The 139117-nt window shown below is 36.9% G+C and overlaps 2 protein-coding genes and 1 long non-coding RNA gene across 9 annotated transcripts; 2 read left to right on the top strand and 1 right to left on the bottom strand.

The window, feature by feature from the left end:
• Positions 1-19900: 19900 nt before the first annotated feature.
• sfrp5 (secreted frizzled-related protein 5) lies at positions 19901-34872 on the top strand. Its single transcript, XM_043254645.1, has 3 exons — positions 19901-20696; positions 28153-28230; positions 33554-34872. The coding sequence occupies exons 1-3, from the start codon at positions 20171-20173 to the stop codon at positions 33880-33882; spliced, it is 933 nt and encodes a 310-aa protein (XP_043110580.1). The 5' UTR covers positions 19901-20170; the 3' UTR covers positions 33883-34872.
• Positions 34873-49222: 14350 nt separating this feature from the next.
• LOC122356093 lies at positions 49223-74465 on the bottom strand. 7 transcript variants are annotated; one of them, XR_006252275.1, is made up of 10 exons: positions 74339-74465; positions 71764-73708; positions 70501-70587; positions 70239-70378; positions 68870-68921; positions 68533-68618; positions 67431-67580; positions 62973-63081; positions 62490-62623; positions 50507-51460 (listed from the first exon to the last, which is right to left on the bottom strand). It is a non-coding gene; the product is annotated as an uncharacterized LOC122356093 (long non-coding RNA). The 7 variants fall into 7 exon arrangements; XR_006252279.1 differs by lacking the exon at positions 62490-62623 and having other exon boundaries at positions 71764-71874; positions 72100-73708; XR_006252277.1 differs by lacking the exon at positions 62490-62623 and having other exon boundaries at positions 71764-72212; positions 73009-73708.
• On the top strand, positions 73746-138393 carry zgc:171482 (zinc finger protein). The gene is given in 8 exon segments (XM_043254556.1): positions 73746-74583; positions 94525-94629; positions 101608-101700; positions 114017-114176; positions 119867-119905; positions 119908-120087; positions 127776-127872; positions 137564-138393. Coding segments are annotated over 7 exon segments (705 nt in total). The 5' UTR covers positions 73746-74583; the 3' UTR covers positions 137595-138393.
• The last annotated feature ends 724 nt before the right edge of the window (positions 138394-139117 follow it).

Below are 139117 nucleotides of genomic sequence, written 5' to 3'. Positions count from 1 at the left end.
TGAAGCGTGTCGAAGTAAGAGCATTTACTGGATGCTCGCTCTCGATTGTGTGAATGAAAATCCCGGGCACGCCGACGACCGGGAATCTCCTCCTTTTGTTTTTCATCTAGGCCAAAAATGTCTCGTGCAGATGCCACCATCCCCTGGCACAGAAACGTCCGTCTCATAGGAGGGAAAAAAAGAGGGTTTGATCTGTGATATAAATAAAACATTAAAGCGTCTTGTTTTATTGCGCCTTTTTATAGAGGCGTTAAAAATAAAGTGCATAATCTCACCGTGCCTTGTTACTAACATTGCAGAAAGGGAGCTAAAAATAGAACTCCCTAAATAGATGCACACAGGCACCTTTCAGAAGAGATTTCTATAGCGGCAAAACCATTCTTACCACGCGGTACATTTTTATGCCCTCATCGTATGTCTTAATGTAATGGATGAAATATGAAAATACATTTTTTTAATCACAAGATTATAAACACTAATGGGTGAGTTCGAGAAGTTCGTTACTTAAGCTTGTTTATAGAACTGTTCCAGATCTTCTTTCTATCCTCTAATCAACTTGCTTTCTTGGGAATATTGTTTTAATATGAAATAATGCAATGGATTATGAAATCTGATACGTGCTTGATTTCTCCCCTTCCCCTAAATTGGCAGTCTATACAAAGGAGTTCATTTTTATAGTCAATCAAAATGCCACAGAACATCAAATCCTTCGCATTCATTTATCAGAATAGCATTTAATTTTTTCATTCAAAATCATAAAACCATCTGTGGGTAAAATTCTGATTTTCATTGCGAACTCAGACTTTTGGACCACACTGGAAGGAAGGAAGACGTGTCTAAGGACAACGAAAACGTCACTGTTGCTAAGGAAACAGAACAAAAACCGTTTTTTTTTGTTTTTTTTTTTATCTGACCACCTGGAATGATCTTTGGATCGCACTAAACTCTCAGTAGGATCCTTAGGCACATTCAGATGGAGAAACGTGTGAGAAAAACATATTGCAACACTTCACAGACCATGGAACTATTGACTTTGGTGTGTGAAGTGCATTCCTAAGGTTGTTTCCATTCTCTTGGCATATTGTTTATGAAATCTGGCATTTCTTTTTGTAATATTAGACACGTGTTGACATGTGCAGCTAGTGTTACTGTCTTGTAGTCGGAAGACATTATCGTGACAAAGCACAATTATTCCTTTGAAAAGGAACGTTCACCAAATGTCTTTGACTTCTCGAGAAGTTCAATATAAATTGCATTATAAAATTTAATTTTTTATAATGCAAATATAATTGATTAAATATGATAAATTATAATAAGTAACATTTTATTCTATCTATAATTTGCATTTATTGGTTATGTGAGTAAAGCATTTAGTAAACTGTGTAGTTTAAGTAAGTCTGAGTGTTTTATTTACTATTTAATTACTATTTATTACTATTTTAAAAAACAAAAAAAAAACGATGACATTATTTTAATGAAATGAAGACCGCTGATAAACCAGAGGGTGGTGCCAGTTGATATTGTACATGAGTTTTGGTTTCATACAAAGTGAACTTATTTGGTAACAACAGCAGTTTTGGCTTTTTTCATATTGGAAAAACAACACTAGACAGCACAAAAAGTGTACGGCCTTTCAAACTGCGCTGTCCAGCACATTTACAGGAAAACCTCAAAATTGCCCCTTTACAGCTTTTCAAAACACACGTCTTGTCGGATTTCTTAGGACTCGTGTGTTTCGAGGGCGCATTTTCTGATTTCAATTTATTTAGGGATTTTTGCAAGTCTGTGCAATTGTTATTTATGTGTTTCTCTGTGTGTGTGTGCACGCGTGTGTGTTCTGCAGGACTGGTCAGGCTCTTCGCCACCAAAAATATCCTTCGCCACTAAATGTTGACTTAACAACAGGAGGAGACAGCTGGAATGCGATCAAAATCATGTTCCGTTCCAGGAACGCAGGAAATGAGAATTCTGAAAATGCAAAAAATAAAATATTATTAACTTGGAATTGTTAGAAAAGCAAACAGACATTTATCATAGCTCTAGAACGCAGAGGTCAAGTGAATTTTGTCACTTTTTTCGGGCCAGATGCACACGTATATCGCCGAGGCACGTGGTGTGGCTTCACGAAAGTGTTTGACGATGCAATAGTCTATTACTCCTGATGTTAAGAAACGTGATGATTAAATGTTTCTCCCTAAATCCAGTGACGACACTACATGGGAGCAAAGTAAAACAAAACTGACTCTCAAAAGGAACACATAATCAAGAGGAGAGAATGTGATTAAGGCGCTTATTTGATAAATGGGATTTGATTAGTCAAAGTCAAGTCTGGCAGAACATACTGTTGCTGAAGTATCAGTGTGAGATGAAGAGAAGACATTCGGCAAGAGCAAGACACTAGAGATAAATGGAGCAGCAGAAAGATATTTAATGAGATTTTAGATATTTTTAATGGCCTACCTGTCATTGCAGCAGCAATAATCACAAACGTGACCTCTTACTTTAAAGAGAAGAGCTGGGCTTCTGGATTATACTTTCTACTGTAATCTCTGAATGGAAACGATTGCTCCATATATAAATTATAAAGTGTGTGTGTGTGTGTGTGTGTGTGTGTGTGTGTGTGTGACTGGCCTGCTGTCCTCATGAGGGAAAAAATCTGAAATGCTTCTGTAAGGGGTAGGTTTAGGTTTAAGGAACAAGAAAATATTGCTTGGTCAGTATAAAAGTAATAAACGTCCATGGAAAGTCCCAATTAGTCGCAGAAACAAGTGTGTGTTTGCGTGTGTGATTTATATGGCAAATTAACATAATGATTTCTGAAGGATAATGTGACTGGAGTAACTCTGCTGTCATATCAATAAATGACATTAAAATATATTCAAACAGAAAACAGCCATTTTAAATCGTAATGAATGCAAGAGACGTCTTTCAAAAACATTAAAAAAAGCCGACTGACCCAAAGCTTTTAAACCGGTGTTGCATAGATACGTAACTGAGCAACAAACTCAATATGCATTGCGACATTTAAAAAAATTCTAACTTTGAAACTAAAAAGAAACACACAGCGAAAGTGTTTATATGATGTCATGGTGCGCTTTATCCAGTCCGTACGGGAGAAATGAGAAACATTTAATCATTTGCTTTGACAGCGCCCTTTGCCCAATCCTGCTGCACCTTATAAAATGCAAAGTCAATTACACATGTAAAGGTCTAGGAGGAACTTTGGCAGACATGCTAACGTGTTATATAGCAGCTGTAAACCTATCAAAATCAGCACTGACCAGACAGTGACGGGCATCTTTACCAGGAAAAATAATTCATCATTTCATCTGCTGTGACTAGAGGAGAAAAAAAAAAAAAACCTTTTTTTTGCAAAGTCGAGGCACCATAAAACGAAGGGCCTTTCACGGGCCCCTGCGGCCCCATTTAAAAGGGAACTCAAAGGCTAACAGAACTCGCATGCGGGTTTTTGCATCTATTAGGCCGGAGAAAGGGGTTTTTCGATCAGAACATCTCCATACTCGCTCAGCAGACACCAAATATCTTTTTGCTGAGGTATTGGAACGGAGCGATAATAATAATAATAATTGCTAGCAGTTCAAAACTCAAATAAAAACGCTTCCATAAGTAGAACAGCGAGCAAATGATTTGCGCAATCGGCATCACGAAAGCCAACACGTGCGGAGGCGCGCACCGTTTAGTGATTAGAAGCATGCTAATAGCTAGAAAGACAAGAAAAATGTGGTTTAAGAAATGACTTATGCCGTTTTGATGAGTTTAGCCGTGGTTTAGCTGTGCTGGGACACTATTGTGTTTGCTGCGGCTTTGGCGGGGCGAGCGGCTTCTTGTCTGTTTCTGATTAATCCAAACCGATGACTTCAGAAAACTCTATGTCCGTTCGAATACTCAGACCGCAATCTTCTTTAGGATGGAACTTTACGAAATGGCTCCATTTTTGATTTTTATTCCTCATTGCATAACACATTTTTTTATCCGAGAGAAAGGACACAAAGATTTCTGAAGATAAAAGTACTACCTTTTTCGTCAGATTTCGCGTTATTGTAAATTTTCGAGAAATACAGAGGCTCAAAATGTTCAGAGGAAAGCATGATCTCAGTCCACGGAGCATCTCATTTTGGTCACTGTATGCTTTTGTTGCAAGTACAACAGCAGAAAGACGTCCGGATAAAAAGTAAGTCGTTTAAGTTAGGGTTGACATGAGAAAATGATTGCAGAATTAGGTGATGCAGTCCTTGAAAACAAAACAAAATCTATATTCGGTGCCTTAGATGAGGTATTCGTTGTATCTGTTGTAAACGATTTTACAGCATGTGTCTCTATCACTAGAGGTCTCAACAGATATCTGGCCAAACTTTCTGTATTATGATCTGTAAACTGGCTCACTAGGATCTTTTAAAAGCCAGTGCACCCCAGGCTCCTTTTTAGATTAAGAAATCATTATTTCATCAGGAGGTCATGTGCCAGATGCAGTTCACATGTAACACCACGGAACAATACCCTCGGCAGAACTTATCATAAATCAGTCACAAGCTAGAGTATGTGCATTGAGCCATCACTGCCAACCTGGTAAAGAGTGTGTTTTTTGGCAGACGAGAGCTTTTTAATGCAACAGAATCAAAATACAATGTACCCTAAAAAAAAGTGAACATTTTTTAAATTATTTACTAAACTTTCATGCCGTTCCATTTTATTCTGTAGGTCACAAAAAGAGGTGTTTGACAGAATGTTCACGCTGCATTATTTCCTACACTTTCTATACAAAAGATAAAGCCAAGTAAAATATACATATACAGTACAAGTGAAAATTGTATTAGAATTTTACAAAAAAATACTTGTTAATAATAAAAATTATAAATTTAAATATTATAAATATTCCACTATATTACTTTTTTTCCTATTTATTAATTTAACTAAAAACATTACTCTTTTTTTTTTACAGTGTCTAAATTTAATAAACAATTAATTAAATTAACTGATTATTTCTGACTTCTACACTACTGACTTTTTTTCAGATTACTTTCTCTCCAATGAGTAAAAGGTTACTTGTAATGCCAAAGATAAATAAATACGTTTAAATTAAAAAATAAGTACAAACAAAACACAAAAAACATTATAAGAATTTTAAATCACTCAGCCTTCCTAGGAATATATAATATTTTATCACCATTTAAAATCTTTTTACCATTCATTTGTAGTGTCTCTCAAACAGGTGAAATGACATGCTGCACGTCCCAGGCAGTCATAATAATACAGATGTATCACAATTGCACAATTCTGAGAAATCCTTACCAAAATTTCAACATGAACACGGTGTGTCAACAATAGCACCATTAATTTCCTGTCATCATATGGCAGGGCAGATGGACATGCCCTCCAGGCAGAAATGACGGACTGTGCTTATCCTGACACAACAATGGCGATTTTCCACCATCCTGTGTGGACACTCTGGCATGAATGATACTTCCTGTTTGACGAGTCAGTGTGTCAGAGCCGCGGTGTGTCCACTGTCCTCCAGTGACATAAGGACAACATGACTAAATATAGGGCAGATCAAAGGACGGGCACAGGCTGGACATCGGTCTGTGAGAACAGCGCCCCCAAGTGGTCTATAATTATTTAAGCAAAGTTAAGAGCCAACAGTAAACTACGTGCATGCTTGAAAGCAGTATTAGTGAGCTTTGATGACTTCTGTAACATTTACAGAAGACATGTTAGCTATATGTGTAATGTATGTGTCCTAAACATTTCAAAAAAATAAAATAAAATACAAAACAAATGTAAATTAAAAACATTATCTTCTGCTTTGTTTTTAATTCAAATGTGCTATTTCTAATAATAAATAAAAGAAGTGACTGACAATGTTAAAAAGAAGACCATTACATTAATTAAGGCTCAATAAATAATCTCTGTGACTAAAATTACAGATTCAATTTAATAATATACGTTGTTAATAATGATACATTTTAAACTGTTAGAAGGAAACCCAACGAGGCTTCTGAGAGAAAACTCAAAGCGAGGCTGTTTAAGATAAGCTGCAAAGTTATAAATGCTAGAATGCAATGTGTTTATTAAAATCTTTATCACTGTAAATCTCCAGAGTGGCCAGACTATGAATAGAGGTCTTTATGCATGCAACATGGAGGTTATAACCTCTACATCCAGCTCTGGAACACATCCAAACTGCCCACATCGAGCTGCTTACCCTGCGGTGACAAACAGACAGGGCCTTATTAATCTCATTCAGGCTGGTTGAGTTCACCAAAGAAAAAAAAAAAAACACTCATTATTCAAGTGTAAAGGAAAAGCATAACACTAATACTCCTTCACCAGAGGAGAGAAATTACAGCAACATATATTTAAGATCCATAGAAACTGCATATACAACTGGAACAAACCAAACGTACAAGCGTTTGAGCTTTAAAAGTTAGAACTGTCATTTTATCGAGTTAATCTAGTGCATTTCATTATAAAATAAATCACGTGTTAAAGACATAAAACGTAAGTAATAATTTCTTTTTGACTTTTTTTATTTTTGTCAATTCCACTATTTAAACCTACAGTAAAAATTCACATAAAAAAAAAAAAAAAAAAAAAAATATATATATATATATATATATATATATATATATATATATATATATATATATATATATATTAAAAATAATTAAAAAAGAATAACGATAAATTATAAAAATAAAAATAAACAGTATATTGACTTCTAAAGCGCCTTTTTTAATGTTCATATATAAAATGAAATGATTAGTGTGATTATCATATGTTAAATTCAGTGCAATTACAAAAAATATTCTATTCAAAGTGACAGTATTAATGAATTTCTGACAAAGTTTGGAGGTTGCACGCATGTAATAGTGTTTTTAGTGAGCACAACTTTAGGGTCTTGCGCATCACAACAATGGAATGCTTGTGTTGATTTTGAAATATGAAAAATTACATTCGTTCCACAGACCGACGGATCTAAACAAAAGGATCCACCCGGATACTGTCATCGAAAACGTATGGAAAATACCGTAATAGAGCGCGGGTGAATTTACATCAAACAGAAACGACACCGTTTTAGCGCCAACCCAGATGAGACAATTGTGAGTTGAAATTTTCAGTAATGAGGTACCAAGAGAACTTTGTGCTTTGCTCTCGAATCAGATGTCATATCCATTCCTTGCGAAAGGTGTAAGTCATGGTTCATTAACTCAGAGTTGGACTTCACATCATGGATTCTAAACACTGAATCCTTGCGAGAGTTACACAAGGGCCAGATCTCCTCCCTGTTCTCGGAAGCACCACTTTTTCCTTTTTTACCTAATCAAGAGTTGAATACATTTAGCACACTCCTACTTAACCGGTCTTTTTGCACAAGAAGCCGCGTTCCTTCTCCTTTCCACTCTTACGCTTTTAAAAATCGAAAAAGGAGCTCCAACACCATTCGAATGATTTGGGGGAGGAATGGAGCAAGAACAGCCAAAATAATAATAACTCCCCCCTGCTCTGGATTAACTTGTCAGACATTCCCTTTCCTTCTCCCTCTCTCCATCTTATGAAAGATCTGCCAACGTCTTGATGCTTTGAAGTCATGTCTGTTTTCCAAACTGTTATAGCACATCCCACCCTGCTTTGGCCCTTTTCTGCACACGACGGGCCAGAATCTGTGGGGCCTCATTATGGCGAAATGGCTGATAATCACAGCAGTCTGAGCGCAGGAAAATAACACCAAGAAACCCTCATCCTGCTCTGCGGACTCACTATGTTCCTGAATGGCTAGAGACGGCCAGACAGGAAGACGTTGAAGGTATGTTGTCATCTCAAACATATTCTCTGACTAAACTGCTGTCTTTCCATCTGGAGGCCACATAATCAATATCAGAAGTGCTATCACTCACTAATGTCAATGGACTAAGACTCTCCATACTGTAATATGAGGGGAAGATCCAACGGTGTGCCAATTTTTATATCTGTTAAACATCTGCTTCAGCACAGCAAATTAGCCTTCTGCAGGAAATAGCAAAGTTCTGGATGGGAAAGCATAATAAAACATGAAAAAACGTTATCAGGCTGTTTCGTTTTCAAACGCTACTGCCAAAATTCCATAGCTGCAGGACTACCTGAGCACCTTTGCAAAGGGTTTGTCCTGCTTGCTGGAAAATTAATGCTCTCAGCAAACGGTGAATGATTTTGTGATTTACACAGGACTGGAGTCAGAGGCTTCTGTGTGGATTGACGGTGAGAATCACTGGAAATACTGAAATACTGGAACAACACAACACGGGCAAACGGGGCTACTGAATCATAGGAGCACTGAAAAACTGGGAGCACTGTCACTTTTATGAATGGATACAGGAAAATACATAAAAATGACAGAATCACGGAGACGGTGACGCGCTGGAAACACAGAAATATATAAAGTTACTGAAACACTGCAAGCACTGGAAACATACTAACACTGAAACACTGAAAATGCGAACAAAACTGAAACTAAACATCAAATTTCAGCGAGGAAAATCTCTTAATTTGCCAAAATGTTTTTAACGTTCACTTGAGGCGTATTTTGACTCGTCTGAAAAAGATTTAATTTGAAAAATAGAAGATGGAAACGCATATCTCTGACTGAGCTCCTGAACAATTGCAGTCCAATTTCAAAATATTGGAGAAATATTGTTTTTTTTTCAGCCGGCCCCTCCCCCTCAGACTTGACACACATGCATTTTGCTAAATTTACTATATCAACAGAAAAGAGCATACATGACAATGAATGAAATAAAATATGATGTGTTTTCCGCCAACTGGCAACCCAGGGTGTCGAAATACAATTAGCTGAACTTGCAGTGGGTGGGTTTCCCAAACCAAAACAGAGACAGACGTCCCGGCCTGGAAACACATAAAACAAAACACTAAAATACTGGAAAGATAGAAAAGCATCAGAAAATTGAAACACTAGGGAAACTGAAAACAAAAATACTGAAACCAGGGATGCACCGAATGTTTGGCAACTGAAGTTGTTTGGCTGAAAATAGCAAAAAAGCTATTTCGGTGTTCAGCCCAATAACAAAACAATTATTCCGAACAATGGCATGATGCGATCAAATGTAAGCATGCGCACTAATGCAGCAAACATTTTGGCAATGAAAAAGCATTTAAAGTGTCCTGAGAAAGAGGATACAATAATTTCAAGCACCGACAGCAAGAGACTGTTTAGCGTTGCATCCCATGTCTCAGATGAGAAGAGAAAATGTGGCTGTTGTTGGTTGATGATTGTGTTTAATGGGACACTTTCTAAAAAGTTCAACTTTGTCTCATCAGTCCACAAAAATCCTGGGGATCATCAAAATGCTTGAGACAAGCCTTTATGCTCTTTTTGCTCAGCAGCGGTTTTCATCTTGGAACTCTGCCATGCAGGCCATTTTTGCCCAGTCTCTTTCTTATGGTGGATTCATGAAAACTGTCCTTAATTGAGGCAAGTGAGTTCTTTGGATGTTGTTGTGGGGTCTTTTGTGACCTCTTGGATGAATCGTCGTTGTGCTCTTGGGGTAATTTTGGTCAGGCAGCCAATCCTGGGAAGGTTCACCACTGTTCCATGTTTTCACCATTTGTGGATAATGTCTCTCACTGTGGTTTGCTGGAGTCCCAATGCTTTAGAAATGGCTTTATAACCTTTTCCAGACTGATAGATCTCAATTACTTTCTTTCTCATTTGTTCCTGAATTTCTTTGAATCTCAACATGATATGTAGCTTTTAAGGATCTTTTGGTCTACTTCACTTTCTCAGGCAGGTCCTATTTAAGTGATTTCTTGATTTGCAAACAGGTGTGGTAGTAATCAGGCCTAGGTGTGGCTAGAGAAATTGAACTTAGGTGTGATAAACCACTATTGTGTTTACTTGTCTTATCTTTGATTAATATTTAAATTTGTGTGACAAACATCCAAAATAAAAAATCAGCAAGGGGGCCAACACTTTTTCACACCACTGTATATCTTATTGAAGCCTGACTGTTTTCATAGGAGTATCTCTTCTAATCTTCAGTTATTTGTGTAGGATAGAGATTGACTGGGGTGTTAGAATTGCTTTTAACAGTAAAATGAACCCATTAGTCAAGGACCCAGAGTTAGCACGCAAAGTCTGCCTTGTTTACAACAAGATTTAATGTCCTGTAGCGCTCAGTTGCCCTCACGGCACTGTCATCACTTTATTCTGTGACAGCAAATTAGCATAGTGACATCAACTCAAAATCTACTGTAATAATAATAACAATTAATCTGAACTCTCCTAATTTTCAAAACACATACTGTACAATTGAATGCATAACCATGTGTCTAGAAGAAATTTTGCCATGGAAACAAAACACTCCATTAAGTTTCATTGTATTTGACAGCTTTTCAATGACATACTTAACTGTAAATCCCCTGTTTTTGACCAATTATTAAATAGAATTGCAAATGAAGTGCTGAGAAAGAGCTGAAAGTCTAAATGGAAGTGGAACGTGAATATGGGGCTAAATACTGATGAACGCTCTGCTTACAGAAGTTCAGATCCCCTTCTAATGAGGGAGGTTTTCTTTTAAACAGAAGGCTTATATAATAACCCTCGGGGCGTTTTAGAAAAAGACTGACAGAATGCAGCACCATCAGATTTAATAAACTCTCCTCTGCTAGAAGGAAAAAGTTTTGCTTTACTCTCCAAAAGCAGACTGTAAAGGCTTAAGCTAAGGCCTAAATTATTCTCTTTGGCCTTTTTAGCATGTATTAGACCTGATTACTTTTGGACAATATGTATCCAAACGAGCGATTATTAGTTTAAGAAATCAGTCTTTAAAATGCATTTTGGACGCTTCAGCAAAACAAAGCATTGATCGTCAAAGCAGTTCTTGGTCCATTATAGTTATCCGTCCGTGTAGTTTATTTAATTTAGTACTCCACAAAATTAGAACGTGCTTTGCTGCCAATGGACAATACAACAAAAAAAAAAGAAAAGAGATTAAAATATGTAAACTTTATACACACAATTCTAAAATCCCAAAAGACCAAAACTCATCAGGACATGAGGCATGCGCTTCTTCTGAGAGGACTTTGGATGATCTTTGTCTCTGGGTTAATCCTTTATCTCAGGATATCTCATGGCCTTCATTGGATTCGGGGGACATTTTATGGACTTTGTGTCCATTCCCACAGGTCAGATCTTTGATAAGATAAGCACACTTCCCAAACATGAACTTCTAGAATCTAGAAGATTACAATGTTGGGCACAGATCCAGCTCTGATGGGGGGAAGTGTGTTTGGGTTATATCAGAGTGCTCAACTCATTTTTTTTCATGAAGAGCTCTAAATTAGGACTCCATCTCAGTCACGGTCCTGCTGAGATACGAGACATTGACTGATGCTCTCACTCCACAATAAGAGATTGCGTTACAGTTTCAGATCCCAGAAACGCTTCATTCTGCTGGGAATATTTTCGACATTTCATCAGATAAGAAAGACCTCAGACTGAGCGGTATGGGATAGCCATGTTATTGCGACAACAGTACAAGGCTTCAGCGCAGAAACTAGTTTCCAACTGTGACAAAATTCGATTTTGCAGATTTAACAATCTGTCAACAAAAAACAGTGTGAGCAGTAGCATCGTTTCAAATTGTGTACGTTATTAGTTTAACTGTATTTCTCAGAAGTGAGGTTAATGTGTTCATTTTTTTTTTTGAGTCAGTTCTTTTAATATGTTAGCAAAACATAAAACAGTAACAGGATATTCCAGGCAGTGAATTCAAACGTGAATTCTGGTTTCCAGCGATGAAGAAGAACTGAACAGTCCTATATGTAAATATAAATAATAATAGTACACAAAAGCACTTAAAGGAACCTTTGTAAAGTTTTTGTAAAATCCATAGGTCTTCAAACTTCAAATAGACAATATATATACTGTGTATATATATATATATATATATATATATATATATATATATATATATATATATATATATATACACACAGAAGTAGAAAGATAGCTTTAGGCTTATAGTGTAACTAGACTGTGTAAACTTGGTCTGCAACTTTCTGTTGGGGAAATCCAGTTATTTCAATATAAATCCATGTAAACAGACGTTTTGTGCAAAAGAGGGAAAAATGGCTCAAATGCATTTTTTCCTTTGCTTTTATAAAAGATTTCACAAACTGATGAAAACAATACCACAATGATACCACAATGAACTTTTATGTTAGTTGCAGATCTAGCTACATATTTTGAGAAGTACATCCAAAACTGACTAACGATAGCTTAAAAGCATCATTTTCTGGATAACGTCCAGTGAAAGTATTTGATTTTACATTTTTACAGATCATAAAACATGAGTGTGCAATTGCTTCAAATATAGCTCAGAGTATTCTCCTCTAAAAGTCCATACATCAACCTCTGCAGTTGCTGCTCTTGGAAAGGGTTGCATTTTGAAAAGGAAAAGGATCATTGAAACACAAGGCCACACATCCTGAAGACAAAAACATCATCCTGAAGGTGGCCAGTTCAGCAAAGCAAAGGGAAAAATAAAAGAGCATTCACATTTTCATCAATAAGAGCCTATGTCTTCTGAATATAAGCTGTCAGAATGGATCTTAGAACAGCCATCAGAACAGGCTGGTTTGGTTTAGGTTCAGTTTCCTGCTGGTGTCGAAGAAAAACTACACCGAACGCTGGCTCTCGTGCACATGATTGCACAGCAGCTGTGACTGATCAAATGCCGAATGAAAGCATATTCAGTAATTATACGTCAGAGTTCCTATGCTGATGTTCAAGGGGACAGATCCTGTTGCACACCCCTGGATTATGTCAAACTGGCTTTAGCCGGTCTTGGGACATAATTGATTCAGAAGAAGTTTATGACTTCATATGCAGCAACATGCTCTGGAGCCTGACCAAATTTAATCTCAATTTATGCAAAGGTCCCGTCCAACCTCGTCTTGAAGGAGCAGTCGTCCTTTGGTAATGTCAAGAAAGGTCTGCTATATCCGTCCTGTTTCCCTTCACGCTGGCGACCCCCTCTTGTGGTCGGGTCACGTATTCGGTAATCTCAAATGGCTAGACCTGTGACTAATGGCACAAGGTTTGGTCCAAACTGCATCTTACTCTGTCCAAAAAAAGCTTACTTGCACAAAAATTACCAATGTTTGAAGCAACCAATCACAGTTCACTTTGATTTTATGCGCCATTTATATAATATGGTTGACGCCATAATAATAGACTAGCGTTGAAAAACAACCTTTAAAGTACTCTCTATTGTAATCTGGGCTGAAAACACTAAACATATTAACAAAAATGAGTGCAAACATCATGATCAGAATTTATGTTCACTCGTGAACGTCTAGTTAACTGGCAACTAAGCGCCTCAAACAAAATGAAACATCGGCCAAACATTTTATGCCGCTAACCTGGCAAACTTATCAAAAAGCACTTGCATAAACCAAGTACCTTGTAAACATGGCTTTTCCAGTTAGACTGGACCCCCATTGCCAGAAATGGCATAAACGCTAGCCAATCAAATTGTAACTGCCTATTTTCTAACTGTACTTGCCAGTTTTCTGTAAAATATGCATCATATGGTTAGTGAACACACGGTGGGCTGTGCCATCTGGGGCTAAGTCTATTTATTCTGGTGTTGAGTGCATAATGCTTGTGACTTAATATGAAAGTGCAACTTGAAATCATCCTCAATGCCGTTTTCTGGCTCCTCGCACCACAGGCAACAGCGTGATCCTGTTTCACCTGGCAGCTACACCAAAACACCTCAAGAAAAAAAAGGAGGGAAAAGGAAATGAACGACATTAGTAATACAATACAATGAGAGTGATTCTGTGTGGTGAAGGAAAACAGATGAGAGCTGGCAGACCTTTGGGCATATGTAATTGTTCAGCAAACAGGGAGATTTAATTGCATTAGAGCTCATAACAAAGTATGACAGCCATGTATAGAACCTCAAATGCTCCAACACCCTTCCAACAAGGACGTATTCATTTTGTAGGCGATATATCAAAATCAAAAAGCATTTTATCCATGTTCAAAAATAAAAAATAATACTGTAACACCTTGGCAGGGGCCTTTAAAAAAATATTATCAAATAAATAAGAAAAAAGACATATAATCTGTAATATGTAATAAATATATAAAATTTATAATCTGCCTATTGGAATATTAGGAACGTGCAAAAGTGATCAGTGTGGATCAGCATGCATAGGGCACAGCACAGAGTAAATAAACATGGTTTGCACTCTTGCTGTGCTGGAACACTGTTTGGAAAGCTATGAGTCATATGAGAAGAATCTTGAGAAGATTCATGAAGACGAGTCACCAAGTTCCTTAACACCTCTTGGAGTCGTTTCTCCACATGGGTAACACCACATACTGAGCAAACGCAAACAGAGCAGAAGCGAGCTGCCGATCATAAGTAACATAATTCTGTTTAAGGTCAGATGAAGACAGCATGCGGAAAGAGAAGAAAAACCGAACAGCCAAAACAAGACTAACTATCCAAAATTGGTCGATTGGCTTTTTATCGCTGTGCTGTCTCATATAGCTATATGATTATGTAAATGTATGCCTATTTTATAGCAACATATATAACCTGACTTGTATGTATGTATTGTATTGTATTGTATGTAATATCTTTGTAAAAGTGATTTAACAATTTATTTGCCAAGCCAGTAAAAACAGTTATTCTGAGTGTTCTGGCTGTCAATCATTTTGCACACAGACCACACTGGAAGCTGAGCAGTTTGCCGCAAGGCCTAAAGCATGTTTTTGAGGTTTGGCTACTTACTTACGCGATGGTACCTGTACAGGGTCAGTTTGAAGCAGAGCTCTGTGTTAAAGTTTGTTGATGCTAAAAACAAAATTATGTGATGTACCTTGTCGGTGTGTAAGTGTGCGTAAATGTCATGGGGCGGGGCTTTGAGAAGAGCGAGCGTATCAAATTCAGTCGATAATAACAATAACATGTCAAAAATCACATTAAACAAATCCACAAAAAATATAACTTACTTTTTGTCAAATATGCAATTTTAATACATTATACAACTCTATAAATATAGAGTTACTCCAGAGTTGGGATATAAACTGTTAACTACCATAAAATCAATTTTATTGTGACTTTTCATCTCACAATTCTGACTTTTTGTCTCAGAATTGTGAGGCAGCTATAAAATCGCAATTGCAAGTCAAGTCAGAATTTCGTGAGATACTGACAATTGCAAACAAGTCACAGTTTGAGATATATACTCACTTTTTCAAGAAAAAAAGCATTGTGAATTGTGAAGAATTGTGAAATGTAAATAAAAGCATCAGTATTGTGAAATAAAAAGATTTTTTTTTTCAGTGGTGGAAATGCATGGGCTTTCATAATAAATGAACTACAGCAAGGTTGCATTTACTTTAGTGTCACCACCAAGCTTCTGACAAATCTTTAAATCTTTAGTCAAATCTTTACTAAAACTATGAGCTGAAAAGTTTTAAAGAAATTAAAAGAATAGTTTGAAAAGTCTGCAAGAGCAACATTCTGATGCTGTAAATTCTGATTAGTGAGTAGATGATTTTATATGCTTTTAATGTCCCTGACAGATTTTGTAGTAGGTTAGCATGTACCACCCTTTGCAAAACATCTAACAAGTGGGCCTATTACCAGAAGTTAACATTTTAAGGCCTTCTATTGAGCCTAGAGGTCAGTCTCTTTGACATTTACATTCTCTTTTGGTCAAATGTCTTTTCAACGTACAAATTTGCAAGTCAGAGTTCACCAAACTTTGGTATGCAGCAGAAGTCAAAACTTTTTTTGCCTGTGCTTGCATTTTTTTTCCTCTCTCCACACAGTCATGCCTATGAATGGAAGTGAAGGGTGTACTAAGACTAGTGTTAAAGTCTCTTTTGGTGGAGTTCCTGAATAGCTAACATCGCTTACAGCACCTTTAAAAGCTCTCTCCTTTCCTCTGCTGCAGACTGTTATGGCAGCTGAGCCACGGGCATCCTTGCAGGGCATATAAGATGATTAAGAAAATCCTCTGGAGGGAATTTGAGTCTGCCTGTTCAAAAGCCACATTCTGCAGAAACATTTTGCCAGAGAGACAGTTGAGGAAAGTCTGGAATTGTCTGAATACCCGTTTTGTTTCAACACTGCTGACACTTGCCATGTAAAAAGAAGGCAGAGAATTTCATAATTACTCTGGGTTTGGCATTAATCGGTTGACACATGCTAGACTATTAGATATCAGAGATTTTGCCCAAAACAAACTGTCATTTGTTTGCCAAGTTAGTTTGCTACTATAAGCAGAAGCAACATGCAAACTACTATTAAGGGGTGATGGATTGATCTGCAGGGACTGTGTGTGTATTTCCTAAATATCTTCAGCTTCCAATGTCATTTGGAAACCTCATTTTATTATGATAACATTACATAAATGTTAAATGTGCAGTAAATGGCAGTGGTGTGATTTAGTACAGTGCTCCAGTTCTTCCACCTTGTGCTGACAAAGTAGCATACATGCCAAGCTAATGGAAGCTTGTTTCAGCAAAAAGTAAAAACCAAAAAACTAAACTAAACAAAAAAAAACTCGACTTTATCTCATACTTTTTACTCTTTTCTTGCATTTCTGATTTTATATCTTACATACCACTGAGCCTTTTTCTAAAATGTCTCATTAATATCATCTCTTTTAATGTTTTGTTTCTCGCGTGGCAGCTCGCGGATGTCAGTGGAAGTTTCACATCATCGCCTGCATGTGCAGACCCCCGGGACTCCCGGACCCCTCCATCCTCTGCAGAACCTGGCTTTGAGGGCCCTTTATTCTCTGATCTGTCCCTTTGAATTCTGCTCCATGACCACAATCTTTTCAAGGGTCTCTTAAAGACCCTCCTGTGATTGGGGGAAGCGCAATCCAAACTGAAGTGCGTTTCCCACAAGCATGCCTGACTCCATGGCTGCCTTGCAAGTGTGGCGTCCCTTCAGCCGTGCCAGGCAGTCAGCCTAATACAGTGAAAATGTGATCTTGCATTTCCAGGGATAATAAATAAATTGGTTCACAGTCCGGTGTGTTCAAGTGGTTTTTGTGGAACTTATTTGCCAGCGAAAGTACTTATTTTGGGTCTATCTCAAGTCAAATCTGCGGTAACAAGTGTACCCCTGTATTTCATCACATTTCAGCGACTATGTGATTTTATAACAAACTTTCTTAGGACACACTGTTGTGGCATTTTGCATTTTGTGACTCTGATTCCAAAACGTAAATTGTAAAATCGACAAGCCCTTGATTATATACCAAACATCTTGATTTTCACTTAAACAACATACTGTATGACTTAAAGGAAGGAAGGAAAGGGAACACGATTCATCTATAAGTTCAAAATATAAATGTTTGCAGAACACACAATATTAGGGTACAATTTGAAAATACAACTTCCAACCAATTTTCTTAGTGACACAGTGCTCCATTGTCGAAAGCACAAAACAAAATGCGTTTATTTTTATGCTTCAAATTAGATTCTCATTCCCAGAATTTCTTGTCTGCATTTAAAAATGTTTACAATACTCTGAAATACACAAAACACATTCGATCGTTTGTAACGTTTCACTCTTGAAAACATATATTACTTCAGTTTGCAAACTGTAAAGCAATGCATTTGGAATTTGAAGTGCTCCAGTGCTTTTACTGACATGGCAGATATGAACTAACGTTATCTTATAGAAATCATTCTGTTAGGATTCTTTGCCCATCACAACCAAATGACAATAACTTTACCTCACAGTAGAGAAATTCCATTTAAAACACAGAATAACAATCTCCATGGATTTTATTGTTCCTAAACGGAAACGAATTTGGCCCAGTTTGTATATATATATTTCTATTATGCACTGTGCTAACATTTACATTTTCTTTTAAAAGTCCATTTAATATGAAGAAATAAACATCCCGTGCCCTCATTTGACCAGAGCGTTCTATCCATTCTTCAAGGTTCCCTTGCCCGGCTTATCAAGAATTTACTGAGCATATCTGGGCAGTGGGCCACCTCTCCAGCACCCTGAAACTAACCCTTTTAATAGTCACTCCAAATCCTTTCTTTAAGCGTTTGGCTGAAAGTGCACTTCCAGCGGTGCTTGAACTTAATCTCTAAATGCTGAGCCAATCACAAAGCTGGAGAAAGTTGAAGTGTAGAGCTGAATAGCCAATTAACACAGCCCTGCATGCCGATGAAGCATGCTGAGAGAGTTTGTCTTCTACTGAACTACAATGAAAAGCATGTCCATCTAATGAGAACTTGCTCACACAGCACTGTCCACTCACTACGTCGGAGCTATATTCAACTAAGGATTATTTATTATTAGGTTGGAATTAAATTAAAGCCATAAAACTTTATTATAAATTTCTTTTGACCCTCTAACAAAATAGTAAAAAGAAAATAAATGCTAGTTGATTACAATTGCTATTACATATTCATTAAATAAAGGAATGAATGAATGATTGCAAGCATGCCAAAAATTAAAAACAAAAACACCTGTGACCTGAATGATATATTGGTTTTGATTTGTTATTTTGTTTCTGTGTATCAATTGCAACAAAGTAATATTCCTATTAATGCATAAACCACACAAAATTGACTTTATTGTGATTTCGTGGTATCGGATTTATATGCTGATTTCTGAAAATTCCTCATGGACACAAAATATCATCGGAATATTTGCCCCAGCAACATTCCTCATCATCACTATAATCTCATTTATATCCGCTGCGGTGATTATTGATTTCTAAAGAGCGTTAAATTGTGCTTTTTTTCAGTCTTTGACACAATCTGGGCAAAACACAACATGACAGAACGAGTTTCCATTTCTAGAGAGCAAATGATTGTAGTTCAGTCCCACAGAGATCAGTCCTGGATGAAAAAAGTTTATGAACTTTGTAAAAAACCAGTTACAGAAGTTTATCAGACAAACTTTCAACAGACTTTCTACAATAATAAGTATTTCTGTATTTTTTGCAGCATTTGCAGTCGCGTATAAAACACTCATGCAATGGTCTGAATCTCTCTGCCAGCTTGTAAAAATTCAAGAAGTAAACATTCAAAGAGCCTGCTAACCGCATTCTGTTAGCTTTCTAGATTTACTGTAACCACCGTTTGCTGTGTCATTTGTATGCTGCCAATTTGATGTACTATTCCTGGCCTGTTTCCTTTTTCTCTTCAGTGCACAAATGTCTAGAGATAACTCATGAAAACTATCTGTCTATCTGCTTTTTCCAACACAGACAATACAAAAAGGAAAGCCAACCGAAATGCATTTAGTAAATTGTATAAAACCTGAGCTAACAGATAAAGATCTATCAGCAAGTTTGCTCAATTTGGGCGGCTGTAATATGGCAGTACGGCCCCCTGCTGCTGGGTGGCTGTGGGCTGAATTTTGGGCCCCACAGTGTAACAGCGAATGATAGAAGGAGACAGAGAGAAAGCCGGTTTCTATTCACGTCCAGCGGCAGCATTAGCATATCTCAAACAGCACAGCCCAAAAGCCCCCTGACCACCTGTAGATGAATCTTTTTTCCGCCTTCTGATTATTTCCTAATAACGTGGAATGTGAAAGGCCGGGGCAGAAGATGTGTGTGGAAAAATGTGTGTGTGTTCTCTTCTCTAAAGAGAAACTGAATGAGCCCAGCGCACTCCACACACGCATTGTGCTGCAGGACAGCGCGTGGTCTGCCTGTAGAAGTGTCTGCGAGGGGGGTGGGCTGCGGGGGTGCCGCCCACTGTGCAGCAGTTGGCTGTGGCTGGGAAGGGGGCGGGGTTTAGAGTGGACAGGGGAAACCAGTGGGAGGTGGGTGGGTTGAGATTTACTTAGGGGTTGTCAGCTCATAGGGCCCTATGAGTCCACTGGCTTTTATACACTAGGTGCACTTGAGTCAAGCTAGAGAAGAGCTGAGCTCTGAGATCTGCCACTGCTGCCTGCTACCAGGAGTTTAAGCGCGTTGAACCGCAGGACAACAAGAAGGAAACAGGGAAAAGCCCATCGCCTTTTTGGGCTTTTTCTTTTCGAAAGAAACAACAACAACAAACAAAAAGGATTAAAATTCAACTTTTTGAACCACCTCCCCCAATTCCTCTTCTGAATTACACCAGGACTTTAAAAGCATGGCAGAGCAGAAGAGGCAGGTGTCTCTGACCCAGGCTGTGACCTTAGCGCTGGTTCTGCTCACCTCAGCCGCTTCGGCAGAGGAGTACGACTACTACAGCTGGCAATCGGACAATTTCCACAACGGCCGCTTCTATGCCAAGCAGCCACAGTGTGTGGATATTCCAGCTGACCTGCGGCTCTGCTATAATGTGGGCTACAAAAAGATGCGCCTGCCAAACCTACTGGACCACGAGACTATGCCTGAGGTCAAGCAGCAGGCGGGCAGCTGGGTGCCCCTTCTGGCAAAGCGATGCCATGCTGACACGCAGGTGTTCCTCTGCTCTCTTTTTGCTCCAGTGTGCCTGGACCGGCCCATCTACCCCTGCCGGTCTCTGTGCGAAGCGGTGCGGGACAGCTGCGCTCCGGTCATGGAGACCTACGGCTTTCCCTGGCCAGAGATGCTGCAGTGTGAGAAGTTTCCTATCGACAATGATCTGTGCATTCCCATGCAGTTCTCAGCTGGTCACGCCACTCAGACCCCAGGTAGGACACCGTATTATTGATTCAAATGTTTTCGGTGCATTTAGGAGAAATTCATTTACACGGGGGATATTTCATGCAAAAATAAGTAGGAAACAAACTAAACATTTTATTTTAACAGCATCACACTGATCTTAAACCAAATGCACCACTGTTTTTAATAAAACACGGAAATATCCAAGTTATATTTCATCATATTCATTAGGCATCATTTCTTAATTAATTTTTTATGCTCCATAAAAACATCAGTGCTTCATTCTTTCTCGTTTCAAAATGAAAAAGTGGAAAAATGATAATCATTAAGGCTCCATAAATCTATACATCAGGGCCCATCGGTGGATTTCCTCTTGCTTTATTTAGCCCGGGGCTCTTGAGAAAGTAAAATTAAGGAGAGCTCTCGGAAGCACAAAAAACTTTCTCTATCTAAAGCAAACATCTCATGTGGAATGTGGAGAGGAGCGTTCCTGCTGCGCCCTGCCTCTCTCTCTTTGTTTAATCGTGCATTTAGGTTTCCAATTAGCCAGGCAGCCAAACCCTTTGGATCACTAATTACTCTGAAAAGTTGTACATTACTTTGTCTAACTGAGATGGGAAGTACTATTGTAACAGACAGAAGAAGGACAAGGGTAGTTAGTGCTCAAAGGAAGTTTGAGGATGGCGTTGAGCCATATTAATAGGACAATATGCTAAAAATGCCTAAATAATTAAAAAGTCGAGCCAAAGAAATAATTTATGTATAGGTATATATAAAAACTTGAAATTCTAAAAAAGTGTTCATAATTCTTTTCATTGTTTTGTATAGGAATTAAAGCAAAAAATGATGCACAAATGTCACAGCCCTATACAAAGCAATGAGAAAAAAAATATGTATAAAGCTAATTCATATGAGTGCAAAATAATTAGAGGTAAAATGAAGGATTTTGATTGGTCTGTAGTCTTAATCAGCTTTATTTAGAAACAAATCTGGTATGCCTAAATGTAATAAATGTGTGTGTAAACATGCACACAAATTCTCTTTTCACTACCAAGATTTGATGGATTACAATGTCTTTTGAAAAAATGTGACTCCACGACACTGTTTTCATATTTCCGAGTTAAGTAGCTTGGCTTCTGTTGGAAAAATAAGCTCCTTAAAATTGCAGCAAACTCATGAGCAAGTACAGAAAGAGTGGGACCTTTGAGACAATATCAGTTACAAACCATAGCCGTTCTGAAATGACACGATACTGAAAGCTTGAAAACTAGCAGAAGTCAAATGTGCTTTCCACATCGCAGCTGGATGGGAAAGTAGCTCACGGCCAAGCGTTTCCAGCGATGTGTGTTTTGGTGAGTGTGCACATCGACGTGAAACAGGACTCTAGAGATAACATGACAGCACAAACCCTCGCTTGACACGGCCAGTCGCTCCGGCCTGCAGCCGTCAGCTCCTGCACACACACAAGCGGCAAACCAGGGACAAGAAGAGCTGTTTTTTTCCCCTGTGGTTTGAGTTGAAATCCTGGGATGAGGCCCGTTCACAGCCAGAGCCACAGACATGCATCACAGGCCGTTTCTAGAGACAGTAAATGATACATTTCAGTAAATCACGTTGGGCATAGCAGCAAAAAGCCTCTTTAAGCGATATTGTTCGTTCTACAAATAGAAGGCTTTTTCTTAACAGACAAATAGCTAAACAAACACAATCCCACTGGCTCCTCTGAAAATATGATAACATTTTAACATTAAAAAGTGACATACTGCCAACCTGGTATCACTAAATTATGTACCTCTGTGTATGTTTTGAGCAAAAATGCTTACTGCGCATTTTGGTGTGGTTTGAAAGAGTCCATGAGTGGCGCTAAAACCCAGATTCAATACGCGAACCCTGCCACGTTTTCATTACATTGATATAGGTACGTATTGGGGCTGATCAGAATTGAAATATCCATGGACTGTTGCTAAAAGTTAATGCTCTACACTAAACCTACTAAATAGTGTTAATAAATGCAAAACATATATAAAATATACTGTTGATGTAACCGTGCCTCTTTAACTTCCTTTTAACCAGATTCCTTTTAACCAGTCTCTGTGAGTCCTATGAAAACCAATAGATATGAAGCTGGATATGTGTGATGCTTACTTTCAAAAGCATCAGTTTTTAAATATGCCAGCATATTAATATTGTTTTAAAGTCATAACATGATATTCTTTTAACAATTGTGCGAAATTTATGCTTTATTAGTTGAAACTATAAATTTAAAACTGAAAAGAAATAAAAGGTGTCTTAGTTTTACTGCCTCTAGTGTTCATTTCTTTTGGAAACTGCAGTGATATGTACTTATTGGTACGTATTACATGTCTCGCTAAAAAGTGCACCCAGGTATGTTTGTGCCATTAGATTTTTGAAACCTGAAATGTGTCAGTTTTAATGGAAAACGTTTTTTCTGGTATTATAATTTAATACTCAGAAACATCCAATAGCAGTGACATTTGTCCAACCAATGGTGTGGGGTTTAGGGTGGGGCTATTTGTTAGCTGACCAGTAACAAATGAAGAACCTGCCTGTGGAAACCTGTTTGAAAATCATTACTTTTGCAGCTCTGCTTGATGCCAGTGGTGGGTTAGAAAGTATACATCGTACAAAAAGGATTACATCTTTTTGTAAGAGCGGGATTGAGACACTTAATTAGTCTAGACGTAATAAGTACAAGATACAACAAACTTACTGGCTCAGTTAAAGTAATGTGTATTCCTTTGTTTGCAGTTTTCAGAGGGGCTGCTGCCTGAGGGGCAGCTCAAAGAGACATGTAAACCTGTCTCTGTCTCTGCTCACTGCACATTTAAACAGACATAAATCACAGCAGTTTTTCATCCTGATTAATGTTTTATGTCCAGAGTGTTGCTGCTCATAACTTCAAGGGTCCAAATGAGCCATAAAATTATGACCTGTGCATAGTTTAAACAGAACATTTCCCTCATAAACTGCGATACAGAAAATCAGCGATGCAGAAATTGTTTGAATGCGGAAACACATGTAGGAAGTCTCTTTAAGGAAACTGTGAGGACTTGCAATGCACTCGTATATCCAACATGACAAACTGTGAGAAGTAGTTAGTGACGGATTTCACGGCTTAAGGTTTTAGTCAAGCTCTTTTCGGTAATAAGGAAGACCACGGCTGGTCACAATATTCACTCCTGTGAAAAGTCCCCAATGTGAGTATATATATAGAAATATGCTTTTAAGTCCTGGTTACAAAAAAATATGACTAACATTTCCAGAATTATTGCCCAGGGAAAAAAAAGATACAGCATTCAAATAATATTTTACGACAGCATAGTGGGGCATGTTGTCACAAAATTTGGAGTATGTAATCACAGCAAAGCCAGGCATTAAAGGGTTAGTTCACACACACACACACACACACAAAAAATTACTCACTCTGATGTTGTTCACCTTTTTTCCTCTTTGGAACACAAATGAAGACATTTTTGATTAAATCCAAGAACTGCAAAGACAGCTATGCAACTGAAATGTTCCCAGGTCCAGAAACGTAGCAAGGACATCTGTAAAATCGTCCATGTGACATCAGGGGTTAAATCGTAATTTTACAAAGCTACTAGAGTACTTTTTATGCGCAAGGAAAACAAAAATAACATATTAAGAGACTTTCACGATGCATGCGCTTGCTTCTGCTTCACATAAACAATGCGTGTGCATGCTGATGCATGTTGAGTAGGCAACAACACCATGTGCATGCGTTGTTTACTTGAAGCGGAAGCAAACGAATGCATCAAGCCCCAATGGTGGTGCGTCACAGCAAATGGGATAAGGTGAAGAACTGGTGAAGAACAAATTCATTATTTTAGTTTCCTTTGCACACAAAAAGTATTCTTGTAGTTTCATAAAATTAAGGTTAAAGTCCTAATGTAACATGAACTCTTTTACAGATGTCCCTTGCAATATTTTCAGGAACTGGGGACATTTCAGCTTTATTGGTGTCTATTAGGGGTGTAACAGTACATGTAGTTGTATACCGAACTGTTTGGTATGGGTCTTTCGGTTCGATATGTATGTGTACCAAACAAATATAGTATTTTTTTCAGGAAATTCAAATAATAAATGGTGTTTTGACAGTCCTTGATATGGCATATCAGTATAAATGCTGTGGAGAGCCACTTCTGGACAGTTCAGAAAGGCAGTGGTATAACTCAAGCTCAAGCTCGATCAACTCGATGACTCGTGCAGAGTGCAAGTGAATGCCATCATCTCTTTCTCTGTACTACTCACTTTAACGTAACTGATTCTCATGTAATTGCTCAATCATTGTTTCAACAATGTTTTTCCCCCTGCTGTACCGAAATCATACCAAACCGTGACATTAAAACCGAAGAATGTACTGAACCATCATATATTTGTGTACCTTTACACCCCTATTGTATATGCAGGGTCTGGGAGCTCTTGGCTTCAATTAATACATATCTTAGTTGGCATTCTGTAGATGAATGAAGGTCTTATGGATTTGGAAACTCTATTATTAATGAGGATAAATGATTAATTACAAAATGTTTCCTTTAAATAACCCATTACAGGCTTTTTTCTGGCCAGTTCTAAGCAGTAAAACAGTTTCATAACAGCAAAAATTGTATTGTAAAGGTATTGGAAATATCAAACTATTCTTTTGAACAATAATTCATGAAAAATAGCCTTTTTGCAATGCAGTTTTTGTAAGCATTTTTTTTCTATATTCATCATTCTTTCCTTTCCTTTCCTTTACCCGGGGGTGTAATTATGATTGATAAAATTAGTACAGTAGGATATACACTTTTTACATTACTTTTCTGGCCAATAAACTCGAATAGAACAGTTTGATGTTCCAACATGAACTACATTTTTAGGTTACCGGACATTGCAGAAACCGGTTTAGGACTGAGCCGTTAAGCATGTCACTAAACTACTCTTGCTGATTAAAAAGTTTCCTTTCAGAAGCAGCTCTGTTGAGTCCTTACACATGTTTTAAAAGAACATGAGAAGGAATTCAACAGGAAATTTAGGGAATAGATTACAAAAAAAAAAGCCAGTATTGCTCTGATATCACTCAATCTCTGAATTGGCACTTCTTGCAGAAACTGGGTTTGCAGAATTACCCTCGCTCAGTCTCCTGACACATGCTTTGGCTCAGATTCCACCGGGCGTCTCGCCAGCAAGCCACCCTGCAAAACAGAATAAATCGCTCTGCAGTGCAAATAAGACATTTCAGCTTCAAGTATGCAGTTCGCTACGGCCTGCGAGCCTAATGCAAAGTTCTCTGCACAACACACTCAAAGTGCGCAAGTCACTGCACACTTCACGTCTCCGACTCGCTGAATATTGAATGGATGGGAATGTCTACTCAAGGACCAATTGACGGTTGAAACTTACAGAGGGGTTCAACTCCCCACGACCTGTGCACTGAAGCCTGGTGAGCTTTGACCCCTCTCCTCATTATCTACCGCTATGGCTGTGCTCGAGGCTGGGGTGATAAACTCTGACCCTTGGTTTTTAACCTGGAAGGGGGAGTCTGGAGACGAGCCATGTAAGTTCTTGTTACCAGATGCTTTTGTTTTGTGAACTCGAGGGAGGACCTGCGCCGAGTAAATGACAAAATCATATTCACCACCTCAGAGATCAGATCTAACACACATCAGTGTGTGGGTGATGTCAGTGGAGAATTTCAAGCTTCAGCCAATCTGGTCACGGTTTGTTCTGTTAGAACCGCCACGTAGGGATCGAATAGAGCTTTCTGTATTTTTAGCTGGAGAAATGAATGGCTTTTCCAAACCTTACAAGCCACATCCTGCATTCTTCGTAATTACTCAGTAGTGGATCAATGATATGATAGAAGCCCGGAAGCTTTTGCAACTGGAAAATACATCTGATACTTTGCTTGCAGAAATTACAAAAATGATTAAATCCTGTAGAAAAAAACTGTATCAAATGAAATGTTACCCGTTGTCAAAGAGGAGATTGTGGTAAATATTTGTTGAAAATGTAATTAAAAAATACTTTTGATAAAAAATACTGAAAAACTGTAATATTGTATAATTTAAATTAAACTTAAATAAAATAAGATAAAATTAAAATTCAATAACTCCAAAAATACCAAACTCCAGTCTTTAACATCACGTGATTTTTCAGAAATCCAAAAATATGCTTATTTTGTGCTTTAATTTTTTTTTTTGTGAAAACCACAATATACTTTTCAGAATAAAAACAGAATTCAAAAGAACATTTATTTGAAATATAAAAACAATTTAATACATTATGTTTGAATGAAGAAATGAAAAAAGTCAAATAAAATAATTAAAAGAAAAAAGATCTTACGTTTATCACTGAAATAACAATAAACATACTAATTAGTATGTTTTTTTTGTACTAATAAATCTGAAATTGTGTATGTGTGCAGTAAGTGTGTTATAAAGTAATATTAAAGTCCACTGGACAGAAACTGATACCCCAGTAGGTGTCACAATAAACATCTGTAGCTTCACTCGCCATGTGTGACATCCACTGTTAAAAATAAGATCAGCAAATAACTATCATCTCCAAGAAGGTCACGTACAGCTGTTTGCATGTTCCAGTGAACATTTTCACTGTCAAACTGCTGAGAAGTATGTTTTCACAGTGACCTATTAAAAGTTTACCCATGCATTCGTCTTCGTACGTCTGCGGTGAGTGTGAAATACTCTGGTTTCTATAACATCCTGCGAAATCCTGTGCCGGAGAGAGGCCCAAAATATTTTCTCAGCTCCAGTGATATGCAGTTGTACACGCACTAGTGACACTACAGATCTGTAGGGATGCGATTTCGCAGCGACGAACCACTGAAAGTCTTAATCTTGTTTTATAACATCCCTTCCTCTGCAAGGAAATAAAACTAGCAGCTGCCAAACCTCTCCTTCTCATGGCTTCAAACGCTGAGGATTAAGCTCTATTAGCACTGGCCTGCTGCCCCCGCTTGAGTCCAGCATTGCAACGAAACCAAATCCCCTGTTAGAGCTGTTAGAATTAACATAATCACACAATTTTTGTAAATATGATGCATTCCACCGTTTGTTTGCTTGTCTGCGTCTCCTGTGGTTAACCGAAGACGGGCCTCACTGAGGACATCTTTCACTGTACTCATGTATCATTGCTACTCACATAACAGTTCGGTCATGGCTGTAAACAGGAGTGAACAAAACTCGCTCTATGTGTTTGATCATCTTTAGCAGTCTGACACAGCAACATTGGCTCACACTGGAGTGTGTTTAGACACAAATATACATGCAGTTGAATTAGTCATATCACAGGTAAATTATATTTCTGACTTGAATGATGTTACCATTTGAAGCGTGCAATGCTTTCAGATTTCCTTAAAACGAGTTTTACTGTTCTCTTGAAATACCAAAATGTTTTGGCTAAATGCTCTAGAAACTAACTTTCCATTTCTCTACCCTGCAGTTTCAAAAGTGTGTCCACCCTGTGACAACGAGTTGAAAGCAGACACCATAATGGAGCACTACTGCGCCAGTGATTTTGGTAAGATATTAACTTTTATTGAGACATTAAATTTGACAACTTCAATAACTTGTCTCTAGAGGAAAAAATCTCTTTATAATGACATGCGATGAAAAAAAAATTGATGAGAAAGGCTGCGGTTTGTTTGCATGGGAAAGTGGCCACGTTAATATTTAGGGTGAACATAAAAAATCACCTCATGAGAAAGACCAAATACAATATGAGGCGGTTTTGCTATGCATTGCATTAACATTACCATGCAATCACATGAAAGTATTATTGAAAAATGAATAAAATAAAAGAATAATAAAATAATTGTATTATTAATAACACTAAATTCATAAATAAGTGCTGTCAAGTGATTAATCACGATGAACTGTGTACAAAAATAAAATAAAAAACACACACATACTGTATATATTTTGAAACATTTACATGTATATGCATGTATATTATTATATTTTATATTACATATAAATATATTTAATATACCAACATAACATAATTTTCTTAAATATATACATGCGTTTGTATATATATAATATTATTCATACAGTTAAACAGTACATCATTTTTAGCATTAGTTTTTAAAAATAATAATGTCATATTGCTTGGTAATGTTAAGAGCCACTTCATACTTGACCTGTAATTTCTCTTTATGTATATATTTTTTCTTGAACTATATCTAAAAAAAGAGTTTGCACACACACACACACACACACACACACACACACACACTTATATGCTTTGATAGCTGTTAATAAAATGCATTTTAACAGTTTTCAAAGCATGGGACACATTCACGTGTTTGGAATGGACATCCAGTTTTAAACAGCATCAGAGGATTCCTGTTATACTAGTTTTGGATTCTTTATGGTTCATTTAAAGTGATGCATTCTGACAGGAGTTCCATTGATCTATCAAAGGTGAATCTCTAGAATGAGTCTCTGGCATTGAATAAAAGAGTTTCAAGGTTAAAAGTCATTGGAAATCCTTCCCTATAGAGAGCAGAGGATTACAGCACAGTAGAACCACACATACGCCTGACTTATCTTTGGCTGTGAGGGCTATTGCTGTTGGATGAGCATGTATTTTCCTTAATAACTATGACAGATGACACCAAAAAATATTGTTAGTAGTAGCCCGAGTGTTCGATGCTGTAGATTTTATGCATTAAAGTCACAAAACGAATTCCAGGCATCACAAAGAGTTATGTTTAAAAGGATTTCACTATTTCCGGCTCTTGGGATCTAATACTCCACATACTGAAAGCATAATGCATGGCAGAGTATTACAGCTTGATTCATTTCTTCCCCTGATCGCCATCTCATGCCATTTTACTGGTACCTGCTCACATGTTTGTTGACTAACGGCTGTAGCGTTTATTAGCTTAATTGCATGCTCTATTAGTCTTGATGTTATGGCCAGTGTAGCAGTAATCAGTATATCAACACATGCGGGACAGCAACACATTTATCAAACAATATTAAGGTTTGTGCAGACAGCTGCCGCTGATTTGAATATTTTACAGAGTGCTAAGGAATTTAATTGTGTTTAAGTTTGTATTTGAGTTTTTTTTATATAGAGCTCAGTTTTGTGTATATGTGAGAGCCTATTTATGTCACAGACAAATAACATTAAACAAGTGAAAATGTATGCTATAAAATTCCTTCAAATTATTGTTATTTAGTGACTAACTAATGGCTGAATTTTCGGACAGAACAGAGTATCCCACAATAAAATAAAATAAAATAAAATAAAATAAAATAAAATAAAATAAAATAAAATAAAATAAAATAAAATAAAATAAAATAAAATAAAATAAAATAAAATAAAATAAAATAAAATAAAATAAAAATCATGTTGTTCCAAACTTTTCTAAATCATTATTGGAAAGAGAAAACTCTAATATTCCAACGGTATTATTTTATAATAATAATATAATAATAATAATAATTTATTTTATTTTTATTTTATTTTATTTCCAAAAACTTTTTTTACTTTTGCAACATTAGTGTGGGCAACAGCTATTTAAACATAATATGTATAAGCACAATTTTACAAAAATATTTAAGCGGGGGAAAAAACTATGTGACCTCATGGGTTTTAACTCATGTTTTCCCCTCTATAATGGTGATTTTGACCTTAAAGATAAATGATTTTAATCACCTTATATAAAGAATGCCTAATTAGGCTAAGCGCAGCAATAGAGGCTCTTTTCTTTAAAGATTCACCACAGCTCTGAACTTTGAGCTGAACAAAAGCCAGCATAATCAGAGCACTACCCCAAATCAGCTAATTGTATATATAGTGTATAATACATTTTAAATGCTATTAAAATTGTCTACAATGTTGGTTTGCAATTTTAATAGTTTTCGCAGGCTAGGATAAAATTTGACCCAGTTCAGTTAGAAAATATAGTAATTTCATAATGCAAAGCAATAATGTGCATTGTTTGTATTGGCGTTGCACCATATTTTCAACGCTTAATGTTATTCCATCGGTCTCTATTGATAACCCCTCACCCCCAAAAGCCCTTTTCAACTCTATTGCTTTGGCTCTGGCTTTGCACATATACAGGCAAGGTTTGGTTTCCGAATTATTGAAAGAAGGCTGCAAATGCTCAAGGTGACACTTTTCCTCCTTGCCTTCCTTCATCTGCTCTCAGACCTACAGCCAGCAATTTAAAGCAGCTCTTGTGGTTTCGGCTTGTCACCACGATATTGCCCAGGCGTGCTCACTCCCTACAAGCATTATGGGTCATGAGCGATCACCTGAATCACAGAGAAAAACCCCATGTCCAGTTGAACTGCCGTTAGCAGTTAGAGTTATTTTGTGGTTTTGCAACTTGTGACTTAGAGTTAATGCATGCCTTTTTCTAGTGAAAGCTTTTAAAATGCATTCAATTCATCTTACATATGAAGAGTGACATCTATAAACATCGTTCATTTGAATCCGAGTTTTCCCAAAATGTGTAAATAAACAGTACGGTTCTGGGAGACTTCAAACCTTTTTGTTTGTTTGAGTGTCTTGACACAGCAACGAGAGCACAACAAGACTACTTGTAGACCTACACTGAAGGATGGATCTTTCTATAGGCACAAGAAATTAATAAAGAATTGGCAGCACTTTTGATTTGACTAAGCAACCACCCAGAATATGTTTTGCAGCCACCAAAACACCCTAGCAACCACAATGCATTAAAAAGGTCCTAGAATTGTACTCACGTGGTCTTTCTGCCTTCTTTCGCCATCTTTAATTTAGTTACTTTCCATTCTTTTTCCTGTAAGAAATCTCATAATATTTACAAGAAAATTTATGCCAAAATTAAACATTCTCATGCGGATGAGTAAATTGTTTTACGAATGTTTCTGATAGCAGACCGAAGAGCAAAGATCACCCTGATCATGCTTTTAAATTCTCTAGGGCCCAGTTTGAGGGCTTAGCCTAAATTAGGATTAGACCATAGTTCAATTAGGACATTTAAGTCATTTTTATAAACATTCCTTAAAAAAAAGCATTACTGGTGTGCAACAAAGGCACTGACATGTTTTAACATCTATGGGTGTAACTTTCTTTTAGTTGAATGAGCTCAGATTTACATTTTAGTCTAAGGCTAGGCTTAAGCCTTGTCTTTGAAACTGGGGTAAGTATTTCAGGACAAATGCTGTCATTGATTAATGTAATTTAAACAAACTTGCAAACTTTTACTTATCACTTGCATTTAATATCAAACGCAATATTTTCATTTATTATATTTATTTTAATGTGAAGCAGATCTCTTTAAGATGGTTTTAAATTGATTACATTTATTAAATTATTGCAAGTCACGTTTATTAATTTGAACAAATTTAAATAAAAATTATTAACAGGTAAGATAATAAAATAAAATAAAATAAAATAAAATAAAATAAAAAGAGTAATAAAAATTACATGTGGAAATAAAAAAAAAGGAAAATTAAATAAAATAAAATAAATACGGGGAAAGCCACAGCCATGTTTATTGTGATTAATAATAAGACTTTCGAAAAGAAAAAAATGCTTATTTGCTGATGTTTTTGACTATTTATTTTCACTAAAACAAATAATAATAATTAGGAAAATTAAGAACGTTCAAAGAAAAACATTTTGGTGGCTTATGTGCTCAGCTACTGAAGGGGTGTTCGCTTTTCACATCTGTCTTAGAAACTTTCCGCTCTACTCTCCGTGCTCTCCCGGGTGAGTGCAATTAGTGCTGTCCATGTTTAAATGATGCTCCTCCGGGGAGGTGTAAACTATTCCAGCATTCTGGATAGCCTTGGTTCTTCCTGTGTGCTCCTTGTGAAAGGACTTGTTGCTTGAGACAGCAGAAATATATGGCAGAAGCAGAGTGTGACCAAGGGTCCCATGAGAAGATTTTCCATTTTTTCAATGGATAAAGTTAATGGCGACAAATATGATATTTTTTGTCATCATTTACTCACCATTATGTTGTTCCAATTTTTTTTTCCAAGTTTTTCTGTGGAACAAAAAAGAAGACGTTTTTGAAGAATGTGACACATGTGAACAATGGCAATCATTTCACTTTATGTTCACAAGAGAATTTATGAAAATCATTTTAAAGGGAGACACGCAGGAATTAATTTTTTTTTCATGCACCTGTCAAATTTGGTTTTGGTTTTTGGTTTTTATAAAGTAATGGAAAGACAATCCAAAAGACAGTGTTAAGTGGTTATTTTATAGCACTTGATCTATTTGTGTCAATAGATTTCAATTGCAACACATATTTTAAAGGCTGTTTTCTCAAAAATATTTTTTTTGTCCTACCACACACACACACACACACACACACACACACACCTGTCTATATCCTGTTTTTACAGAGGGATTTGTGTATATTTAATTTTCTTGATAATAGACATTTTATTCCGACATAAAATAGTCAAAGTGTATTGTTTTCTGTCTGTTCTAAGTATTTTCTGAATTATGGAGTGACAAAATTAGATACCCAAAATTCCCTCTGTAAAACAATTTAATTCTAATTAAATTTTAAAACTGACTTAATCCAGTGTATACATTTTAATTAGTGCATAATGCCTTTTTTCATATTTAAATGTAATATTTTAGAAAACCTGTAATAAAAAAAAATGCTTGCAAATATCAATGTAATCAACCAACTAGTTAAGTGATAAAGCTTTTTTTTACTCTATTCACATGCAGAGTCTCGTCCTAAAATTACTAACAAAAAACAACAACAGTTAAACACTATTTAACTTGTTTACCTGCTTGTCATGTGACCAATAACCAACAGCAAAGAACTATGATGCAAATATATTTCTAAAATGTATCTATATTTTATCTACAGCACTCAAGATGAAGATCAAAGAGGTGAAAAAGGAAAAAGGTGACCGCAAGCTCATCGCCGCGCAAAAGAAGAAGAAGGTTCTGAAGATGGGAATACTGAGGAAGAAAGACCTGAAGAAGCTCACGCTATACATCAAGAATGGAGCCAACTGTCCCTGCTCGCAACTGGACAATCTCGGGAGCAACTTCCTCATCATGGGCCGCAAAGTGGACCAACAGTTACTGCTCATGTCCATCCACAAGTGGGACAAAAAGAGCAAGGAACTCAAGTTTGCCATTAAATACATGAAGTCTCATCAGTGCCCCACCTATCACACGGTCTTCCAGTGACCAATGACTCTTCTGTCTATAGAGGGCCCTGAGTCTTCAAATAACTCTTTCAGAGACCGTATCCATGTCTAATTCCAACAGTTAGTACAGATGTATTTCATTACTCAAGAAATGGCTTTTGGAAACTGCTTAGGACTTAATTCATCATCAAGTACAGCTACGTTCCGTTGGCAACTGTATCTACATAAAATGTATTGTTTATGCAGCAATCAGTACACTTATGATGCTCACGCACATTTTAGCGATACTTTCCTGGTTCCCGCATTCAGAGCACAAGCTATGGGACTTTTTCGAGAAGACCTTGACAACCCTTTCAATCAATGTGAGAAAAACAAAATTGTGAAGAGCTTTAAAGAGTGCACTCGGTTAATGAGCACATATTCGATTTCAACGGCCACTCAAACTAATGAAAAAGAACAAACACAGTGCCAACTTGTTTTTATTTGTATCTTTTATTTTGTAGATAAGGAATAAAAAGTTTTTATTATATACTATGAAGACACATTCGTAATCATTAGCGCCAGGATGGGACGTGACTCCGGTTTGTGGGAGGTAAGAAAGCTGATGGGATTGTAGAGTGTTGGTCAGGACGGCGGCCCAAATACTTCAACCGCAGCTCTGTGAGCAAGTCTGGACCATTTCTCGGCTCAACATATCAGCCAAGCTTATGACAGACTCTGGACTCATTCGGTTTGGTTGGTGAGGTGTTTGTTCTTGTTTTCTATACAGTATGCGTTATTTTTTAGTAAAATTATTATATATTGCTACAAATATACATACATGGTGCAAAAAAATCCTTGCAACATTACATCTGAGTTCACTGTAATAAAAGTTAAAATCCTGTGTTGTTTGTGACAAGGATATTGCCAGTTTTTTATTTATCTTCAGGACATTCAGTTCACCCAAAAATGTAATTCCCCTCATTTACTCTCCCTTTAGTCATCTCATAACTCTGAATATCACATAAAAGGAGAAATTTACAGTGGAAAATGACTTATATTTTGGCTCTGTCTCATGTTACACAACTTTAAAAAATAATTTGTACAAACTACTTTTATAATCATTTTGATGGCGCTTCATTATCATTTTTGGAGTTTGACAGCATATGTAGTACAGAACATTCCCTGATGATGACAGAATTTTAGTTTTTGGCTGAACTAACCCTAAGGCAAAGTGCTATTCATTTAAAATAATGACACTGCGTGACATAAATACACAGCAGAACCACAAATGGAGATGCAATGAGCTCAGTCTAGTGTTTATCAGATAGCTAAATGACCAAAATCAGATAAAGACTGACACTATGCATTTCTTTCTGCCAACAGTTGCTCTTAAGAATACACCTAAGTGCCAACCTGTTTAAACAAGTCAGGCAAATGCCCAATAGTTTCAATCTCCTCTAAAAGTGAATAGGCACTGAAAAAAGCAGTAATTTATCTGAGATCAAAGAACAAATGCCTCCTCTAGCCTCCAGTGGATACTGCTATTGTGCTTCTTGGATAAGCAACCTCTCATTACTGGCCTATTGTCTGTGGGGATCTGCCAGCTCATGCCACCCCCACCTTTCACATTCAAACACTCTCCACACAGCTTACATCACACCAAACACAACACCACAGTCTGATCTGGGCTCCCTCTACAGAGTCACAATGCCGTCTCAAACATCAGCCGATCACCAGAGGAGTTACAGACACATTCACGCTGTCCAATTAGAGGATGTGCACCACCACATGGTTTTCTACATACAGTATAGGTGCATGTGTTCAGATTTTACAATACTTTTAGTTTGGTTTTGAGGCCCTGCTTAAAAATGCAAGACAGCATGAGATGAAAAATTCACCTGTTGTCTGTATGCATGCAAATCATCTGTGCGTATATGCTACAATAGACATTTCTATGGTGACGCATGCAGGACTCTTCCAATACTTTAGTTTGCTAGAATCACATTCAAGCCTTTATTTTACAGTGCAATGCCCACATCTTAATCTCAAATCAGCAATCAGTAATCACAGAACTTGCCGTGCATATATTTTATACTGTTGAACATGTCACTAATTCCGATGCATCACAATATTCAATAATAAAATAGTACTTGTTGCAGTTTGTTTATGGGAACCTAAAGGCTTTCCAGAGTTCTTTAAAGTAAACTTTTTTTTCCAGCAGGTCAAGGGCTAAAGCTATTAAAATGTGTTTATTATTCACTTACCCTCAGGTCTCTTTCTTCTCAGAGGTTAAAATAAGAAACCTTGTGCTATAAACCGAGTCTTCTGAAGAGATGTGATAGCTCTGGGTGGTGAACAAAATTAAATGTAAGTCATTTTATACAAATACAGCTTCATTTAGTGAGCTATGTTAAACATTCAAGAACAAGATCACTTTAAATTAATCACTGAACTAATCACTGATCAACTAATTCATTGAAAACATCTGAGGCAAAGAAATTTATCAAAAAACTCTCATAGTCAAGGAGAGCTAGCAGAACTTGTGTTTCTGTTTGTTGAAGTCATATGAATAATTTTTAAGACTTGGAATATACTGTTATTTTAATCACTTTTCTTGTCATTTTGATTCTTGATCTTTAGCTCCTTTGAAAATTTGACCTTTAATTCTATTAAATGACAACCGATTTTCTAGAGCAAACTAAATGTGTTTTTTGCTGAAACAAATTCAGAAAAACAGCTACATGAAATGTTGAATCAGATTGTACAACCTATGTACAAATTTGAAAGTAATGGAGACGTGCTCAATTAGACTGAAAAGAAAGAGAGGAAAGATCCAGTGAGACGTGAACATGAGATAACAGGAGAGAGAGTCAGGACACCAGAAGAGAAAGAGGCTTCTCATAGAAGCTTATCAGACGGACAGTCCTGGCCCCTCACTCTCATCCTTCTGTCAGCATCACCGCAAAGGTCACTTATCGTAATTAAAAAAGGCCTGACGGCAGCAGACAGGGGGAACAGGGCTCTGCTTTGTGCCAGATGACCGATGATATAAACAGCCCACCACACCAGCAATCAAAAGATAATTTAGACCCTCTGTCAGCTTCTGTGTCATACTGATTTCCTTGAAAGGTTAATATCACCGGGAATGCAGGGCCCAGCCAAGAGCGGCCCCCAAACCCTCACTCTCTCTGGTTTTATCTCACCCCAGTAATCTCGGATCCATCAGCAGGGATGGAGAATGGCGCCTTTGTGTTGTTCAATTGCTGCTACTGTGCTTGCAGGCACGTTGTTGATTAAAAACTGGCTGAGAGATCAGTGGACCCTCCGGTGTTTTCGCAGATGTACCTGTTGAGCTACTTTTTTGGGTGCTTCATAGCAAAATCTAATGTTTTATCACTAAACATCTGCATTCTTTCTAAAACCAGGCTCACCGTCTGTGGCGACAACATAGATATTATGATATAATATTGCTTCTTGAATGTTTCGCAATACTTTTAAAGTGAAATGTCCAGCAAGTGGTATTAAAAGCATGTTTCGTTTTATCTGAAATGGATGAATGCGAATGAGGCAACTATTACAATGGTCACTGTACGTTTTTAGATTTTTGTAATTGAAACATCCGGTAAGTGGCGCTAATAGATTTAAAAGTGCAGTACCACTGTACCATAAACATAACTGATAATTTGAACAATTATAAATGAGATAAAAACACAATTTCTGAAGCAAGTATAACATTCACACTTGCTTTTACAAGTATTGGAGCTCTGTAATTATGACTTGAACAGGACTTGAACACAAGTGCCTCACATTGCAACTGTAACAGGTGATCTAATGAGCAAGTTTACAAAATGCATACACGTTTGGAACTACTTCATGATGAGTAAAGATGACAATATCATTTTGGGGTGAACTATTCCTTTAATAGAGATGATTTGCCTAATTTGCTTCTCAAAAAAAAAAAAAAAAACAGGTCAGCATCAGGTTTTAAAGCACTGGCAGCTTTTATCAAAATGATTTAAACCTTTTAAATATACACACAATACCACACACACTGAGCCTCATTCATGAAACACGAGCGGGACTAATTTCTGTGCAATTCGTTTACAAATCCGTCCTTACGTAAATTGTTGTATTGAATTGAATGCAACAATTTAAGCATAAGAATGTTTCTACGGATGATTTGCAAAGAAATTCATTCTGCTCGTGTTTCATGAATGAGGCCTGATGAGTACATCTAAGACAGGGAATTACAGAGACAGGATGCTTTTGAGTCCTGGCACCAGATTTTAGCTGAAGTAAAGCTCAAGAAACAATGAGATCAGATCTTTTCCATCAAACGTTTCAACATAGCATGTTTGGAGAGCTCAAAGAAATGATGGTCACTGTTGGGGAGTAACAAACCTAATAAAAGTAATGCTACATTTTTTTTCACTAGCATGAAATTTATGCATCTGTTTTTGAACTTTACTGCATCCCAAAATGCAATCCACTTGATTTTTAATCCTACATGTTACATAATGGAGCTTTTTATCCATCTATCTATCTATCTATCTATCTATCTATCTATCTATCTATCTATCTATCTATCATTTTTAATAAATTAGTATAATTCGTGATCAGAAGGCTGTATACAATGTGGCCAATAAAAATTAAAGTAACAATAAATAGAATAGAAAATGAACACTTCAGTGAATATTTTGGAGAAATACGCAAATAGATCATTCACTTCTGAGCCGATTCAGTTAAGTGGGCAGCTTGAACTGATTCATGAAAAATGCAAACCAAACGTAAATTAGTGTAATGAAGCAATATTTAGGAAACTTACTGAACCTCAAACAGAAACCGCATTAAACATTTCCATTTAGTTTGATAAATTATTCATAAATATTTGATACATATACTTGAGAAGGCAGGATCTTGCATTCATTCCTGATGTAAACTACACTATAGAGACATGAACGTGTCTGCATTCCTGGACAAACGGGATGTGCAGTGAGACAGCTATACTTTGAGAGATGGGTGTTAATGGGAGCTCTGTTCCACAGGATACAGCGAGACCCTCCGCAGTGGAAACACTCATGGCTTCTGACTTGAAAAATCATTTGAGGCGAACGCATCGGTTGACTTTCATCAGCAGCGCAGAATTAATTGCGAGCACAGGAGCTCATAATTTAAGAGCGCAGCATCTGTAAAGTCCATCATGCCTCTGCAGTCCCGCCGACCGCCTCGCAGAACAAACACGTCCACCGGGGAGATTTACGCCTCTACGGAAAAACAACAGAATCTGATAAATAAATCCATTTCCCCAGCGAATTGTCGACAGCGAGGCTTCTCTGTCACTGCTTTGTGAGAGGAACCATCGCGGGGGCCTCTGAGGGGTCAAGGTTGTTGGAAAGGTCACGTAGAGCGACAAGCCTCTGTGTTTTGGCAGCAGGGTCATAAACTTTGACCTCTGGGCCCTGAGAGCCCTAGCCTGGGAGGGTTGCACAGGCAAGAGTTAAACGGAGACCACCGGCTCTCGCTAATTGACATAATCTGTAAACTCCAGTATCTACCCCCGTTTCTCAGCCGAGCGGGTGGGTTAATCAATAGAGCTGAGACAGTGGAGGGTGAGAGTGGGCCAGCGGTCTGAAGCCATTCATCCTTTCCAAAAGCTCCTCTATATAAGGCTTGAAGAAACCTTGACAAATAAAGCTATTCTCTGGCATTGTTCATTGGGAATGGCCGACTGCCATGTCTGGCTCTTGCGACCCACTCCTTACAGCACACACTCAAAGTAAGTTCCCATGAGGCAAGTGGAGGGAAAGCACAAAGCCCCTTTAGCGGGAGAAATACAGCTTTTTATCAGGGTGGTAGAATTGGGGTCATTAGGGTTGTGCCACCCCCTCACTAACCTTTACCTCCCTCATTGCTGTAGTCGAGCCCACCCTCCTTCCTCCAGAGGTCTCTCATTCATATGCATAAGTGGCTTGAGAAAAGCTGCTGGGGAGCTCAGCCACTGATGACCTGCCAATCAATCTGTCACTCACAACTGTCAAACAGCATGTATATGATTGGATATTGGACTAAATCGTTACGTTGGAAACCAGTGTTGGGCAGAAGTGTCTACAAACAGCAAAGCTATTAGATGAGCTCCGTTTCTTAATAGTGAAGTGTAGTTATGTCACTTGTATCACTTTAACCGCTATGTTCTTGTTGAGATGGATTGAAATTATATTAGAAATTAAAAATGTTATTAAAATCATTGAAATTCTAATTATTCATTTATACACTATTAAAAAAAAAAGTATTTTACGCTCACCAAGGCTGCATTTATTTGATCAAAAAACAGCAGTAACTGTTTTCTATTTTAAAATGTAGAAATCAAGCAGAAATTCTAATATGCTGATTTGCTCAAGAAACATTTCAAAATACAAACAATGTTAAAAATGCTTAATATTTTTGTGAAAACCGCAATATATCTTTTTCAGGATTGTCTGATATATAGAAAGTCCAAATGAACAGCATTTGAAATTAAATAGAAATAGAACTTATGAGAAATAGTCACTTATGATCACCTTTAAGGAGTCATTGCTAAAGTAAAAATAATAAAAACGAATTGACCCTAACACTTTAAACATAGTGCATGTTTCTGTGTATAGTGTATAGTGTATGTTAAGTAATATTAATCATATTTAAGCTATTGAAATGGCTGAACAAAAATGAGGGTTATTTTTATATATATATATATATATATATATATATATATATATATATATATATATATATATATATATATATATATATATATATATGCCAATGCAAAAACTGTTCAAATGATTCTAATATATCACAATCCACTAAACTTTTTGGAGATGTTTCTAACTGTAACAGTAACAAGATGTAGCTATGTAACTACAATCATCTAAAACCAAACCTGGGCCTTATTGTTAGCCAACAACAAATAGGATCAAATTCAACACCTGAATGTGCAACTTATGATTAAGCATTTCAACTGTACAAGACAAAATACATCAAGTAGCTTGCCAGTTACACATTGTGATACTGATATACTATTTCTACAGGCCTTTCTTCTTTCTACCTTCCTGTAGAGTATTTGTTAGCACAGCTAGCTACACTTTTTGAGTAGCTTGTCCAACATTAGCTGGCACTGTAATCTATGCCTGCTGCCTGACTTATGAATGTCAGAGAAAATCACAAGGAACACTGAGGATGGCAATGATTCAAACAGATGGTCTATTCTACACTAGTTTCAGCCAGACACAAAGCTGTAACACATTTAATCTGTGGTAAAAAATCATAATGAGCATAACTGGAAACGGAAGATGAAATCATATCACTCCTAAAAAACAATATGTTGGTGTGTCGCATTAAAGAGAAACATCATTTGCTAACAGTAAATACTGCATCTGTACAGTCTTCCAGAGCAAAAACAAATCACAAATGAGGTCTGTTAAACATTTCAGTTGTTTCTCTTAGACAGTAATGGGATTTTTTACCTGAAAAAAAGGATAATAACTCTTATAATCTCTACTTTGTGTCTCAAATTTTCCAAACTACTAAAGACTGCGATCAAGTCACCAATAAAAAAAGGCATTGGTAAACCACTCATTAATGAATATCTTTTTCTATTTATTATAGACATAATTGCATGAATGCCTTTTTCAACCCATTCCCTCAAACTAACTACTTCCATCATTTCACAGTCCAATCACTTCCCAGTGGACCAAAGTCCCACCCTAAACCTTTTTTTACTTGAATATCCTGTTTCACTTAAAAATACATCAGATTACATAAGCAAGATTGCTTGCGAAGAGCATGACTTTCATTTTATAGCTCTATACTCTCACTCTATGCCAACAATTGTCTCATTTATTAAAGGATTAAAGGATTTCCAAGAGATTCTCTGTGAGCACCTGGTTCTATGGGACCAGCACGGATCTGTCCACTGACCCCAGAGAGAGGAAAGCACATCCACCTGGCTCTCGCCCAGTAACACTCCTCAATGCCTGCATTCAAGTGCACAGCTGAACGCAACTAACAGAACAGCCATAATGCTGTCATCCCACTCTTCACATACTGTAGGTGTTCCCCTGGACTCCATCTGTAGCACTGAGCTCAGGTTGCTTATGCCCACAGGAAACAGGCTGACAAACAGGAAGAGAGCCTTAAAAAACTTTGCAAACCTCACCTAAAGAAAAGTTGAAGAAAAAGTTTCTATCACATTTATATTTGCAGTGGTGGCCAACATGATTAGAACACTAGTATTTTCACCAGCTAAAAATGGTTTTATGTCATTTATTTCTGTCTTTTGCTGTAGTGTGTCAGAAGGAAATATCAATTTGCATTTCCAAACATTCATTTTGACATTAATTGCAATAATCCAGTGAGCTTTTTGTTTGCACAAGGAGTCTGACAACAGCTTGCGGCCTAGTGTTCCACACAGAGATCTTATCTCATCATCATCTAGTCTGTCTGGAATGACATGAAGAAACAGAACAAACTGAGACAGACTAAATCCAGACGAACTGTGGCAATTTCTCCAAGATGCTTCAGAAACCTATACCTGTAAAGCTACAGTCCTGTAAAAAGTTTTAGTCACTTGTGTAAAAATGCTATAAATTGAGGATGCTGTCAAAAATGATATAACAAAGTAATAAACAGATTTTCTTCTTCTGTTAACTAAAGTAAATCAACATTTGTTTGGGACCATCCACAAAAACGTCTTGTATTGATACAAAGTAATAATTGACTTTGGTTTGCATATATGCAGTTTTCGTGTGCATATGATGTTTTCAGGTGCATGTAATACAAAATTTGTTGAAGTTCAGATGACATGCAGTTTTTTCACTTGCACAAGATACCAAATTTGCATGTGATACAGTTTGTCGCTTACATATCATGCTTATCCTCCCCACAACCCTAATTCTAATTATTGGTGTGGCATAAACACAAGTACATTTTTGAGCATCAATAACCACAGGATTTAGTTTTTATTTATGTATACACACTTTTATTAGATCGGGTTGTGAGATCAGATATCTGTGTGGATCACGGACTGTTGTCAGACTCCTTTTGCAAACAGAAATCTCGCTGGATTATTACAATTAATGGCAAAATAAATGGAAATGCAAACAGGTGAAAATACTAGTGTTCTAATAATTTAGCCCACCATGGTACTATTGAGTTTAAAATGAATGAAAATGAGGATGCGAGGCAACAACTACCTGAAATGATTTTGAAAGTTGTGAGTATACCAGTGTGCCACTGTGATTCAATCCTTCACAGCTGCACTTTCATCCACGTTAAATTTAATATGGTGTCTAACCTTACTAAGGTGCATAAAGCATGCATACAATAGAACTCATATTAAACCCAAGCTGAAACAAAACATGCATATCCTGATATATTGGCAATATCTTTGTTCTGAATCATGGGCTCCACCTGGGGGAATCTTGGAGCCCAAATTTGCTGGCAAACCAGCCTGGTAAGATGGGAAGAAGCAGGTTTGTATGATTCACAACCTTTCATTACACGTTCAATCACTGTCACAATATCTCCCTCTCACTTTTTAATTTACATCCCTGCCTTACCCAAACACATCCATCCATTCGGGGGTGTCACTTCAAGGTTATCAGCTGCCAAGCCATAGCAAGTCATGATTACTTCCCTTGCCCAATTGAAGGTGGAAACTTCCAAGGAGAGTGTGTTAGATTCTTGGATCAACCAATCTGGCCATGCAGCCATTTGTAAATTGCATGGGTCTTGTTTCCAGTCTTATTTGCTTCCAGCTATTTTTAACTGTACGAAACCAATTGTTTTGCTGCTTGATACTGCAGATTGGTGTTTCTTTTTCTTCTTCTGAAACATGAACAAATTAATCTTATGAGACATTTATTTTCAGTGACAGATATATACAGCACCATCAGTGTGGTCTGATTCCCGAACTAATGACTCATATGAGCCAACAAGACAAGTTACTATTTGAATCAGTCTGATGAATCATCCTATGAACTGAATCAGTCAGAATTGTTACTGAATCTGATTTGAACAGGGAACTACAAGTTTTCATTAGTATCACCTAAGCATGAAAAAGTTAGAAAATAAGAATTTGTAAGCATCTTACATTTTCAATAGCTATAGTGCACTGCATTGCATTTTTGTATTGTAATTAAATTATGAGCTATAAGTGTTTATTTAACTAACAACCTTTTGTCAACCATAGTAGGAAAAGATGGATTTGGGAACCACTTGGCTTGTGCTGTTGAGGTCATACCTAATTCAGTGGCATTACAGAGACAGAATAGGACCTATTTTGAAAGGGTAAGAAAAAAATGAGGCACAAATATTGAGCTTTTGTGTTTGTGCAGCAGGGCCAAGTCACAGATTGAAATGATTTATGTTCAACTATGTTGTTCTTTTTTTTTCCCCTGCTCAGCTTTCAGAGGTTTGGAAGCCCAATACCCCAATCACTCTCTCTGACAACATACACTCGACTCTCTCCGTGTCTACACAAATTATGAATTTGAGATCTCTGTTCATACATGCCATGATCTCTTTCCAAGACGAGTAGTCATGCACTTCAAAGGAATCAGAAGGGCTTATCACAGTTCCAGTGTGCCCCTCTGTTTATGAGGCAGGCAAGAAATCATGCGACACATTTTAAGTGCCAAGAGAGACGTTTACAGCAGCGGCGCAAGCCAGATCTGAGAGATCTGAGGTTTAGTTGATATCCCTGGCGAAAGAGCACTGCGATACATCTAACACCTCACGTTCCTGGTGCTCAATCTAATGAGCAGTTGGCACAAATCGAGCAAGTCAGTCTTTCTTTCTCAAAACAGGAAATATTTTTGACTGTCATTTATGGGAGTGGAGGAAAGGTGGTGGTGATGAGTTGGACATTCGGGCACGTGCAGCTCTGAAATGAAGACAAATTCATATTTTATTTCTGTTTTGTTCATTCATGCTCTCATGCAACGTGACACTTAAGGAATCCAAACGCAAAAAAAACTTGCTCGCCACACTATTTACAGAAAAGACAAGCTTTATAAATGCTGATGAGTGAATCCTGTAGTCAACATAAAAATACAGCTCACTCTACAGCGCAGTACATACAGATATGAAAACAGTTTATGTTCTTTGGGTTATGTCCCAAAGTATAAAGGGGCCAAATTTATGAACTTTCTTTAACTTTGTGCACAGTATTTCAGTGCACTGTTTTATTATATCTCTTTGAGTGCTTCTCAATGATTTAATTGTTGCTTTCTTGTTCCTCTTTCCTCTAGAACGATCTGAAAATCAATAAAAATTCTGCCATCATGAAAGATATAAAGATTTTCTAAATGCACTGCCTTTAAATTAATTCTCATTACCTGCTCCTTCACACTGCATTTAGAGAATTAGCTTCTTTAGTAATTAACAACTTTGTAATTAACAAATGCTGCTGACGGAATTGCTTAAATGAAAAAGCTAGTAAAATGCATAACGTAAATAGTATTGTATATTTTTTTCTATAGTTAAAAGAGTTGTTCACCATAATTGCAGATAATTTGCTCACCATCGTGCCATTCAAGATTTAAATGCGTTTGTTAACATTATGTTATACTTGCTCACCAGTGGATCCTCTGCAGTGAATGGGTGCCGTCAATCGCAACAATCGACTCCAATCCATCAACTAATGTCTTGTTAAGCAAAAATATGTGTGTTTGTGTTTAATGGGCTGGAGTCTGTGCGGATTACTGTGATGTTTTTGGACTCTGACGGCACCCATTCACTGCAGAATGCAAAATTTCTCCAAATCTGTTCTGATGATAAAACAAACTCATCTACATTGTGAATGGCACAGAATCACAGATTCTTGATTCATAAATGTAGCCATACTTTCTCACACGAAATGAATTCAATTAAAACTAAATTAAACTAATTAGATCTTTACACAGGCATTCAGGAACTTCACCAAGGTCACGGGTAATTATGAGCCTCTGCTAACGATGATCAAACGAATTCTGAACCTCACGCTTTCAAAGCTTTCTGAAGTCGGGAGAAGACTAACAAACTCTTGCGTTTAATTAACTCGGGAGTCCAGCGTTCGCTTGAAATGTTTAATTAGTCTGGCGTCTCAGCTTTGGATGTTGTCTAATAGATCTGAGTCAAAAATGCAAAGACACAGCACATTCGATCCATGCACTTTAACAAATTAGACAGTGCTGCTAAAAACAAAGCAGTTACAGGGCTGCAAGTCTCGATGGAATGAACTATTTATTTGAATCAATTCCACCTCGTTCAAGCATTCTGCACATATATGAAATGCCAGTAGCAATATTTTGTATATATTGCTGTAAATGACATCAGCTGAAAACAGCACAGATATTGCATTCACATGTACTCTGCTGCGTGGTCTGAAAACTCTTATGTAGCAGCATGTGACTGTGATGTTATACTACAAACATTTAGCATAAGTAAAAACAAATGTTCTGAACACACCTCAAACTGACCCTCTTCATTTAGACTGACACTGTAATGGGCTATTACTTTCGTGCGTGATATGCATGACTGTTCATATAAACATTAGGCACGTCAACTGATTATTTTAATCGGGTGAATTGCACGATATGCTAATTAATCAAATTAAAATATCTTTATTACTTTAGCAGATAAAATCTTAATGAAAAGTGGCATTATTTTGTTTCGGGTTTTTTTTTTAAGTAAAGTATTTTAGATATTAATAAACTGTGCTTTCATGTCAATGAACCGGCCTGCGGTTCACAGCAATACATTGTCAGAAATCCAGCTTTAACAGAACCAGCGGATGTTTCACAGAGCATGATAAAAAAACTAATAAGTAATAATAATAAATATAAACAAAAAGACAGCACAGCGAGCTATTAATTACAGAAAACAAGACAAATCTAAAGAAATAAATTGGATACAGAAAGGGAACAATATGACTCAGAAGGAAACTTAATGCAGATAAATGCACTCTGGCAAGAAAAACAGGAAAATAAAAACTGAAGTATCAGAAAATTTCAGTAAATCAAATCAGACGTGAAAGGAATCATTAATCTGATGTTTTCCGAATACAGACGATGAGGTTTCAAATGCTTTTTTCAAATCTTTTTTTCTAGCAGACAGGGGAAAAAGCTCCAATGAGCTTTTGGGCAATTTGTTAACCATTAGTTAACATTCTTGCATTGCTGGATGGTAACAAAACTTTAAGTGATAGAGTTTTTGGCTTTCAGCTAAATATTTATTATTGAGGAAGCTAGCTATAATCTTGCTCGGCATGACATATGCCCTCAATATGGAGTGTGTGGTTTTGAAAACACACGGAGATGAGTAAATAATAACCATTTTTCCTTTTTTTTTTACATTTTTGAATAAAATGTTCCTTCAAAAGAAACACTCCAGTCCTTTTCAGTGTTCTCTTAACACTTTTCCTATCTTGCACTGGTCCCACTACTCAGATGTTCCTGTTCCAAACTTGATATAGCAGAATATACAGAAAATTTAGATTTTAAAATATGCGATTCAGGAACACCCAACACCTTTTAAAAAGGTTATCTGAAATTCACCACTGCTCACAAACCAGAGGTGATTCATCTTAATTTATACCAAAGCATCTGTCATGAACTGCTTTTTTTCTTATGCCGAAACCCTGTATATATCTTCTGCGTAGATAGCGCTGACTCTGTTCCCTGGATCTTAAATCACCGGCTCTTCGTTTTGTCTCCAGCACTCAACACCTCTGTATAAAGTGAGAGCGATATTCTGCTGGCAGCCAGAAGCCGCTGAGCCGATGGCCTCTTTATTTGCTCAAAGCAGTTCATCAGTCCCCGGGCTAAACTCCTGTCTGCACGTGGACGTCACATACAGGTAAAGTCGACTCTGAGTCATTTATGAGTCCACATGCGAGGGAACAGAGCCAAGGACGATGTCCAACCTGCTTTTGTACTGAACTCAGCCCAGGAGTTTATTCCACCAGGTGATGTAATTCCTTGGAGAAATCAGCTGATTGCTGAATGCGACAGCAGTGTGTCTTTTAGAAGTTCGTCTCTGGATCACACCTGGGGGAATTAGTGGGCGGCAGAGGAGCCGTCATTTCCAGGAAACATAGAGCATGATGAATTCCATCACAATAACCACATTTCCACATCCCCGGCGTTCAGCTCGTGACACATGAGACTTGAGTCAAAGCTCAGAGGTGAGTGGAGACATGCCCAGATCTGGAGACGGTATGTCCAGGCAGGGCGTGACAGCCTCAGTGCGTTATCTACGGTCAGGACTGGATCTCCGTCTTGGAATGTTTGAGATTGTCTTCACCTCAAGGGGGTATTTCAAGCTAATTTGGAATGATCTGAGCGGATGAGAGGTGCACTTCCAGTTCAGAACCGTGAAAAATCACCTACTGCACAAGAACGCATTGCTGGTTTAAAATGATGTCAAGACCCGCTTGATCATTGTAAACGGATACAATGATAATAATAATCACACACACAGATATATAAAATGATGAAATTCCTATTATCTCATCTCTCGCTAAGGCTGTATTTACAGTAAAAATAAGAATAAAATAATAAAATATGAATCAAAATATATAGTTAAAATAATTACTTTATTATAATATTTTAAACTGTAATTAATTTCTGTAATGGCAAAGCAGAGTTTTCAGCAACCTTCACTCAAATTTTTTTGTTAATCTTTTAAAAAATAACAACAACAAATTAATACTGAAAACAGTTGTGCTGCTTAATATTTTTGTTGAAACTAGAACATTTGTGGAACATTTATTGACAATCAGAAAGTGCAAAGAGCAACATTCATTGAAATAAGAATTTTGTATATTTACCTTTATGACTATTTATCAATTTAATGCAACCTTGCTAAATATAATTTTATAGTATTCATTTTTAATTACTTAAAAATTCAACCTTACTGACATTTTTGAGTGTAGATTTTTAAAACAATGTACAAAAATAAATAAATAAATAAATATATATTATATATATATATATATATATATATATATATATATATATATATATATATATATATATATATATATATATATATATTAATATATATATTAATATATATATATACATTTAAAATATATACATTTAATATACATTTATATATACATTTAAAATATATTTATATAAATATATTTATAATTATTTATAATTATGTTATTGATTAATGTAATGCGACCTTGCTAAATATTATTTTACAGTATTAATTTCTAATTTCTTACAAAAAAACTGCACTGACATTGAGTGTACATTTGATATGAACAAAATATAAATAATTATATATATAACTGCTGCTCAGAAATCTGTAAACCTAGCTTAGTATTTCTTCTGTATTACTAACACCCAGTCATTAAGCGGTTGTGGACAAGTTCAAGCAAAACTGTCAAATGTGGAGTTTGGGACTGGTTGAATAAATGTTTCTCTTCAAAGACAGCAAGGTTCTTCTCTCAAAAAAGATTCTCCATTGCATTCCGTGACGCTTCCACTATCACCATTAAATCACCTATCCCTCTGCTCGGTGACCCTTCCTCGCTCTCCATAAATCAGACAGCTAATGAGATCTGACCTGCTGATGACTGGCACAGCAGCAACTGAAAAATGCTCCCTTTCGTCTCACCTGCTCTCACCTCGGCGGCTATAAATCTTCTGCTCCGTGTCTGTGCTGACTGTCTCTGTGATGACCTGACTGACAGGCTCCACAGAGACTCCTGCGGCAGGAGGGGGAACTGGGCTGAGAGAGAGAGAAGGGAGAGATTAAAGAGTTCTGCTGTCCATGTGTAACTATCTGGCTGACAGGCTAATACATGAACATTCATCATGAAAGAGAAGCATTCTGGAGAGATATAACAGGAAGAGGAATGAAGTGTGCCTGTTGGGTTCGACAGCAAAGAGCCTAAGATTAAAAGATGATGACATCATCAGGAACTAGGATGGACTGTATTAAACTAGAACACAGTCAAAACTAAATTTACCTGCTTGTTGCATGCATCTGGGAAAACTCTGACTGCATACATAAGTTACTATTTTAAGAATATTTTACGGTTTAAGTAGCAAATGTACATCACACCATAATATTTGCTAAATTAAATGCTTGCTGTCTACTCTTCTTGCAAATTTTTGGTTGCTGGTATAAAAAATAATGCCTGTTATGCTCCAACATGATGATGTGCATTTATAACATTTTAGTTTTAGGTTGAAATTCATAAACATAACTTTTCCACAGAGGAAAAAGTCCATACCCTGTTGTTTTCTCATATCAAAATATTGAGAAACATCATAAACATTGCTTAATCTATGCATATTTCTCTCCTGATTCAGACAGTATATTATTCTTTCACTTGAGAAAGCAGTATTATGAATAGAGGAGCTGTATTTTAGCCAGAAGCAAAAGTTTGAAGTTAAAAATGTCTTAACTGATGCAGTTGTGTGGATTATTTTGAGGTTTTTAGCAGCAAACATAGCAATAATCCATAAATACTGTAATCCATGTGAAACCAGCCCATCAATTGATTTCTTAAAGCAAAAACAAAACAAAACATGGAAACGCTATGATTTGTTTGCTACAGATATAGCAGTAACCATGTAAACACATAATTTGTGTACAGCGGTAACCATGGAAACGCTATCATTTGTTTACAACGGTTATAGCAGTAATCACGGAAACACATCATTTATTTACAGAAGTAACCATGGAAACACATTTGTTTACAGCAGTAACCATGGAAACGCTATGATTTGTTTACAACGATTATATGAGTAACCATGGAAACACATCATTGGTTTACAGTCATAACCATGGAAACACGACAGTTACCATGGAAACGCTATGATTTGTTTACAACAGTTATAGGAGTAACCATGGAAACACATAATTTGTTTACAGCCGTAACCATGGAAATACTGCAGTAACCATGGAAACGCTATGATTTGATTACAACAGTTATAGCAGTAATCATGGAAAGACATCCTTTGTTTACAATGGTAACCATGGACACATATAATTTGTTTACAGTGTTAATCACGGAAACACTATTATTCGTTTACAACGGTTACAGCAGTAACCATGGAAACACATAATTTGTTTACAACGGTAACCATGGAAACACTATGATTTGTTCACAACTGTTACAGCAGTAACCATGGAAACACATCATTTGTTTACAGCAGTAACCATGGAAACGCTATATTTACAATGGTTACAACAGTAACCATGGAAACACATAATGGCCTGAGGTTAAGCATATTTTCAGCCCATTTTCAATTGTATGTAAATGATTCCTTGATAACATATTTGTCTACATAATATAAAAATCATAGTGAAAAATTTGGCAATATTAGCCCTTTTTTCAAATCAACAGAAATCTTTCACAAGGTGCAGGGCTATGTATTTATACAACGACTGACGTGTATATGAGATTAAATTTCTTTCTTTTTCGTAATGTTCACATGAATCACACTGATGCTTTTGAATCCATCAGTCTTGAGCTGGACCTCCGTCAGTGTATGGCTCTCTTGTGCCGGCTGACTGCTGGCTGGCCTGGACGTGTAGTTGACAGCGATTTAATCGTGTCGTCTAGTTCATCATCTCAGAGTGAAAGCTCAACAGATCTGTTGATGGAGAGGCACATGTAAACAAATCCGCTGCTTCCTGTGAACGCTGACTACACCGCCAAAAATATGTGTACAAGCCTGCACGCTTTCATCCTCACACACTCACACACAAACAGACAGTACACACATACGCACAGAACAGTTTCGGTTTATTCCAATTTTGTGCAGCGTCTTCCAGTTTTACTTTGGAGGGGCTAAAAATATGTTTTCAGATACTCAACAGCCAAGGCAAATATGAAAACATAAACATGAAAACAAGAATTGTGAAAGACACACAGACAGACTTTCTGCTGATGCCGAATGTCTGCTAGTGCTGAACTCATCTAAAAAAAAGTTTAGGATGTTGAAAGAATTTAGTTTGGGCAACAAAACGCACAAAATAAATGTGTATATATAAATATATAAAATATATAAAATATTTGTATATAATATATATAAATATTTAATATATATAAAATATATAAAATATTTGTATATATAAATGAAATTTGTATATTTGTTTATATAAATATATATATGTATATATATATTTATATAAATATATATATGTATATATATATTTATATTTATATATATATTTATATTAAATTTTTATATATATATATATATATATATATATATATATATATATATATATATATATATATATATATATATATATATATATATATAAATTTATATAGATAACGTTTTTAAAAGCTGTGAAACACATTTTAACAATTAAAAAAGCTTATGAGCTTATGTTCAACATGGAAATAAAACAAACAAAAAATTTACTTTTAAAGCTACTTGTCACGGTTGCGCTTTCGCGGGACGGATGAAACGAGGCTTAGAATAAACTTAAATGGATTTAATCTCAAAAGGCAAAATAAAGATACAAAACGGCAGGCAGGTAGAACAGGCAGGCAGGATAAACACACGTAAAGACATCAGGTAAGGACCTCGACGCTCGGACAAACAGAACTCAAAACACAGGACTTAAATACACAGGGTAATTGACGAGACACAGCTGATGACAATAACATAATTAACACAGAGGGAAGGCAGGGCACAGGGAGCACATGGCACGAAACGAAAACATAAACACAGAGTCCGGGGAACGTGACATTACCCCCCCCCTCCCGGAAGGTGCGTCCTCGCACCTAAAGGGTAACAAACAAAAACAAACAAAAACCAAAATGACTAAGATTTGGGGATACCGGGTCTTGGGAGGAGGTTGTGGTGGAGGACGGATCCCCAGGAGTGGGCAGGCAGAAGGCAGAAGGGTCCAAGGAGGTGTAGACGGAGGGAGGAGCCAGGAGGAGACAGGAGGAGTCCGGGCAGGAGGAGATCCAGAGCCCAGCTATGGTGGTCCACGGTGGGGCCGACGGAGGGAGGAGCCAGGAAGGAGACAGGAGGAGTCCGGAGCAGGAGGAGATCCAGAGCCCAGCTATGGTGGTCCAAGGTGGAGCCGACGGAGGGAGGAGCCATGGAGGAGGAGCAGCCATCGACTCCATGGGGCCGACCGGTGGCGGAGCAGGTGGAGGAGGAGACCGAGGTGGAGACGGAGAGCCGAAGAGCCAGGGTGACGTCGAGGCGCTGGAGGTCCAAGGCGACGCCGCAGGCTTCGGCGACTGACACGGAGACGGGGGACGGGAAGGACGCGGCGGAGCCAGAGCGACTGAGGACTGAGGTGAAGCCGGAGGGAAGGAGGAGCCTGACAGAGCCGGTGGGATGGAGGGACGAGGCAAAGCCGGAGGAGAGGAATCCAGAGGCGACGGATGGTCGACGACAGACCAAGGCGGAGCCGGAGGGACGATGGAGCCTGGTGGAGCTGGTGGACTGACGGACCACGGTGTAGAGGAGGGAGCTAGGAGCCCAGGGGAGCCGACGGGTCTGGGCCGAGGAGGAGTCTGGGTCTCGGAGGCAGGACGGTGAGGCGAGGATCGCCCACCGACGGCGATGGAGACCGGCAGACCCGTGCGAGCTCCGGATGGTGAGCTGAGGATGAGCGCGGGGGCTGCTGGGATCCATCGATATGGTATGGCAAGGGTGGGAGGGTGGGAGAACTTGAGGCGGCACTGGAGGAAGCGCCGCGGGCGCGGGCACAGGAACGGGAAGAGCGCACGGGCGCGGGGCACAGGAACGGGACGGAGCGCACGGGCGCGGGCACAGGAACGGGACGGAGCGCACGGGCGCGGGCACAGGAACGGACGGAGGAGCGCGCACGGGCGCGGGCACAGGAACGGGGCGGAGCGCACGTGGCGCGGGCACAGGAACGGGACGGAGCGCACGTGGCGCGGGCACTGGAACGGGACAGAACGCACGTGGCGCGCGGGCACTGAACGGGACAGAGCGCACGTGGCGCGGGCACTGAACGGGACAGAGCGCACGTGGCGCGGGCACTGAACGCGACACAGAGCGCACGTGGCGCGGGCACTGGAACGGGACAGAGCGCACGTGGCGCGGGCACTGGAACGGGACAGAGCGCACGTGGCGCGGGCACTGAACGGACAGAGCGCACGCGTGGCGCGGGCACTGGACGGGACAGAGCGCACGTGGCGCGGGCACTGAACGGGACAGAGCGCACGTGGCGCCGGGCACTGAACGGACAGAGCGCACGCGGGCGCGGGCACTGGAACGGGACGGCTGGGCGGAACCAGCGGGCTAACGGGACGGCTGGGGCGGAACCAGCGGGCTAACGGGACGGCTGGGCGGAACCAGCGGGCTAACGGGGCGGCTGGGCGGAACCAGCGGCTAACGGGACGGCTGGGCGGAACCAGCGGGCTTACGGGGTAGCTGAACGGGAACAGGAACTCAGGATACAGGGGAGGTGCCCAGTCTAAGTCCAAGTCCAAGTCTACATCATCCAGCTCCCTTTGCAGATCCAGCAGCCCCAGGTGGATGATCAGCTCATCCTCAGCCGATGTGCAGTAGGCGGAGCTCCACCCGCGCCTCATCGCAGTCGGCTGTCTCCACCGCGGGGAGCTCCGTTGCTGGCTCGCGCACCTGGTCTGACGATATACGGCTCGGGTCCTGTTACGCTCCACGGCTCTGTCGCTCTCTCTGGCGATGGGTCCGTGGTCACGCTTCGACTCCGCCCCGTGTCAGCGGTGGGCTCAGGCTGGGCTCTCGACCATGCGGTGAAGGGCTGAGCTAGGCTCTGGATCTGGAGTGGGGCTGGTGTCGTTGTCCTCAGGCGCAACCATCATGGTTGATTTGCAGGACACCAGCACCCACTCGACGTATGCGGCGAGGCTCTCTCGAGGACCGCTCCCGGACAGCTGCGCTTGGCTGGAGGTGTTAAGTCCGCGGAAATAGATTTCGAGCAGAGAGCAGTCCGGGTAGCGGGAGTCGTTGGCCAGTTCGAGGAATAGTTCTGTATAGTCCTCGAGAGAGCAATCCCCCTGCTCCAGCAGGCGGATGAGGAAGTTTGGGTCTTTGAACTGGGCAAACATGGCAAAAAAAACAAAAAAATAAGGGGGAAAATACGCCGCTATTTACACTTTGTGGGTCCGAGCGTTCTGTCACGGTTGCGCTTTCGCGGGACGGATGAAACGAGGCTTAGAATAAACTTAAATGGATTTAATCTCAAAAGGCAAAATAAAGATACAAAACGGCAGGCAGGTAGAACAGGCAGGCAGGATAAACACACGTAAAGACATCAGGTAAGGACCTCGACGCTCGGACAAACAGAACTCAAAACACAGGACTTAAATACACAGGGTAATTGACGAGACACAGCTGATGACAATAACATAATTAACACAGAGGGAAGGCAGGGCACAGGGAGCACATGGCACGAAACGAAAACATAAACACAGAGTCCGGGGAACGTGACACTACTTAACTTATGTTTTGTATATTATAAGCCTTTGTTACAATATCAAATTTACAGATGCATTTTCCAGTATGAAATATTGGCCGGTATAATTAAATTTGGGACAGATCACATTTTTTACCATCAGACTGTCTTTAACATCTCGCCTGTGGCCCAGACAGTAAGTGTCCAAAGAATGTTCCAGGCTTGTTTTCGTAGCACAGTTCAATCAAGATAATAATTCCAGTGATGATTTTCATTCTGCCTCGAGGGATTTGTTTCTGCCAGCTGATTATTGACTGTCTGTCTTTAGTCTCTGTGCTTCCGTGCTGTCTCTCTGTCACTGTAAACGGCCCCTCTAAAACAAGAATTAGGAAAACTAGGCTGCTTAGCTTTAGTAGTGTGTAACATTCAAAGCACGGCTAATCTTTATGAACAGCTCTTGTGAAATAATTCTCCGGCTTTTGACCCGGTCATTAGGATCTGCCATTTCAAAGCATTTCCCATCCTGCACATTCTTCAGTGGATTAAACCCACAAAATTACACAACCCTATTTGCTGCAACGACCGTTTCAACCAGCTAAAAGCTATGTATCTCACATCCCAAGCTAAATTCTAAAATTCATACATAGAGGTGAATGCACTTGCATTTCAAGCTTTGCAAAGTAAGATCTAGCACTGTTCGATCCATCAAAAACATTCCAGTGTTAAAGCTATACTGGACTCAACAGCAAACCTGCAGCTTGTGAATTAGCGCAGCACAGCACTGTATCTTATTTCACATGCAAAAAGGGTGTTTACATAAACGTCTACAGCAGCAGAAAAACTGCCTGTTTCATAACTAAAGGTCAGAGACAGAGTGGAAAAATGCTCTAAATTATGACTTTCTGGTGCAAAAACAAACTTACTAGCATTATAAGTGGACCTTGAGGAAAAAAAAAAAAAAATGTACTCGTTGCAACATTTGCCATTTGAACTAGATGACTGAATGCTTTATGAAATATGCAACGCATAGCACTGACTAATCAATGTGTTTAGGCTCGGCTTGGAAACGAATTTCAGTGGGCTTTTTATTTCATTTATTTATTTCAATTTACTGCATGCCAAAAGAGTCTAATTCAATTGACAAATATTTACTCTCTCTTTCTTATCCTTCGTCTTTCCTGCTTAACTTTCCATCACTGGAGTCCTGGTATTATTGATGGAGACGATGAACTTGCTCAGAGGGAAACACCAGCGAGAACGCCGCCTGTATCCATAAACGGGTCGAGGGTGTTTTGCGGATTTATCGATGACAAACACTTCCGACGGTTTCCTAATTGTTTTACGGCTCAGCTTAAGGGAAAGGCAGTCGTTGACTCCTTTATCAAGAGGCCGTTGAGTAACGCCCAGGCGCTGTGAAAGCCAACGCACCTCTTAACAGCTCCCGGGGTGAAGGGGCCTCAAGGAGAGCCAGGTCTGCGGTAATCATCGACTTATGGCTTTATTGGTTTCCTGTCAAGGGTCAGAGCTGGATTTAAGTAACCGGCAGATAAGATATCCGTAAAAGCACCATCTCTACATGACTAGCGATGTGTACACATGTCACTATGTTTTGGTGTTATGAGACATTCAAAGCTTTTAATAACTCTTTGTGTCAGTGACGACACTGTCCTGAGGTTAATCAATAGCAGGAATTGATCAGAAAGCGTTTGGAGCTCAGGTGACATAAAATGAATGGCTCACCTCGGCATGTCGACCTCTTGATGGTCAGAAGGGCTTTGTGTGCGCATGACGATGAAATAGGTTATAAGTTAAACAACGATGCACAGATAGAAAATTTCATCCTTTAATTACACACCTTAAAACTTTCTGCAGACCAGCACGTCTCCAAAATGTATATTTTTTGTGCATTTTTTTCCCTACAAAAAAGTATTTGCTCATTATATAAATACATTGCATTTCTTGTCATAAAACAAAACGTGCTATTTTTAGGTTTTCTTTTAATTAGCGCGGATTTATTTTTAGAACCGACTGAATTTAGGCCTCAGCTTTCATGCGCCTCAGTTGTGAATATTGCCAAAAGTACCTTAAAATATTGCATTTTTACACCAAAATCTGAAGTGAAAAGGCTCAGATCAACGAGGACTAGAAACAGTTAGCTCAAAATTGAAGGAAATCAATTTTACAAAAAGACTAAATCCAAGATAGTGTGAGACTTACAAGGCCACCAACACCAAATTAGATAAAGAATTTATTTATATTTAAGAGACCACTAATATACAACAGTCCATGGTTTGACTGACTATAGAAAACTCCATACATTAATGCATTCAGAGCATTCTAATGCACGCTTTTGTGCATGACCACAGAACAACAACTCTCAGGTTATCTCAGGTAAGACAGTGTGCTGCTGGTCTTTAAAATCTGCAAGGGGTGATACTGTAGTACAATTACATGGAGATTTAGAACAGCACTGAAACATGATCATGAGAACATAATAACCGCAATAATCTCTGTGCAAACTCAGTACCTCCACGGACCAGTAAGCACCTGATATAGACCAGTCTGCATGTAGACCAGAAAAACTGTTCATGTGCAGTTTTGAGCAAATTTTCTCAAGTTGAGTTTTAGTGCATAGGCAGTCCAGTTAATATTTCATAAAATAATATTTTTCCCTTCTGTTATCTATTCTGTTTTGCTTTTCCTCTCCACAATTTTTCCATTTTTTTACCTTTGTTCCTTTAACCCTATAAAGGCAAAAAACAATGTAAAAATGTGTGTAAACTAAGATATATCAACTTAATCTCTTAATCATCATTGACTTGAAATGCATTATATATTTTGCCCCCCACTGTAAAATATACAGAGCTTTGATCATAAAACCATACAAATATCATCTTACTAAGAAATACTATTAAGTAACATTTAAAATTTTATGCATATCCTAAAATGTTGGAAATATCTTACTGATTTCTATTTCATCTTACTTTTTTGACATATAAATAACAGCAACTGATTTCAATTGCATATTTTGCTCCCTTTGGGCATTTGAACAAAATTGAGGTTTATTATGTTTACTAAATGAATCATAAAAGCCTGATGTATCAGTTATGATACTGAACAAAAACATATATGCAAACACCTTTTAAAAGTTTGACTGAACCTTTTTTTTCCGACCATTATTTAACATTTCAAGCATTTCAAGGTTAAATCAAAAGTGGCACGCTTCACCATTAAATCGTTCATCTGATTTAGAAAGTGCCAAATGAGCATTTTTGCAGGTTAGTTTCAATAAAAGTCTTTTTGGACTTGAGAGGACGTTTTCAACTACACAATATGTTTTTTTCCAGTCCATTTGATCTCTTACTGCGAAGGACCAAGGAAAATTTGATTTCTCGTGATATGACCCCTTTAAGACTTTTTTAGCCTTTTAACAAGGGCTCTGTGAGGCCTAGTGCGAGAGAAACAGGAATTTTAATCCTCTTTGTGCTTCTCTCAGCTATGATTAATCTTTTCAATATTAGGCACGATGAGAAATAATAGGTCTGAAAGGGCCCACGTCTACACAGGAGGAGGAAAATTCATTTTTTGAGCTAGCTCCGGATGAAAGTCATACTTTAAGCCGAAGGGGAAAAAAATGTCAGATTTGGTAGGCCTCCACAGTAGTAGAAGCAAAGAGCGTTTATTCTTACTCTTAGCGTTTATTTTCTAATTCATCTTGTTAAGAAAATCCGAGAAGTTACTTTAATGGTCGGGATATCTGGAAGTGTTCACTGTTGCAATGCATGGATAAACTGAGCGTCAAATCAATTGAAAGCAAATAGCCTCCGTTCCTGTAAGTGTAGCTGGCTGCCTTCAAAAAGTATTGGCAAAATAATCTAGACTAATTTGCAAAGTCAAAGAACAAAGGCTGTGTTGACGAGCCCATGCCAGCGTTCTGAACGAGTCTGTATTTCCCGCTCACGCAAGGTTTTTGGATGGACACCTGCGTGTGGGCTGCCACTGAACTGTTCAGATCCAAAACTAAAGTCCCAGACACTTAGAGGATACGCCGTCCTGATTATTGTTCAAAGGCCACAGAGGACTGTGTTCTTAACCTCAGCATTTCCTGGAATGTGCTTGGGAGCTGAAGGCGAGCACGTTTTTTCCATGGCCCTGAAATTCCAAGGCTTTGTCATATCTCCCATTGGCAAGAGCGGCTGAGTACATTAAATGCGGACAAATCCAAACACTAAGTTACATGTTTTTAAAGTCAGAACATTATTATACAACCACATATTAAAGTCCTAACACAGAACGCTCTGACATGGAATGGCATTCGTGAGGCTGGTCGCTAGAGACCTCTAGCTATATCAGCCCTCAGCCGATTACGGTATACTAACATGAAGGAGGTGAGTAACAGCACACCTCGGGGTCTGGAGAGATATTAGAGGCTTTCAAACAATGTGTTGATTGACTGCTTCCAGTTCTGAGGGTGTAAATCCTTCTTGCAATGCATGAGGGTGACGGGGGAATCAGAGGGCTAGAGATCGACTGAGGAAGTGTCATATGGTGCTAATCCAAACTAATGGGAAAGACTTAAGAAGTCAGGTTTGCTGAATATTTGCATGCATTTTTTTTTCCTTTCGCTTTACTTACACTTGCCATGATATTAATCTCAACAAATCTCATTCAAATTTGAAAATATTAAAAAAGAAAATATTAGAAAATTAGACTGATTTTTTAATAAAATAAAGAAAAAGAAATCATACTAATCAATCATTTTAGATTTTTACTTTTTTTTTAGCAGTTTTTATTAATATTTTAAATAGTTTTGTTTTTATATTTTGTTCCCAGTTTAACTTTTCGTTTTGCAGAGTGTTATTTTTAAATATATATATTTTTTAAATATAGTTTTTAGAATGTATTATTTCAGTTTCAGTTATTTTAGCATATCAAGCTATAATTAAATGAACGCGATAAAAGCTGCTTTGGCAACTGTTTGCCAAATGTTTTATATATTATTTCAGTTATGCTTATTTTATTTATCTCATTAAAAAATGTTTTAACCTACGGTTAACTAAATTAACCCTGGTCAGTATAACAAACTTTTATCCACTTTTATCCTCCGTAAGCCACAGCGGCACTCAGAACCGGCCTGCCAGCTGAAGAACTGGCCTGGGTAAATTCTGATCAACTCTAGTTTGTGCCACAGCTTATTTGCATAAATCCTTGAGGGTGCAAAAATAACACTGACAACATGTGCAAATAAATCCACCAACAAAATCCACCTCTTGAACCTGCTTGTAGGCAGCAGGGATGATGTCTCAGTGAACTTTACTCTAAACGTGACTGTCCTCTACTGGCCACAGCCACCTTGAGAATCACTGCCTTGATGTTTTTTTTAATAGCTTATATTTGCATGACATTATATGGGGAAAAGAGCAATTAAGATGCTGATCTTTTGATATCCTTAAAATATTTCTGAATGACTTCGTTATTCATCTTTACCACACATGGTTTAATTTTGTCTCAAGCGAGGGCTCAGCTATTCTATCTGAGAGTCTATTATTACACCTCACTGAAAAGCTGAAAAGAGACACATTTTGTAGTCTACAGCACAATGCACTGCACTTAACTTGAATGCATTCGCATTTTTAATGCTGATTCTCTAGCATGACACTTCCTGGCCAGATTTGCGATATGTATTCATCCATATCACCTTTGCTCCATTTCAAGTCACTACTTGCATAGCCATAATATCACTGCAACCCATTTAAAAGCAAGAAAGAATCCAGGTGGCCTTTTTTTTTTTTTTTTTTTTTTAAGAAATGTCCAACCATTAACGGAGCAATAGAGTTTCAAATAGAAGTGTGTGCATTGGTGCAATGCGTCAGGATGACTTGCGGAGAGCATTTTACTTTCTGGTTTTAATGGTTCGCATTCTGCTTTGCCACCGAACCGAACAATATTCCCTCTAATATTAATTTGGAGAAACATAAATTGCGATTTATAGTTAGCCTGAGTTTGGTTACATTCGAATTGGATGGCAAAGATCACAGCATCCGATTTTACATTTCCATGGTAACATGTCTATGAAGTCAACAAATCAACAATAACTCACTATGTGGTTTCAGTGCCTTCAGCTCTTGTCCAGCCCTCCTCTCCCCTCACACCTCAGGGTCCAGCTGGGAAAGTCATTACCTGCCTGCTGTATTGACCAGCATGCTCAGTGCTTCAGAGAGGAGCACGGTGACAGCCTACACAAGAGCCCCGGCAGGCCAGAGGCTAATTCACAGCACAGTGTGACACACAGAACAAATCCACGGCCAGAGTGATGAATGCCTCAATCAATATATTACATTTTAGACACTTGCGTATAAGAGATTAAAGGTCTGCTCATCTGAGATGACCGAAGTTGTTGTATACACCTGGTCTCATTTCATCATAAGTTTGATTTTAATATATAATTGTATTATATTTATAATTTATACACCTAAACGACAATAAAACTACAATATAAATTGCTTTATTTGCATTGCTGCATTAGGCACTGTACAAATGTAACATGTCCTTTTCATTACAATAAAAAAATTATAATTATAATACAAATATAGTACATTATATTTGTTAATATTATAAATAAAAATATGTTTTTGTGCTATTTTATAGTACTGTACATATATATATATATATTTTTTTTTACAAAATTGAGAAATACTGCCTTGGTAAATGGTTGAATGGATCAGAAAATACTTATTTTATTTCAGTTTATGGTAATTTCACGCCAAGTAATGAAAGTGTTAACAAATTCTTGTCCAAGCTTGTACCTTTTCAATCAAAACTTTTTCATCACAATAAAGTTTGTTAGAATTCAAAATGCGGAACAATAAAGGCAATATTGTTTAAAAAAAGGCAAAATGCCTTGAATGCTTTTTGGTTGTCGCACTTTGTGGTACATGTTCATGCGTTAATACATTGAACTACACCAGTGGACATTCATAGGACACCTGTGTGAACTGACTTCATACATCTATGGAAAATTACTCCAAGAACAGCTGGTTAAAAGTAACTTAAAATGGTAGTTCCAGAATAATTTGTTTGCGGATTCGCTTGGTTTTTCTAATACAATGAAAATCCATTTTAAAAGTGCCCCTATTATGGGTTATGAAAGGTTCATATTTTGGTTTTAGGAGTACAACAGGTTTACATTCACCCGAGATGCATTCATGCATGCTTTTCGTAATAATGTGCATTTATTTTTACCTTTTTTTTTCGATGACTCCAAAACGATTCGTTCAAATGGATTCGTTCGATTAATTTTTCCAAAACCCCTCCGGTGATTGGTTTATTTCATTTTAAGCAATGTTTGGGAGTTTTTACCGCTCCGAAAGCTTCACCTAGTGGCAAAGAATGAATTTTAATTTTCATGCAGACCAACACGATAAGGTGGGTAAAAACACTTGTTTCAGTGATTCAGAGTCACTCATTACATTTATACAATTTCAGATTTTAAATTTTGCAGGATGTTTTCACTTAGAGCCATATTAGAAAGATAATTCTCAAAAATCCATAATAGGGGCACTTTAAAGTATGGCTTTAATTGTTCCAACTTTCCAAATTTTTTCCAAAATTTCCATTACAATTTTCTTATAAATGATAAATATGGACAGCAACATTAGCCCTTATTCCTAGTGCACCAGATCATGTAGTTTCAATAAAGGCGAGCATCGGTTAATTCAGACTCACTGGACACATTCAGTCCTGCTTCGCTGCTGCTGTGGTTTCCACCGTCTGGCTCTGATCTCTGGAGAGCTCACGCTTCTGGTTGTGCACAGATGGCAGGCTGCAGTCAGCCCTGGAGACACACACATGTGCGGTCTAGTGTGAGTGAAGTTAGCCAGTACAGGCAGTGAATCACAGGTGCTTTCAACTCACAAGCCCATAGCTGCTCATTCATTCCAAAGATTAAAATAGCAATGAATAGCCAATCTATGGTTATTTTTAAGAATTAAAAATTACTTTTGACAAGATGATGAAAGGACCCGATTAGATTGTGGAATTTCCTGTCACAAACGTGATGCAGACTATAATTCTGAGATGAAATCAGGTGGCATTCTACTCAAAATGATGTCAAAACGATGCTTTTCTATGGCAACGTAAAAAATGTTTGCATGCTAGCAGAACTTGTAATTACAGTTTGTAAGCTGCAAGCTTTCTGAGAGGAATGACTTTTTTGAAATGAACGAATTTGCTCCGAGATGCATGACAAACCAAAAGAAGTTCTAATATCTGCTTAAACGTGTTTTATATCCTTAGACTGGATGAAATTAAAGTCTAAAGCTAAAAGGGTCATCTTTAGCAATCTTATATGAAATCTAGCTTTGACTATATATATATTAGTGTAGTCATTTAGTCTGTTTCAGCTGTAACTCTCTCTAAACTGAATCAAAATAATTCAGTCATCTTAGCTGTTCCGTTGGCTGAAGTATGACGAATTATTTTAAGTTTACAGGATGATCATTATTTTTTACATATTATTTATTTATTTATTTTGCAAACAGGGTACAATAAAGGATGACCTGGAACTTTTTTTTGTCAACTAAAAATTGGCGAAAACAAATTATGAGCCATTTTATTTTCTATTAATTTTATATTAGAAAAAAAAAACACTGATCAATATTTTAATAAATGTAATAATTAGTAAATTCTTTAATAAAAATGTAGCAAATTTATTAAACGGTACACAAAAACATTACGCCAACAAAGTAAGATTGTTTTAAGGAATTAAAATTATTAAAATTAATAAAAATAAAAATAATTAAAATTATTAATTATTAATAAAACTGCTCCAAATAATAGAATTTGAATATATTAAAATATTGATACATAATATGATAAATATTATAATACAAATAATATGATAAATATTAGATTGTTGGTAATTAAATTGATTTGAAATCATTCAAACACTACATCATAAGATATATATACTGTATATATACATTTAATCTATAGCTGCTTTCGAGTAAGCAACTCTCTGGCAACCAGGACTTGTTTTCTCACTGGTGAGCACGTCCTTCTTTTTCTGGAATATTCTTTTTTTATTTCTATGCTTATCACTAACCTAAACTCCCGTTTTATAGTTCACACTAAAGACCGCTTTCTTTAACTTCTATGGCTGAATCATGGAAATAAAGTTAAACATTTAAGACACTCATGACTTTAAAGCCCCCAAAGAGAGGGCGGGGAAACGCAGACATTTTTCCTTTCATCCGCTTTATTGAATGCTATTAATCATTAGCTTACATATGACCCCCAAAGAGCCAATTCAAACACAGAAACCAGAGAAAGATTTACTGCTGGGTCATTAGAAAGACATGCAGCACAAGGAAACATTTCTCAGTGAAACAAGTGTTAAAAAATGAGCTCCAAAAGAACAACTCCCAATCACCAAGAGAAAGATGGATGTTAAAAGTGAATTTGTCATTCAACGCTCTTGTATTTTCTTGACGTTTGAGCTGTTTATTTTGTCTAATTACTCTACGCTGACTTAAAACTCCAGAAAGAGAAAATGTCCACGTGACTCTTATTGCTTTTACTGCTGGCCTGATTTTAAGGTTATTGATTTAAGAACGCTCACGTGTTTCCATCACGTTCAATGTGCCACCACAACTGGGCACAAGAACCCTGAATTGGGATGAACATTGCTTTGGTCTAAACAACTAAACATACGGGGTTAAACCCAATCCAGAAATGGAAAACTATTTGAATTCAGTTAATGAAGAACAGACAGTTTAGCCTTGATGTTCGGTAAACAGAAAACAGGAAACTTCACATGAGTCTTAAACCGTACTTCTGGGTTGTTGCTGGGAGTTTTGCTTTGTTGTTTTGGTGACAACCTAAAGAGAATCTATACAGGGCATTTTTATTTCAAGTTCTGGGAACTTCTCAGCTGGTACAACGCGTTCATCTGGTGTGGGATTGTCAACAAGGAGAGATCTGAGGTCAATGTTATAATTCGATCAAGGCCTAAAGGGAACCTCAAAGCCTGGGTCAACTAAGCGGGACCAAATGGACTCTTTTAAAAGCGTGAGAGTCCAAAGTCCAGGCTTATCAAGGCCATTAACACTAGAGGCTGTGCTTTATAATTGACTTGGGGCTCGTTGGAAAAAATCAAAATCATACTTTGCCTGCCTGCTGCGACACCGAGGTCCAAATCCTATTGCTTTTATGTGGCTTCAGAGGGCTGTTGACTCCAGCTAGGGCTCGTAGAACTGTGAGGCCCAAGCACATAGATCAAGCGTGTAAGGACAGCATTGAGACGCTTTGCCACCTTACTGGGATAATTATTTGACTCGTTCAAAATAATGATGGTCTTATCCTCAGAGCAGGGCCGGTGATGATTTAAACAGGGGAAGAAAAGCCTCTGTATGGTGGAATAGAAGGCCAGCACATTTACTGCTATAAAAACACAAAATCCCTCACAGAAAGAGCTCTATTGTTGTGGAGGATGGAGAGCGTGCCATATATACGGTGCTCTAATGAGACTGCTGACAGCACAGGCAGAAGAAATCAAAGAGCGCTGAAGGTGTCGAAGTCAATGAGCAGTAAAGGGACAGGCAGAACTGAACAGGTGCTGAGCTGACTGTTACTCTCGCTCTGTCCAGAAAACAAAGAGAACGCAGAAAGTTATCTTTGTTTGCCACTTCATTTTGTGAGATCCATACTTTGGCTTTAAGCGTGTCACATAAAAGACACTATGTATATACGCTATGTATAACCATATTGTATCTATCAGTTTGCAGCCTGTTTATTTATTATTTATTCTTAGTTGATACAACTGCAATAAAATCGCTTTTTATATTGCTGAATAACTGAATAAAATGTTAACATTGCTTAATATGATATGTATGCATTAATTATACATGTAATGCAAAATTAAAATAAAAATTTTAATTTATTTAAAATAAAATCATGCTGTTGTTATGAAATTCTCACCAGGTGTCAGTAAAAACCCCAAATAATCTATACATGCAAATAAAACAAAGCAATTAATTTCAGAAATTAACTTATGTATGTAATAAAATGGAATGCCAAAGGCAAAAAATATTGAACCATTGAAATGTATTTAATACTTTGTACAAAAGCTTTGCAATTAATTATTTGTATGGATCATTTGTATAAAATCACTACATATATATATATATATATATATATATATATATATATATATATATATATATATATATATATATATATATATATATATATATATATAGACACATGCCATAGACACATTAAAAAAAGAAATGTCACCAAAAAATCTGCTACTTAACGAACAATATCCTGCAGTGCATTCATCCAGATCATCTCATCCTTGAGATTTGATCCTGAATGCAAAGAGTATTTTGTGGACAGTTTTCTGATGTTTTCACCTACACTCAAAAACACTGATGTAGATTTGTCTATAGTTACTGTGAGATAATCCACATAGAAAGTCATTAAGATACATAAGCAATTCACCCTTCTTTCACGTTACCAGAGAGAAAACAAACACCCAAACATCTCTATATGCCAAATAGCCAATGATCTCCTTGCAACGAAATCCCTGTAAAATGGTCTCTGAAAGTGACAGCTATTCAGTTACGAGGATAACAGTCTTAGCACTCAACGGTAATAAAGTTTGATGGGTTTTACCAAACTGAAGCATTCAAGGCCTTCACCTCCAACCAAAGAGCCGCTGACCCAAACATCAACCACAGAGGATTTTCTTCCCCAAACCACTAATGCAATTAGAGCTGCAGGCAATCGGAGGTGTTGAGGCCATGTCAAAATGTCCATGCCAACATGGGTAAACTAGAATGAGCAACAATAGATGCAGCACTATAAAGAACCCACATAAATGTCTGCGTCTTTCTCCAACCACAGAATAACACTTTATGATTTGTAAAATGAAGCCTGGCCGAAAAGCCAGGGGTGACGAACTCCAAGCATTTGCCCCTTTTTTCATTAGTTTGTTGTTTTATAGTCTGGTTTTACAGAACGTCTTCTTTGGGTCGTTAGAAACGTCTGAAATGTTTCCAGAAACAATGCAGCAAAGACACAAAATCGGTATATGAGAATTTCTGAAATGGAAAAGACGGCAGTCAAACGACGCACTCAAGAGAACCATAAAAGAACTGTAAAAATACACTTTCGCTTCACCTTTAACTGTTCCACGGGTCCATTCCGAGGCCTGCGCCACAGCTTCCAGATATATCGGCTCGTAACTTTATCCTCTGATCGTGGAAGAACTTAGGTAACAAGTTTGACCTTCATTCAGTACAGCAGCGGATGGAAGCATGCACTTCCTGTCTGAAACATTAAGAACGGCCTATCAACGATCTCATTAGACAACCTGAAACATCGCTATTTGTTCTTAAAACATCTGAATAATAATATGTCTTGGTATATTAAATAGACTGGAATGGCCAACATTCTCCAAAGGATGTCTGAGCTTGGCTCTCACGCCGCATTCTTAAAAAGCACTGATTATTGGATGGGATTTGAGTCAGGATTACTGGTTCAGTTCTTTTTCATGAAGGGTGGAAATATTTGACTCACTTCAACAGATCTAAAAACTATGTTTAATTTTAATGACAGAAGCCAATGGAACGCCAAACTGCTGTTCTGTATCAAGTTTGTTACAAATCAGACGTTTTCGAACTGAGTCTCATGCAAAGCTCTCTAGGTCCCCCCAGTGATTAGAAAAGGTAAGTGCATTTTCATTCTAACAATGCAAAATGGCCAATATTACACTGTTACTGTTAGAAGCAAAATGAAGCAGAGTAGCAGTTAACCCTAAAAAACCTATGGCATCATAATGAATACACACATCTGTAATGCATCTTAAAGTATTTTAAGCATTTGAATTTCATACAAAAACACATGCTATGATTTGGACATGTAGAGCGACAACTATTATTTATCATGCAGCCATACTTTTTTGTCACATAAATATGAGCAGCTGCACCATTTTATTTTTTTATTATTTATTTTTTGGCTCTGTTTTTGGCTTTGGTTGTCAAGTTTAAGTTGCAGTGGTTGTCAAACTACAGCTTTTAAAATATAGGGGCAGTTTGCCAGATAGAGATTAAGCATAGTTCTAGACTAAAATGGCCATTTAAACCAGATTTACATAAATCAGATTTTTCTGTCATGGTTTTAATTAGTCGCAGAATTAGTGTAGTCCATATTGACTAGGCTGATTTCCTAGAGGAAGGCTAGAGCTACTTCAGGAGTTAATTTGTGCTTAAATTAAACCTACCAGGTAGAAGGTTTAACTTCAGATAAATGTTGTGTTTCCAATCTTTATCCATCAAAATGATCATTTTTGGATATGAACGAAGAAGCCTGTGAAAAGAAATCTGCACTGTTAATCAATTTTATTTTTTTTTATAAAAGAAAGTGGAAGGAAAATCTCTTTATACAATCAATTTTTTTCGCTAATGCACAATTAATCACGTCGTTTAATTCAATACTTTTTTGTAACTTTCTTTTGCCAGTTTATAAAGTTTTCTCCTAGAATGCCTGAATAGTTTGAAGAGAACACCTGACAGGAGATATTTCCAGACACTTCAGGTTCCTATAGTTGATATTCTCACCCCTTTCTAGGCTTCGTGTCAGGGAACTCGACGGTCCTTTTGCATCATTATTCTGTTGGAAAATCCAAACACGTTATAATGCTTTCTGACCCAAAGACCCCTGTATTTTCTGCAATTATCCAGCTGTGATCATTGGAGAGTCTTTGGCCGCTCAAACTGTGTTGCATTAAGACAATATAGTCACAGAGAGTAAACTGTAAGCAGATCTTTTCTTTTCTTTCCTTTTCTTTTCTCTTGCCTTTGAGTTCCTCATATTTGTATCCCTGAATCATGGCTGTATAACTTTACCCTGGTGTTTTTACAACTACAAATAATTGTGGTCAACATGAACTAGAGAAACAAATATCATTGTGATGTGGTTTTGTTGAAAAGTTTTTTTTTGGTTTGTTTTTTTTTAAATAAACTTTTTTTTAACACAATCCTATTTGATCATATTTTTTGGGTGCCAATATAATTCCTGACTCTCAATTTTTTTAAACCAAGATTAACTATTCGGCCTACACTCCCAATATTACTTAGATGTTGTCTGGCTAGGCTGTATTACTCCACTAGATGGCAGAAGACACCGGTACTTATTGAGAAGCACCACAGAAATCCAATACTTTACCTTCATTAATATCTAACAATCTAATATGTGCAGCTGAAAAGTGAACGTACAGTCAGCATCGACCTAGTTTACTCCATTGTTCCATGTCTTCTTATGCATTAAGTTCGATTTTTAGTTTTCGACTTTACTAGATACCCAAAAGTTACAAGTTAATATTAATAATAATTGCTAAAGTAATAAAAAAAAATAGAATTCAACTTAAAAAAACACTGATTTACAGTGAAAAACTTTATATTAATAAATAATGAGTCTCTTTGGTGATTCAAAAGGGTAGTAGTTGTCTGCACGCTCTCATGTCGCTCTGAAATCTTTTTTTTTTTGTTCATTTAGACAACAAAATAAGTTTTTATCAAAATGTCAAAGTTGAATAGTGATCACTGGCTGCTAATTTAAAATACAAGTGATTAAAATAAATCAGATTATACTGTAAATGTCCAGTCGTTAGCTGTGCAAGTAACAGACTGTATGTTAGAACGGAATTTGAAAACAGGAGTCCTTGTTAGTTCCGTAAGGACTTAATAGACAATATCCCTTCCTTTCAACTAAAAATTAATATTTTACACATGGGTGTTACTGGAATCATAAGACTTGCAGCCAATCTTGTTAATTTCTCCCCTCTCTACATGTTTATCACCCAATGTGAGAAAACTTAATGAATCGCTTTATTATTTTTTTGTTTCTTTAAATACGTCTCGCACTTTGATGAGGACCTGAAGCTGGAATTACATATCAAGCTCCTTCAGTACAAACACAGACACTTACTCACTCAGCGCAGCATCATATCTCCGAGCTCAGGTAGTTTATATGCAGACAGGTGATTGACAGCTCTCATTCCCGTATCAGGTGTCTGTTGGAGTGGGACATTCTCCATGCGTGTTGCCAAGTGCTGTAAACCCAAACAGCTGATGGAGATTAATGCATTAGATTTATCACAGCTCTCAATGGCCACACTATGACAGACATTCACTTTTGGGCCAGAGGTGTCAAGAAGTACTAACATAAACCTCTCATATTTCAGACTTACAGACGGATGAAAGTGTTGGTCGGTAATTGATATGCAATGTCATCACCATCCACACTCCAATTCAACAGCAGCCTCAGTCGCTTTTTACTAGAAATAAACATTGAATGAAATTTATTTAATGACATCTTCAGTTAAGTTCAGTTTGACAAACACATAATGTAATTAATTCACTAATGCATTTAATTAAATGTAAAAACTACTATATATATATATATATATATATATATATATATATATATATATATATATATATATATATATATATATATATATATATATATATATATATATATATATATATATTAGAATACTTTGAAAACGGGTGTTTGCATGAGTAGTTTTTCAGTTGTTTTTATTACATACTGTAAAGACTGACACAATCCAGTCTAAAATCTCCATAAATAAATAAATAAATAACAATCTAATCTATAACAGATGTAAGCCAATAAACAGGCAGCTGCACCAATCAAGCATCATGTGCCATCAAGACTGCTGAACTGCTTAAAATAAAAACAGCTATCCGAATGCTTTTGACATCAAATGCAATTGATTAAAACAAGTTAATTAAATTACAAGCATTTCATTGCCCAGCATACCCAGAATAAGCTGTGCAAATGACAAAGAAACCAACTTTACTAAGTTAGGTCAGGATTCAAACCTCTAGTTAAGGTTGTGATAGAGTTAATAGACAATCATGTGTTCTGACTGACAACTAAAGAATCAAAGATTTTCTAAATTAATAATCAAACTATATATGGTCAAAAAACGCTTCTTTTTTCTTTTTTTGGAAAATTTGTGAGGTGTTTGCATAGTGTTTTACTTATTTTTTTTTGTTTCATGAAGACTGAATCATGCGAAAGAAAAATATATTTTAAAAAGATTCTCAAAAACCAACAGTCTAAACCAGTCTAATCTAAACAGCCTCAGCCAAAAACAAGCAGATGCACCACACAGGCACCGAGATGTCAGCGCTATCAAAGGAATTCATTTGCTAAAACTGCTAAAAATGAAAATAGATGTGTGCATTCGACAGTAGTGTGCTTCAGCCCCGCAGCTATTACACAGAGTCCATTAAGCACACTGGCTCACTGTTTTTAGAGGCCAAACAGGAGCGGGTGAGAACTCTCTCTCTCTCCTGCAGTCTAATGAGCTGTGCCTGGATCCTTGTCTCGTCAGATCTAAGGAACGTAAGGCGGGATACAAGCAGCGCGTAACGAGTCCTGTTTGACCTCGTCTCGGCGGCGGGCCGGTGTTTGGCAGCACCTGCTCTCAGCGGCTGTCATCAGATTTCAGCCACTGTCCAGACAGCCTGGCTTCCACCTCCAGCTCTGTCCTGCAGCACGGTCACGTGAGAGACCCACGGCCTCATCCCTGCTGATTCAGAGACACTCGGCGAGAGAAAGAGAGAGAGAGAGAGAGTAAATGCCAAGGACATTTCAGGGTGCAAACCAACATGCATGGGCACACATATGCTTGTAAACAAGTATAACAACTTTAATGCTGAACTGTATATTAAATACATTTCTCGCCCTCAGAGCAAGCAATATGTAGATGGGTTTATTTCTTCATCAGAACATATATGGAGAAATTTTGCATTACATTACTCGCTCATCAGTGGATAGCCTGCAGTGGATGGGTGCCGTCAGAATGAGTTTTCACACAACTCCGGTCCATCGGTTAATGCCTGGCTCCAGTCATCCAGTCAAAGTCATCTGAATCAAGAGAATAATATGGACAGATCAAGCAAAAAACGTTATAAACAAATATGCCTGTAGATTTTTAAGTGAAATGACAACAGAGATTTTTCTGGAGGAAGCATTATTGTGGATTATGGACTCGTATTTTGGTCAAAAGGCCTGATTTAAAGTCACAAGAAGTTGTTCGACTGACTGGATTTATTTCTTGTGCATTATTGTTCTGTTTTTTTATCCCCTGTTTGGTCTCCAATTCCAATGGCACCCATTCACTGCCATTCACTTAGCATCCTTTGGTGAGTCTCTCTTAAAGTGGCATCAAATAAAATATCGCAACTACTGGAAAGTACACACATAAATTGTTTTGGGGACATTCCAGTTCCTTAACATTTTACAAATCATCTCCTAACTATTCTTTATCTCTTCTTTTTAAACCAATTTCTATCTCTAGATAAAAAGCAGTTTATACTAATTTCATTTGCTGGTCTTATCTGGTTTAAGCTGCTCTGTTCCAAAACCCCATTCAATCAGGTTTGGAGACACAACCTGCAAACCAATATACAAGTCTTGTTTTAAAACATTTAAGTCTTGTTGTACAACCCAGCATGTGACTGATAATCGATGACTTAATAAAGACCCTCATAAAACACATTTTGTTTCTAGTCTTGTAAAGTTTACCACCGAAAAGGAGCCTGAGAGAGCAAATGTGCACAGTTCAACGTGAAATGTAACAAAATGAAAAGCATCTGCTTGTGCCAGAATGTGGTCCTACACATGACACTTGAGACAAATGAACAGCGGCATCACCGATTACCAGGCGCTCGGATGAATTGGCTTCCTCTGTCTTCTTTGCATGTGCATTGTGATGGGATGGAAGTGTTTGGATGCTCTACAAAAGAAGCTGTCATATCTGCTGAGACACTATAATAGCACATTCATTTCTAAGATTCAATGCCGTCTTTTGTATTCAGCAAAAAAACGTGACAATTTCACGAACAGATTTTGTGTGATTAAACAGTGCTGTCTCAATATGGAGTTAATAAACTGTGAAGACAGAAACACATTTAGGCCTGTATAATATGCTTCATTTAGAGGAAGTCACACTTCTTATTTAGAATTAAAGAGGGGAATACCTGTGTGTGTATACACGATTATAACAGCTACAGTATATAAATAACTACGGGAATAGAAAGGAACAGAACAGAACAGAACAGAATAGAATAGAATAGAATAGAATAGAATAGGTTTTTAGTTGGCATTCTATTAGTTCAGAAAAGCGCATCAGGTAAAATGGGAGTTTAATGAGCAATTGCCTTTTAAATATCAGGAGACAATCAAATCAAAGACAGTCAGTCAAGCTTCAACATCCAAATACAACATAACAATCTACTGACAAATGAAATCAGAATACTTCTCTTACAAACACCTATAAAGAATGCAAATCACTTACATAAAGAGATCACTGCAATAATGTAGTCACTGGATCCAGAATTTTGGAAACTGTAAAAAAGAAGCTAACAAAAAAAAATAAAATCTTGTTATAGAAGAAACACATTCATGAAGTGTGGAGAAGAATCCTCTTTTACATTTTTTTAAAACATAAACATTACAAAAATGCAGCAAAACAACAACAACAACAACATAAACACATGGCAAAACAAGTATTTCCAGTACTTTTAGACATAGTCGTGAAACATTTTTTTTTATTATTTAATGAAGCGTAAATCCTTTGACCCTAGAACTGTGCTGTTATGGTTTTACACTTCTTGGAGGTGTGCTGTAAATACCCAGGTAGATACCAAGTATCACGCGATACATCTGGTACACCATATGCTGCCATCACTGTACCATGGCACCGTCACGCAGTAATACATTTACAACACCACAAAGTCACGCGTTACATAGACACACTTCTCAAGAGGGACGCCCGATATCGCGACGAGCCATGAGAATGATACCCGCGCGAGCACGCGTGTGTGCGTGTGTGTGTGCATGTGTGTGCGGTGTAATCCATATCTCTGCTAGTAGTATCTCTGGATTACTGACGTGTGTGCCCGCGCTCTTATATCTGTGCGCTCTCGCTTTACGCGCAGTTTGATGGCGTCGCCGCGCGCTCCTCTCTGCGTTCTCCGATCGTCGCTCACCATCTCACGGTTTATGGACGGCGAGGACCAGATATCATGATAGCACATCGTCGGGGTTGGTTCTACAACATTTCCGCCAGAGTGTTCCGTGGAAACTGTGTCACCGCTTGAGCTCCGAACCGAGCCGTGAGAGATAAGAGAAGTTTGCCGGATACAGGTGCGATCTCTCTCTAACTCCAGCCGATGATCACAGACACAGATCTGGACTGCGGGATTCCAGTAGATCACATCAGATCCAGCGCAAGGTGAGCTCAGACTCACACTATTATAACGATGATGCTGGTTTAGAGTTGACTCATTGCAGGAGATTCTTTACAGCAACAGTGATGCCCTTTACACAAACACAGGAGACTGGGACACTTCTCACTCTAGTAAATGTTTCCTGTGGTAGGTTTGATTTTGGAAAGCATTGGCATTTTCGCAGATTTAAAAGTGTTGGGTGCACAAAGCTTTTGAGCATTTCCATCATTATTGCACAGGGAAAGGATAGCTGAACGCACGTTGGACGCGGGGCACGTTGTCACACTTACAGTTGTTGCTAGGACCTGCAGTTTGGAATATGAAATATTATCTAAAGTAAAAATGGCAGCAAAACTTACTTGCTTGGCAGCAAAATGCGAACAGCACTACAATTAGCATATGTGACAAAAAAGAAAAGGATCTGGCCAACAAAGTTCAGTTAATTAAAAATCTTGTTAATTTTGTTGAATTTAGTTACAATGCACTAAACAGTTATTTAGACTTAGTATTTGAAACTAATGTACTAAACACTGTTAGAGAAAAGCCTATAACTGGAGTTATGAGTGTTTTTTTTATTTTTTTTAGATCATTCAGATAAAATTCTTTGATTACTATATTTTAATATGTTACTATATTCATTACTATATCCAAATACGTTACTTCTCTTACTGCACTATATTTTTTCTTCAAACCAGCATCGGCGTTAAAGTGTGAAGACTCTGTCTGAACTGAAGTTTAGCACAACCGGCTGGTGCTTTAGAAACCTGAGATTGTTAAAGTTTAAGTTGCATTGATCTTTATCCATTAAGTCTCTTATAAGCGCATCCGCAGATAAGAGCCGCCTGTCGGTGTTACGTTACAACAGTCCAGAGAACATGTTCACGTTAACAAGATGCGCAATATATCTTGTAACTGTTAACATAAGCCCTTGATTCGTGAGAGTGACGTTACCGTTTATCACAGCGCACTGAATACGCAGGCAGAAATAGACACAGCTAGAGTGCCGTAAGGTCTGTTTTATGCGCATTTGAAACTAATTGAAAGAATAGAAGCGTGCTGACATCTCCAGCCTCTGCCACCTTGATTCATACTGTTCACAGAGTGCACTATACTGCCAACACTACACGCACAAGTGTTATTTACAACACACTACACGCTCTCACTTTAACACCCCTGCTTTTTCAGCCCTGTCTTTTGCTTTTAAGCTGAAATTTATTAAATGCGTGTCCAGTGTGGGTGTTTTGTTTGGTGCAGGTCAGAATTCTGTTACAGTCCTGTAGGACCTGCTGTCTGCTGCTTATACCATCTGTGATATATTTCCATAAACTTTCACACCGTCTTATAGTATTCAACAAGCAGGAGCAGCTTTATAGTCAGGGATGAACTGACTTACGTTTTAATTTTGTAGATGCTTAAATATAATCCTACTGTACGCTAACTGTATCCCATCTGCGCAAACGCAAAAATACACACCGTGACACAAAACAAACCTCTGATTGGTTGAGCCATGTTCAAAGCCTTTAGAATGCCGATAAACATCCATCAACACACACACATACTATATAATATACAAATAGGCATAATCAGGCATGGTATTATTTATCATAATGCTGTTGTTACTGTTTTAAAAATAGCATACAGTAGCATACAGTATGATGTAACATGAACATCATCAGTAAGGGCAGCGTTTTCACAAAAAAAAATACTTTTGGTAGATTTTAAGCTAATAATAAACTAAAGTGATGAACTGTTCTGTCAAGGGCAGAAATATTAAGTCTCTGTATTTGTAGCACATTTAAAGCAATGCTGTGGGTCAAATATAGTGAAGTATTGACTGCATGTGTGGGATGCTGTTGATTATCACAAAGTAATTTAGACTCATAAGCAAACACTTGAACGGTAATGCACTTACAATCGAACATTCTTTGACTTCTCCTTAATCCAGTTGCTTCATAATTATGTTTTCTCTCTCTCACTTCATTGTGCTGGGTAAGGGTTTTGGCTTCTCCTGCGTATTCGAGACCAAAAAACCTGCATGAAACAGATCACATAGTGCAAGAGGAGTTCACATAAAAATTACAACTCAGTCATTATTGACTCACCCTCACATTGTTCTAAACCTGTACGCTGTAATTTTGTTTTCCTTTGCAGACGGTTTATTCAGCCTTAAGTGAATAAGAAAAGATGTACAAGAGTTAGTTTTTCTTGTCTGATGATTTGTGATTTATAGAAATTTCCAGACAGCTGACAAACACATCGCAATAATCCACAAGTAATCCGTACCGTTCCATCCCATCAATTAACACCATGTGAAGGTAAAATCTGTGTGTTTGTTAAAACAAAACGAAACAAAAACAATTCCATTGAGATTGTCGGCTTCAAATCATTGCTGCCAGGCTAAAATGAGTCCTTTGTCCGTAATAATGCTTTTCCAGCTGTTTATACTCTCATTCCGATGGCACCCATTCACTTCAGAACAACTGATGGACTGCAAAATATCTCCAAATCTGTTCAGATGACAAAACTAACTCTGGTATTACCTGAGGATTACATTTTACGCAGATTTTCGTTTTTGGGCGAACCCCGTATGCTTCAAAATTACAAACAAATGCCACAAAATATTCACAAACTATACATTTTAAACGGATATAAAGTGTTCTGGCCAGTCAAAAAATAACTTTCTATAAAGAACAGATTGATGTTCTATTCTACAAATGTATTCTACCCTTTAAACCTTTGTTCCATCTCACCGCTGGAATGTACAGCAGGCTCATACTGTATGCTTTGTTTAACAGTCCATTCTTCTATAATCTGCTTAGTTTTTTTTCTGGGTTTGGCTGTATTGTTTAATACTTTACACCTCTGGGTGGCAGGTGCATGGGGCTTTCTCTAAAGAAGATATATTTGTCCTGTGCCCTCTGTGCTTTATCTCTGGTGAGCAGGGATTCTCTCGCAGCTGTGACACCCGTCAGCGCTGAATGATAGATATGGTGCTGGTGCACAGGGGAAGTTTATGGAGCAAATGATTTGCTGTGCCGCGCAATGCACGAGCCGCTGACTCTCCTGTGCAGAGATTCAATGCAAGAAATAACAACAGACCTAAAATAGACCTTTAATGTGTGTGTGTGTGTGTGCAGGCAGAACCGCAGCTTGTTAGGAGCACAAAACAACATGTTTTCTATATCAACTAGTAGGTTAAAGGATAATTAGGCTGTTAGTGCTTTGTTTTATGACTTGTCAACTAGTTGACCACCATAACCCATTCCTACGTGTGCTAAAAAGAAGTTCAGATGACAGCAATATGATTATCCTTAATGCGAGTGGAGTCAAAACCCATGTGACCTCCTTTAAATACCATATTTTTGCCTAATCAACATAATTGCTCCGTCTCAGAGGGAATGATAATTATGTGCCTCTTCCTTTCTTTTTTTGTCTAAGACAGGCTGATCTTTTGACCATGCTCTTTAGTTGTGTTTTTGCTTAATACTGCTCCATGGCAACAGGCATGACGATCCATCAGGGAAAAAAAAAAAAAACATGCATCTTTGGTATATCTCCAGAACTGCATTAATTGCTTTTCACACTTTCATATGCAAACCCCCCATGCCATCATTATGAGATATATTGTAGATGTAATGAAAAGACATTTGAGACTAAAAGACAGTAAATCCTGAGGGTTGCCCATGTAAATGATAGATCTGATCTCTTCTCCTTGAATGTGCAATTCGAGCTTGCACATTAAACAACATCTATTTTAAAACTAATGGTCTCATATCATGCCGAAAAGCTTTTCTGTGGTTTTTGACAGTGTGTAGACGATCTTTGGAAATGCTGTTAACCAGAGACATATAAAAGTGTCTGTCTCTGCATCAGCTGTAAATTCCTTTGGCAACTAAGATGAACACACTGATGCATTTTTGTGCACGTGTTTGTGTGTGTGTGTGTGTGTGTGTGTGCATGTGTGAGTAAGTAATTTTAAAATAGTAACTATTTGCAAAAAGTATATATAATAATAAAAATAATAATCATTATTATTATTATTATTATTATTATTATTATTATTTGTCTCTGCATCAGCTGTAGAAATCCTTTGAAAATTTAATTTTATTTATATATTATTTATATATATGATGCATTTTTTATAATATAAGTTATTAAATAATTTTAATTATTAAAGTAATTCCACTGTCGCAACAGTAGTGTAATTTTCCAGTGCCTTATTTTTATTCATCACAGAACCACGCATTAATGTCTATTAATCATAATCTAGTGACTTAGATGCTTTAATGAAAGGGACATGATCATATATGATTCATTATAACTTAATGAATGCAAATCAAAAAGGACGATTATTCATATAAGACGAATGATAAGTCAGTAAAATGAAAATTATTACTGGACACGTTTGAAGCCAGTGTAAAACAGACAAATGTATGCAAAGACATAGCAGATTATGTGATGGCCGGACCTTACATCAGCGGAGTTTTGTATTCGTGCATGAAGTTATATGTAGCAACGAACATCCTGCAGTTACAACGTACAATGCAAAAATGAAATCTATCCTAATCAAAGACGCTATCTACACTTGAACTGTGGTGGTATGATTGATATATAGTATTTATCTCCAACAAGCCACACACTTTGATATCATTCATTGCTGTTATACAAACACTCCAGGTTGAGGGCATTCAACCCTAAAGACAACGTAGAAAGCATTAGAAATGTACACAGACTATTCAGCTTCTCCGAATTGTTTTAAACATATCTTAGTGTATTTGACAGCAGTGATGTCTCTCATGCTGCTGGGTTGACAGCTCTGTCTGCTATCTGTCTTCTGTCACTTGTGTTTCAAATGTCCAATAAGAGTCAGAGCTCATAGGGCCGTGAGTCACAGACCGCTTGCTCCGGTGTGAACAGGATGAAAGGAATGCGAGTCTGCCTTTGTTACAGGATTTTGTTTGTTCTCTCTCCATCTCTCTCTCTCTCTAATGTTTTGTTTACGCTTTTAATGATATCACCTCAAGGTAAGCCACACCACAGCTGCTGGCGGAAAAGGACATCACTTTGTTCTTCTAGACATTTGAGCGGCGAATGCTAAAAAGCGAATGAAAAAAGGAAGAAAAAACCCTGATTTATCTCTCTCGAAATGGCCAAGCGTTTAAAGGAAGAACTGAATTGAAAATGATTATTTACGCACCCTTATGTTGCTTCAAACTTCTGATGTTTCTTTTTCTCTCCATAAAACAAAGGGAGAAATGTTACAGAATGTATTGGCTTTTTTTTTTTCATTTCACAAAAACCAAAAAATATAATGAAATAGCATCATGCTTACACAAAATAGGCATTGATGGTTTCGTGGATTAACAGCCATAGAACGTTTTCATAGTGAAAAAGGCATTTCCAGTTGTTGAGATAGAAAACATTTTTTACTTTTAACTTTGAGGAATCTAAAATTGTTCTTATATTGCATCACTAGTAAAACCTTCTTCTGGATACTTTAGTTTTTAAAGGAATAGGTCACCTAAAAATGGTTGGCGAAATGGTTTTGGAGATCCTCGCAGTGCGTGGCTTCTGTCAAAACAGCTGATTAAAAAAAATCACAATCCACAAGAAATTCTCACAACTCCAGTCCTTCAGTTAACAAAGAAACACATTTTTACTTTCTGGCTAAAATATGAGTACTCTGTGCATAATATTACTTTGTTTAGTGAAAAAGTAATCTTGTCTGAATCAGGTGAGAAATATGCACAGAGCAAGCATTCTTTAGAAGTAACAGTTCTAAACAAATATGATTTGACGGCATGGTGAGAAAGTTATGCTAAATTTCTCCAAATCTCTTACTATAAAGAAAAAAGCTGTACACCTCTGGGATTGCAAGGGTGAATCAATTTTAAGTACATTTTGATTTTTGGGTGAACTGTTTCTTTAAGAGCATATGACTTGTAGTCCAGGCAAGCAAGCAATTTCTGCGGGTTTGGAATGACATGAGAGTTAGCAAATGATAACAGAATAGGCATTTTAGGTGATCTCTTTAACCCGGTACAAGGAAGGGTAACCGTAAGGGTGCCAAAGCCAATGACGTGGAGCTTCAGGGTCGCTCCATGCTTCCTGGCACACGAGGAACCCGATGCGCCAGCACCTCAGCAGGAGACACAGTCTTTCTGCTCTCGCTACATCATGGAATCTGTCCTCATATGCTGGTATCCTGTAGGCATAACTGGTTCATCCCCACATGCCTCTCCAAGAATTACATAGAAGGGAAATGCAAATTCACAAAATGCCCTGCAGGAAGTGATGCACATGACTGTGGTTTTGCTTTACAGGCATCTGGCAGTCATATATTTGGCTTTATGGCATGAAATCAGGAGTGGAAAATGAAAAACTGTGATTGACAGGATTGCGAACAAGGACATGGCAAGGTGCTTCAGTTAACAACAGAAAAATGACATTTTTACTGAAATGCATCTCTGCAGTTATTGCTTCTCAGCTATTTTTGGTCTTATTGCTGACTGAGGCCATATTCTCACGACATTTAGAATTATAGCACATTCAATTAAGATGTGTGTATGGTCATTCTGAAATAACAGCATGATATAAAGGACAAAGTACAGGATGTGTGAAAACGTGTGGCCGTAATTGTTCTTTAATGATGGCTGTGTGAATGAAGCGTGCTCTCGCTTTAACCCTAATTAAGATAAATCTCAAACAATAACTGACCGTTGTTATTCTTTGTCATATCTCAAAGCCTGTACCAGGCAGATAATACAAAAGTGATTAGTTTGCATTTCCTGAATGAAATACCAGTTCTTGCAAGGCAGCAAAAGTATATAGTGTTAAAGGTTTTAGGCTTTGGTTCCACTCGGATAATATGTCACATCAGAGCCGCTTTGCTGGCATTGTGGAATTCGGTGTGCATCTTGTTTTCTTTCAGCTGTGCATGAAAATTAATGCAGGGAGCAGTGGCTAAGATGGTTAAAGAGCTGAAAAAGCATGACGAAAAAAAACTTGCTTGTAAATAATAGCAGTTTCTTAAAAAAATAAGTACAAATTTGGTGAAGTTAGTGTGGAAAATAGATGTGAATATACAGTATATATATATATATATATATATATATATATATATATATATATATATTATTAGAATTTTAAATGCACAATGTGGAGGCAAAGAACCGCCCCACGCAAAGTGCATTTAAAATAATTTAATGCACGGCTATTTGGTAAAATTGACAGTTATTTTCGTCAGTTACGGCTCATTAGCTCTTACATTCTGTGCACTACATATCAGACACAGAGATGAAATAGTGCGGTGTGCGAGTGTGCATCAATTAAAGCAGCTCATTCATATGGAATGGTAAATAAACTGATTTGGAACTACCTGTGCATTAACGGTTTTACCGCATACCTGCCAGCAAATCAGAATCGAGTATTCAGTCAAAAAAAGCATTATATACATAGTTATAATAAACCAATTCACTAGCTGCTGAATAAATGTCAGTGTAAGCATAATTGCGCTGAAGATGATGAAAGCAGACAGACTCAGGAGGCACTTTTATAAAATGAAAAAGCACAAACTTTTTAGAAGGACATCTCTGATTTAATACCCGTAAAAGCATGATGTGACCCCAGTGAACCAATCAGCTGTCATTGTGCATAACTAAACGAAGCATTTTAAAGCACAGGAGATATCACAGAACATGATCTCCGTGAAGACCTGGGGCCTCATTTATAAAATGTTGGGCAGAAACCATCCTAAATTTGATTTTACGATCATCTCTTAGATGCAACCAGAAATGTACGCATGCCTCCATCTCTTTTAGGCGTGAAATCTATGAATCACAAACGATCTTGAACGTGCCGTTTTTTAGCCACTCTGTATGTCAGCCATTGGAAACATTCGGTTTTGCTGACCGGTTCAGAGGATGCAGTTTTTAGGGAATATGGCCTAATTCAGTGGCAAAGTCAGTGGAAATTAGCGAACCAGCTAAGACTGACTTGCGCGAAGGATCGAAGGTTGCGTCTCAAGAGACGCGTGGCATTTTAGAGCGTCCAACTCTCAGTGAACGGTAGTCAGTGTTGAATATCAGAATCAATATTTGTATAATCTAGAGGTTTGAGGTTTGACGACCCTCTCGGAATCACCTGCCTCAGTTTTTTCTCATCTTGTTATTGTGACATTATTATATCAGAATCTAACGAACAAACCCTTGGGCTGAAGTGCAAGTAAAGGCTTCCTTTTATGAAATTCATGAATAAACAGGATTTCAGCATTATCGTTTGAGAGTATGTATCTAATATACAGCGCGTGTGCGCGTCCCATCATTCCTAGAGAGGGTTTAGGAAGAAGGGCTAATCCTCTGTCATCTTGAAAGTGGGGTAAATAGGCATTTATTCAAAGGCTTTTCTTGGAAGCTCAGATATCAGCTGCAGCCCACATTTAGCCCCAGACCGTATCCAGGGCATTGTGAAATGAACCAAAAAACCCTGGAGAGCGGAGGTGTTTGTGCGATAGCTCGCACACAAACTGAATAATGGACGAGATCGTGGAAAATATATCTGTGCTACACACTAACAGCCTGCACAAAACATTAAGCCGCAAGTTTAACAAAGCGGCATTAGCTCTTTGGTGTTTCTCGCTGTTTGAAAGAGTGTTTCTCATGGCTCTGATTCCTATTTGGACTGACATGCTGTAGCTCTGCGGTTGGGGGTTGTTCATCCAGCTTGGAGGCTTTTGTTGCCATGCCATCCTCATCTCTCATCTCTGCTAGAAATGGCCAATCTCACCGAGAGCTTCCACTGATAGGCGTGATGAATTTGGCAGGTGTAAGGACAGTGGGATGCTCCCAAAGGTCAAAGACTTTGGACTGTCTGTAGAAGTGATGTGTGGGAGACTTCTGAAATGAAGAAGCAAAGTCCTTCCCTGGGTTTGGGGTTTATTTCAGGCTGATTTAAATCCAAATAGTTCCAACTCATGTTTACACAGTTTTATGGAACATAATTTAATTTACACTATAAAAAAGTAATAATGTTTATAGCCTATAATCGTTTACATGCACACTATATTTATAAATGCTCTTAAAATGTGAGTTAAATACTATAAAAAATAATTAAATAATAATTTGTAAAATTTATTTAGTGCTTTTTGAAAAATGCTTTACATTAACCACTTATCGTAAATATTTTTTTATCATACAATTCTGACTTTTTCAGAATTATAAGATATAAAATGACCAAGTTTCTGAGCTATATTTTCCTCTTAGTCTTACAATGACTTTTTATCATTGAGATAAAACAGAAGAATATATATATATATATATATATATATATATATATTATTATATATTAGTCAATGCATGCATTAATTATTATAAAGTGTTACCAAATACTATTTATTCAAACCCATCATAACACGCTTCTGCATTGTAATAGGTTTGTATAATATTTTCAAAATTGTATTATATATGTCAACATATAATAATTTCAGTTTGTTATTTAAATATTGTTATTAAAATATAGCCACTTTGTTAATTTGCCATGTATTTGATTGAATTTATGTGGGATTAAAAAGAGTAATTCATAAAAATTCTATGTACACATCTTCTTTGAGAATAGTTTCAATAGTTTCACGCTTATTATTAAGATGAATGCATTGCATTATTTGGCAATGGAATTGCATTTCTTTCATGCAAATATTCCTTTTTTCGACAAAAGAATCATTTATGGATCCAAAGTCTTGAAATTCCTATATATATTCGGGTCAGGGGGCAAGATTTAATGTCAGTTCACTGCATCTTTAGCCCATATATGATTATTAATGAACACAGCACAGCACACCGAGGTAATGAATGCAGTTTATGTGTTTTGGCGACTTAATGATGTTTCCGTCCATCTGAGGTGTTCTACTGGGGCCGTCTGTAGTCTGTAAATGAGCTTGTGATGCTAATGTTCTGGTCCATTACCCTCTGAAATGGAAGCATACAGTAGCTCACTGCTCGCTGGAGTCCTCAGTTAATACGGCGCTGTATCTGACTATGCAAATAGTGAAAAGGAATAATCTATATTAGCTCACTGGCTAGGTGGCATTTTCAAACAGCTTTAATGAGCAGGTGGGTCAGTGCATCGTATTTGCCGCTCTGAAATGTAAATGTCACTGCTTTTGATAGAGTTTGCTGATTTCAGGAAAAAAAAAGTGTTTCTCTGATAAGTTATACTAAAATTAAAGCATGCACAAGCCTCTATAGGAGACATGCACAAACCAATAAAATATGAGGAAGACCGCAATGTAGCACATGCGTTTATAAATCTATGATAATGTCCCATTTCGCTGCAAAAATTTTAATAAAAAAGATGAAATATATTAAAAAAAATTAGTTAATAAAAATCAATAAAGTAACTAGTGTGATTATAAGCATTTTAAATTGTATTATAACCTAATTACAGGTTTTTGCAATAAAGGTGAATGAAAATTCAGAATTTTTTCAGAAATTTGACATCAATTTTAAACATATTTTTCATGATCAAGAACAAATAAGATACTTTTCTGTAATTTCTTTGCCCTCAGCCAGTGAAATAACTGTAGGAATTGAGCGGTATATAAAACACTATTACTTGTGTTTCCGTCTCTCCTCATTTATTCTAATGCAAGAGTGTGTGTGGCAGATAAATACCTCACACGCTTGACATGGCACATTAGTGGAGCTGCATTCATTCATTATTTTTAATTTACCACACAAGAGTGATGGAAACAGCTTGACAGAGTTTGCAGCAATACGGCACACCATTTAAAACCACTGCAAACGGTAGAACCCCTCTTTCCACAGTCAACCTGTGGGATGGATTCGGACCGGAAATGTTCCTAATTGCGATAATAAAGCGAAGCAGATTAAGAGATTTCTGCTGCTCTTCTCTGTGGGGTTGGTGGGAGAAGAGATCGCGAAGGGAGAACGAGGCCCAGATCTCTTTCGTCTTTTAGCTGATGTATTTTTAATGCTTCCCTCGTGCTGGTGGATGAGTGAAAAAAAAAGTTCTCATCAACTTTTTAGGGTCGCTTTGAAGAGACGTGGCTGTGGGATTCGGTGCCAGTCGTGGGAGCCTGAGGCTTTCAAGCCTGCCAAAATTAATTTCATATACATACACGTTTCTCTACCTTCATATCAGAGTCTTTACCCCGCAGAGACTGATGTTCTTCTGGGAGGATATGGGACGATGTGAAAAAAAAAACTATGATCTTTGATACTGTAACTCCAGTCCGTACAGTTGGAGCGCTAAAGCATGTAATAGTGCTGATTATCAGATTACATGGAATGACTGTAAGTGTGTATCTCTTCACTGCAGCTGACAATCAAATAATACTCTCTATATTAGGCACAAAACAGAGCTTCATGTTGCTCTGCATCATTTGATACATTTGGCAGCACGTGGTACATTATATTCTGTTTCATGATGGTATTTGTAATTGCCATTCTAGAGCGTATAAGCACATTTATTTAGGAGATGCCTAATGATATCATGTGGTGGAAAACTTCAGCTCATTTAGCGTGCCAGCAGATGTCTGCCGGTGTTCTTCACTGAGCTTTAAAGGTCACTCATAAGGGCTAAGTAGATACAATCATTTATCTTGACACTTCTGCGATACTTCAAATCCCTGTATTGGCATTTTTGTGTATATTCATATAATTTTCTACAGTTCAATTAATGAAGATGTCAAAGCTGCCTGATATGTAGTACTGGACAAACGCAAACAGTTCCAGACAAACTGAAACCACAGATGTGTCTTCACAGTTTTGTTTAAAGTGGTCATCAAGTCATGATATTATTATGCACCTAGTATACTGAACCAGTGTGCTCCAAAACAGTGACAAAATTCGCATTTAGAAGATATAAGTGTTCCATCACTTCCGCCAAAATGGATCGATTTTTTTTTTTACTTCAGCTTCTCTTCAAATCTTCTGACCAATCAATTGCTCTCTAGAATCTGAAGCGCACTCCTACACTATAAATAGACACTGAAGTTGCGGCCGAGATCGGTCACTTGTTCACAAGTGTTAGTATCTTCTGTACAGTAAGTGGCACATTGTGCACAATGTAGGCGATAGGGACCATTTCAAGCAGTGTAAATATGCTTTCAATTGGGGAACATTAGGTCTGGTTTCGCATTGTGTGACAGAGACTCGATCACATGGAGCAAATCATATATGCAAGTCTGCATATATTACACAGTCTCAGCATGATCATGATCACTATTTTGTTTTAGTAAGAACATATTGAATTTAGTGTAATACAGTGTAATCTATTACACTGTGGCTGTCAAATGCGGCTTTACCGAGCTCAACAGCTCTGGCCAGAGCAGATAGAAATGCTATTGCCAATTTTAAAAAGGGGGAGGGGCCAGCTCGATATGTCCCGCCTTGTCTTCCTGTTTCAGTTGAAATTACATCACCACATAGAATAACATTGCGTGTTTCAAGGCACTTCAGGTGACCTTCAAATCTAAAAGTGCCCCATGTATTAAGTTATTGACTCTCAAAAGAAAGCGAATCCCAAGTCTGAGTTTCCCTGGAAATGCTGTACACAAAGCAGCACAGCGCTCACAAACACTGCTTTTTATTATGAAATTAAAATGAAATCGACCGATCATGCAAAGGAGGGGTTTGGAAAAAACGAATAAAAAAATGCATATTATAAAATAGTGTTTTGACTTTGTGTGCATGTCATCCTATTGTTGGATGTGAACCTTTCATAGCCTATAATAGGGGAACTTTAAAACTGTAACCTGGTCCCAAACGTGACCAGGTGGTTAAAAAGCTGCTGAAGCCCACCTGCAGTGAAGATAAATGAAACTCTCTTCTTACTTTGTTGGACCTACATGCTCTTTTGAAGAGCAAATGCACTTTGAATACCTTAGTTGTGATTAAAGTGACACATGCATCCACAATGGAAGGGCGGCCCATTTTTCCTCTGTGTCTTTCTCCCATCATCTATCACTGCCTTTTCTCCCTGTAAAACACCACGCTTTATCAAGAAAACAAGTGTGTTAGTCCTCTGTCTGACAGTTGCATGAGATGAGAGGAAAGGAGCGAGAGAGAGAGAGCTGTAGGGGAGGAATACGAAGCTTCTGGGGGTTCACCACATTGGCTGTGAAAGAAAAAGGACAACATCAGAATGAATGTCATGATAGAATGACCTCCACAAAGTCATACAGCTGTCAGGAGAGCAGGAGGCAGATGGGAGGAGGAGGTATGGTGAAGAGGAGGACGAAGTGCGCCACATCCCACAGACGGGAATCAGCACGAATCCCTGATGTGTGGTACGTTTACACTTACGCAAGCAAATGTGGACGGAATCTGGAAAGAAGTGCCTTGTGGGCTGTTTTAATAATAATAATAATAATAATAACAAACTTTATTTTATATTAGGGCCTTTAAAAGTTGCATCTCAGAGAGCTTTACATAAAAAAAGGAAAAGATATACAACAGTACAAGCAAAAACAATCAGGCCATACAAGGCCAATATAAAACAGTAATCACATAAAAGCTAATCTAAAAATGTATGTTTTAAGAGACGATTTAAAGATACTAAGAGAGTCTGTATTACTAATTTCGGAGGGCAAGGAATTCCACAATTTAGGAGCCAAAGATGAGAAAGCCAGATTACCCATTTTTTAAGCCGAGCTGTTGGAATAGACCTGCTTCAGCGGAGCGAAGAGCACATGTGGGTGTACAGGAGGTTAAAAGCTCTGACTAATATTGAGTCAAATTATTCAAGGCCTTATAGTGAGCATGAGAATTTTATAATCGATACGAAAACTGTCAGGAAGCCAGTTTTCTGAGGGTTTTGTATTTGTAGCTATGTAATCATGAGACAATTTACTAACTAGATGAGAAACAGGAGCCCTTGCAAGGCAGAAAAATAAATGTTTTCTACTGACTGTGCGAGGATCAACATATTTGCTTAAAAGAAAAGTTCTTTCAAAAATGTAAAACTCATCGTCAGGTCATCCGAGATGCATATGAGTTTGTTTTTCATCATAACAGATTTGGAGAAACTTATAATTTCATCACTTGTCTGTCTGTCGAAAGTTAAAAATGACATAATGTTGCATCCTGTTTGCTACCCAACAAATTTTGCAAATGCACTTTATACCAGATACCGAATCACACACATCTTGCTCAGTATCTTCTAGCATTGTGATATGTTTTTGCTCTTTAATGATGATGTGTCTCAGTCAGATTCATAGTTCACACTCTTGTTGCAGGAAATTGAGTCATCAGTGTCTCACTTTTAAGAGTACGAAAGAACTTTCGTCTGTGTTCATTATATATTCTATTGATTCACTACATAGGGAACTAAAGAGTGGAATGTAGCAGTTAATTAGAAAAGAATGTGACAGTTAATATGTACGTAGTTAGATGTCTTCATTATTAATATCTCAAATCACATTATTGTAATAGTGTAATACTAGTGTAATAAGTCGTATCCCTCAATTCAAGCAATCTCAATCCCAAAGATTGAGTGTAGATTTCATTCATTTTGTGGTCATGTCTGTTATACAACGACAAAGATAAGTGCATATTGACGACTTTCCTTAAAAAACATCTGCCTGAATACTTTAAAGTGTTCCGTGTCATTCAAAGGAAATAAAAACTGAAGCATATTAAATTAGACTATCATCGAGGTGCTGCGAGAGATCACTGATGTGTCACAATACAATTATAATCACAGAAAATTTAATTGTGTGAAACAGGTTTTGTGTATGAATGCACACGGAGGGCTTGTTTTCGGGCGCTCAGATAGAAAGACGTCTTTAATGAGACTGCAGAGTGAATCAGAAATGAATTTAAAATGAAATTATTTTAATCAAGATTCTAACAACAGCCGTCTTTTGTTGAGAAAAGCAAATGTTCAGTCATTAGTGTCCCATAGCCACGGTTCACTACTGACCAAATCCAATTCATTTTGCAGCTGGAACCACTAACGTAAAAAGAGACCGACATGTAAAGTGACCAGCCACGTTAAGTTCTTTTTGTGATGTTTAGGGACAGGTAAATCTGAAATCAGAGACTAAAAGATAAACATGCGTGTGCGCAAGTTTATCTTGTTCAGTTTCTACTAAGTGCCGCTTAAAACGCTCTTGAGGGGGGAATTCAATAAGAATGAATTGTGCTTGCTGATAATGTTGTTTATTTGTACACATTGTCAGCATTGTTTTAGCACCAGATAAACTAAAGGAATTATGCAAATCACGTAATGGCGCCTACAAAATTGGTTTGCATGGGATTTTACCTAGCTTACAGGCAGATTTCTAGTGCTGCTGTTGGTTGTGAAGGATGCGGCAGACACCTCATCTGCACTGTTAAAAGTGTGCTTGACTAAATTGTGTCTGGATCAGTTTATATACATATATATATATTAGGGGTGAAACGATATGCCTAGGTCACAATATAATACGTATCAATAATTGGTGCACAATATTTGGAATAAAATGTAAAAAAATGTAACTGAAATTCAAATAACACATTTCTTTCAAAAACATTAACAAACTTTTGTACATGCAAGATCACATTTCAAAGTTTAATAAAAACCCTTTCAAAATTAACAACTAAATAGGTTTGTCTGTCAGTGAAAAAATTGTTGCATTTAACATGAACTTAGAATTAAGATGGTGTTTTGTTTTGTATAAGTAAGTTAAGGCTTGTTTCTACATTTTCTACATTCTGCATATCTACATTTTTGAGCATTCACAATATCCCCTGCCATAGAAACACGTTTGCTGGGAACAGAAGTTGCTGGTACTGTTAGGTAAGCCTTGGGGGCATGTTTGAGCATTTTTCCATCATTGCAGTGGAAAGCTAGCGAGGGGAATAGAAGTGTCCTTTTTGTACACGTCAATCTCTACCTCTATCTTACATTTGGACCGAGTGACTGTTAATTTAGCAGAAGTTGCACCAAGGAGATCTTCAAGTGCTGTCTTTTTGTTAGGTGGTGGCTGTTCTCACTCAACTCCCTGTGTTGTCTCTCTCATTTCTGCTGCATCAGTGGGATCTCCATCACTGGTACCTCACTCCTTCTTTTCTGCTTGCTCCACAGTGCCAGAAAAAAAAAAATCATGGCAATCTTTAAGCCCAATATTTGTGCTAGATGGGCGTGTCACTGCCAAGAACTACCGAATCATTCTGGAGGATCATGTGCACCCAATGGTTCAAACGCTGTATCCTGAAGGCAGTGACATGATTCTCAAATAATTAGTAATGCAGACAGTGTCATACTCTGCTCGATCCTGGATTTCAAGAGTACAATGAGTGAGAAGGTGGCGTTCTTTTCACCAGCCAGGGTAGTGGTGGCTTATTTTAGAAGTTTAAGAAGGTTTACTATTTCTTCTGCATCAGTGATGTTGTGCTGTACAGAGTATCAAGTTGATGGGCATTTTTGCAACAGCATAATAGCCAAAACTTTAACCAAATAACCAAAAAATATTTTATATGATAAAATAATATATTAATAATATGATAAAAACAGCTCATGACAGCTCTTTTCCATGATTTGCCACAAAATTACATTTTATTATGTACGGCATGCACATACATTATCTCTCCTGCTCTCTCTCCCTCAGAAGAGAACACACATTAACATACGAGCTATGTTGTTAGAGATACCCTGACGACTTTATCCTTAACGTCATTGCGAATTTCTAGGCTGATATAACTAGGAACTATACTCTCATTCCGGCATAATAATCAAGGAACTTGGTTCTATGAACTCTGGGGACTATTTTCAGGCGCTCCGTAATATCACTGTGCCTGCTGCAGCCATGGTACGGCAGCAACGTTCCCTGATGATTATACCAGAATGAGAGCATAGTTCCTAGTTATATTTGCACAGAAAATCGCAACTTTTTATTTCACTCTTTGCTCTTGGTACACAATATAACTATAGAAGAGTCAAGTTTTAAATAAAAAAAAATATATAGAAACTCTTTAAGCAAGAGATGATAACGGTCTAATCAGATTCAATGATCTATGCTAAGCTACATCTAAAAGTGCTACTCCCAGATTCGGAGATCGGCTGAATGGATTCAGAAACGGTAAAACTCAACTTTTCAACTTTAGGGGAGAAATTAGCCTATTTTCAAAAAAAGTGGCAAGTTCCTATAAGCGCACATGGATACCTTCAAAAATTTGCACCCTTTCATCATCTCTATACAAGCAATCAAACAACGAGAGTCCGTATAAATTCAACAGCAGAGAAAGAGAAGGTCCAGTATGTTCTCGGCTGTCATAATAAGGGCGATCTGATATCTGATTTTGTACTCCGTGTTCCTTCAGTGCCTTATTATTTTGCCTTTTATCAGAGATTCTTGAGCACTCTGAGTCAGTGGTGTGACACATGCTGTCAGGTTGATGTGTACCCATCAGTCCTCGCACACTAACTGCACCTGAACTCCCCAGCTCTGTATAAACCCTCTTCAAGAATCAAGATTTAACCACAGTTGAATTTCACAAGTGCAACACTTTGAATTATTGATTCTGCACACCAGAATCACCCTCACTCACAGATGGCGAAAGAACGATGTTGAAGTCTTACGACACTTTGCTTTTCAATTATACATCGAGGATTTGGTTTGATGGGTGGTTTTCTTCGAATATCTTATTCATTCTTGAGGAATCCTGAGCCTAGTTTTCTTCTGTGATAAATGCTAAATGCCAATTCCTTCTCTGACTCATGGGCTTTGAAAGAAAACATCAATGTACAGGAACAATGGTTGTGAAATACCCTTTCAAACATCAATCAAAATCGGCTGTTGTCTTTAATAAATGAGTGGGAGTGAAATAATCCCATGTTTCCATACTGTTGGTCACATTCTCAATGTATGTATGACCTTGAGAAAAGCAGGTCAGTTTACACATTGCATGGCTCTTTGCAAACAGCAGCCTGTGCCAAGCACCGACAAACATTCACACCTTTTTTTGAGCTCACAGTAAAAAAATAGCTTTCTACCTGAGTGGAAAAAATACAAAACTGCAAACTTCAGCTTTGTTCCCAAACATAGTGAGCTGCATAGACAACATTTTAAAGTCATAGACGTGTTCCCACTGCAATGGTTTCCCTAAAAGTAACAGCATATAAATTAAAAACAACATAAGCTAAATGATTCAGAATGATGATCAAGTCGCAGATGGAATAGGTCGCTTCCAGTAATACCCATAAGGTTTACACAAGATGTATTTCCATTACAGATTTGTGCAAAACTTGCACAATATTTTATAGATAATGAAAGTTATAATGAATTAACCTATTGCGAAATTACGTTTCCATTAAACAATGTTATGCGACATTTTTTTCCCCTTGCGATAAGTCATGATGATTGATATTGGTAGGTTTATGTGTATCGCAGCCACTGCACTCATTATTTTTAATTGAAGGAGACGTGGGCTTGTATCTTTAAAGAAGCAGCATGTTGGAGCCTTAATGTGCAGCGGGCATATGCAGAATAAGTAAGGGGTTTCCAACAAGCCAAACAATCGTAAATCGTTGGTCAGCCATGGCAGGGAAAGCCTCTTGTACTTGAGAGCGGCCGTGTATGAGTTGTTTCTTGGGGGTTATAGTATGATCATGTGACTTTTACATACATGATCTGTAAATGCAACGACACTGTTTCCATTGCAGTTTTGTGAAATAGTCCTTATTTCGAATTGCCTGAAAAACCACCTCATGCAAGTGCAAACATTTAGTTTATTTTTTGACGCGTTTCCATTGGGCTTATTTTAATTTGTGCAGTCTGAAGGGTAATGGAAATTCAACTACAGTCAAATACCACTTTCATTCAGTAATGTTAGGCAGTTTTAATTTATATGCTGTATAAATATAAGAAATCCATTGTTTCTGCTTCTTCTTCACATGTTCTGATTAGAGATTCAGTACACTTTCAGAAGATGTGTAACAGCGCCTACTACTGTATAACTGTGAAAGTACGGAAAGCCAATAAATTCTGCCAATGGTGAGGGAGCATCGTCTCATAAATGACGTAAAATTACATCAAAGGAGGGAAAATAGTTAGGAGAATTAGTAACTTAGCAACATGTTAAAATTAAAGTATAATAAATATGTGACTCTGGACCACAATACCAGTAATAAGGTTACTTTTTTTTTTTTTATTGAGATTTATACATCATCTGAAAGCTGAATAAATAAGCTCTCCATTGATGTATGGTTTGTTACGTAGAACAATATTTGAAAATCTGGAATCATGGGGTGCAAAAAATCTAAATAATGAGAAAATGAAGTCCAAATGAAGCTCTTGACAATGCACATTACTAATCAAAATTTAAGTTTTGATCATTTACAGTAGAAAAAAAAACTATATATCTTCATGGAACATGATCTTAATTCCCTAATGATTTTTGGCATAAAAGAAAAATCTATAAAGTTGACCCATACAGTGTATATTTGGCTATTGTTAAAAATATACCCCAGCGACTTAAGACTTAAGGTTTTGTGGTCCAGGGTCACATATGAGGTTGCAGGGTGGTTAGAAAATTATGTTAATTTAAGATAGAAAATCAGGAATCATATTAGGTTTTGGAACATCCCTGTTGAAGGAGAGTTGCTTTGTCAACTGGTCTAACCAGTAACCAAAACTGCTCAAATAAACCATTCAGGCCTGGCTATGTAAGACTAGCAGCAGAGAGCTCTAATGTCTTTGTTTCCATATGTATAAACATTATGCATTGCCATATTTATGTAATTTGTCACATGCTGTTTCAACGCAAGCTCTTACATTACATCTTTGAGAAAAATAATGTACTTCCTGACTGCAGAAAACGACCGTAAACCAACACCGACTTGATTAAAAAATAAGTCAAATCAGTCTAAACTTATAATAATAAATAAATGTGATAAAAAGGAGCTCTGTGCATCTCATCGTTCCTTGTGTGTGTGTATTTGATCAGATGAAGTCTGCCGGAGCTGGTGATGAAGGACTCTTCACGGAGAGCTACTGTAACATCTGCAACGCTCAGCTGATCTCTGAGTCCCAGCGCGTGGCACACTATGAGGTTAGAGCGCGCGCACACACACACACACACACACGCACACACACACACACCTACACAGAGAGAGAGCAGTGACACACATTACGTTAAAAGCAGGCCTCATCAATTGATCATCAGGGATGTAATAATCATTTGTAACCTAAATGCTTCTCTCATGTATCTTTCAGTCGCTGCTTTTAAAGTTGTAGTGCAGTGCACCTTTCCTCAGACCCACAACCCCTTCATAAGTAACCCAATGATTGACCATTAAATAATCATCCTCCTGCATTATTTACATCTCTCACACGCGGTTCCTGAGACCACAGAGTACGCAATCACTAGATTAATGAGTGCGCTAATGAGGACAAACTCCTTTGCACAAAATCAGTGTAGCTGAGGGAACGTGTCTGTTCAACAGGATCGTTTGGCCAGATTGGTTTACGAAGAGAAGCCAGTGAGCTATATTCAGTGTTACGGTAACACTTTAGCTCTTCTGTCATTGATCCCTGCGATCCCTCGGCTTGAAAAAATACACTCAGATGTCACAGCGTGAGGTTGACGTCCCAAATTTCGTATGAATGAAGGCTGGATTTACTTAAATATAATTATATGTTTTCACTCAAATAGCTTAAAATTGTTATTTCTTGACAGTCATATAAGCTGTCCTTTCAACAGGCTGACAATGCTTTACTAATCCAAGTCAAAATTATTTATTTACTTCAAAATTATGATGTATTTTACACAATGCTTTTTTACTAAAAAAATAAATTAATTAATTAATATATTTAAACACAAAATATGGCCAAATATAACACATAACACAAAAAATGCAACGTTGATCTACACATTTAAATAAAGGAAAATATACAGAAGAAATTATGTTATTTATAACTTAAACAATTACAAAAATAGTAATACATTTCAAATAAGTTTTAGTGAGCCACAGTCACAGAAAAAAAGTGTATTTTCATTAAAAATGTTTTGTTTGTTTATTTTACATTTATCAAATAGACCTTTAGTTACTTTTGTTTTTTAAAAAGTAATATTTGTATATTATTAATGATCATATTAACACATTTTATAATCAGCATGTTGTATAATAACAAAATTATTATAATAATAATTATTATTCATAATAATTTTTGAAATCATATTAATATATGCGAAATGACACATTTAATTAAATTAAAATTTTCATTGGAATGGACAACTACGAAAAGAGATCAGTAGATATAGGATAATAAATACTATATTAAATTAATAACAATTATTCATAATTATGAATAAAAATATTTTACATTTGAAAAATGAAAAAAAAAAAAAATGAAAAATATATATATATTTTAAATACATATATATATAAATTGATATTGTCAGTGATCACAAATAAAAGTAGACCCTTTATAGCTCTGATTGTCCTGCAGAGCTCACTTTAGATTCATTGCACAAACTAAAAAAATGTTAATACATTTGTTACAATGTTAATTACATTTGTTAATGTTAGTTATTATTTTATGTTAGATATTATACTTTTACTTTTAATAATGTAGTAAAATAACAATAATAATAATAATAAACTAATAATATTAGGTGAAATGAAAATGTTAATGTATGTTTTAATTTAAATGCAGTTTTATAGGCTACGCAATAAACATTGATCAAAATATTCACATTGTTAATTCAGTAGATTTTTTTTTACAATGTTATTAGTAGAAAATAAAATGTGATACAGCATCCCTATACACCTTAAATGGCATATAATGCAACAACTATTTCTCAAGTATCCAGAAAACTGCTTGTGTCCTCAAGGAAACTTCAAGTCAATGAACTCGTCTCTGTGACCAGTTCATTTCAGGCCCCGAATCAACCGGCCATTTCCCTGGAGAGGCGAAAGAGAAGGAATGGGAGAGAATGAGAGAAAAACAGAGAGACAGATAGAGATGTTCTGTGTGATAACATGAGTCTGCCGCACCACAGCATGCATTAGAGCCGCTCTCCTGGGACTGAACCACACAAACTCTCTCCACCTGTCAGAGCAACTTTAATGGACTTTCGGATATCTCGGGGCCTTTTCCTCTTTCAATTTCTCATGCTGCATCCGAGCGTGTGCGCGCATTGCTGATAATCTGATGGATAGCTAACGGACATATACTAAAAGCTCGGGTTTAATGTCTCATCTTAGTCCTGAGAAAAATCTTGTTACCTGTCCTTCACTTCTTTTTCTCCATATCAGCCTGTGGTGTTTGTCCAGCCCATTTCTCCATTTTGCTTTCACTTGTTTATTTCAGCATTTACCTGCTTTTCCTGTCAATCTGAATAATAATAATAATAATAATAATAATAATGATAATAATGATAATAGAAATAAATGTTTTTTCTTAGGTGCCCCGAGTTCGAATCCCAGCATCGCCACTTCACTTCCTGTAAACCAACTGTCAAATCTAAATGCAAAAACATTAAAAATAAATCTTAAAAATTATTTTAAAAACTAAACATGGCATTATTGATGCGCCATATGACTAAAATCATATAATATAAATCAACTATATAAATACTATAAGTCAACAATAAGACAGAAAAATCATGTTTTTCACTGCTGCTTTTCACTTAATTATATCAATAAATAATAATTAATAATTTGAACCTTTTATTTAAGTATTCATCTAAGCATATTTTTCAATAAGCTGTTCTAATATATGGAAAAGTATGGAAGATATCAGTTTTAAACTATATATATATATATATATATATATATATATATATATATATATATATATATATATATATATATATATATATATTTTTTTTTCTTCTCAAATATGTTAACTTAAGAAATATAAATTGTGTTTAGTTAATATCATAATTATGCATAAATTTTTTTAAAGCATATTTTCTTTAATTTTGCTTTCTTAAAACTACTACTACTGCCACTAATTATAATAAATGTATTATTAACAGCAAGAAATATACAGTAATGCTTTATTTTAAGGATGCCATTGTTAAATGCTACATGCACTTACTATTATTATAAAAATTACATTATGCATAACTACATTTAAGCAACCTTAAATCTCTACCACAATTAGACATATTTCTGTGACCAAATGCACATACTGTACTCTCACGGCTCTGCACCACTGGCACTGCAATCTGAAATCGTTCAAATATCATAACTCAACTTTTTTAATAGCTCTATCATTTGCTGGTCTCCTAGTAAACCATCAAATCTTTCCCAGACCAAATGTTGCCTGCTTGCCTCTCCCTCTCCCTCTCCCTCTCCCTCTCCCTCTCTCTCTCTCTCTCTCTCTCTCTCTCTCTCTCTCTCTCTCTCTCTCTCTCTCTCTCTCTCTCTCTCTCTCTCTCTCTCTCTCTCTCTCTCTCTGGTCTTTAGTCTATCAATGGCCTCTTTCACTCGCTCTCAGCACTGAGCTCTTCACTGGACCAGTGTAATCCAGTCTGACTGCTTCAAAGACAACAGAGACAGTCTCTCTCTCTCTCTCTCTCTCTCTCTCTCTCTCTCTCTCTCTCACTCTCACACTCAACTTATCCTGAGCCCAGCTGTGCCTTCACTCTCCTCCAAGTCTATCAGAGTCTTTAACTCACTCATACTGTGGTAGTCCATTTAGAAATCTTGCTACAGTATGCCGTTTATACTGTGGCAGATATATTTGAGATGTCTGTGGAAAGGGCTGCTTTACGTTATTTATATATGGGAGTGATATAAAATATAGAGGTTTAATATTTCAGCCGTGGTGCTTTGAAGGGGATACATTTCAAGACCGTATTTCTGAGAGGGATTTAGCGTTCTGACTGACTGTCAGCACACTAAAACCTACCTGGAAAGTTTCATCTTAAAATTCATTCCCTAAATATTATTACTTCTGAGATAAATTCAACAAGTCTTGGGTGAAATAGGAGGATGTTTTGGTTTCCATGGGGGTTTATTGCTTTTTAAATGACATTAGGGATGATATTGTGTATCATCTCAAGCTTATTAACATTCTGCAGATGCCGCTGCTTTTAATAACCGATGGTTCACTGCAGTTCATTTAATGAATGATTTTTTTAAATTATTAAATCAAGTTTTGGATTAAATGAAATGAACTGCAGGTAAATGAAAGTACAAATTCCTTAAAGATTGAATGGCAGTTTTTACATTTCTCAGAGGTATAATAATAAATCAAGCTGAAAATAATAAACTGAGAAACTTCTTGTTTAGGTTGATTATGTGTTTTGAACATCCCTAGTAGAAAGAAAAACGGGTTACCCAAAAGTCTACAGTCTATGAAGAAAGCCATTATAATTTTTTTAACATATAGCGAGTATAATTATGGATTTTCATCATTATTTTAAATTAAATTTATAATTACATTGTTGACCCATCCCTTACACCTTAACCCACCCTTAAACCTACCCATACCACCAAACCTGTCTCTAAACTTATCACTTAACACGTATCTCACCTCAATAGCAGCAAAAGTGTTTTGCAATACATTACGAACACAATAAGTACATTATACTTATTTTTTGATGCAAACACATAGCCACTCAATATAAAGTGTGACCAAAAGTACTGTAATATCATATAAATAATACTAAAAAAACACTTGTTACCGCTGGACGTTCCAAAAGCTCACATTTTGACCTCTCATGTCATATCTTTATGAACTTTTCGGTTCTCGTGAGGGGTCTGGGTCTAAGTCAGCGTTTTCAAACAGCGTTTTTCTGAACAAGCGCAGCTCACCTGCAATCTGTTCAGAGTCTAAACTTACATCAATCCCTTCTTTAATACCCACAGATGCTCACATTCCAGTTTTTAATTTCAAACATATTGCATATTGCATTATAAATTCAAGCTATTCGTCTTAAACCCACGGTGATTTCATGGCATTAACAATCTGTTCAGGTTTGATTGCTTATCTATGTAAATGTGGCTGAGAACTCAAATGAGTATAAAACAAACATAGGCCATAAATACAGGTTAAAATGGTTAGTTTTAATTAAAGAGGGGTTGCGGTGACAGACCAAACCTCTAACAACCAATTAGCAAGGTTGAATGCTATGAAAGATTTTGCAATTTAAAGCACCGCCGCACACATTTAGATCATTTTTGAGCGTCCCGAGTGCGTTTTTTTTTAAGACGCCGAAAATAACAAAAGAGTTAAAAATATTCCAACTTTTAAAAATCAGCCTACTGTATTTTGTTACAAAAAAAGAAACAAAAACCATGCTTTAGTTTACATGTTCTGCTAATACAAACACTTCTGCTTGCTGAAGCACATCTCTGCAATTGACTGTGTAAAAACGTTCTGCGATTTTATAGAGACAGAGCTGAAATGCCATACTGCAAGCCTTTCATTTTTCTATTACATTTTAAAAGCAGTGTTTTGAAATATATCCCCCCTCAGCGAGCTCAGGAAACAGCTCTGCATAAACACTGTGTGAAGTGGAGCGTTTTGTCGCAGCCAAACTCGCAAATGAAGAGCAGCCTTAAGTTTTGTATTAAAAAGAGCATGTGGGAAAAAAAAAGTCTGTCTGCCGGCATGGCGCACTTTACATCTCATATTCTTTCATATATAGTCTGATCTCATACGTATGATATCGGGTCAGATCAGGGCAGGTAGAAAACTAGTACAAGAGGGGGAAAAAATTAAAAAAGAGTCGCTATAGACTAAACAGTGGACAGTACTAAGTCTAAGTTGAAGCAGGTATGTTAGGTTTTTTTTTTTTAGAAGGTCACTGGGGCTTTGCTCTTCTGGCCCACCTTGATTATTTGATATGTGCGTGGCTATAAATGTTTTGAAAGCTAAGTAGTCACATGCATTTTTTAAAGTTCAACCGACTGCCAAACTATCATCAGATTCCTTTGAAATAATCAAAGTGTCTGGGTGGAGTAACAGAAGACCGCAGTTAATATTCAATGTAGATGACATAATGAAAGAAAGAATATGAAGAATATATATTTATGCTATATGTCTGCCTCCTTCAAATATGAAGCAAATATTAGAGCTTGTGAAGTAGCAAGAGAACAGTATAAGCTGATATAAATAAAACCTGCGTTATATTGGCATGACAGTGAGCGCACGTCTTATTTTCAGTTGTCTGCGCACAAAAATCAGCAAAAATGTTTGGCTTGTTTTTTTAATGGCCTCTAGGCACGGCAAAATGAGAGTAAGACTAATATATAAATATATTTTTGGATGAAAAACGAAGTAGTACGTGGCCCTACGATTATAATATAAAAATGTAAAATGAATAAATAAGTGAAAATAAAATAATAATGAAAATAATAAAAATAACATTTATTAATTTTCGCATGTTTATCTCTGAATCACAGGCAGACTTGATATATAAAGTTGGCTATTTGTAAATATGCCTACATTGTTACAATTTATACAGTTTATCAAAAAAATAAAAATTTGAAGTGGTAGTAAAAAGTGTACTTTCATCTTTTAAAAGTCAATGAAACTTTCAAACCTTGGATCTCCTGCACAAACCAAAACTTGATAACGGCTACAGCTGAAGTCTACAAAGTTTTTAACCAGAATGTTTTAAGAATATCAATACTATCCAGCTTTGCAAGCACTGCAGAGTTTGACAGAGGAAGAAAAAACTCAGGGCACATAGCCTACTGTATATAGTACATGTAAGATGATTGTCAGAACTTCGCAGACACTACAAATCAATAACAGCTAGAGGGAACAAGCAACCTCAAAAACTCTGCACAAACACAAACTTTCTTTTGAGAACTTTCAGTCGTTTCAGCAGGAAACAAAAATATGCTGCAAATTAATTTTATAAATTGATGTTTACTTCTCTAAAAGAAAAACAGATTGAATGCTTGTTAATGCGAATGCTTTTAAGTATTGTAGAATTGGATACTTATTGGGTGTCAGTTTTTTCTCTGCATAAAGATGTGTTTGATTACACTTTGAGAACACTTTGGATTATTGTGTGTTTATTTCACTCAATCTTAATTTGTCTCTTTCTCACGCACAACAGAGCAAGAAGCACGCCAACAAAGTACGTCTGTTCTACATGCTCCACCCGGAAGATGGAGGTCCGCCATCCAAAAGACTGAGACCAGACAATCCGGTATTTTCTAAAGCTCTTAGATTATAGTCAATACTCTTTTCTTATGCTTATTATTAAAGAAACAATATGCCTAGATATCTAGATGCTGAAAAAATGTGTTTTAAACACACCCTATAATGGATTTTTAAAAATGACTTTTCATGCAGTGTGTAACAAATGAATAAAAATATCCTGCAAAGTTTTAAATCTGAACGTGCACCGTGTATAAAGTTTGATTGAGGCAAGTCTTTTCATGTCGATGTTAACATTAAATCTTAGCATATCGCCCACTCACTTGTTGCGAGCACAGACCTGGGAAAATGTTCATGTTGGTCTGAATGAAAATGCTAATTCATTCTTAACCACTAGGTGCCGCTTTCGGAGAGTTGAAGGCTCACAAACACTGCTTTAAATGAAATTGACCAAACACCGAATTAGCATCAAGCAAAGGAGGTGTTTGGAAAAAAAATATATAATTTTGGAGCCGTTGAGCAAATTAGGTAAAAATAAATGCATATTATAATAGGGACTTTCGAAACACTTAAATATATGCATGTATGCATGTTATTATGGACTCCCAAAACCAATATATGAACTTTTCATAACTCATAATAGGGGAACTTTAAATTTCTTTATCTTGCCAAGATTCAGTTCAGAGATCTAAAAAATGAACTCAAATATATCTCTTCAAATTATCTGAATTATTCTATCCATGTTAATTTTATACTCCTACTATATCACAACTTGTTTTTACAGACTGATCTATAAAAAAGAAAAAAAAAAAAACTCTAAGCTATTTTTTTTCTTTCGGATAATCTACTTGTTGATTAACCTCAAGAGAGACATTTTTATCTTCGGTGAAAGGCTAAATGAGGACAGTGGAGATTACAGGCACGAGCTTTGATTTTTCTGTTGTTTTCACTCCTCAGAGACAGAATGTTAATGTTCCTTTTCCCCAAAAGGCAAATGACCGGCACAGCAGTCATCTAATGTCTTCATGGACTCTGAATTAAGCCATGATTAACACAAGCTGTTTAGGAAGCAGATAAGACAACTTGAAGAGGCTATAAACCAGGACATGAAGAGTTTGCGGGCTTTTTAGTCTTTTCTGGCAGTTCTGAATGTACCATAAAACATTTTAACGATCCCAAGGGGGATTGATGATTTGACATACAGACGCGTACAGGTTGTTTTGACTGGCTGTGAAGTGCCTAACTCTCATAATTGCTTTCTGAAGGGTCTTTGAGGGGTGGAGATGTTAGTTTATCGTTCGCATTCAGTCGAACCTCCCAGCTATCGTTTGAATCGTAGTCTGTGCTCTTATACAGAGCTCGTTAGTGGGGCTGTTTATGAATAATTCTTCTTGGTAGCAGACAGTCCTCGGCCGCGACCGCGTCTTTCGCTTTCAAACCCTCCGTTTGAGTGAAGCGAAGCCGACGGGCCACAAATCAAAACCAAACACAATACGAAGAAAGCACAAGAATCTAGACTAAAGAAACCGGCGCCGGCCAAGCTTTCACCGACTGAAACTTTGAGTCCTGTCACTTCGCAACTTTTTCGTCCACTCCACACATCCAAGTCAATTCAGACTCCTCTGTCAAGAATAGATGGATTGGAGCAGATCTTTCTCACATTTGCTCGGCTATCGGTCTGGAATCAGTCAGAGACGCCGTGTGCCCTGTCAATGCAGTCTCCCACAGGACAGAAAATCTCAAGATCTCCTTTCTCATCGCTCTTATTCTCTAAGACAGACATGTACTGAAAAACAGACCCTCATAGACTCAATTGTTCCTACAAGAAAGAAATTATTAAATGGAGATAAAAAGTGCAACTCATGCTTTTACCTGATAAAAAGACTCTGGTAATCCTATAAGCGTCTTCTTTACAGTTTTAGAATAGATTTCAGTGTCTCAAACGGTGCCCGGATTTGCTAAGATACGATCAAAAGTCAGAAGTTTCGATACAAAAGGGGTTTGTGAAAACGTTGAAGAGAAAGTTGATAGTACCATGAAACGTTACAGTTTTCTCTGGCTTCAGTTTCTCATTATGTTCATACTGCACCCAATTCCCAAATCCAAATTTTAGGACTGTCCGCACTGTCACTTTGTAAGCGTAGTGTTGACAATATCATCTTGGTTGCCATAGTAATGAATTAGGTGCCAACGCAATGCTAAGAAACGGAAGATTTTCTAGTGTTTATGAAAGAGGGAAGGTTTAAAAAGCTTATTCAATCATTCACAGTTCTGTATATAGTAAATGCTGCATGATTGTAATGGAATTTGAACATTTGCAGACTCTTCTTAACTATGTGCATGATTATAGTAATGATGCATTACTATGCCAAAAAAAAGCCAAAACTTACATTTCAATAAGATTTGCTAAAATATTATTTGTTTGGGCTTTAAACTATAAACACCTGAAGAGTTCTGAAACTAACAGTCCAAAAATCTATATATCAATCAATTTATGTTGCACTTTAGGATCATTATAGTTTGTAATTTTTATTAATATTTATTTTTTTATTGTTATCCTAATTTGATCAATTTAAAAAAATAAACTAGATTAATTAAAATGTCAAATTTTTATTTTAGTTATTGTTAATTAAGTTACATTTTATTATCATTAATATACTTTAATAGCTTGTAAATATTTTATAATTTATAATTAATATATTTTAATTATTTTTGTCTACGTACTTTTTAAGTTGTTTTTCGTTTTTGTTATTTTAATCCATCAACTTAATCTAAATAAAGCTTTCTTGGAAATTAGTTTAAACAAAATATTTACATTTTTTTATATTTTATATAATGCTGTCAAATGATTAATTGATTAATTGTATCCAAAATATAAATATTTGTATTTATATATATGTGTATATTCTATATACTGTATATATACTGTATATATATATATATATATATATATATATATATATATATATATATATATATATATATATATATATATATATATATATATATATATATATATATATATATATATATATATATATATATATATATATATATATAGAGAGAGAGAGAGAGAGAGAGAGAGAGAGAGAAATACACTCACACGCAGTATATATATTTAAAATATGTATATATGCATATATTTATATTCATATGACTGAATATCATAACCATTTCTAAGAATTTTTAACTATATACACAAATATGTGTGTATTTATATATACATAATAAATATACACAGTACACACATGTAATTTAAACAAACTTTTATGTTAGAATGCAATTATTTGGCATATCTCTAAAACAGGTTTTATCTTACAGTGTGGTATTATTTTGAATTTTAAGCTTAACCCCATAATTACATTGTTACATTTTTTACATTGAGGTGAAATCAGGCTTCCATAACATTCCATTCCAGCGTGTAAAAGCAGAGCCACCCCTGAGAATAACACTCAGGTCTCGCTCTCAGTTAAACTCTCCTTGTTTTCCCGACTCCTTGACTTCATCAGAGAGGAAGTGAGTTACACTGAGGCTGTGGAAAGCGTGTTTGAATTTCCTTTTCAAAAACGTCAAGCAGAAGTACACAGACTCGCAGGAGAACAACAAAAGAGGAAAGTAGGTCAGAAAGGTGCTCGGAGATATAAAAAAAAAAAAAAAAAAAAATCTTTCTTTGCTTTAGTGGCTCTCCGTCAGGTAGAACGACGAAGTTAAAGGATGTTAAAGTATGTTTTTTTTTCTTCTCCTCTATTCTCTTCCATTTTTCTAAATGTACATTCCGCTTTTAACCGGCACAATTAATGTGCCTCTGTGACTTTCCTCCTTCGGGCTCTTATTTTTAGCTTGTTTTCACACCCTTCCCAACATTACAACAGAGGAATGAGAGAGTGGAGGAGAGAGATAAACAGACTCCTAATTAAATGCTCTTTGTTAACAACAGAACAGGACCAGACACTGCCGGAGCATCGCACACATGCTCACGCATATTCGCAGCTTCACACACCGGCACCTTCGCTCACACATGCTCACACACTCGCTTCGCTTTCATTATCAAACCTAAAATAGGTCATATGTAAATGTACGCAGACAAATGCGTAGGTGACAAGTCACCGGCGAGGACGAAGATGACAAGTTTGAATGAAAAACCGAGGGGGGAAATATGAATTCGACCGGAATTCATACTCTTCGACAAAAAAAAAAATTGTGTTTAATCAAGCAGGAATTCAGTTTTATTCAGCGCTGTTCTTTCTCACCTGTGTTTGGTGGTTTATTTTAGATGTTGCTGACTGCTTCGATTTTCAGTGTTATTTATTGGATTACACTCGGCTTGTCCCCTCTAGAGGTGTGAGGAAAATGTTTGCCCTGGTTCTGGGATCATAATCGTAGTAGTAATCCATGTGCGCCAACCCCGTGGAACTGAAAACCATTGAGAGGGTGCCATAATTCAACACGCATGCCTGAAAATCAAAGAAATACCGAAAAGCGGGCTTTTGGCAACTAAAATATCGAACTCAAACAGATTCACTCCCCTATTGGAACCACCGCAGCCCCGATGGGTTCCTAAAAGAGTTTAATCTTGTTTTTATTCTGATTATGGTTTTCAAGGGCGCATACAGTTAGAGACGGGAGATATAACTAAAACAACTCTATCCTGATAATCTAAGCATTTTCTCTAAAAGCATGATTTTGTTTCGAGGGACCATCATTTCAACCAGACAGCGCAAAAGCAACATTTATTTTTATTTTATTTTATTTCAGTATCCTGACTAGTCAATATAAACAAAGATATATGATGCACAGTATACAATCATTTGAGGTTTTGCTAAAGTTTGTTTAATATATATTATTTATAATGACAGAAAATGTAAAAAGAAAGGAAACAAGAATGCACAATTAAATCCAGTATCTACTGATATACACTACTATTCAAAGGTTCGGGGTCTGTTAGATTTTATGAATGTTACTGACAGAAGTCTATTATGCTCACCAGGGCTGCATTTATTCAATAAAAATAGTTCATTAATATAGTAACATTTTAATATTCTGAAATATAATGAAACTTTTTCTGTTGTACTATTTATTCTCAAGTCTTCGTGGTCACATGATTCTGCAGAAATCATTCTAATATCCTGATTTGATGCTCAAGAAACATTTTTTAAATGAAAAATGTTAAAAACTATGTTTTTGTGGAAAATTATGCTTTTTTTCAGGATCCTTCGACGAATTAAATGTTCAAAAGAACATTCCTTAGATTTTTTTTTTCTTACCATCTGAAATAATATTATGCATTCTTGCTGAATAGCTCTAAAGTCTTAAAAAACAAACAAGCAAACAAAACTATAATTGCTTTTAAAACTATAAAGCCCAAGCACTAGCAATGAGGTACTAGTGCCTGGGCTGCAATGAGCTGCATGCAATGCGCAGAGAAGCACTAAAACACACATCGTAATGAATGCACACACACGTGTACAGTAATAAGCGCAGCCTGAGCTGTGACAGCGAGCTGCAAACGGCCTGTTTTACATGAGCGGAGCGGCGTTGTGATGGGAAAACACGTCTGAGAGCTCAGAGCTCTACACACTCACCTCTCCAGCAAACAGCCGTCAGAACACACACGCTCAGTGGCCAGCTCACCAGAATCAGGTCACAGGCACAGCGAAACAGAACTAGGCCATGAAGTTTGAACTTATTTGTCTGTTTCTTTTCAGCAGGGAGGTGACAGGGAACACTCTGGTCCCCTAACACACACACACACACACACACAGAGAGAGAGAAACAGCCACAGCTCTGAGACGATCGCTTTGACCCAGACGTGTAAAAGAGAGTCTGCTCCTGTGTGACAGAGTGCAGTGAGAACAGGTTCACATTTCACTCAAATGTGCCAGTATACACCGCTTCTGCCGTAACATGACAGCGCATTCGGCACAATTCAGTTCATGACACCTGCCAATGCATGCTCTGCCAATCAAAAGTTTAAAGATTATGTATGTTTTTTTATTACTATATTTTTTTTTTTTTATAAAGAAGTCTCTAATGCTCATTAGTGTCACATTTATATGATCACAAATACAGAGAAATAGTAACATTGTGAAATATTATTATAATTTAAAGTAACTTTTATATTTTAATATACACTCTCTGAAAAATAGTACCAATGTGGCGGTACCTTTCGAAAAAGTTTGTACCTAAAGTGTCCATTTTGGTATCTTATAGGTACATATTAGTACTTAAATTGTACGTTTTTTAATCTAAAAGTGTACCTTTTGAAGTGCACTATGAATTTTAATCAGCCATTACTCCGGTCTTCGGATGTCATATATGATCCTTCAGAAATCATCCTGATATGCTGATTTATCATCAGTGTTGTGCTGCTTGATATTTTTAATAATAAAAAGTTACATAAAAGCATGTATTCAAAATAGGAATCGTTTCTAACAATATACGTCTTTACTATCACTTTTTATTAAATAAATATTCATATTAAAAGAATATTAAAATATTCTTGTTTGATAAAAGTATACATTTCTTTCAAACAGTATAGTTACAAAATATTTATATTTTATTTTGAATATATATATATATATATATATATATATATATATATATATATATATATATATATATATATATATAAAACACATTTTTAAGTGTAACAAAATACATAAAAAATCATTTGAATTATTTCACATTTAATAAATGAATTCCAGCAATATTGTGCCTTTATTATTATGGCTGTGGTGCGGTGTGGAATGAACTACTGCATACCCTTATTGTTATTTTTATAGTTATTGTCCTTATTGTACTGCGAGCAGGCAAGTCTATATTTTTGCTGAGATATATAGTACTTTTGAATGCAGGTGCAAGCAGCATGTACTGAAAGGAGATCACTCATATATGGCTGGACTCACCTTGAAATGCTGATTTTACTGTAATGAATGCGAAAGCAAAGCACAGCTAAGCCTGTGTTTGTCATTGCAAGGTCTTATACATCAACTTTAACTACACTGAAACATTAAAGGTATTGTTTTATGGAGCTGAGGGGTTTGGGTTTATATAATTATATTGTAGGACAGGACCCAGAGGAGCACTGTATTGCTCAGCGGTTGTTCTCTCAGAGCTCAGAGGACCACAGTTGTTTCTTTAAAGTGTCTACAGTCTCAGATGCTTCTCCTAAAATCCCTTTGAGAAATAAAAAATAGAAACTAACGGGACATTTGTTGCCACGCAGTCAGTATAGAGCTGTTAAGTTAATATGCATAGCTCAAAAAAGTTTTCCTTTTAAATACGATAAATAATGAAACAGACCAATTCATTAAATATTAAGAATGTTTTTACTGTCTAAACATTTATATCTAAAAATATTTTCCTGAGAAACAAAGGCTTGTTTTAGTAAGTAAAAGAATACATTTATTTAGTATATTTGGTCCCAAATTAAGTGGCCCTAATTTCTGTGTACTTATGTTGTAACTTTGTGTGTGTTTGTGTGTAGTATGTAACCAAAGTGTAAGTACACATTGATGCATAGTATCTATAGCAGTAATACCTTTGTAACTACAGGCATGTAACAACCCACTAAATGGTGTGTGTCAGTACAAATGTGTAACAAGACATTGGTAACAGCATGTTTTTCACTTCACTAAGTACTTGTGTAACAAACTACATTTGTAACGATCATATGTATAAGAGTAATCAGAATAAGGTTTGATCCAGGGGATGGAGATTGGGTAGGTTTTGGGATAAGTAAAGTGGGAGGAGTTGGATCTGGAGTGTGTGCACCACTGTAATAACAGTGTACTTACATGGTAACAGTTCAGGAATTCTCCGCTTAATATAAAGCGTAACATTATGGACCACAATTTACCAAACTTACCGGCTGCTGCTGTGTAACATCAGAGATGATTATATAAATTGTTTACTTAAAACGTTCTTTACAAAAAAGTGCTGTTAGTCCTGTTACACATTTGTACTTACACATACCGTTCAGTGGGTTTTTACATAGTTACATAATAATTGCATACATACTAATCAAAATGCATGTTTATTTGAATGCAACCTGTGGACTTTCGTACGAATGATCACACGTAACCCCACCCCTAAACCTACCCCATACAGAAATCGTGACTTACGGTACATATTCATTTTGATCACGTGATTACACATAATTGTATAACACAACGCTACCAGCTGAGCTACACGAAACCTGAAACCTGGTGTAGATAAAAGAGTACAAAAAAAATGAATATAAAAATTGCACAATTGTAGAATACGTAGAAAGTACACAGGTATTAGGGCGACTTAATATAAAGTGGGAGCCATTAAAGAATCCTGAAAATATGCATCAGCATATTATAATGATTTCTAAAAGGATCATTGAAGTCAATGGAGTAACGATGCTGAAAATTCAGCTTTGCCATTACTTTTTTGACTGCATTTTGACCAAATAAATGCTCTTGGTGAGCATAATATGCTTCGTTCTGAAAACTTAGGAATTGTAGTATATTTTGTGTTACTACTAGAAAATCAGTCAAAGATATCGATCAGAACATTTTATTTTGGCTCCTGTACCTCTCAAGAGAAAAATCTAAACATTTGGCAAAAGTCTCCATTTATGCTACAATTGAGAGGTTAAAGAGCTGTGGCAGAGCCTCTGTGGTGGTCAGGCATAAGCTGCTTCAACATCCTGTCAAGAGCGCTGTCCAGGTTTTCAAACTCACTGAACAAGGTGAGGAGGAACAGAGCTGTCAATACCAATAAAGATTTTATCACGGGCACCGAAAGTCAACGAGACGGCTGCCCCTGAGGGAGCGTGACAGAGAGAGCTGTCTGGATATTCATTTGACAGAATATCCACAAAGAGACAGAGCCGAGAAAAGGGAGAGAGAAAGAGAAGGGATACAGAAAGGGAAACGGACCATCACACCTTCCAGTGGAAGCGCATCTCAGATTTTCCATGACTGCTGTTTTACAGACATTTTGCTGATGAAGCGTCCCTCGTGAGTTCGCACCTTTTTTTAAGTGCAGAAATGTCAGCGGTGATGGTTGAGCGGAACGCGGAGATACAAACCTGGCCTAAGAGTGGGGAAATGTCTGACACAACATGCTTGAGCCAAACTTTTTCTCTACTCTGGAATGAAAATATGGCAGATTTATTTTTAAACGTCTGATTCGTATAGAGCAGACGCTATTTGCGGGATCAACAACAATAGTTCACCCAAAAATGAAAAATCTGTCATCATTTGCTCACCCTTATGTTTTTCCAAACTGGATGGTGTGTTTTGTTTTGGGTTTTTTTTTTTTGCTTCGCAGCTTCTTTCGTTTTCTTTTATGGAAAGTTTAGCACAGTGCTAAAGGTGCATTTAGTCATTTTCTTCATTGTTAAAATGTTTTGCACGTACAAAAGCAGAGCAGGTGACTTGAGCTTAATTAGGACATTTCATCCCAGTCATCTGAATGGTAAAAAGTGTCCTAGTTTACCTGAATGCACTCCTGCTTTAACATTTTGATGTATTTCTGACACAGTACTATTGAATCGTTTCAGTTGACTTGAAAAATAGCACACCAGGCCAAGTTTATGGTGCTTTTTGATCTTTTTACAACTTAACATCATCCATTTACATTCATTACATTTTAGAGCATTGTTATTAAAATTGTGAGGCTGAGTAAAATTGTTAGGCAATGCTTTTTTTCTGTGTTTTATATTTTAGTACATTTAAAATGCTTTTTTTTTTCCTGTGATGCAAATCTGAATGTTAACTCTTTGTTTTGCACTTGAAACATTTTACTAACAGTAAGTAATTTTGCAACTATTTGTCGACAAGCAGTCATTAAAGTATTAGTAGACTATCTGCTTAATAACTTCTAAGACTTTATTTTGATGGGTCCACGACACACAACATACTGACCATCAGAAACTTTGCAAGTTTCTACTCAACCCTAAACCTACACTAAAGTCTACTCTGTGTTAGCAGACATGTAGTTGAAAATGAAAAAGAATTAGTTACAAAGTTTCTTATAGTTAGAATGTCTGGAATTAAGTGTGACCCTGAAATTTGAACAGTCTTTAATCCAGTGTTCAGTCTCTAATATGCTGGTTTGCTGCTCATTTCTAATTATTGTCAATGTTGAACTGCTTATTTTTATTATTTTTGAACTAATAAAATGTTGAAACAAACAGCATTTAATTGAAATAGGAATCTTTTATAACATTATACGTGTCTCTATTCATTTCTTTAAAATAAAATGCAGACCATAATATTTTTAACGCTAATGTATATGATTCCGTATTTGGTATATTAAAGCATAAACAAAAAAGCCTCAAAGTAACCTGACACAATATATTATCTTTTATGAAACGCTCTTAAATCTTAAACATAAAAAATGATCTTAATCTTCTTAAACACCACGTGTTTTAGATTCCCCCTCCATGCAGCTTCCTTCATGCTCTCAGGGTTCTCATTTCCTCTGATATCAATCTGTAAAGATCTCTCTCACGCGCACTACATCACATTCATTTTTACAAAAGGAATCATTCAGTCACTTCTTAAGGTTTTTCCACTCTCTTCACTGAGATTCTGACTGTAATTGCACTCAGCAGCTATTGATTTTTTCTTGCTGGAACCGAGCCTCTTGAGATTTCTTAAATAGAAACATCGATAAAATATTGTACATTTATGCATTACAGATACTGCTATAACAACAACATTTATTATTATTACTATTCCTAATATTCATTTATATACAATATTCATTTGCAGCTTTAAACAGATCTAATAATTGTATTTTAAAGATTGTGCGGTTATAGGTCTAACGGTGCAAAATCTTTATGTAAAAGTTCTTTGTGCAACCTCCATATACCTGTCTGGGGTCCACTGATTTAAAGCTGCTTTTTTGTGTGTTTATTCCAGTAGCTGATTTTGATGTGCTTATAGGAGATGATAAACTAGATTGTAAAGGCAGGTCAGTGAACCGGGACAGTTCTTGGCTTCTCTTTTCGCCTGGTTTACTTAAAACTGACCTCTTTCCTGCTGCACAGGATCAGGACCTGACTCAGAGCGGGGGGGTTGGGAGAATGCCAAGGGCCCCGTCTGTGCTAGAATTGATAGCGGCCCTGTAATCCACAGTCCAGTCTCCAGAGACGAGAAGGACAGTTCAAGCCACTGGCATCAGCTCGCAGCACACACAATGTGGCCGTAATCATACGCTTGTCTGTGTGCGTTTTTACTGACATATGAATATTCAAAATATCTTCTGGCTGTTAGATTCTGGAATCTGAAGCACATCTAATCAGTTTTCGATGGCCAGAGAACACTGGCTGAATGTTTTATGTGTTTGTTTTCCTGCTGTCCATCTGAAATAAATGCAATGACAAGTTTGGAACGTTGCATTTAAGCACATGACTGCCTCCTTAGGATGAATAGCATTTTCATGTGAGAATTTTTATGTATTTAACATCTGATCAACATGTATATATACATATATATATATATATGACTGTAACAATTAAATTACCTACTTATTGACGTATTAACTACAAATGGTTTAATCACTTACGCAAGAGATAAGACATGCAGATTAAACTTTATGCTCATTATTTATTACTTTAGACCATCAGTAGCCAAAACCTTTCAATATAACTTACATTTGTGATATTTTTTCGTAAATGCTTCAAATACGTTAAAGGCTTATTCCACCCCAAAAAGAACATTTTGTCATTATGCACTTACCCCTGTGTTATTCCAAACCCTTAAAAGCTTTATTTGTCTTAAACACAATTTAAGATATTTTGGATGAAAACTGGGAGGCTTGTGACTGTCTCTTTGACTGCCATGCAATTTGGACTGTCAAGGGACGAGAAAAGTATGAAAAACATTGTCAGATTTCTCCATCTGCAAACAGTCAACCGTAACGTTATGAAGCTACATGAGAATACTTTTTGTATGGGAAGAAAACAAAAATAACGACTTACTTCAATGATTATAATGTCGTTCTGGAGAGGATCCGCTGGACGCACATACCGTATACAATTACTGTACATTAATGTGCCAAAACGTTGATTCATTATTTTTATTTTCTTTCCATACAAAAAGTATTCTCATCACTTCATAATGTTACTGCTGAACCACTGCTGGCAGATGGTGTATTCTAACAATGATTTCATACTTTTCTCAACCAATGGGACAGTCATCTAAAGTATCTTAAATTGTTTTGCGAAGAAAAAAAAAAACATTTTAAGGGTTTGGAACAGCATGGGTATAAAGTGATTAATGACAAAATTTTCATTTTGGGGTGGAGCAACCCTTTAACAAGATGTTCTACCTTACAGAAAAACTATAATATGACTATATGTTCTGTTTATCTATCTGTTTTAGGACAGTGCAGAGAATGAAGTGGACAGAAACAAATGCTGCACGCTCTGCAACATGTTTTTCACATCTGCCATTGTGGCTCAGTCACACTACCAGGGCAAAACACACGCTAAGAGAGTTCGCTTGGTACTGGGGGAGACGCCAAGTCTTCCTACACCCACAGGTAAGAGACGCTCAGCTAAATGCATTCTTATTTTGTTTCGTTTTTTTGGATACTCCCTCATAAAAAGCATGCTAAAAATCTATAAATATAAAAATGTTGTTTTTGTTTTTTTGGTCTCCGCTTTTACTGAGAGCAGAGACCCTGTACAGTAGCAGATTAGACACGGAAGTGTGTTCAGACAGATGTAGGAATATAGCGACTGGTTCATGCTTGAAGCGCAGAGCTCTAAACTCAACTTAAAGTTCAGTACTGTCAGGTAGACTTTGTTTATGCCCGTCAGCCCGGCTGTGTGTGCAGCAGTAATGATCCTTTACACAAGCTCCAGTGAGTGTACTACAGGGATACACAGACAAAAGACATCTAGAAACATACAGTAAGGCTGCACTGTAAAATATTGCAGAGTAGCTGTCTGTTAAATGTGCAAAACTGTGATAAGGAGGCCCTTCTCATAAGCATTAGGCAGACGATCACAGAATGCTCAGAATGTAAGATGAGAATGATCTAGAATCCCATGTGTCACTGCTGAATCTTATTCTAATGCCACGATAAAGCTAAAAGAAAGAAGAAAAGTTTTAAAAATATGATTATAATATTATGTGTGTATACATATATTTGTAGGATTAGAATTTAGGAACGGGAATAGAAATATTTGACATTATTATAAATGTATTATAAAAATCTTACTTACCCCAAACGTTTGAACAGTTTATATATCTCAGTATAAAAAAATTGATATTCAGTTTTTTTTTTATAGTAATTTTATTAAAAGTTATTAAAATGCTCTCAAACCTTGGTATATCACACAATCGGTATAAAATCTCTATCTAGAACCTTGTCAAATTAGAAAACACATTACCACATTGCAATCACATAAGCATGCGTAAGGCTGAAATAGGCATTTTAATAACAACATTTTAATAGATTTCATCTGAATTAAATTGCATAAATTTAATACTTTGGGTTTGGTGTTAAGAACAGAGCATTAAGCAGAATGCCTAAGGAATATTAATAAAGCGCAGTCTGGAAAACAGTTAATAAACTCCTGACATCAAAACAAGACATTTACGTCTCAGATGATATTCATACTTCTAACAAATAGTTTTATCTATGTTCATTGTCAATGAATAATTCAGAACAGTGGTTGTTTACAGACGGCTGGACATAATGTGATTTATAGCAGTTAAAAGGAGATCTGCGAAACAACATCATCATATAATTATATTTCACACACGTTCTGAATTTAGAGAAAAAAAACAGTATTTGAAGTGATAAAGAAGACAGGCTCATGCACCTGAGGTATCAGAGATGAAGCGTGAACAATGACAAACAGCATTTATGTTTTCTGCAGAAACACAGTCAGATCGGATTGCAGAAGGTCTTGTATGTTTTCTTGTTTAAAGCACAAAACTGCCTGAGAATAAGGTTGTGCATGAACTGCCTGAAGCTGCGTGAATTTGTGTGACTCAGGGTCAGTGTTAATGTACAAAACTTACTGGAACATTATATATTGAGCTTATAAAGGAATAATGGTTAATAAAAGAGAGCGCAAGCCATTCCACCTATCAGTCCATATCAATCCATTCATCCATGAACCTACCTAACTGGCCATCCACCCACCCAGCCACCCACCTAGTGTAAACAAGGCGTAAGTGTAGGTTGCTTATATTCAAAACTTTTCTGGATAATAGCAGTTTACACACACAGTTGAGATTAAAGGTTTACATCCCCTTTCAGAATCTTCAAAATGTTATTTTAACAGAATAAGAGGGATCACACAAAATGCATGCTATCGTTTTAGTACTGACCTGACTAAGATATTCAACACAAAACACATTTACATAAAGTCCACAAGAGAAAATAATTTAGAAAGAATTTATAAAATCGACACTGTTCAAAAGTTTACCCCCCCCCATGTTCTTTACTACTGTGTTGTTACCTGAATGATCCACGGCTGTGTTTATTTGTTTAATGATAGTTTATGAGTTCCTTGTTTGTTCTGAACACTTAAACTGCCTGCTGCTCTTCAGAAAAACCCTTTAAACCCTTTTCAACAATGCTACAACGACTGCTTTTGAGATCCATGCATTAAGAGCCGGGGGTGAAAACATTTGAACAGATTGGAAATGAGTATATTTTTTTTTATTTTGACTAAATATCATATTTTTGTTCATTTAGTACCGCCCTTCAGAGGCTACAGGTGATAGCTAAACGCTTCCCAGAAAACAAAATAGGTTTTGAACATAACATTTAACCTGATCTTCAAATTCAGAAAGTACCCCCATACGGCATATACGTATATAGTTGCATACAGTGTATATAGCTTTATATGGTCAATCAATTGTATTTTGCACTGAGAAGCTAAGTTGATTTATGAGGGACACTTTCAATCACCTGAGCTCTGGTCACTGGATATGTGCCAGTGTGGAAAGTCATCAGTGCCGGTGGTAATAAATTCTAAACCTGGACTCAAAATGCTGCTCTACTGAATGTCAGACAAATTTGTCTCAACACGTTTTTTATCTCTCTGTCCATATTTGATTACGCTTCACTTTAAAATGATCTTAACCACATTACAGATGTCTACAGCAGGAATCAGGATAAACAGGAGGCATATGTTTCTATCTTTAGCCTGTCGATGACTATTGAATTTCATTTCCTGTCATAAGGGAAATGATTTCAATCAAGCAGGGTAGTGTTTGTTACAGCCCTCCAAACTAATTCCACTAATGTTCCTGGTACTCATATACAACAGATATTATACCAAGCGCTCATTGGTGAGGGTGAGCAAACAATCATCATGGTTCACTCATTTTTTATGTCTCATTTTTTTTAGTCTTAGATGAATCTCAGATGGAGATCACATAGTAGACGGCTTGAGCTGAGCAATATGAAAGGACTTTTCCCCCACAAATTTGAAGAGAAAGTGGTGAAACGGGGGTTTCAGGAGAGATTAGAGTCAAAAGTAACCTTCTTGAAAATCTAGAGTGCTGTTCGCTAAGGAAAATTCATCAGACGAGGATCGGTGCTGACAGTCGAAGCGGATGTGATGGAGTTGCCCTTGAGATAGTTTTTTACCTGCCCATCCCCCATCAATTTGTCACTCCAGCTCTAAAACCATCTTTGCTTTAGGGTTCATCTGCAACATCTGTCTCTGCACATCATGCGGCGCTCAGGAACACATAAATAGATATGCGTGTTAGGGATGTGCGAAACGGTTTTATATTCAGCCCAATTTTAAAACGTCCGCCAGACCCTGATCAGATGCTGAAAAGATGTTCACACAGCATGCATTCTTGCCTTTAAAAGGAGCTCAACAGAATGAAACAAAACACAAGGGTCTCAAGGTGTTTTTAAAAGTTAAACTATTTTTAACTTGACACGTCTTCCTAAAACATTCATAATTGCCTAGAATTGTATTGTCGAATGCTGCGAATCCGTTACAAAAGCGGTGCTTTGATGGGTGCAGCGGTGGTGCTTTAAAGAGGATGAATTTTGAGACGTAACTTCTCAGAGAGGATTTTAGCACGCTGGCAGTTCAGCGCACTGTCAGCAAGCTAAAAATCCTGTTTGAGAAGCCTCTGTATTTTTTTTATTTAAATACTACAGATAAAAAAAGACAATAACAGAAAAAACTTCTGACCCATTTCTAATGTGTGTACGCTGGTTTTGTCAGACCACTGAAAGCTGATTTTTAAGTGGTCCACGCAAAGATTTGAATCATCTTTGCTCGTGCGAGTGAGATGTGGGTGGTGAGAACAGAGAGGTGTAGTTACTGTATGCTTTCTTGGTTGCTAAAGTATGACAAATCAACTAAATCAAATGATCAGCTTCTTAGCAACCATCATCCAACCAGATCGGTATGTATTCTAGAAGAATAAGGATTGCCACATTTTGATCAAAACAGACGGCAGTGGTGTCATGTTGAGTGACTTTGGCATGTTGGTAGATTTAAAGTATTTTTCTGCCAAACTTGTTGCTATGATACATTTCAGAAACTGCTGTTATATGTACTTATAACCCATAGCTATTTAAAAAGTGTTACTCTACTGATATAAATAGAGCATTACTTTTACTACACTGGCTCTCTGAGAGTTAAAGGGATAGTTCACCCAAAAATAAAACTTCTGTCATTTACTCACCCTCGTGTCATTCCAAACTTGCATGACTTTCTTCTCTGGAACATAAAAGAAGATATTTTGGGAAATATCCCAAACAGTCACAGTGTTCATAAAATCAATAGTTAGCGAAACTGTTTGTTATCAACACTCTTAAAAAGAATGGAAGACAAATATTTGGAACAACATTAAATTGATAATGCATTATTCTGTTCCTTTTAGTTACCCTTAAGTAATAATCATTTACTGTACTTGTGTCCTTGGTTTATTTATTTTTTTGGTATTTATGCTGTCATCCAAAAAAAAAAAAAAACAACCAATAACACAAAACATGGGGTAAGGTGATAGAACTGTTTTTTCTAGGGTGAGCTATGCCTTTGAGAGAAAGCAAGTTCTCTATAAATGCTCGAGTTTGAGAGAAAGACTAAAGGTGATGATACACAGAGCAAATGTTGCAATTTTGCGCTTTCCTATTGTGAATAGGTAACAAATTTGTGTTGCAAGGCAACATTGCCCAAAGTTACAACTTACATTTACATTTAGTCATTTTGCAGACACTTTTATCCAAAGCAACTTACAACTGGGAAAGTACATAAAGCGATTTGTTTTAAAGTGGCAAACAGACAGAGGAAGTGCTCGTAATACCAGCCTTAGGCACTGTTCAAATAAGTACAAAAAGTTGCTCATAAGCTGGCCCATATATCATCAGCCTAAGATTATGTTGCATTTTCTCTTCTATACGCGCTCATAAAAAAAAGTTACAAAAGCTGTCACTGGAGTGATACATTTTCAAAAGGTATTAATGTTGACAATTTGGATACTAATATGTATACTTAATATTAAATTGCGCATTTTACATGGAACTATGACACAAAGATGTACCTTTTGAAAGGGTACCGTCCCAGTGACAGCCTTTGTACCATTTCTTGAGACTTCTTGAGTTAGTTTGCCCAAAAATGAAAGTTCTGTTATCATTTACTAACACTTATGTAGCTCCAGATCCCCTTTTATGTACTGTTACCTCCAGTGGAACACGTAAGTCAGATGTTTAGCATAATGTTTACACTTCTCTTGTTCATACAGTGAACTAAATTAAGCATATTCAATTCCATTCCATAAACTGCACAGGTACTAAAAAAATCTACTTTACAGTTTTCTTCAGCAGCTATTGAATTTAACAGTCCAGTAAACAATCATAGTGTGTTTAGCTCATTCTAACCTGAAGCAGTGTTGTGGCCTGTGGCTATTTGGGGTTTGTAACCATGGTAACAAGTCCCATGGTGTCTTGAAGAGTGTCACCTGGAAGATCAATCCATTTGCTTGCTTTTTCCTCATAAGATGGAGGAGGGTAACCTAACTCAGGGGTAAATTTTCATCTCCACATGCTCTGACCTTCTCTTGACCCCATAACTCTTCAGTAGATTTGGCTTGGAGCCAGTAGTGTGTTTGCCAGCAAGACAATTTCGTCTACACTCAGCTGAATCTCTCGGTTTGTTTTGATATTTAATAGGCTCAAGAGTTTATCAATATTGATGTATATTTATAGATGATGAATGTATATTCTGTTCTGTGTAGAGTCAGCGCCGCCAACCCCCCAGACAACAGACCCCCCTCCTCGTGGCAGCCGCTGGCCAATCACAGCGAGGCAGGAAAGTACTGCTGCTTGTGTGGCGCCTGGTTTAACAACCCACTGATGGCACAGCAACACTACGAAGGCAAGAAACACAAGAGAAATGCGGCACGGGCGCGACTGCTGGAGCAGCTGGCTGGCAGTCTGGATGCCAATGAAAGCACAGGTCAGTCTTCAATCGCCTGAGTCATAAATGTTGATTAATCACATTCAGAATCACACAAAACAGTCATGATAACACTGATTGTCTGATGGTGCCACAAGTTACACACAGTTACAAACCCTGAATAAAAAAATAAAACAAATATAAGTTAATCCAAAAAGTAATAATTTACTGGGAAAACAGTTATTGAAAGATATACGTGTTTGCGGTGTGTTTAAAAAAAGTACAGTTCAGATGTTGGTAAAGTTTTTGTGCTCACCAAGGCTGCATTGACAAATTACAATAAAAAAAGCAAAAGTAATTGTGATGTATTTTCACGATTTATTATCTATTCATATGTTATATTGTAATTTATCCCTGTAATGGAAAAGCTGAATTTTAATTATAATTTCAATAATTTAATTTAGATAAAAATGCTGTAGCTGCAAAATGTCACTACAAACACTTTGTATACCGACAAGTAATACGCATGTGCACCATTTTCACAAATTCACATTTTTGTACAATGAAAAGATAACTATATGATTCTCTATATGAAAATTTGCACTTTGAAGCCCGTTTTCAGAACGTTGCCTGTTCAGGCCTCTGTTGTGTAAATAAATGGCCAAAATGTCTAAAAAGTTTTTTTTGCTTTTAGTTAAAAACAGTATAGTACAAGGAATTTAGCATCTATGCGTTTTGTAGCACTCATTTTACCTTCACACATCCACAAGTTTTCAGTTCAGTATTTCCCGTACTTCTGTTCCCTACTGTTGACTACTGTCCGTGACTTTGTGCTCTTCAAATGCGTACTTCACATTGCTGTAATCACTAGACATGTTAGTCATACATTGTGTGATCCAGGTATCCTGACAGATCCTATAAGCCAGTTCAAATAAACCGTTAGTCACATCGCAGTGCTTGCTCAAGGGTTTGAACAAGGTCGAGTCGAGTATTGCCTTCGGATACATCTCAAAAACTAGATCCGTAAGCCTTGAGAGTTACTTTCCCCAAGGCAAATTAGAAAAAGGCTTGTCACTTGTCTTTAGGAACTACGACTCGAAAGAGCTTTGATTTTCATTCACTTGCTACTGAAATGAACAAGTCTGTCCCATTCAGGCTTCTTTTGTTGAGTAGATTGAGTGTTAAATAATGTTTAAACACTTTAACAAAAATCGTTTGTTGATATTTTTTAGAGCTCTAAACCTAAGACAGAGTACACTATTTTAATTCACTTAAAACACAATAATAAGTGATTATAAAAGTAAAGTTTAACCAAAAACTGTCTATAAATTATCTTGTACATTTCTTTTTTCTGTGGAATATAAAAGAACAATGTTTTCATCCAAAAATGATTGGCTGATCAAGATGATCTCAACTGAACATATATACTCTATACACAATGCTTTTTGGACCCCACTATCTTTCAAAACCTTCTTTTGTGCTATGTGTTTGGAACAAGAACATGAATAAAAATAAACAGCATTTTAATAGTTGGATCCACACAACTCATGCACTATATTCAATTCTTCAAAAATCATAAAAATGCATTAAACAGTCCTTCACGGTAGGACTGTTTTTTTAGTGCTTCTTTATCACAATCATGCGACATCATGAACTAACCCATTTTTGAGCTGAACCCTAGTCTGAATAAGAGCTCCAGCTATTGTATATCAACAGAATATGCTGAATATAGTGCACAAGGCACATTGACTGCTTGTAAGAGTCTCTTACGGAAAACATCTTAGACATTATATGCAGCAAAAACTAGAGCAAAAATGGAGCAAACAATGTCAAAGGTATTCGGAAAAAGATTGAGATAACTGATGTGCGAGAGTCGAAAGACTGGCCTAATGTTCTCTTAAATACCGGCAAACTGATCAGTTCAAGAGCAATCAGAGATTTGGTCTCAAAGGACATCAATCACAGTGGAAAGTGCTGTCCGAAAACAGCATGTCGATACCTGCCAAGGCTCAGCAGGTAACTGAGATTCTGCATTACCAGAGATAGAAACACATAAATCACAATGCAGAGGATGAGCAAGCCAAGAAGGCTTGTTTTATTTTTAACTGGTGTTCACAATCCTGCCTGTAAAGTCTGTCATAATGTCATGCATTTAAAAGGTCTTGAGGGACAATCCTGTAGCACTCTACATATCTAGTGTAGAGAAACACTGTGTTTTTCTTTCAAGTCAAATCCTGCAGAATCTGCAGTTGTTGTGGTCTTTGTCAAGCCTAGAGACGACAATAATTTAAATTTTACATTGACCCTTGCATTCGTCATAAGAGATAATCACTTCCCCAGCCACGACCCAGCAGAGTGCCCTTGTCAGGAGCTTTTCTCTATAAATGTCACTTCTATTGAAATGCTGCTGATTACGAGAGCTTTTCATCAAGGTGTTCCAAACATCGCAGCTCTGTACAGGTGTTAGTTCAGCTTATTCTGCCGTCTTGCCAAATCCTCGCAAAACCATACCCACCTTGGACCCCAAAGGATAGCCCTTTGTAATGCTGGATAATGTGAGTTGAATCATCTTGTTGTAACGGAATATGACTAGATTACGCATTTAAACACTTCAGTAGTTGACGTAAGATTATATTGTGAAAATTTCTGTCAAAATATGTCCAAACCTGAAAAAGAAAACACTCACATATTAAAAGTTAATCCTGCATTCTTTTGGTAAATTTAGTAAACCATGGCCATGTTGTACAAACTTGTTCCTTTGCTTTATTTAATTTAAAACAAGGGAATAAATTAGTACAATGCGGACATGATTTATTTAAATGAGTGAATGAATTAAGATGATGGAACAAATTCTTAATTTGTGGCCACAAATTAACTAAAATGATACAATGAATGGTAAATTGTGGTCCACATGAATTATTATGGTTCTTTTATTGTGTTTTCTGGTTCATTCTGGAGCTTGACAGACAAGGTCACTGTCATTGTATGGAAAAGATTCCACTAGAAAATACAACAGTATTGAGATAAGTAAATAAGGCAGCCTCGTTTTGGGTTTTATCAAGATAATGTATCTCAAACACTGCCCGCTTTCTATCAGAGTCTAGAGTGCCTCGATCTCCTGAGCTCTGCCTGCGGTTTGGTCTTCCTTCAGGGAGCTGTCAAGACTTCTCTTGGCCTGTCCTCTCCCATTCATCATCCTCATTTGCAGCCTGCACACGAACACAGGGTACATGCAACATACACAGACAAACACACGTGTCCTTTTTAAGACTCCGAAAACTGGAGGAATTCAAAAGAATGGCTTTTCACAGGGATGCAGCTATTCATTACGAGTCAAGCTTCTCATCAGGTTCAGGAAGCCATTGGTAGGGCTCATCGGAGAGGTGACTGCTAGCGGATCCCGGCCCAGACTCTTGGCTATTTTCGTGGAGAACACTTCAACGTAATTGCCTTCCAACTGAGGCTATATTTTGTTGCTGAGAAAATTGGAGCGCAGCACAGACCTCTCCTGCTGCAAACAGGTTTTCATTTCCCCCTAAACAAAAAAAGCAGGGAGAGTGACAAGCTTTAGGATGTAAATACCAGCTCGGCGCTGAAGAGCCTCCTGCCATTTCGTGAAGGGGGATATTGAAAGTGCAGCGATTTGCCCTGTTTAAAATTGCAGGAGTAGTTTATGTGCTTCACAGAATCTGTAAAAAGTCAAGAACGAGCCAGCATCTCCTTCCTGCTCCGTTTATATCCACCTTGACAGGCAAGATTAAAATTGACATTCATGAGTGCAGGTATTCATCATTATAACCCAATGGATATGGTCTCGATTGTGAAATGTAGGATTTGATGAACATATGAATCCTTCGTAAAATGCTGGAGGAATCATCTTGGGAATTATCTTGATGTATTCATTTTGGTAGTGACATTGTTAGATGATCATTTGATATAGTAAAACCTAAACTCTAAGGCTTTGCTTATGCTATAATCAAAAGGTATCATCAAAAGTAATATATATATATATATATATATATATATATATATATATATATATATATATATATATATATATATATATATATATATAAGTATATATATTTATTTTTTATTTTCATATTTTTGAAGCTGATGTGTTTTAATATTTTTTAAAATGTAACGGAAAGCTGAATTTTCAACAGTCACTGATTCAGTCTTCAGTGTCAAATGATCCTTCAGAAGTCATTCTAATATGCTGCATTTGCTGCTCAAGAAACAGTAAAATACATTTTATCTTAGGATTTTTTGATGACTAGAAAGAACAGCATTTCCTTGCATAGAAACCTTCTGTAATCATGTTTACTGTCACTTTTGATCAATTTAAAACGTTCCTGCTAAAACACACACACACACACACAAACTATTGACATTTTAACATTACATAATGTACATCAAACAATATATAAGTGTATATTTTCAGCTACACTGTAAAAAATGACAGTGAATTTGATGGTAAAAAAAATCTAGAGAAATGCTAAAAACCTGTTCAATGGTGAACGGTAAATGTTCCTAATAGTTTTACAGTAGTAAATCTTTTTTGGAAAGATTTACAGTGAATAACTGTAAAATAACATTCCCAAAATTCTCTGCATCACATGTTTTTTATTGAAATAACTTCTTTTTTATCAGTTTCGTACATTAGGCTTGTATGTTACATCTAATGTTGTTAAATGAACGTTTATTACCACGATAGTTCTTAGTGTTTGTGTGAATGAAATTATGTTACTATTTAAAAGCTACTTGTGATAGACTTTACTTATACTTTGACCTACTTTTTGAAGTTTCCTTATTTTTTTTTTATTGAAGGAGAGACACTTTTTGGTTCTGAAAAAGAGTTCTAATTTGATACTCAAATCCTAAGTAAAGTAGCACTAGAAATCAAGTCTTTCTTTCTGTCTGATTGGCCACGATTAATAATGTAGTTGAATTTGACGAGTGTCTCATCTATTCGGTAGCAATTTCCCAGGCAAGAGAAGAGAAACTGATTGATGGCCTATTGTCGGAAATAAGTGAGACCTCTTTCCCACAAGCCAGCAGTTAGGAGCAAACTTTAATCTCATCCTAGTAAACATTCATCTTACCCTGAGCCACATCTCTGTCTGTCTCTCTCGTTGGTTCCTTTGGCATCTCGGTCAGTTTAATTAACTGGGATTAGAAGCCACCACAGTGTCTTCTAAGGCCGGTTTATGAATAGCACACTAAGAGGTCATCAGGGGTCCTACATGAAGGAAAATCCCATCACACAGACTTTTTTTTTCTTAAAAAGAAACAAACACTCGGTAAAGCTACTTATGAAGTCTGAATGCCAAGTCTTACATTTTTAATCTTTGAAAGAGACTGGTCCTTCAGCTACTGATATAATAGCTGAATCATTTTCAGTTAAATGCAAATTCTTAATTAATAGACATGACAAAGAAGCAAGTGTTCTATTCAGCTATTCTCAGACTAATTTAAGCAGCCTGTAAAGTGTGTTTTATAACGTCAGTTAAATTTTTATGTTTAAATGTTTCTCTGTCATGTCATACATCCTGTTCATATTAATAGCTTGCTATGAATAGTGTTTTGGATTCATTACGCACACTTGCTGTCACCATATGTTTGGTACAGACACCACAAGCTGTCTGTGAACACGCATCACATCACTCTCAACTTACAGAAAGCATCCAGAAAGAATCATTACAATGCGTGTGAGTTTCTATTTCAGTGACGGTGAAGTAAAGATGTTCAAAAATACATTTTGAATAAAAGGGCTAAAAGGCTGCTGGAAGTCATAAATACGTGAGGTTTGTCCTTTAACTAATATGGGGCAAATCAATACACTGGCGATAAAAATGTGAATAAAGTCTACATGCCCTTGAAAAAGCCCCTTTAAATGACATAATCCATCAAAGATAAAGCAGGTATCGAAGCTCAGCATTTCTCTTTGAAATTGCTCAGTTTTTCTAATTTCCTCAGACCTGGAAAGACTAAAGAAGAGTGAAAAGTCTTCATTCGACTTGTCTTTTGTAAAGACCATTCAATTGTTCCAGACCTTGATGGGAACAAATCGGTGAAAATTGGTGTCTTGCGGATTTACAGAGTACTAGATAAAGCATTAAGCCATGAGAGGATGAGGATCACAGTGGTTTTTCCACGTTTAAGAGGTGTTCTAGCTCTCCTAACCATAATAAAGTCACTGTAACACAAAACCTAAATAGATATTGCTTTTATACAACAACAGTAACAACAGCAAAATAATCAATGCACCTATTTATTTAGTGGTGTACTTATTTAAACTATAATAATTAATACAATAATCAACAAATATATTTGTTTATAGTATTAAGTATGAAAATGTTTGGGGTCAGTACACACACACAGTATTTTTACATAACACATATTAAAATAGAAAAAAGCTATGTTAAGTTGTAATTTTATGGCGCATTGTGATAAAATAAATCCAGCCATTTTTTCAAAAACAATAACAAATTCACAAATCAAACATTTCTGAACAAACTACTTCACTAATGAATAGAAAGTGGTTGTGTGCCTGTCACTGCATGTGGAGCTTCAAGCCTGACAGGAGTCTTTTCAAACAATGGGAATTTTTTTAAACAATCGTCGATTGTCTTGATAAATCTATTTACAATGACTTTTCAGTCTGTTCCCCCCGCCTGAGTCAAAATATACTCAGCATGAAACTCTACATGCAGCTTTGCAGTTCTTTTACTAGCAATATAAATACTGTAATTCTGCATTAATACTGTTAATATGAGCGCCGAGATATGCATCGCTTCTGCATGCGGCGTGAGAAACACCCCCCTATAAGCTGTTTACAGTTTCCAAGCAACACACTGTAGCAACTTGTCACTTTACCAAACAGCGCAATTGGCTATAAGCATGCATCCAGATTTAAACGCAGCTCAGAATTAAGATTTGGGTCTATACAAGAACTGTATTTTTCTAAAACATAAAACGCATTAAAAAGCTTGTACGACTATGTAATCGTCTTTCTAAACCCAAGAACAGTTCCTGATGGCGTGAGCGGGAAAGCGATATAATGTAAAGGTTGTGAAAAGCCCGTTTACGAACAGATCGAGGAACAGATAACACCGTCGTCAAAAATAACCCTGCAGATGTCTGAGAGAAATATTGCCCAGAAAGAGCACACATGGTCTCTCCACATGTGATGAACGAGCCTCTATGCGTTTCGGTTCTGCGTCTCTCTCCATTCTTCACATCCGTCTATTTTCGGGTCCGATGCTGTTCGTTATTTGTAGGACCACCTGCAAAGCCTTTAATTAGCTCACATCTGCTTCGCTCCCTCCCAAACCGATGCACTTGACGACCCTCCACTGTAAAAGACCATCATGAAGCATAACCCCCCGAAATCAAAAGGCCATCAGGACAAAAGGAAGCTAAAATTGCTAATACTTGATTCCACGAAGACCGCGAAATGAGACGCTGTATTAGGAGCTGGGTTTTTTTTTATCCGACACATACACAGCAAATGGAGTTTTCAAACAAAACCCTCGTCATGTCGAGAGAAGCAAAACAACAGGGATTAAATATAGATTTCTCTTCTCTTTGTCAGCCAAGGCAATCTCAAAAACAAAAAGCAATCAATAATGCTCAAAAGAAAACGAGAAATGGGACAAAACAATTTTAAGAGCGTTTCAGCTGGGACTTGTTTCCGTTCTGCTTTCAAGTCAGAATCAGTTTTTTTTTTTTGCTTTGTGTTGCAGGCCTGCGCCGGAGTTACTCGTGCAGCGTTTGTAATGTGGTTCTGAACTCCATCGAGCAGTATCATGCACATCTCCAGGGCTCCAAACACCAAAACAAGTGAGTGTGGATTTTCTGTCCTGAATGATATTCCCCTCTTTTCAAATCTTTCCAAGAAACTACTCTCTTGATAGTCAAGGAGACTTAATGGAGTTACCATTAATGTTTCGTTTAAGTACAGTAGCAGAAATGAGACATTTTATTATACACATCTGTGCCTTGACAAATTAAATTGCAGTTTATAGAAAAAACAAAGATGATTTTCATCAGGTAATTCCAAAAAGATGATAAAATGAGAATATATATATATATAAATAAGAATGTTTTCTGAAATCTGAAATATCATCAGACACTAATGACTGCTGAAAATTGTTGTAAATTACTGTAAATACCAAATATTAAATTGAAATGTTATTTTACAATATTACTTTAATATTACAAACTTGTGTGTGTATATAAATAATTGTTTCAACTTGAAATAACTTGTTACCCCACTTCCCCAAAATGTTTAGTCAACTAAAATATTCCAGTTGTCACTTAAATTAACATTAACTTAAAATTTCAAGTTGACAAAAAAAATTTCAAGTTAAAACAATTTTTCTTTTACAGTGTATATGTTTTGAGAGAGAGAGAAATAATTATTTTAAAATATTATAATAAATAAAGTTATAATAAAAGTTATAATAAAAAAAAAATAATAATAATAATATATATATATATATATATATATATATATATATATATATATATATATATATATATATATACACTCAAAATTCTGGTTTTATCAAGCTTTAAACTAAAGGTTATTAGCCCTTAAGAAAACCTATACTTCCCTTTACAGTCTTTAAACTCTTTCATCCTTCTCTGTAAATCTCTTTTTATCCCTCATGTCTTCTCTAAGATTGGATTATCAGTCATATTTTTTATACATACCCTGACATCTGCTTCTGACCTCAAAGGGAGCATCAGTAGTCGCTTTAGTTATCATAGTCTGCTCAGGTCTGCTGCCTCCTGTTGAGTTCAATACAAATTCCTGCGCTATTGCTATAACTTTTCACACCGCACAGAAAAATCACGCAGTGTACCTTGTGATTTAAACACTGGCTGCAATTTTAAAACTTTAAAGTTTCTATCTTTCTTTGAACTTAAGAACCTAAGAACCATGGGAGGCTGCATTCCCATTAGCCTTCTTAAAGGGACAGCTCACCCAAAATCAACACGCCCTCATGTTGTACCATACGCCGCTTTTTGTCACAAAATCAGGGGTTTTAGACGTCTTTTCCTGCAGATGCTTTTATCTAAAGCAACTTACAAATGAAAATACATAAATACAAAGGAAGCGGTCGTAATACCAACGGCAGACATTGTTCCGAACAAGTACAAGTTAGAAAGGGAAGGAATAAATACAGAGAAAGAAAAAATTGTTGCAAGTTTTCAGCATTATCAAACCAGATATGATATCCTACAGCCATATTTGATTTGAGAGCTGCAGCAGGGTGCTTTTTTTAGTGAATACTGATGAAGATTTTATTTAGCCGGTAAACATTTTGGCTAATAACCTAGACTAGCCTGAACTATCTGGAAAATTTAATGGTTGTTTAAGCAAGTCGGTATAACATGATGTTTTCTATTCAGACGGAGGTGGGTAAACACTGCCACCTGCGAGCACTTAGAAACAATTAAAGTCACTTCTTGCTTCCGTCTGCAGTGGTGTTTAGCTGATCTGCCACCCAGTTTGCCTCCAAATACGCCCAACTGCCTCTAGCAGGACATGCCCATCAACCTCGTAATGAAATAAAACTGATTTCGGGCAAAAAAGAGAGAGGAAAAGAGGTAGCAGAACTCCCGCTGTTTGTCCAATCACACACACGGCTGACAGAAATGAAGCCACCTTCATACCAGGAACCGTCAGGTTTAAAGCCCGTGGTGAAGGCGCTTTTTTATCGCCTTCGTTTCGAGGCAGCTGGCCCGTTTCTGCGAGCTACGTGAGACAACTACAACCGCTTCCAGCAACCCCTAATTGCTCTTCACAATAAACCAATTGATTAACATGCCAACAGAGTCGGGGTTGGGCAGGAGGACTCCAGCTGAAATCCAAATCACTACTATCTTACAATCATTAATTGTAATTAGAGCTACATCCTCTCGTACGAGGAATCACTGACAGCCAGGAAGACTATTGATTAAAGAGGATGTTTCCCTATCTTGTCGCTGCAGCGCGTCTCTGCGTATTCTGATTAAGCAGAAGAAAGGTTCATGTAAGGGTCTGTTTTGCATTAAGACAGCAAAAAAGAGCCATTTTTGTCTTGTAACCCCCCTGTAGAACATCAGAGCTCGGGATGCTGTTGTGGGAGGACAGCGTTTCCGATCTGTGCCCAACACAAGCGGCTTCCTGCTACATACACATTAACTTTCTTTGTTGAAAGAGAACCAGCAGTACACAGACGTTAACGTGCTTTGCCAACCTGCATTAAGCACTGAATACAAACCTTAGATATATATATATCACTAATTAATTGCACTCAAAATAAAAGTTTGTGTTTGCATAATATGTGCACTCTCTATATTTATTATGTATATATAAACACACACATGCATGTTTATATTTTAGAAATGTTATATTACATATTTTATATACACTATATGAATATAAATATTGACATGTAAATACATGTAAATATTTTCAAAATATTATTTCAAAATAATACACATAATAAATATATACAGAACATGCAAATTAAAATGTATTTGAGTGCAGTTAATTGCGATTAATTCAAATCACTAATATTGATAGATTTGTTAGAATTAAAATGTATTTATTGTATTATATACATATAATTTACATGTATTATTTAGTTATAATATAAAATCTAATTAAGAATTTTATTAATGAAAATATTGTTTTTAGCGGTTTAAAATGTTGAGTAGCATTGAGTTTATTTTATAATATTAAAACATCCATTGTCCTTTAGAATGAGGACATACACAGTACACTTGCATCACAGGGGCCATTCTCACCTCATGCTGAGAAACACTCTCACACACACACACACACACACACACTCATCAGAGGGACTCCAGAGGCCCGTCCCGCTCATGTTGAGACACAGACACACACTCTAATCAGAGGAGCTCCAGGGGCCCGTCCCGCTCATACTGATACTCAGCAGATGGGCAAAAAGGGGTGTAATATCTGCCAGGTTGGTTTCATTATGTAGGGCAGCAGCCAAAAAACACCTGATTTCACTTTAAACTCCCAGCATGCTGGGCGATATCATCCCAAAAGGAGAGTGCTGACCGGAACTTTAGCATTTACAGTCTGGACTGTTACAGTGTTTTGGTATATTGTTTAGTTTTTATAAGAGATAAGGATAGTTTACCACAAAAAATGTGAAAATAAGAAATTCGGAAAAACGTAAAATGTCCTGACAAAGCTGCAAAAAGACAAAGAAAGACCATAAAATACCATAAAAATCATCCATATTGATTAGATTAAAAAAGTTAAATCTCATCTTTTTAATTCACTTGCTCTGTATTTGTACTCTGCACAGTGAAACACATTTAGTATCTAATCAGAAATGCAAATAATTTCTATTTGTACATTAAAATATGAGACTTAGAGTAACAATGAGAGAAATCAAATTTTTAGGTGAACTCTTTCTTTTGCTAGCTTCGCTAACTTACTACAGTTACTTAAATGTTCAAGGTAATGCAGTATTTTAATTAACCTTCACTAAAAAGGCACAACACATAAAACTGTGTTTACAAAAATGTATTTTTTTGTTTTGAACCTGAAAACTGCAAAGTAAAGCTAAGTCAGGAAGAAAAAGAAACAGTTAAATACAATTGTGACCTGCATGACTGGCCGGTGTCAGTGTTTTTTGTAAATCAGAGAGTATTGTTCTCTGTGGGCAATCTGAGACTGACACCAGACCTGAGTGAAACCAGTCAAAGCTGCTGAATCATAAATGTCCAAAGTTACGGTAGTTACAAATTTACTGTTAAATGTTTGGCAATGGCACATTTATAGCATGATTTATTAACTGCAGTATGCTGTGGTGCCTTGTATTGGGTGCATAAAACTAATTTGGTGTTATTTAAAGTATGATGCATCTTCAGGTGGGAAAAAAACTAATTATGCATATAATCAAGCTGAAATAGGCTGAATGTTTTAAAAAATAAAATGTTAAGTATTTAACAAAGAAATTAATTACTTAAAAATTAAATAAATATAAATATATAAATACATACATAAAAAAAGATGGTAAAAGGAAATTTTAAATCAAAAAATGTTCAAAAATATACACAAAATTAAAAAAAACTAGTTGTGCACCATAAATGTAATTAAAGCTTAAATGTAAAAATCTAAAACAAAAAATAAAATGTAGTGACCAATAAAGGTTGAAACCCTGAGCTATATTTAAAAGTCTTAAAAACAATATACAACAAAATAAAAACTAGTTGTGCACCATAGAACTAAAACCGCAATAAAATTTTAAATGAAAAAAAGTGTAAATCCTGCAATAAGTCAAATCTAAAAAAATTTTTTTCAAATAATGACACACAAAATAAAACATACTTAAAAATATAATTAAAAATCCAAAAACTAAATAAATGTGTCAAATAAAACCTACAGTATAATAATCAATGTTTCTGATGGCTATAAAAAATGAACAAATCTATATCTAATGATGTCTATCAAATTAAGCTCTGAAACTTATGGGAATTAAATCTCATCTGTGAAGATATCATCATAATTATTAAGATAATTTAAAAAAATGGTAAATTTGTCAAGTGTGCAATAAGAGACTGAAAATGTGCTTCTGTTGCACCGAAGAATAAAAAGAGCTGCCATTTCCAATGTAGACAAAGATTTTATAGAATCAGTGTTCAACATACTGCGAGTCGTAAAGCAGGGTTTTTTTTCTCACGCCATTAAATAAGAAGAACATTCAGCCAGAAGGAACTGCTGCTAATGTGAGGGAAATTGATTTTTGAAGACCAGGAAGGATAATGATAGCAGTCTAAAAAAAGTCATAAATGAATCATGAATTCCCATTCAGCTGTGCAGGCTGGTTGGAGATCTGAGCGTCTCAACTACAGACAAAAGCCTAACTCAACGTGAAAGGTTCTATGGCTTTTTTAATGCACTTTTAGGCGCTCTAAATGCCTGTCACCAGAAATGCCCACTGGATTTAAAGTAGGCGTTATTGCCTCTTGATTTACGGTGAAAAATGTAGAATTGGGCACCAATGCGCAGATTATAGGCTCAGCTTGTCCTCTCTCTGCACATACATCAGCTTGTTGATGGATGCAGCGATTTAAAGGATTTCTTTTTTCCTCTGTTCAGTCTCGTAATACACAATCAAGCATTCCGTGAAAAGCAGCAGTGACAGTCCAAACTCTGACTGCTATAATTATCCGAAAAGCGGGAAGGGAACGTCAGAGAGACTTCCTGCTTTAGGGGGGGCGGAGGAAGAGCTGTCACACACCCTGCCACCCCCTGCTGTAGCCCGTATGTGGAAAGAGCTTTCAATCTGAAGTTACATTTTCACCTGTCACTAACGCAGGCTTCAGATGAAAGATTGTTAGATGAAAAGAATCATTCATCCAAAATTTTAAACTTCTTGTCATGTTGCTCCAAATCCATACGTTGTTATCTTCTCAAATCGAGTGGTGCACATGATGACAGAACTTTGATTTCTGTCTGAAATGCTCCGGTGTTGAGCGAAACTCTACCTGGTTTTCACCGCGGTGGAAGTAATCGAGCGGTATCAGGTGGCCACGCAGACGGTGCATTTTCATCAGCATCTCTTCTGCATGAGCAGCATTTTGCCTCTTGCTTATATCAGAGTTTAGTGTGAAGGTGACACTGCAGGACAGCTGATGGGGCTTTCACACATAGTTAAAATTTCAGCAATTTATGGTTTTCAGCGACGTGAGTGACAGCAAATCCTGATGGGATGCAATATGGGTGTGTCCTTCAATGCAAAATAGTTAAAAAAATAAAAAATAAAAAAAAACTCCAGGCATTCTACTAACAGTAAGTAACTTTGCAACTAAATATTTAAATTTATTGTGAAAAACTGGTAGCTGTGGTTGACTGAATTTTACTGTAAAAAAAATACGGTAACAACGTTTTATGTTTTAACTTAAATTTACAGTTAAATACCGTAATTTAAACTGATATAATTGTTAATATGCCAACCTATTAAATACTGGAATCTGTTTTGTAACTTTGAAAAGTCACATGATGAGCCAAAGCCAAAAATATACAGGTTGTCCCTGTAAATTTTACAGGAATTTACCGTTACCCATTCAACATTTTCACTGTAGCACTGTAGTTTTTTTCTGTTAAAATCATGGTCATATTTTATACAGTGAGTGATTACACTGAAGTACACTAGTGTCATTATTATAAAATGTTTAACATCAATGTGTTTATTATTATGACTCCGTTTAGGAAATGGACATCATACCTTTCAGAAAACATATTCACATTAATTCATAGTAATTTTGCAATGAAAACATTAATATATATGTCCATGACATGGTAAAAATATGGGTTTATGCTTCAAATAATGGTCCATTATTATCAAAAAAAAAAAGCTCACTTGATATATTTCTATAGTACTTAAGTGTCTACTATTTACAATATGACAAAGCAAATGGGAGATTAAAAACATTTTTTGAGTATCGTGAGGGTTTAAAGGCACTCTACGGTGTTATTGACCCTTATAATAACTTTTAAGTGATGTATAACATATGTATTATATATAACATTAAAATACTCGCTTGCAATTAAAAATAAATGAGTAAATAAATATGTAAAGGTTTGTGTCTTTTTTTACAATCTTTTATGCAGCAACCCCAATCAATGCAATCAGCATGTGTGAATACATCTTTGTTGTGCAATACCCAAGCACCCAGACCTGCATTATCAACACTTCAGGATCTAAATCGTTGTCTCTTCACTGCACATTTAGCACACTCCAAATTTAGGGATAATGATACGGCAGCTAACGAGCAGCAGTTTGAGTCAAGCTGTGCTCTTACATCCTCAAGCAACCCTGCGATTGTCTGCGCATCCTTCCGGCTCTGATTTACCAGAGTGGATGATGCAGTACCTCGCTGTCACCCACCCCCCACTGACCTCTGACCCCTGCAGACTGCCGGGTTGTTATAATCAGCCACAGATAGATGACACCTGCAGAGATGAAGCTTTCATCCATTCGCGTTCGCGTTCACTGGCTTCCCCCGACCGCAGACTGTCTGCTCCGTTTGTGTCTGAAGCGCAGTTGGTGGCCAGTGATAGTCTCGCTGCACTGTGACCAGAGAGCTTGTGGTACGGGGTCACGCCAGGCTGTGCTGACAGAACGCGTTAGCAGTGCTTACCCGCCGCTGGCCAGTGTCACCCTCTCTAGAGCTCTAGGGTGCACCACTGGAGGAAGACCGCCTGGTTTAACATCTGCGGCCCACTCCCACAGCGTCCTCTAAAAGCATTATGCCATTCTCTTTCTGCCACCGAGGCTCGGCCCATCGTTTCCTGTAGCGTCACGCTAACTCTGCTGAGTCATAGCACTCACACCCAAACTCTCGCTCCGCCAAAACACGTCAGCCAAGATGCAGCAACCACGCAGTGCCGGTTTCAAATTCACACACGCATCTCCCTCTTAGGACACATAAAAATAGAAACATATGAGACAAGCGTTAAGATACAATAAGAGCTGCATGCATATTTAAAATGTCTCCAAGTTTGCCTTTAAGAACGCATAGAAAAATTGAGGGTACGAAACGAGTCAGGTTAGGTGGGAATGAGTAGATAAATGTCATTCTTTTGAACATTATATGTATTCTAATCTAAGACTTTTTTTCTCAAAATGTAATGCGTTTTTGCTTGAAATGTAACAAGTGTTTATGCTTGTAATTTAACAAGTTTATTTTCAAAATTTTATTTTAATTTTTTTCCTGTAATCTTTGTAATAATTGTCACTATACAAATAAATATGGATTAATGTTTACTATTTTAATTAACAATTCCATTTTGCCTAATATTACAAAAAGTTACTTTAGTATAATTAAAAAAATTATTCCAAATGTAAAAATTTTAAATATCTTTTTAAGTTTTTTTTTTTTTTTTTTGTGGTTGTGTATAAATACGTATACACACACCCTTTAAAAAAAAAAATATATATATATATATATATATATATATATATATATATATATATATATATATATATATATATATATATATATATAATGGGATCAACATTAAAAACTGTGAAAACATCTGCTTTAAAAGACAAACTTGAAATTGCTGGCATGTTTTACTGAAGTAAGAGGTTTGAGAAGCAAGATATTTAAGCAAAGATCTCCATTCGCTCTCTATTTAATCTGTGTATATAAAAAAAACAACTGATATACTAAAGTGACCTAATTTGTGATTTTCTTTCCAAAGGAATGGCACCTTAGATGCATTGTTCTCATAAGAGTTGCACATTAAGTATGTTACCTAAAGAACTTGTGGTCTCCAAAACAATAAGCCAACAAGACAATAAGCTCTCTGATTTCAGTTCATTTCCTCCTGCAGTTGCAGACACTGGCTCGTCTATAACTTTCCCTCCCTCTAATATTCTCCATCAAAACAGCAGGTGAAAATGGATCCTACTGCCTCAGTGTAAACTCTGCCATGCGTTTCAGTTGTTGGATTGCCAGTTGGATGTGCTCTGCAGGTGAAAGTCAAGAAGAGTTAAACACATGCGTTTGGGAGCTGAAAGCGCATCCTCTTTACCGGATCCCCTCTCCACCCACTAGAGTACATGAGCAGTACAGAATAGAAGAGTGCAAGTGGAGTTGCATGATTTAGCCTGGAGCAAGGAGTGATTTGGTTGAAAGTCAGAGCATCTGTGTTTTCTCTTGCTCCAGAATCGCTCTGAAACAGCTGTGCATATCAGGCAAGAATTACTACTAACCACAATGGGAAAATAAAGATTTAATTTTATTATTAATGGACATTTATATATATATATATATATATATATATATATATATATATATATATATATATATATATATATATATATATATATATATATATTAATGGACATACATATATATCCATTAATAATAAAAGAAAAAGAATAAAATATACATATATATTCTTTGTTTTTTCTTGAATGTAATTACTTGCAATTTAGAGTCCACAGATAATAGAACAGGTTTAGAAGTGTTTTAATAAATCTAATTAATTGTATACAAATATACTATGCAAACCAAGAATTAAAAGAAAAAGGTTAGAAAAGCGTGTAATTGCAAACAAAAAATCTCTGTAAATTAACTGGTATAAAATCATTTAAAACCCGAAGAATATTTATTTTCTTGAATTAATGTAATATATTGAAGGAGTTGGAGTCATATTGGAGTCGAATAATATGCATTATCCTCAAAACAGTATAAAAACTGAACATTATATCCATCTTGCCTTTTCTCATAGCACTGCAGCAATTATATACTTATCGTTATAGTTATCATCCTTGGTGGGAACGGCCCTGCGCCCCTGAAAGCGTGAGGATTTCTCTCACCTTTGAGCACGGAAAGTAAAAAACCTGGAGCGGAGTTAGAGTGGAGTGATTACAAAACCGTTTGAGCGAGGAGTGCCAATATCTGCCGCTCCAGTCCACTCATAGACACACCGCTCTCTGCTTTTTTTCTTCACTCTAAGTGTGTTTTCTTATCTCCTTCACAGCTCAGGAGCACATGGGTCTGGCCTGTTGTGATTACACATGCTTTATCTTCCAGGCAGGCCGACTCCGGCCTCGCTACATCACTCGACTGGGCTTTCACCTGAGCTCTGTTTGCCCGTCAGCACTCTTAAGGAGATTTTTAGTACGTGGCCAGCGGTCGGATAAGTCAGTGATTTAGTGCGGGGCGAGAGCAGGAGTGCTGACAGTATTGCGTTTTACTACAGACGGTGAGGACGGGGCACGTGAGAGCTCAGGATTCGGTGTTCGGTGACCCATTTTCTGGGTGTGACGATAATGTGAGTGAAGATACCTTTGTCTCACCCCGTGACTAAAATGGAAAAAGGGAGGAGGGATATAGAGGATGAAAGGAGACGGCATGAGAATGAGGTTATGGAAGGAGGAGGAGGATGGAAGCGAACTGTCGTGCTGATTGATTAGATGAGAGAGGTGTAATCGGAGCCCTTCGCGCTGATGTTTAGACCCTCTCCTCCTGCTATCGATCCCTTGGGCTGCCTGGAACAAGATAGGAGGTTCCAGCTCATTGGGCTCCCTCTACCTGTGTAATCACTCTCCCCAACAGCAGTCCCACTCCTCAGAGGAAACCCAGAAGACCGGGGCTGTGCTCTGGTGGAACAGAGCTGATCTGTTGAGACAAGACAAGCTCAGGCTTTTCAGCCCGTAACAAAAAACGACACAGTGCCTTGTCGGGATTGGGATAAGAGTGTTAAGCCATTATGTGCAGTTGAGGACTGTATTCAGTATGCAAGTACTATACAGGCTTGAATTTCATGTGGTTTTGTTTTTCAAAAAAATGTAAGAACGCAATTTGTGATGGAACATATGTGGCGTATTTCACAGGGGTATTTATTTTAGTGAATTTTTAATTTTTTTTTTTGCTTTATTAAGATTCCATAATATATATAGAAACAGGCCTGAGAGTGTGTGTGTGTATATATATATATATATATATATATATATATATATATATATATATATATATATATATATATATACACACACACACTGAGCACTGAGCACATACACTGAGCTTGATTGCTCATACAATCACATCTGCATTTACATTCTAGCATCATCTATGCTTCTGGCTTCAGACTTCACCTGGCTCACTCCAGGGGAGCAGGAACTAATTCACAGAGAAGATTGCTCATGATGGACAGGCCCGAATGAGTTTCATCTCATCTTTCTCTTATATAACTGAGGAATGAGCTGCCTAATGTGGCGCTGGGTGCCGGCGAGAGAGAGTGGCTTTGGGGATTAAATCATCCCGTCTCCAGGGGACGAAAGGGACGGCAGCTGAAGCGCACGCGGCTCCTGCTGGATGCGTGTGGAGTCGTGTAAGGAGCTTTGGTGGGGTGACGAGTATTCGGCTGACAGTCACTGGGGATTAGTTCCCAGCGCAGCACAGGCATAAAGAGAGGCTGGCTGTAAAAACACATTTCTCTTCCCGTCCTTCAGTGGGGGCTAGCGTGGGTCTTTAATCTGACTGCCTTCCTCTATTGCGTTTCAACTCTTTCAACCTTTCCCGCAGTATCACA

This window comes from Puntigrus tetrazona, chromosome 13 (assembly GCF_018831695.1).
Source record: "Puntigrus tetrazona isolate hp1 chromosome 13, ASM1883169v1, whole genome shotgun sequence".
NCBI lineage: Eukaryota > Metazoa > Chordata > Actinopteri > Cypriniformes > Cyprinidae > Puntigrus > Puntigrus tetrazona.
The sequence above is the reverse complement of the archived record's forward strand: the minus strand, read 5'-3'. Positions and strand labels throughout refer to the sequence as shown.

Coding starts and splice junctions, on each gene's coding strand:
- sfrp5 (XM_043254645.1), top strand. CDS start 20,171: ATGGCAGAGCAGAAGAGGCAGGTGTCTCTGACCCAGGCTGTGACCTTA. Junction 20,697..28,152: donor TCACGCCACTCAGACCCCAG/GTAGGACACCGT, acceptor TCTACCCTGCAG/TTTCAAAAGTGTGTCCACCC. Junction 28,231..33,553: donor CTACTGCGCCAGTGATTTTG/GTAAGATATTAA, acceptor TTTTATCTACAG/CACTCAAGATGAAGATCAAA.